The sequence below is a fragment of the Eublepharis macularius genome, chromosome 1, assembly GCF_028583425.1.
Source record: "Eublepharis macularius isolate TG4126 chromosome 1, MPM_Emac_v1.0, whole genome shotgun sequence".
In the NCBI taxonomy this organism is placed as follows: domain Eukaryota; kingdom Metazoa; phylum Chordata; class Lepidosauria; order Squamata; family Eublepharidae; genus Eublepharis; species Eublepharis macularius.
Genome location: NC_072790.1, coordinates 108,354,904 through 108,499,082, shown reverse-complemented (window position 1 = coordinate 108,499,082; position 144,179 = coordinate 108,354,904). Strand labels below are relative to the sequence as shown.

Below are 144,179 nucleotides of genomic sequence, written 5' to 3'. Positions count from 1 at the left end.
ATTCACATGTCTATGCACACAAATGCAACCTAGATCCCCTTCATTACCAACTATTATCTGTGTTTTCAGAAATGACATTGTCAGTAGAAGGAAGGGTCCTCACATGGAGCAGTATCTTCAGCAACTCACTGTGGTGTAATAATAATGTTTGGATTAGGTTCATTAAATCTATGAACTAAACATAGGTTATGTTAAATGCTTACCTATCTGTGTGGGAGCTGCTTTTTGTGATCTGGTCCTGATGTTTGCAATACCCTTTAAACATTCCAGCTATATAAACAGGGGCAATTACAGAGATTCTCTACATAGCCCTTGTGATTGGCAGCTCTTGCCATGAGGGTCACTCAAATTTTATCTAAGCCATGAGGGAGCCACACATGGAAAAGCTGCTTCCACACAGTTAAATCATCTTGAAAGGGTCCCAGGGGTTTACTGTTTCCTGTGCCTAGATAACTACTTGCCTCTTTGAGAATGAGCTACAGCAATAGGTTAAGGTGGACCTTTGCAGCTATTTAAATCCTAGCTTTGCAGGTGACCTATTAGAGAAAGAAGTATTGTGGGGCTGGGTGAGTAAATCCTCCAGCATTTATCTGGTTAAATATATAGCAGGGGATTTATTATACTAGTTAGCACATTCACAGGTAGCTCATGGCTGAATCCATATTATTCAGCTATTATCTCTTGGGACTCCTTCCTCCTTATTTTATAACTGTCTTATTTTGTAACTTTTATAGCTTTCTGCCAAACCTTCCGAAAGCAATAATTCTCTCCCCACATGATTAGTAAACAGTATCAAGGGTTTACTATTTGGGGCTCAGCTTTTCAAGCTTATTAATGTGTGTTTCCATAGATGTGTTGCAGCCAGCCTCAATTATTCATAGGTTACATGAAGAGGCTATATCTGCAGATGGAAACCAAACTGGAATTGTGTAAGATGCCCTCTCCAGATTAATGTTTTTCACTACAAGGGGAGGAAGGATGTATCATCTGCAGTGCTATAAGTGCATTGTCTGGCTTGCAGTTCTCTCTCTGCCATCTATATCTCTGTGTTTTTTAAATTACATCACAGCTGCTTATGTTACCATCTATTTTTTCCTTCATTAACCTTAGGTGGTCCCATTGCAAAACCCTCATCATATATCATGAAAAGACTCTTTCCATGTGCAGTAATTGCTGCTATAATGCATCTTTCAACTTGAGTACAACAATAGGGTGTCTGAATGTAGCACAAGATACATGCATTTTAAAGTATTCTAACTTGCAGATTTTAAAAAATCTGTTCTTATAGTTTGTTACTATAGTAGCTCCTGGTGCTTTTGCTTCATAGCTTATTTGCTGCAACACTGTTCCCTGTAACCACTATTGAAACTATTACTCCAGGATAATACTAAGAAAAAGGAAAGGAAATATTGTGTCACTCACCATAACCAAAAAGCCCCATGGCACAGAGTGGTAAGCTGCAGTGCTGCAGCCCAAGCTCTGCTCATGACCTGAGTTCGATCCTGGCAGAAGCCAGGTTCAGGTTAAGATTAACTCAGCCTTCCATCCTTCCAAGGTCGGTAAAATGAGTACCCAGTTTCCTGGGGGTACCGTGTAGATGACTGGGGAAGGCAATGGCAAACCACCCCATAGCAAAAGTCCACCAAGAAAACGTTGTGATGCAATGTCCCCCCATGAGTCAGTAATGACTTGGTACTTGCACAGGGGACTACCTTTACCTTTACCTACCACCATAACCAGGTATGACTGCTAAGGTTCTTGTTTTGGTTTGTCGCAGTTTTCTCTATCTAAAATTGCTGCATAATATGCAGATATTCAACAGGTGATGCATCATCTGTTGAATTTCTGTCTGTATCTGCCTAATTTCTGCTCATTTGCATGAATGCATCCCTCCCACATGGGGAGGTGGGTCAGTGGGAGGCTGATGTGAGAGTAGGGGACATTGGTGAGCAGCGATTCCATAATATAATATAATATAATATAATATAATATAATATAATATAATATAATATAATATAATATAATATAATATAATATAATATAATATAATATAATATAATATAATATAATATAATATAATATAATATAATAATCTCTCTCTAGAAAGATAGATAGATTTGATTGGTTGGTTGGTTGGTTGGTTGGTCTATGGTGGAACAGTCCAATTTCTCCTCTGTTATTTGAATTGGGGGGGAAGGGGAGTCACATCAGCTGAACTAGTACCACTATAAAACTTTGTAGTACATAGATGCCATGTCTTTGAGAACTGTATAGTCACTTTTCTATGAAAGGAAAGAGGTTTTTTTTTAAAAAAATGCAGACAGATACAAGTACATCAAATGGACTGAAAGCAATATGCGAAAATGACTTTGGGATAAAAATAGAACAAAATATATGGGAAAAAATGTGGATGGCTTAAACATGGGAAACAGTATTAATAGTCCATAGGGAGAATTCTTTGAAATTATTACCTCAATGGTATATTACTCCCACATACCTTGCAAGCATAAATAATACAAATAACACAAAATGCTGGAGAAATTGAAATCAGCAAGGCAAATACATCCATATGTGGTAGTTATGCCCTGTAGTGTCAAAATTTTGGGGAAAAATATTTACAGAAATGGAAAATATTACTCATCAAAACATTTATGCCATGCCAGCACTGTTCTTGTTAACAATTGGGGGAAATAAAATGGAAAAGTGACATGTAATTAATAGTAAAATCAAAAAGAGTCCAGTAGCACCTTTAAGACTAACCAAGTTTATTGTAGCATAAGCTTTCGAGAATCACATTCTCTTCGTCAGATGCATGGAGGGCAAGAAGGAAACTGGCGAGTTTCCTTCTTGCCCTCCATGCATCTGATGAAGAGAATGTGATTCTCGAAAGCGTATGCTACAATAAACTTGGTTAGTCTTAAAGGTGCTACTGGACTCTTTTTGATTTTGCTACTACAGACTAACACGGCTAACTCCTCTGGATGTAATTAATAGTGTTTATGTTGATGGCAGTTGGAAATCGGCAGAATCTTTATCACTACATTATTGGTACTCTGAGCTAAGGCAAATAGTTATGGCATGAAAATTAACATATCAACTTAGAGTAGTTAAAAGTAATGCTAAAATGTCAGATTTCTATGAAACGGCATGATTTTACAAATCATATATCACCTTGCTGATTGCATGATTATACAAATCAGATAGGTATTCAACATCAACATCTATCCAAACCCTTCTTCAAATTATGGAAAAGGAATTAGATATGAAGTACATAAAGAAATACTTTAGAAAAAAATCCCCTATGCCATTAATGATTTCCTCTCTTAGTTATAACTTGCACAATAAATTTGAAAAATGTGTTAAATATTAATCCCTCTGTCAACAACTTGGTTCAACTTTGTCTATATTGTTTTTTTCTCTTCTTGTTTGTTATGTCTGTATTTCAGCTGGTGATTGTTTCTTTTTTTGTTTGAAAAAATAATTTAAAAATAAATAAAAATAAAAATGCAGCCAGGCAGTATTTAGAATATTCATCTTTAAATAATCAAACATCAAAGTTAGAAATGCCTTTGAAACTAATTAATTCAGGATATTGCTACATTTATGGCTGTAGTGGAAAAACTGATTAGACAACTTATCTTTTTGATCTTGGGAGGTTACAGATGCAAACATGGAAACTATGAAGAAATGTGGCATAGCTAAAAGAAAGATGATTTCAGAATCATTAAAAATCCTTGAAACAGGCAATCAAATGGTCTACATTAAAAAATTTGAGCAAACTATTGAGATTCAGGGGGGATGTCGATATAGGGATACTGTGATCTTTCATATCTGAAGAAAGGAGATCCGACTCTCGTCGCAAGTTCATACCCTGAAAATCTTGTTGAACTCTAAGGTGCCGCTGGACTTCTCCTTTTCTACTGCAGATGAACATGGCTGTCCACTTAAAACATTTGTGTGAACATGGCAATGAGAGGTAGGAGCATTCATAACAAAATTCCTGAACCAAAAATATATACAAAACCCACTGTTTTAGCTGTTTACAGTGATTTCCCAGAATGGTAACACAAATCAAGGCTTCTTAAGTTTGGTGTAGGGGTTAAGAGCGCAGGACTCTAATCTGGAGAACCGGGTTTGATTCCCCACTCCTCCACTTGAAGCCAGCTGGGTGTGGGACACAGCCCTGACCTTGGGTCAGTCACAGCTTCTAGGAGCTCTCTCAGCCCCACCCACCTCACAGGATGTTTTATTATGGGAATAATAACAACATACTTTGTAAACCACTCTGAGTGGGTGTTAAGTCATCCTGAGGGGCAGTATATAAATCGAATGTTGTTATGATGATGATGATGATGATGATGATGATGATGATGATGATGATGATGATGATGATGAAACCACCCATCCACAAAATTCATGTTGTTTTTTGTGTTCAGGTGCTTACTATTAGCAATGCAGCAAGGATTTTGTCTTTTCTTTGAATTTACTGATTTCCCAGGCAACAGAATTTCTCCTTTCCAATAGGATCCTTGCAAGAGAGGCGCACAAAGCACTCCCAACCAATCACCTTTAGAGACAAGCCGCAGAGAGCTGCAGTTATCCTTCCCTCCCTCTTTTATGGGGTCAGAGCCCTTAATCTTTACAGATATGATGGCTGGCATCCGCTTGTTATGAGGTCTGTAGAATTAGACCCTTTGCTTCAATCTGCATGAAACTTAGGGGTTCTTTAGTGGACAGGCCACAATGGCTCCAGTGTAATTTTGGTGTTATTTGGTTGAAAAACAGCCACCCCATCCCTGTAAACAATCCCCTATAGGGTCTAAGGGCAGACCTGCAGGATAGGATGGTGCGGGAGGGGGGCTGCAAAGGATGCCTTTCTCACTTTGTGGAAGGAAACGAACAACAGACCACAACAAGGAAGGATGGCAAATGCAAAGTTTTCAGTGGACAGAGTTTTTTTTATTGCTGGTGGCCAGCTGGCATTGTTCTGGTGGGCTACAGCTTGACTACCATTTTAGGAATCAGTACAGAGAAGTGTGCCTGCACTGAGAGGCACCTACTTCTCGTTCTGTCAAATCTAACCTTTTTGTTCCATCTGCTTGAAATTTAGGGAGTCTTTAGATTAGATTATGTTCTATGCATATTTGGTTCTTTATGGACAGCTGCACCAGACCCTTAAATACATTTCCCATTCAAAACAATGGTCCCGAATACTGGAATTAAAAAAAAACCATTTGGATTTGAATCCCCAACTGGTATTGTCCTACCTGGAAATAACCAATCATGTTAAAATCACACACACACACCCTCCAACCCAGGGCTTTTTTTCTGGGAAAAGAGGTGGTGGAACTCAGTGATGGAACTCAGGACCGCACAATGATGTCACTTTGGGTCAGCTGGAACAAGAGGGGAGTTTTTTAAAGTTTAAATCGGCCTTGGTGAAAATGGTCACATGGCCGGTGGCCCCACCCCCTGATCTCCAGACATAGGGGAGTTTAGATTACCCTCCCCGCTGCTGCACAGAGGGCATTCTAAACTCCCCTCTGTCTGGAGATCAGGGGGCGGGGCCACCAGCCATGTGACCATTTTCAAGAGGTGCCGGAACTCCATTCCACCATGTTCCTGCTGAAAAAAAGCCCTGCTCCAACCTATATCCAAAATAATAATTATAAAGTTTAACACAGCAGGCAAAGTTTCCCCATCACCATTCTGACAGAAACAGGAGAAGGTACACATCACAAGCTCCCTCCTTCCTGGTCGCAGGTGCCCCCTCCAAAGCCATATATCAATGCTGCCTCTCTTTTATTACAACAAATTCCAACTGTTGTTCAGTTATGAAGAAAAAATGTATTATATGTGAGGCATGATCCAGCCAAAGTCATGCTCTGTTGTCCCATGAGTTTTATGGAGAGAAAGTTAAGCAAGTGTTCTCCCATTACAATCAAGAGGACAAAATGCTTCACTTTGGTGGGATTATGCTTAGACACTCCTACATTTTAGTGCAAGCATAGTCATGCACAGATATGGAGAGTTTTATTTTGGTCACAGAATACAACACTGTTCCTTCTGAGTGACCAACGATCACAAATAATTTCAAAATAGACTATTTCATTATAAGTAGGCACAGCCCCTGTTTCACCAAGTTGTTAGTGTAGTGATAGAATTTACAATTTAGAGACATTCCCTTATGTTTTACAGTATTAAGGAACTGATAATTTGTGGACTTGTTTTAAGATTACATGACCTTAGCTATCACTAAAGCAAAGTGTAGAAACTGCTGTTCAAGATGTTTTAGTTGTCCTTAATATTAAAACCAGGGCTGGTTTTAAGCCAGCCCTGGTAAGGCCTCAATGGAGAATTCTGGGAAACTTAAAGAAGCTCAGAGCTAGTAGTTCCCAAAGAGATAAGCTTGATTTTTGCAAAACCAGATGCAAGTGAGATCATGGGAATATCAATGACAAATGTCAGAGACAGAGGCTCATCCCTTGCATTCCATCTTATTAGGGATCAGAGCTCATGTGGGAGCTCTGATCCCACAGGAACATGACTCAGCTGCAGATAGTCATGTTTATGTGTCTTAGCAATACCTAGCCCATGTTGCAGGCCGATACGGGATAAAAATGGGGTTCTAAGTTACTTCTTTGCTCTTGGCCTAGCAACAGACAAAGTTGCTCTCCTTAGCCATTTTGCCCTTTGGGCTATCATATTCTTGGACCAGAAGTTAGATAGTTGTTGGCCTTGGAGCTCTGTTCTTCATTCACCCTGGTTCAGCCAGAGCCAGATGCCATGAAACTTAGCTAGCAACATTTTCCCTACACTGTATTTCTGTATTTTCATTACAGCATGTGCGTGTTAAATAATAAAGTTATTTAGTTTGAGAAGCTACAGTCATGAAAGATTGGAGTTTGTAAGAAGAATGAACTTGGTTTAGTTTTGGTTTGCACACTTTCCTGAGCACTATGACAAATTGGGGCCCACAGTCCTCAATTTGTTAGTGCCCAAATTCAGATGGGATTTTCTGCACATTTTCCCATCAGTTCTGGCCCTATACTGCTTCAATTTATCTCCAATTTCTGCACACATTTTTTTTTTGCCTTAAGTTTTGGATTTTTTTGGTTATTTCTCATTTTTATTGGCTATTTTAAGACCATGGTTACCCCAATCTTTTTCTGGATGCCCATTTTAAGTCAATTTTTGCTTCATGAGTAATGTTTTGTTTGTCAAGCCCACTCCCACCTACCTCTGACCTGCTTTTTGATGACTGGGCATTTGTCATCATTGAACCTCTCCTCCTCCTACTTTCCTCCTCTCCCTGGTTTTGTTTTGTAGCTTTTTAAAAAAATCATCATTTTCATATCTCTGTATCGATCTCCCATTGCAATGATAGATACAGTAGATTTTCTGAATTCTCAGCTTTCATTTTTTTAAAAAAAGTCTCTAGCCCTTTCCTTATATCTCTTCAAGAGAAGGGGCTAGATTCAATTGTCATTTTTTTAAAAAAAACCTGAAAAGAGCCCAGTGTTGCAGGGGAGAAGGATGGTTGCTTTCAAGGCAGAGAAACTATGGGGAAATCCACCATGTGGAAGCCCCATTGTCACTGTACTGTATTGGCAGTCACAGCAGCAACAGGATAACTACACATTCCTGCCCTTGTGCGAAAAACACCCCAAATTTATTACACTGTTTATTATATATTTTAGATACATCCTATTGTTTTGTTTTAAAAGTTGAAATTCCCATTGAGTCGTGGAAAGAAAAGCAGACTATAAATAAGGTAAATAAATAAAAGTAGATAATGCTGATTTTGATAGACCTAAGGCCTGACTCAATCGAAGGCAGGTTCATGTGTTCATAGCTTGCTGGGATGTTTAGTTAGCCTGATCAAAATAATTAGCAGGGGAGTATTTTATGCTGGCAGGAAATGTATCAGGTATTCTGGTAAAGAAAGAAACCATTCTTTCATTACTGTGAACCATTGATAGAGTCCATGTGGGAACCAAACACTGTCCAACATCAAAAATACTTTGTATCGCACTATTTTAAAATCAGCTGGCCTATTAATTATCCTCTGTCTGAAGAAGTCCTCTAAAGTTTTCAATATACAGAACAAGGAATTTTTACTCCAACTTTAACCTCTCTGGCTGAGATCAAAGATCAAATCCGGCTGAGATTTAAAAAGCAATTTTCAGCTGTAAGGTAGCAACCTGAAAAATACCGCTTCATATACTATTTGCTTTGATTGGTTTAAATCAATTTGAAATTTGAGAGCATGGCTTCCTGAAGCTTTCCGTTCAAGAAGAGACAATGTAGCTTTGATTAAAGGCTGGAGCTCCTTCTCCAGCTGATAAATTGCTCTGGATAAGGAGAGATTGTGAGTTTAACCACCTATGCTCCATTTGACAACTCTGCTGGAGGTTCTACTGCTCAGGTTCCTGGGTGGTGACTGGAGATTGGAGTGTTGGGAGACAGGAGACATCTAATCACAGCTACAAATGAAATTTAAAGGCAAGTTGACCCTCAGTCTTAAACTTAAGAACTTCAAAGAACTAAGCAACTTGGCGGCACAGCTATTTCTTCTGTGGTGAGATAATACTTTGCTTTCCTGGACTTTTCTCTATTTTTTTTAATCGAGACAAGAAGAATAATGATACATCATTAGCAGAAAGCTTTTAAACTACATATGTGATAAGAAAGATTTAATGGACTAAGGGAAACCAAAAGTCTATGGTTGTTTATCTCTGTAATTTGTGAATTTATGTTGGGAGAAAGTATTTTGGCCAGACTGAATAAACAAAATTATGTATAAGGAGCTAACACTGAAACACTGGCCTTGAAACTCCAGCTGGAATGTAAACAAAGCTAATAGTAAACATCATCTGTGAAAGTATTTACAGATTAGTTATAGAGAAACAGAGCCAGCTTGCAGAAAATGTCTCAAGTCACAAGGAAACACATGGTTTTGACAAACATCACAACTACAGATTTGATGCAAAAACTTTATGATCAATTAGGTGACAAATTTGATCCATTTGAAAGGAAAATGGAAGACAATTTTATGAAATTTAAGGCAGATTTAACTGAACAAATTAAACATATTGAAGGAGCTGTTATAAAAAACCTCTGAGGATATAAAGAAGTTGAACAATCAAGTGGAGATCCTGGACAGCAGAACAGCAGTGTATGAGAGAGCTGGATAGACATCAAGATACTTTAGTTTTATTGGAATTAAGGGCGAAAGAATATGCTCTGAGACTACTAGGTGTTAGGGAGACATAAGAGGAAGATATTTGACATAGGTTAGTTGAGGCTGTGGCAGAATTTCTTCAGTTGGACATCCCAAGAGTTGATATGGGATAAAGTATATAGAATCTCCACCTGGTATGTGGCACAGAATAAACTAACGAAAGATATTATAGTGTATTTTGTCAAAAAGCCTATAAGAGATCAAGTTTTACAACTACATTATAAGAGGAAACTGAGAATACAGGAAGCTGAGGTCATCCTTTTAAAGGAGATACCACTCAGAATTCTGAAGAAGTGAAGAGACTTTTATTTTTAACTGAAAAGCTGAAACAGAAGAAAATCCAATTCAGATGGGACAAGTTGGAAAGAATGATTCTTACTTTCAAACAACAGAGATTCAGGTTGAATTTGGTACCAAAAGTAAGAGATTTCTTTGAAATCTGCTTTAGATTGTCTAGGAAACTCCAAACATCTTTGAGGCAACCCAAAATGATGGAAATCTTGACATCTGCAAACTTATTTTACATTTATTTAATCCTCTTTTGAGGTCACCAGTTGGGAATAGGAGAGGGGAGTCAGAGAGTTCACGGGAACTGCAAGTGAAGCAGAGCCCAAAGTGGAGTGGAATCTTGCAACCATGGCTGAATCCACATTCACCCATTACCCGCTTATAAATCGCTTTTCTTTCGGTTTCCTCCAACCCGCAACTTTTCCTTCTCCGTTCACATTCAGGCTCCCCATCCGGCTTTCTCGCGCGAGCCTCCGGTCACACGTCCGCTCGCCAACCGCTTTTGTGGGCGGTACCTTTTTTCCCTCCCTTTTTTTTTAATTTTTTTTTAAAACACTTTTCCGTTATTTCGTTTTATCGAAATGAGGAAACATCAACAAAGCGACAAATCACGTGAACATCTCGATAGCCACTGGTTAACTTTTTTGGGCGGGCGATTCGAATGGTCTATAAAAGGGAAGGTTCTCGGCAAAATCTATTTGTGGGTGTGAGCGGATGGTTGGTGTGCTTGGTGTCGTTGTGGTTACTGTTGCCGATTCGGTTGTGGGTATGGATCCTATAGTCGCCCTCATCGGACAGCTGATGTTTACGTTGCTGGCTTGCCAGACGCAGCTGCTTCTCGCTTACCGGCGCTATTCAGCCCAACGCCGCAGAGCTGCAGCCAGGATTCTGTTCCAGGATTCAGTCTCCACCGTCGCCTGGACGCGCTCCAGAATTCGGCGCCGGCAGCGCTTCCAACATTGGTTCCTGCTTGCGCAGATGGAGGAGCCACGGCAGCACTGGGTATACCCAAGAAGCACCGACTGGTGGGAGAATATCGTGTTGGTGTACTGGGATGACCGTCGGTGGATGCGCCGCTTCCGGATGTCCAAGAGGACCTTCATCGACTTGGTGGAAGCCCTGCGTCCAAGGCTGCAGCGTCAAAACACCTCCCTTCGCTCTGCAATATCGGTGGAGAGACGAGTCGCGGTTGCAATTTGGTGGCTGGCCAGCGGAACAAGCTACCAGGTGGCGAGCGATCTGTTCGGGATTGGGAAGTCAACGGTAGCCTCCGCGGTGGTCGAGTTCTGCCTCGCGGTCGAGGTGGAACTTCTATCGAAGACTGTCTCCTTCGGAAGTGGGATTGGACAGGTAATTTTTATTTTGAAATATCAAAATTTCGCTATTACAATTTATCGTTTAAACAAAATTGTGACATTAACGGAACGACCAGTACACAACACTCTGGTGTGTACATCATCCCCCTCTCCCAGTCATTTTAAAGGTAATTTTGAAACCCTCTCAAAATCTACAACGCTATGTGTTTGTTTGAGTGTGAGTGAACATTGCCCACAGACACCTTGAGCATGCAATGGCATTCAACCCTCATAGTGTGTTCTTCCACCACACAAATCCTTTTTTTTTAAGAAAAAGAGGGGCAACAACTGACACACACACACACCCCTCGCCGTGTGATCTGAAGCAGGTAACAAAAAGAATTGTCGTGGAGAGGGATTGCTTTTTTTGCCTCTGTGATATAAACATTTGGTTTACATAGGTGGGGTGGTGTGCAGGAATGCAGTTTGGTATTTCCCCCTACTGTGTGACCCTAATCGTTGCACAGTTGTTGAACACCTTCTCCTAACCCTACTTTGTCAAACCTCCAAATTTAGGAATACTGTGAAATATGGGGATACAAGTTTACCCCCCCTCCCATCCAATTCTTCACGAATCCTCCTAAAATCTCCATGGTTCTCTATGGGGAGAAACGTCTCCCTTCATGGTGGCTCTGGGTGGCATTGTGAAAGCAAAGTAAACACAACGTGCAAGGCACCTTATCCGACCTGTTATCCCACTCTCCAACAATTTCTAGTTAATTTGTTACCTGGGGGGATGTTTTGGTTTACCCCGAAAAACAGTGCCTCATACACCGCCAAACACCTGTCTCCAGGGTTAGAAAAAATAGAGGCCTCTGTGGCCCGGGGTGGAATTTTGAGTCCAGAATGGACCCAATTGTCATGGGCCCGTCTCACACCCGTTCTCGTTCCCTCTAGCGAGGCACAAGACGATCCCAATTTGGTGGGCCACTTAGTGGCCTCAAAAAGATGCTGATTTTTAAACCACCAACGGTCACCTTTATTGCCAAAGGGTGAGAAGAGAGAGACTTGTGTGGATATGTGGATCATTCAATTTAAATTACACCAAACATAAGAGAACCTCCACCCAACATTTCAGAATGCAAAAAAATCCTAAATTCAATTTACAAAAATAACCCTTTCAGGGTGTTTAAGAACTGGACATCGCTGAGTGATGATGATTATTTGATGCACAGTTTGCCTGATAGCACTATGACTTTTTTTTTCCTTTCTTTTTTCTTTCTCCCAGATAATGGACGGTTTCCGTAGATTGGGTTTCCCGCACTGTGTGGGAGCTATTGATGGAACGCATATCCCGATCTGCGCTCCTGGAGGCCGCCCAGATCAGTACGGCAACCGCAAGAACTATTCCTCGATTCTGCTCCAAGGCACAGTTGATCACCGCGGAAGATTTGTGGACGCCGAGGTGGGGTGGAGTGGGAAGAACCACGATGCCTTCGTGTTCGCCCACTCCGCCTTCTGTGTTGCCATGGATAGTGGCTCACTAATTCCGGGAAACCCTTTCATGGTGGTGGACGGTGTAAGAATACCCCCGGTGGTCATTGCCGATGGAGCCTACCCCATGCGTAGGTGGCTTATGAAGCCCTACGGGAGAACGGCAACCACACAAGCTCAGAAAATGTTTGACACCCGCCTATCGCGAGCCAGGAACGTGGTGGAATGTTGTTTTGGAAGACTGAAGGCCAGGTGGAGGTGTCTGTCACACCGCCTCCAAGTTAGGGAGCACAACGTCATCGCTGTGGTGACAGCATGTGTTGTTTTGCACAACCTCTGTGAAAGCCGGGGACATCCCATCACTGGCCGCGGAGCAGCCCCAGAGACAATACTTGATTCACATGGAGAGGGACAAGAGTTGACCACCCATCACAGGCATCTTGCCGAAGGAAAGGTGGTTAGGGATGCCCTGGCCAAGTATATGGGCCTAGATTCTACAAGTTGATGTTGCCTCCCTCGGTGCGGCAAGTGATGGACATCGGCTAACCTGCTTCGAAAAGCTGCTAAACCAAGGGGAACATAAATGGTCTCAACCAGCAACTCTAATCTGTGTAAATAAAAAAAAAATTTGGTTAACTGAACTCAAAAGACTATTGATTATTGGGGTGCTGTCAGACAAGCGGTGGATGTGAAATCAAGTCCTGGCACATGCAGACAATACATTCCCACACAGCTGAGTGGTCCCCCGCATACATCGTTCACAGTTTGTCAGGGTATTTTTGGCCAAGTCTGGAATCCGCCCCCCCCCCCCAAATTTCCAATTTGGACTGCAAGTGCTCCTCCCAAAGATACAACTTAGCCGCATGTTGCAATCAGGGGGGGGGGAAGCGCCACTTGATTGGTAACTGCTGCGTTTCACTTTTTGCAGGAAGGCTGTTTAGAATGGTCACTACATGAGTGATGCCACTTACACAAAGAAACACAAATGTGATTCTTACTGTGATTTCATTGTATTGTCTGATGTTAAATATTCCTAAACTTTGGGGATTGCGTTGAAAAAAAAAAGGGAGTCAACATTGGAAACGATTGGCCATCATCTTATACCCTGATGATTCCATTTGATCCCAGAAAGTTAAGAATTTTAAAACAGACATACATGACTGGGGCGACAACTCCTTAACACACATTTATTTCAAATACAATAGATAAAGACCATTAAGGGGTCACCAGTGCAATGGAATCTGTCAAATGAATTTTGCTGCCAAAAACCATGGTATGTGGCAAATAAGGAGGGCAACGCAGAACATAGCTCCTCAAAGCGTCAGCCTCTCCCTGGCTTTGCCAACACAGGAACGCCTCGCTGCTGCCTTCTTCGGGGTTGCCTGTGAGGCAGGTAGGGCGGTTTGCCCATAATCGTGTGTTGGGGGGATGATTTGACGCTGTTGGGCGAGCATCTGTCCCAATGACTTCAAAGTGTTCACAGCATCAGACATCACCGAAATGTTCTGTTTCCAGGCCTCGGCAAACTTCTCACTCTCCATTTTAGTGTGATCCAAGAATTCCCTCTGAATCTTGTTCTCATCAGCCTTCCAACTGCACAGCATCTCTCTGTCCGTTCGCCATTGGGAAACCTGGGCATTGTGCTCCTCTCGAGAACGGCGCATCATATCATCGGCTACTCCATAGAGTGCTGCGTTTCTGCGTCTCCTGTTTCTTAGTTGGAATAGTCTTGTTCCCGGTGAAACTTCTGCTAGGCATCTGTTATCTGCCCCGTCTGCTGTGGATGTAAGTCAGAGCAACAGATCAATAAATTGTTAACATCTCAGACATTATTCAGAAATCTAAGCCTGAAGAAAAGGATGCAACATGTTTTTTGGTTGGCCAGCAGCAGGCTTCATAGTTTGGGCACTTCCCCATGACTTCCAAAACCCACATAACAGATTTTGGCCTAGTTCATCCCGTCGCCCCCGCCGAGGCCAATGTGTTGCACATTTTTTGATAACTATGCATGCACAAGCATCAAGGTTTTTCCATAACGGGAAGGCTTTTACAATGCCACTTGCCATATGGGTTGTGCAGAAATAACATGGAGGACATACTGGCAGCAGTCAAAGCTATTATGTTTAAAACTGCGTTAGTGAGAGAGACCAATTTATCTGCTTTAGATAGCGAGGAGACGTGCTGTGTCCCGATCTGCCTTTTACACCAATGCTGACCAACGTTGCTCTTGCAATGTTCCACAATGAGCACATTCTGACCATTTTCAATGTTATGCCAAATCAAGAATTTCCTTGAAATCCTGACAACATCAGAACATATGTGGTGGGAGCAACCATTAAAGAGGATAGGTGATCCAAGACGGTGTCTGGGTGTCCCTCAGAATTAATTTTTGGAACCGTGATTCATGTCAGTGCAGATCACATCAACAGTGTTGGCATTATCAATTGAGGGGTGCAAGGTGCGGTTCAATGTGCGCTGCAGATCTGAGAAACCAGCCAACAAATGCGATAAAAATTACATTGACAAAAATTTCACATGATAAATGGGAAATTTCAGCTACCAGTGGGAGAACACTACACTGTTCTGGGAAAATCCAATGCAGACTGTAAGGTAGCCGTAGTTTGTCCCAAAAATTTTTTTTTTCCAACCTATGCACCCTGCGTGGCCGATGAATTGCAACACACATGAAAATTTCATACGTTCCATTTGGTTCAGAATGGGGACTATGCATGCTGTTCACAGTGAAACAGGTGACAGATTTTATTGCACCAGGTGGGGTCTGGGTGAGCTCGGTGACACCTGGCGTGGGCTTCTGGGAACAAAATTTTTGTTTTTTTAATTCATCTTGCAGGTAGGTCTGTGTCCATAAGAGGGTCACACGCCAAGGGGATATTATGGTCTTGCTGTTGGGCTTACAGAAACTAACAGGGCAACTGCCTTGGAGGCCAACAGTCGCACACAAAGAATGGAGATTTTGGACATGCGACATAAAAGGAACGATTGTGAGGCACCCTCCGGCCTCCCAAGATGACTCTGCTCTCTCCTCCACTTCTCTCCCCCCCTCTATATTTGACCATGCTCTGTTTCATATGTCAGACAAAGATAACGTGATTCAGGAGAGCTTATGCCACTCTGCAATTGTCTCTTCTCATAGGTGCAACTGGACTCTTTTAGATTCTGCAGATCAACTAAGCTTACCCGTGTTATAGCGTGAACGATGCCCCAGGGGAAGGTCTGAATCACTGTCGTCGTCCTCCATTGCGTTTGCACCTGTAGTGTCGTTTTCTGCAAAATTTATAGGTTTTAAATGTGATTGGTTTGAAAAACACGGGGATGTGATATAGATAAATACAATTCAAACATTCACTTCGCAGGCACTGTCTTCTGCGTTGTCCTCTTTTCTTATTTGTATCTGTGCCACTATCAATATATAAGAGATGATAGGAGCTGTAATGGGACGTCTGGTTTTTTTTTGCACCACTATAATGACTAAGAGGTGGCCCTGAAAACCTGAAACAGATTTTGAATGTGCCCTCTGTCATCTACCCCTTATTCAGCCTTTTAGTGGACCGGAATGTCTCACACAGAAAATTGCACCAGTCCATGCACCCGTCCACGGTCTCATATTCCTGTGTTCATCTGTCCCTGAAGCTGGGCACTGGGTTTATATGCTTCGAGTGTAGAGATTGGAGTTCAAGTCAGGCATCCATTAATGAAAAGGAGACTGATCAAAAATATATTTGAATCCAGAGCCAACTCCATCCATGCATTTTGGTAAATATAGAACGGATAAACCGTGGTGTTGCTTGCATGGATGGGCTGGGCAGGAGTGAACAGTTGACCATTTGAAACCATAAGTCTAAGACAACCTCCACGGTGTGGCCGATGATGTCACATCATCCCCATAACTGACAGACCTCCAAACCATCCCATCACTGACAGACTTTCCCATATCTTGCAAACCTGAGGTCGTGCCCTTCTTTTCCCCTAAAACAGGCACTCTCATCTTGGCGTTCCCACTCTCGAGATGTCTTCAGCCTTTCCAGGGACTGTTTTTGGGTGGGCCACCATTGGAGCAACCTGTCAAAAAAATGCTCACCCTTGTCAGCAAGTCCATCTATGGTGCGGTCAAGATCCTCTTCACTGGCATCGGTGGATGATGACGAGTTCTGCGCTATAAACGTGAAATCAATAAAGGTGTTACGATTTCATAGACAGGGAAATGTGAAAAGGAAGAAAAATCATAGCTCTGAACTAGAATAATCAACGCTCCATCACTCACGTGCTGCCATGGGATTTGGAGAAGAGCACCACAGCGGTGCAGCATCTATCGTCTGCATGTCGTGCGAGAAGAGTTCCTCCGATCCCTCCATCACTTCCCTGGGGGCGCTTATCTGCGGGGGTCCTTGGGCAAAAGAAATGCTTCGCGCTATCCGTTTAGGTTTAACACTTGCGTCCCCTCTTAGAATACTGTCCAGCTCACGAAAAAAAGGACATGTAATGGGGCCGTTTCCAGAAGTGGAATTGTGTGCCATGACGCGCTTGTACTCCAACCGCATACTTTTTGTTTTGTTCCTGCATTCCAATGCAGTGCGCCGATGACCACGCGAGGACATCATTTTGGAAATTTTTTCAAAGTTGTCTAAGTTCCTGTGGGAGCTTCTAAGGGCTTCCTGTATCTTGTCCTCCCCCCAGAAAGAAAGGAGGTCCAATACCTCTTTTTCCCTCCATGTCGCTGATCGTGGAGCCACAGGAGCAGTGGCCGACATTTTCAAAAAACAATTGTTTATGATGGTGTCCGCAGATCAGAGTGTCGGTCGCTCTTCTCTCCCCACGTCTGCAAGAAAGCAAATGGAGGGCAGTCCACTGCACTGTGATCCGTCGACCAAGCACTGTTCTCCCGCCGGAAATCCAAGCCGTTAATTGCGCATGCGCTGTAGCCACCACCCGTTCCTTTGCCTAATTAATTTTAATGTGACAAAATAACGCTATGACGAATTTTCGCGGATGCATTGGCACGCCAGGAAGATGTTTCGTTAAAAGGACTGTAATGCGATGTGAAAAGTGAACCAATTTGTTGATAAGAAATCAACCCCTGTTCTTGTTAACAATGCTTTCTCATGCTTCACTGGAACTCAAGTAGCAGAAATAAAAATTATTGGCCTGAAAGGGCCCTCCCATGAGTGTGGGAGAACATAGTGTTCATTCAACAGCATTTGGCGCCGAAATCAAATCCTCAACACCGATTGGTCATCCTGTTCAAGCGCGTCCAATCAGCAGCCTTTTTTTCCGCGCCTTTATGGCGCCGTTATGAGGGCATGCTTATTTATGTAACAGCACATTTTCGGTATTTCGTTTAGGAACAAGTATGGCAGCAGCGGCAAAAGAAGTCTTCTGGCGGGATGAAGAGGTGGAGACCCTGCTGGACCTCGTTGCACGCTCCGGAAAAGCGGCGCGTGTAATGAGGAGCACACATCTGCCCACGAAGCTTATATTTCACAAGCTGTCGAGGCAGATGTGTGCCCGTGGTCACAGCAGGACCCCCGAACAGTGCAGATCGAAGTTCAAGAGGGTGAAGGGGGACTTCTACGGGGCGCTGGAAGCCTGGCAGGGGATCCCTCGCCAGAGTGGAAAGCCCCCGTACTTTGCGTCCATGATGAACCTCTGGGATCTCGCCGGAAGGCCAAGCTGGCAATCCCGTCATCATGCTGGTAAGAACCTCTTAAAAGCATTTAATTTTAAATTAACAACGCTGTTAAGTGCACGTCAATGTGGAGAAACTAGGCAAAAAGTTAGATGGTGGGGGGAGAGCTGAGATTCCATTCCCACCCCCCCGTAATCGTCGCACAACGCCGTTTTATTGCAATAGCGGTTTTTTTTTCTCCTACAAAGAAACCTTTTTTTTTTCTGCTCGGCGTGAGGGACCCCAAGTTTGGGGATGTGGCATGTGTCGAGCCGCTGTGTTCATCACGGTGCACAGTTGCTGGTGTTATCTTTGTTGCACCTTTTTGTCATGAATGTTCCGATTGCAATGGTTTGATGGAGTGTGCCAACATTTCTTCTTCACTTTGCAGCCCTTCTCCGTGGTAGAGCTCCCACCGCTGCCGTGGGGGAGGCAAGAGCAGACGAGGAGCAGGAGGCACTTGAGGTGGCTGGGGAGCAAGCTTCCTCTGAGGACCCTGCACAGGGATCACAACAGGCACCCCCTGGTAAGCATGTATTTGCCTAATGTATTCTTCCCCACCTAAAATCAGGCAGACCAGCAACTGATGCTTTCCCACACCGTGCACTTGACCATCAACCTTCATAGAATGTGTCCATGGATGAGTGGGACCACATTCGCTTCCACACTTCCATGGATGGAGGGGAAGTTGTATATGACAGTGGTGCCCCAAGCACGGAGCATCACCACCCACCAGGCTTTTCCACGATTTCAAAAGTGTGCTGTGAAAAAAAATAATTGCCAGCCTTTTTTTATCTCCTTTGTAACAGCAGGAAAAAAAAATTAATGCTTTCCGATGTTTTATTTGCTGGTGCTATAACAGAGTTCCCATTTTTCTGTAATCATTGAAATGAAATCAGAGAATCTGGAGGTTGATGCCACAGTGGATCAGCCAGGATGTTATGACTGCTGTGGCCAAACCGTTTTACAAGATTTTGATTTCTTCCTTTCATTTCTGAAGCTAGTGCACAGGAAAGCCAACTGGAACGGTCGGAGGAGGGTCCCTCAACCAGCAGAAGGTCTGCTCCCCCAGGAAGAGCCCAACGCAGAGGGATAGGAGATCTGTTCACGGCCATGGAGAGGATGGAGGAGAGGCTAGGATCATCCAGTAAGTTTTTGCTCTGAATGGTGCTGTCACCCTTTTTTTGGGTGCCGTCTCTCAAAGACACTTTTCTTTCCCAAATTCAGTCTCAAATGTGCAAGAGAGGTTGAGCAGCATGGAGGACCGACTAGCACGCCTGGGGCGGCGAGTCAATGTGATGGAGCGCCGTGAGAGAAGGAGACATCGTCCCTCTGCCTCTGGGGATGCACCCTGATTGTTCTCACCACTGTATATAGTTACCCAAGTTTTCTTCCCCTTCCCCCACAGTTTATTGTTGTGCTGTTCATTTAAAAAAAAAATTTTTTTTGTGGTTCTCTTTTGCTTAATTTTTTCCTTAAATTAAAAAAATATTTTCCATGATGTCACAGTGATATTTTCTCTGTACGTGGTCCATGTCTATGCATCAAAAAGATAGGTGTAATGGCTTTCTGGACTGTCCACTAGATTTCCCAAATAACAATCAATGCCCACCCCCTGTTGGTGCAACGTCCCACATCATCATAGGTTTTCTCTGCACCCCCTTTTTTCTAATTTCCCGCATCCCCGGCAAACACGTGAAGTGTTTGTATTTATTGTGACCTCGAACTTCATTAGCCTTACCTGCCAAAGTTTAGTCTCATGTGTCACATTCTGATTGCCACAGTTGACTTGACACAATTGTAGGTTTTTTGGGACATGGTATATAAGTGGCAAATGGTGGATTACACTGTTCCACAAGCACCTCACAAGCATCCCCCCTGTCATCATGTCACCAGACTCAGTTTTCCAGACGAGGGAAGCACTGACAATTTAAGGAGCATCACCCCAATGGCATAATTGGGCTCTAAATTGCTGATGTTGAGAAATAATGTGATATGACCTGTACTTTAAATGGCCCAAGAAACTGGTTGTTCCACCACATCACATGGAGACATCAAGCTGAAATTTGTTGGCACAGCGTAATACAAAAATACCAATTCTGATTCGTCTGGAATGTGCCGCTCCTGGTGTTACCCGTTCTTCCCTCTCAAAAGCACAGTCCATTAATGTGGGAGATGAAATCAATGGGTGAAACTGGCATTGAATGCATGATTTTCTGAATGGAGTGCTGAATCAATCAGTCCCCAGTGTTTTCGATTGGGTGTGATGGAAATGAACCACACGTGACGCCAAGTAACAGAATTTACAGGCGGGCCCCTATCTGTGCTGGATATCCAGATGTGTTTTTTCTTTTACTGGCGTGGAACAAAAGGAGCTGTTTAAAAGTGGAGGATGCCGAACGACACTTTGAATATTATGTCCAGAATGATTCTGCTGATATCCTAGGTTTCCCATTCATCACTCCAATCGGGGGGCCAAACGTCGTAGTCTCCAGCCTGGTTGGCACACAGGTTTGAGATGGGTTCCAAACACGAAGAACCACAAAGAACCCACAGAACGCCACATCACAACTTTAAATTTAGCATTCTGTCTGTATTCACTGTATCTTCAGAATGCTTTCTCCATTGTGTCCCCAGGCATAACACCAAATTTTACAGCAAAACAGGAATGGAAATACAGATAAGATTTCAAGGGAATGTATTTTAAGTTCATGGATGTCAATGTGGAACTGAAAAATTGGGTCACCAGAAATAAGAAGCGTTTCTTTAAGAGCAACAGAAAGGTGTTCGATTTTCAAAATGTTTTCTGCATGTTTTGGACAGCATTTCCCCCGTTAATCCAAGATTGACAAACTTTCTTTATCTACTAATATTTTTGCCAGGAACACAATTGATCCCTATTCTGTCTCTGCGGCACGTAAATCTTCCCTCGATTCTCTGATCCTTTTTTTTTCTAATTTTTTTTTTTAATGAATCTTTGGAATAGCGATATTTTGTTATGTGGGAATAAAAAAAGTATTGCGCCCAGAAAAGGCACCCTAGCCAAGTGTCCCCGTGGTGCTCAACCTTCGGTTGTGACAGGCGCCAGCCACGAGACGCACCCTGACCAAACGATTTAATAACATTCCAACAAAATAATTCCGGGTTGGACTTCCAAAGCTTTTTATTTTGATCAATCGTCACTGCGTCACGATGACTTAAGTTTTAAAAAAGGCAAAAAAATTAAAAGAGACATTTCTCAAGGAACAAGAAACACAGCTGATTTTAAAAACTTGTTTGTGGTATCATTCTAGAGCACTGTATACATGGGCCGAGGCAGGAGGCGTTAGGACGGCAGTTAAATGTGATCTTTGTTGCGCTGGAACACACTACGAAATTTCGCTATGACAGATCAATTTAAAAAAAAAATTAAAAGAGGAGGGGGGGGAAGAGGATATTCGGGTGGTTGGGCCACTAAAAAGATGTTAATGAGAAAAAAGTTTGGCTTTTGAGAAATCGAATGTTGCTGAACCAAGCAACGAAAGCAAATAAAGGGGAAATATAGGAGAAATCGCTCATGAGCCATCTCTGGTGGAATCGGCCAATGGGAACGCAAGGAAAGGAAGGGGAGACTTGATTGACGGCTGTTTAAAAAAGGAGCGCGAAAATTGCGCTCGCAAGCGTTCACGTCCATCGTGAAACTCCCGCAAGAAAACCGCTACTAGTAATTCGATGGAAATCCGAGAGAGATGCGTGTAGAGGATTGGGTAATGTGACCAGCACTCTGAAATGCGGATTTCATGTGGAGAACAACCGGGAAAAAAGAGGTAATGTGGATTCAACCCATCAGTATTAGGGAAAGGAAGCTGAGCAGTATTATATGAGTAGGGTTGCCAGGTGTCCGGTTTTCACCCAGACAGTCTGGTATTTTGAGGGACTGTCTGAGGGAAACATTCCCCAAATACCAGAACCTGGCCCCTCCCTGCCCCCCCGGGGCAGCTCCATATCCCAGCCCAGGCACTTGGCTGGCCTCCTGTGGCTACATGGCTCCAGCAGGAATGACCACCCAGCCTGGGTGCCCACCTGGCCTCCTGCATCTGTACAGTGCCAGTCAGGAGTGGCCGGCCAGCCTGTATGCCCAGCTGGCCTCCTGTGGCTATGCAGTGCTGCCCAGGAGTGGCCAGCCAGCCCAAGCATCGGGTTGGTCTCCTGCAGCTGTGCAGCACCAGTAGGAGTGGCCAGCCAGCCAGCCTGGGCACCCAGCCAACCTCCTATAGCTACTTGGCCCTGCCTAGAGGTGACCAGCCAGCATGTACAACCAGAAGGGGAAGATTCAGCATGATGTCACTTCCAGTAGTGATGTCATCACACTTGGGGGGAGCATGCATGAACTCCATGCGCTCACAACTGTTACAAAAATAAGGTTAGTGCTGTCTGTCCTCTCTCCAGGGTCTAGTATTATTCTGGACCCCATTTGGCAACCCTAATTATGAGAGACAAAGAGTCAGTCAGAAAGGGAACAGAAGAATCAGAGACAGAGCAAATGGGGAGGAAAGTAGGTGGAGGTAGCAAAGTGGGAGATGGCAAAATGAGGAAAGTGGACATGGAGCACAGAAGGTTTATGGTTAGCTTCCTGCAAGTAGGTCACACAACGTATTTCAAAACTGGATTGGCATTGTTTGCAGATTTTTTTTCTGATCAGTATGTTCTGTACTATATTGGATTCTCTATCTAAGCCTAAGTGCCTCATGCTTTTATAGTTATGGGCATCAAGTGCTTACTTGCAGCACTCTACATCTATAGAATTGCATCTTGATGTTTACCATGCTTTTAAAAATCAGCTTTGCTTTGTCTTCTTTTATTAATTAGAGTTTCACACTGATTTTTTCATCCTGATCAGCTCAAAGGATCTTGAGTGTGCAATGGATGGAGTAGATCTGTGTTTGAAAGGACTGTGCACAGACAGTTGAATAGACATCTCTTGTTGGCAGAATATTTCCATGTGTTTGTTCCCATACTCATTAGAAATCAGTGAATGAAGACGTTTAGCATTGAGTTATTAGATTGTGAAAGAAGTACAACAGCTACTTTGAAAATGCTGTAGCAATTTTTGCAAAAACTGAGTAGTCTTTAAGAAAACTATGTAGTTCAAAATTTAACTATTTTTACTTTGTGCTTAATTTCTGTGTCTTCCACATGAGGATGGGATTTTGTGGTTTCCCCATTGGTGTGGCTGCAGATAAAGCTCAGCAGCAACAGGGCTTCTACAGGTCCCCCCCCCCGTTTCCCTGCCTCAGTCCCCACAAAGTGACTAATCCCCTCCCATGGGCCACTAGGTCCTTTGCATTTTTTTAAAAAAAATGTTGATGAATATTGATATACCGATGTAACAATAGATGTTGCGGATTCCCTGAAGTCCCAACTTTCATTTAAAAGGTGTCTCTGGCCTCTTCCCTTGTGAAGATATGCCTTTTCCCTTATATCTCCACAAAGGAAGGGGCTAGAGACTTACCTTTTTAAAAAATATTAATGACAGTTTAAGGAACCGGCTACACCTATTGTTACAACTGTATATCAATAGAATGATATTTTAGTGATTTTTTAAAATTAAGAAGGGGAAGAAATGGCTGCTGTAGGGACAAGGTCAGGGCTGCAATGTGGGTCAGAGAATCTGAATTTACCTACCCACTCAGCAAGTATCCAGGTTTTACTGTGATCTTCCCAGACTTTGGACCAACACAGGTTTGAGAAAAATGGGAGAAAAGGTGGGGAAATCCATGGAAGTGCATAAATACATCACAATGCTGTGGGGAAGCAGGGGGAAAAAACGCTTTCCAAAAGCATTAAACTTGAGGCAGATAGCTTGTGTGGAAGATCCCTTCATCTATGCAAATTATTAGAAAATTGCCATTAAAATCTTAGAACATTACCTTTAAAACTGCCAGCATAGTGAGTGATTTTTGTCAAATTTTGTGATACCAAACAAAAAAATCAGACTGTCCTGCAGCATTTTTCATCAAAGCTTTATTTTGACAAAATTGAAGCCATTCTTACTAATTAGCTTCAGTTGTTTTATTTTTGTTCAAATATATATAATATATATATATTGTTTATATAAACAGTGAAAAGTTTTGTTACAACTTCTTAAAGTCTTCTGTGAATATATGAAACATTCTATTTTGTGTTCTTACACTGATCAGTTTTGGCACAAATGTCATACAATAAATACAGGTCTTCCAATTAGTACAATGAACAACAAAAAAAGATCTCTCTCAGCAGAACCCTCATCAGCAATGTGGCTTAGGCGAAATTCTCACATTCATTCACAAGATGATTTTACCTTGTAAGTCTCATATGCGGGAATCATTCTTATCATAGGAACTCCATGTGGTGACAGCGGTCTATTTATTACCTCAGGATACTCAATAGGCCTCAAGCATTTTCTCTGATGTGGTAAATACCAAATGGCACCATATGCGGTGCATTTTATAAGAAACATTCACCATGTGAAACTGAAAGATAACACTATTATGTGATAACTTTACCTCATCAAAAGTGAGCGTGGTACTTTGGTCTCTGTCTGAAAACAGATTCTCTTTTAATAACATGACATAATGATGCATTCCATTTTCTCTTATAAATTCACTGGCTGCAATTCTCCTTCTTCATTTAAAATAGTTATTTTTTCTGTTCTAATCCATTATTTTCAACTTCATTTGTTTTCTATTTTTACCCCAGCCTAACAAAAATTAAATAATTTATCCATGTGAATTATCTATCCACACATAGAAATATCACAGAAAGCACTGTGACTATTAAATTACATACAAATAGAGATATGTATTACAGGGGAATAATAAATAATAATGCTCAGGTAATAATATAGTGATAGCCCCAGAAAAAAATCTCTCTGGAGACATTTTCTTGGCTTATATGATCATTTTAAACATAAAAATTACCATGAGATTTCTTTTCCCTGATATTTTTCTGTGATGAAGATTCAAATATCCATACATAGTGAGTCATTTATGAATGTTTTCTGGTAGTCTTCAGTAGTTCTCCAAGACATTGTTACTGTGCAAAGCCACCAAAATCCTTTCAAAAGATTCACTGGGCAAAAAATACTAGGAGAAAGTTACCTTTGATCTTTCCACATAAAAAATGATCATGCAAATAGTGGCTTCAGTGGCACAGTGGCACAAGCAATATAATCTGAAATCTGCAGATGTTTGGTTCTCTGGGTTTGTTTTCCTTCCTGAAGGATAGTAATGAAAAGACACAAGCATGCCTGACTGAAGTGTCAGCATAATATGACAAGCAACTCATCAAACATTTTTTACATATTGAACAAGCAGTAGTATATACACTAATATGGTACCTCAGAAATATCTTTCAAAGTGTTGGAACAGAATGACTTCCCTTATTCATTTTATAGCAACAAACTTATGGTTAATATTGACCTCCATAATGATGCTACATCTATTGTTATAAAACATCCTAAAAATACTCCAAGAGAATGCAGCTAAAATATTTTTAAAACATCTCTTTTGTGATCATACCTTTCTGAAGACTCTTAGGAGCTTATTGGTGCAAACAAATCAAACATGATTTTCTTATTTGATGGGGCTATATTGACAGACCTAATTTATAATTTGTAATTTTACATCATCTAGCAAAAAGTAAGCACTTTAAGCACCCTTGATATCAGCTGGGAAATTAAAAACATGATTAAATATGGCTGAGTTGCAATCTTTTTCAAGATATTTAGAAATTTTCTCTATTACACATAAGGAAGATAATATTTGCAACAATGGTGTCTTCCAGACAGCCTTACTGAGCCTGTTTCATTTCCCTTTCCTTTTTAAACTTTTTCTTCACAACTTTGTTGCATATCTCCTGCTGTTCAAGCTTTTCTGCATTTCCCCCGCCTGCTCTTTCTGAAACCTGTTTTTCTCCCATCTTTTTTTCCTGAAATGCCTTGACTGTGTTTTATCACCTGTCTGTAATGCTTGTCCCATTTCATATGGTCCCACCAACCTTGCCATTTTGTTGTGCATGGTAAGTAGTGCATTTTTTAAAAAATTGTATGGTAATGATATATAGAAACTGTGATATACCATGCATGAACAAAATGAACCAGGAATGGCCAATCAGGGAGTCTATGAATACTATTCAGAACAGTGCACATTTTGAAGCACATGGGTGCTTCAAAAAACTTCAACAATATATTTCCAAATCAACATCACTTGAGTCTTGTGATTGGCCATGATTATAGATCTGCTCTATTCTTTAGCTGCTGTCTATAATTCAAAAGCAGAATGAAGGACCACACAGCCAATGAAAACCAGTCAAACACAGGAAAGCAACTAACCAATCAAAGCCCAGGCACATACACAAGGTATATTCAGAGGTAAGCTTTGGGGCAGGAACTGGTTAAGCAAGACAGCACATGCTCAAATGGATTGTGTTCAATAGAGCACACCACCACAACAGCACAAACGCACAACCCCTACTCCCAAAATACCAAAAACTGAACAGTCTATATAATGGAAGGTAGTATACACACAAGGAGAAGGTCCACATAAAACCCAGCTGTGTGGAATGATTGTGATTAGAGGCTGTTTTGAAAGATGCCAATATCATGACTTATATATTGACCTTTAAGGGCCATGATCCAATACCGAGTTACATGTGCTTCAACACATTTTGCAATCTCCTCAGAAGCAAATATAAGGGGATAGTTGCAGAATGATTGAGTCGGCTATAAGGATATTGGTATTGTCTAAAGGTCCAAGTACTATCCTGTCAGAAGGGCTATTAGACAGCAATATGTGTACAAATGAGGGTAAGGAACATACAACAATACAGGATGTATAAATTCCACTGACACCAAGAGAAATACAAGAAAATGTGTTTGATTGTATGAACAAGCCTGTATTGTTTACCATGCAGAAAACGTTGTCCTTCTACTTTCTGCTGCAAATGCCACCCATAGCAATGGGGTGGGGGGGAACACTTTTTGTCCCCATGGTCTGGCCAGAAACCAGCCCACCTCTGGCACTGGAACAAGAACAGCTGTTAGAGCTGCTGCCTTTGGAGTGCAGACAAGCTCCTGGATGGAGCAGAAGAATACAAATGATATCCTAATAGTCCAGTATTCAAAGGCCTTTGGCAACCTCCCTATCTCCCACCTAGGAACAACTTAGCATCAGTATCATGGTACAGAAAGAAGGTGAACTGAGTGTGTGGGTATGCGGTCATAAGGCAAAGGGGGAAAGAAAAAGCTGTCCTGCTCCATCATTTCAGATGCTGCATTAGCCATTGTGGTACAGTTAATACTGAGTTGGATTGCACACCAACTACAGGTAAATTACTCTAAAGCTGCTGCTTTGCAGTCAAAATGTGTTTAGCATATAAGAACTGAAAAGCATAGCTCTTTATTAAAAAACCCAGTTCAATGTACTAAATGTATTAAAGTGACATGAGTTTGGTTTTGGGCCTAGATTTCTAGGCCTCCTGTCACTGCAGTGAACAAAAAAGCAACCATTAGCCAAATTAAGGGTATTAATCCCATGGATGAGGTTCAAAACGACCATTTCAAAGATGTAGCTGTCAGTACACACATCAATATGTAAATCAAATGTTGTTGATGTTTTACTCAATGATAGCTCAATCAAATAATAGAAACTATATATCACACAGAAGAAAAAGGGCCTGATTTCATATTCCTTTAGGTCAAAGGGGCTGGCCTTGCTTTTGCCTTTTCTCTGTAAGTACTGAAAACCTTCTTGAACTCTGAAAACCAGGAAGCCTGCTCAAACAAATTCCCGTATATTGAACCAATAGCAAAAGTTCACAACTTATACACCATTTATCTGCCTAAGAAATTAGGCGTCAATAATGATATAACAAAAAATATTTCCAAAAAGGAACAAAGTAGCTGAACAAACTAATTGGCTCCTCACAATACACTGGAGCCTACACAATGATTCCCATTGTAATTGCTAAAGAAGTCCAGACCGGAGCTTTAAAATACACTGTGACTCCTGGTCATGAAAATGAAAAGTGTCCATATGATGATGGTGATATGTTGCCAAAGACGTGAATAGCCAGTAATTTTCCCAACAGGATTCCGGGTATCCTCCTGTTTCAAAGTTTTTTGATCACGGGAATTAACTGCAAAAAATCAGTTTTTTCCTCCGGTGTGGAAGATGCAATGTATGCAACTTGGCAGCTATAGGGTCTATTTTCAAGGTCACCTCCTCAGGCAGGGAAATTTCCCTCAGACATTTTTTCCACATGCAGCACTAGTGGGGTGGTCTACATTATTGAATGTACTTGCCCACATATTTACATTGGCAGTACCAGTAGACCTGTCAAAATACACACTCAAGAACACATTTCTCATATTATTAATGATCAGAGGGAAGCACCCCTCACGCCACATTTCATTGAGCATCACAGGAATGAAAGGGAATTTAGATACTCGTTCCTGGAGGTACTTAAAACAGACAGATCTAAGAATCTAAATAAAGAACTCAGGAGAAGAGAAGCCTTTTGGACCTTTGAGTTGAATTGTTTAGGGCCATTAGGGCTCAATTCAGGTATTGATTACTTTTGCACATGCTAATAGGATAAGGACTATATGGTTATTGTGACTGAGGAGTTGGGGAGCTTTAAGACTTCATAGCATAGGATCCTTAAATACTCTGTAATTAGGATACTTGTTAACAGCTGTTGACCAAGCAGGGAATGCGGTCGGGAACTTTTGTCAAGCTGTAAAGGAGTGAGTATCTTTGGGGGCAAGAATGCAATAGTTTATGAGAATATAGAGATTGCCATATCATGTATGTGATTTTTTGCAGTTAATTCCCGTGACCAAGAAACTTTGAAACAGGAGGATACCCGGAATCCTGTTGGGAAAATTACTGGCTATTCATGTCTTTGGCAACATATCACCATCATCATATGGACTCTTTTCATTTTCATGACCAGGAGTCACAGTGTATTTTAAAGCTCCGGTCTGGACTTCTTTAGCAATTACAATAGGAATCATTGTGTAGGCTCCAGTGTATTGTGAGGAGCCAATTAGTTTGTTCAGCTCCTTTGTTCCTTTTTGGAAGTATTTTTTGTTATATAATTATTGACGCCTAATTTCTTAGGCAGATAAATGGTGTATAAGTTGTGAACTTTCACTATTGGTTCAATATACGGGGACGTTGGTCTGTTTTTTCTTGTCCTACCCATATCAGCCCTTTGCTGGGCCGATTCCAGACGGCCCTCCCCATCACGAAATGTCGCACGTCGTCGCGCAGAAAACGCGAAATATTGCGAAATATCGCGTTTTCTCGCGCGACTTTTGTGTGACGTGGCGCGATATTTCGCGTTTTCTGCGCGACGACGCTCAACGTTTCGCGATGGGGAGGGCCGTCTGGAATCGGCCCTGGTTGCTCAAACAAATTAGCTATTAATTCTTTACTTGCCATATTCATTTTCAACTTCTGAAAACATACTTCTGTATTAATATAAAGCAGTTGGACATGTACTGCATATTGAATATGCTGATGCGCTCAGAAAATAACATTTTCCTCAATGAGAATCTTTTGTTTGGAACATATCTATTTGTTCGTGCTAAAAAGCTGAGGCTGAATTTTGTAGACTTACAACGTTATCTACTGAGAAGAACATCTGAATACATATGAAAGTAATGAGTGAATTAGACATGAGGGTGCATTTCATAACTTGCTACAAACACATACTCTATGGGGAATTAAAATGTAGACATAAAACCTAAATCAGCTATTTAGTATACAGAGGTTTCCTAAGAGGACACATTGCTTTTTTCCCCATGAAGCCCTGTAAAGATTTCAGAAATCATGTCCTTTACGTGGGGATTTAAATCAAACGCAGAAAAGAAAGATGTCGGCCATTATAAGAAGAAACTAATAAGCTGTAGATCTGTCCTTGGAATTTAAACTGTCAGTTGTGGCTTAACCATGGGCAGTACTGAAGCTTAAATATGGAACATGCTAACACTACATAAATTAGATCTGGCACCCTACTTTTGGGGGAAATACCCCTCAAGTCTACATTGCTGCAAATGAGAAATATTAACCTATGAAATGGGATACCTTTCCCAAGTCCAGCATGTATCTGTAGGGAATCATGGGACAGGCCATAGTGATAGAAAAATGTACTCACTTAGCAACTGGGATTTATTGATTTAATGAAAACCTCAGGCTATTGGAACTTATTCGTTTCCCCACTATGTAGGCATACAAGGAACCAGATGGTGTGTTGATGCCAACAGTCTTAAGGAAAGGACAGTTCATCAAGCCCATTGGGAAGTTAGCACACTCTTCCACAAAGCCATTGGTTTGGCTGCCCCCTCCCTGTTTTTGCTAAGCAGGAAGAATTGGCTAGAGAGAATCTGACTTGAGAGAGAATCTGACTTTCCTTTGCAAGGAAAGTATTGGACAGCGTCAAGACTAGGAGGGGAAAACACCATTTTCAGATTTTCATTTAATCATGACGGGCAAGTCACTCTCTCAATCTAAACCTACCTGTCAGGGTTGTTGAGAGAACAAAATGGAGGAAGGGAGAATGATGCATACTGCCCTGAGCTCCTTGGAGGAAGGTAATGAAACCCCCAATTTATATAAGTGTGTGAGTTGACTCTGAAACCATAGAGTTGAAAGGGATTAAAATGCCCTCTAGTTCAGCCTTTTCTCCCTCCTGCCTCCCACATGCAGCCATACAATCTGGGTTACAAGTACCACAAAACAGGCTATAATTTCATCAGCATCCATTATATACAGTTGGTGGTTTTCTGGTCTGAGGAAAGTACTCAATAAGATTTTTTTACCCAAGTCTGTTGGAGTAAGTATATGCATCTTTTAAGTTACACCGCTATTCCATCAGGCTGATGGGAAGATGGCTGTTTTTATGGTTCTACAGCTTTCTCACTAAAAATATTTGTGTGTAGCGGACCTCATCCTTTGAGAAAGAGCTACCACTACATTTTACTTAATGAATAATCACATGAAATCAATTGCCATTCCAAACTGCAGGCAGCAACTCCAAAATTAACTTTACAATTTCACAGTATAGAATAATGACCCAGTTTTTCAAAAGCATCCTTGTACCATGCAAGAAGTGTCATACAGTGCTGTACAGACCCCAAAATTAAGGAGATTCAGTATAGAAATAACAAATATTTATCTAAAACCAGCTCTTGTCCACTGAAGTAGAGTCCCATCTGATAGACAGGCATTATGTGATCTTCTAACTGCTAATATTGTTAAAGCAACTAAGATTTTATTTTTCACAAAACACCACTGGAATATGCAAGGCTGCTTACCTCTTATGGACCTGAGTCACATCTAAGCTGCCAAACTGCATGCAGGACTGCAGCTTGATCAGGGCCTCTTCATACATTACATTTTTGGTGCATACCTGAGGCTTTTTAAAGTACACATTTTAAAATATAAAGTGTGAATGTGACAAACAGGTGTTTGAAAATGTAAGTGTTGTACAAGACTGGTAGTTAGAATGCTGTGATTGGCTGTGGCTTCTGTGTCTGATGCGGCATACTAATAGTCCCTCAAAAGCTGGTGTATATCATAGTACCAAATGTTTTTAATTGCTTACTTTGTGCAACTTTTTTTTGCCTTTAGATCAGATCAGCTTTGGTCTTTTCAATTCTAAGCCATTTTTGGTTGATACATGGATCACAATGCTCCCACTCTAGTTCTGCATGCTTAACAATAACACATGCTACTTGTTTACAATGTTTTGTATCCATGGGGTTGGATCTAAAGGTACCCTTCTACTCATGGGAAAGGGCACGATATGATTGGATCCAGTTCAAGCCTACTAGAATTCGGAATGCTTTAATAATGTAACCAAGCATTATTGCAGCTTGTGAAGAATACAACTGCTTTTTTAGTGTAAACATGTAAACAAAGCAAACTGAAATACAATTAAATACAATTAACTAACCACAGAAGAGAGTCTAACATACACTACAGTTTTGCATCAATTTAACAGGATCCAGCTGTTGAAAATAATACTAGAAATGCTTATGATGTTGCTGAGATAGTACAGGCAGAATGTACTATAATTCCCTCTTTTAAGAATCACCAGTTGCTGATCTCTGAATGCTACAATGATCGTTAAAACAAAGAAGTCAACCCATTCGTTGGAACGGGAGACCTCTGAAGCGTTTCTGTGGGATCACAAATTCACCCAAGGCCAAGCTGGATTCTAGGCATCTTAAATATATCCACTAATTAATTCTAGTGTATTTCTTCAGAGCCCTTAAGAGTTTAGCAGTAATGATTTGGTTTACTGTGATCTAGGGATTTTCTTTCATTTCCAAATGTTACATTAAATTCTGATGAAAGAGGTCAGGATTGTTGTAGAGCACATTCTTGTCCTGATATATGGATAAAATTTACATGCATATCAGCAAACATCAAAGATGAAAATATATCCCCTAAACTATAGCTGACCATTTTTGGTCCACAGCAGGAACCATTTAGTCTTTGAGGTAAAAACGTATTTTCATTCTAATATGGCACGTTTCATCTGCACAATTACGTCACAAAACAAAAGATGATATTGACATGATATTGTACCACACCTTACTTATAACAATTCAGTATTGTGCAAAGTAAAATGCTGTATGAAATGTTTCACTATGTTAACAATGACATTGTCTCAATATACAATCGATAATAAACTCTAAGAACACCAAATAGGCATGATCTGTTTTTATAAATCCTTGATTAAATATACTTATCTACCAATGACACTTTATATGTAGAGACTGGTAAAAATATATAGATATGTATTCAGACTTCAGTTTTGTATGATCTAGAAATCAAATTTCAACCTGTTGTTAGGATCCAAATGCTGAGAGGTGCAAGGTACCTTCTCGAGGAGGCACATTCTAAAACCTTCTTACAAGTAGCCCCAAGTTGAGGGCCATGTTCTGGGGCCCACATTATGTTCAAGACCCATATGGTTATTAAAACCTAGACTTCGTGTGAAAATATTAAAAAATCAGATGCCTTGTGAACCCCTATAGGAAAGAATGGAGCGTAGCTTTTTTTCTAAGGTTTTTCTTTTCCCCCTTAGAATTGAAATCATATCCTAATATCAGCAATGAACCACAACGTTATCTGTCAAATACAATCTTATAGACAGGAAATAACACACCAGTTACAACGATGTCTACAGGATGGCTATTCCTTTCTTAAATGAGAACTGCAGAAAGAAAACAATATAGTCTATATGAAAGCTGTAATATGGCTTTGTATAAAAAGGATGAAACTTACTTAGGTTTGGTGTGATTTTTGTCCAAGTGTTTTTGTCCTTTTACAGTGCATTCAACTGGCCTATGTTAATAGCCACTATCTCTTTTTTCCTGTACTATATCCTTATCATTAATTACAAATGCAGAAAGGAGGAGGAGACTCTATTTATACACAGGTTGGCACTTACAGAATATATTATTGATATTTTCTCTTTTTAATTTTTTCCACCCTGTTTTCCAGCCTAGGGCACCCATGTTCCAGGCTGACTGGCAAAACCTGCTGCCTCATTACATTATGCTACATTAACATGAAAAATAGGATTCCAGCTGGTACATTCTCTCCCAATGGTTTGCTTGTTGCTGAAAGGCAATACCTTCCACCCTAATTCATGTTCGATGCTCAGATACTGTTAGTCAAGTGAAAGCAAAGGCTGCATGTTTTCTTCCTCATTTTTATCCATGCGCTTTAACACTCCAGGATCCACAACTGACTGAGACCTAGAAAAGAATTTAAAAAATTGCATGATATAGATCACATTAACACAAATGAAAGTAGGTTTCAGCTTTTTAAAAAAAATATTTTGGCCTATAGCCAAAATATCCTGACCTGGATGGCCCAGGGTGGCCTGATCTTATCAAATCTCAGAAACTAAGCAGGGTTGGCCCTGATTAGTTCTTGGATGGGAGCTCACCAAGGAAGTCCAGGGTCAGTACACAGAGGCAGGCAATGGCCTGCCATCTCTGTTCATCTCTTACCTTGAAAACCCTATGGGATCACCATAAGTTAGTTGTGCCTTGATGATGGCACCTTATACATACATAGACAAAACATATCCTTGGAGAAAATGATGAGTATGTCCCTATGAAAAAAACAACCACACCCAAAAGTGGGTAGAACTAGCAGATTTCTTATTCCAAGGGAGTATTATGAGATGTCCTGCCTATACGTTCAGGCCGTTCTTAGCCAAACCTTAAATCATCCACTGATCACCTGTTCTCTATGGAACTGAGCTTTACTCACCACAGAGATCATCTTGGAGTTATTCATGAAATAATTGGCCCCAGGACAAAACAGAAATGAGTTAAGGGGCTCCAAACTTGCCATGGGTCAATGACTTTCTTTCGAACTCACTTCAAATGTACCCATTTTGGATGCAAAAATAAATTGGAGATTGAAATGACATGAGGTGAATTAATGGTACACCCTAAATACATTAATATGGTATGATATCAACTCAAATGATTGCCTTCACAATTAAATTGCAAATAGTATTGGTGTCAATAATACAGTAACTTTACTTACTCGACAAATAACGGAAGCCAAAGGGAACTGTTCATATGGAAAACCACAGAATCAACAGAAAATAATTTAGGGATTTTTTATGACTATTCAAGATTCAAGGTTTTTTACTGCTATCCATAGATGTGATTGGGGATTAGAAATGTTGGGACTCTTAAATCCAGTTGTGCAAGCCACTATCTACAATGTTGCAGTTTAAGCTGTTATACAAGATCAGGTTGTAGGATATGTATGCTGCTAATATAGGAGGAACTGGGGAATGGGTAGGGAGTAAACTGGACACATCTGGTTGTAATTTTACCCTGCACATTGTTTTTATCTTGTTGCTCATGTTGTTTTTATGTGTTTGCTATCTATTTTTGACTTCTTAGCTGCCTTGAGACTAAGGACATAAGGTGGAATATAAATCTTTAAAATAAAAAAAATAAAATATAAGGGGTACTCCTATGGCCCTAAGAAGACAAATGTATATGGAGAAAAACAGCAATCTTATGTTTAAAAAATACCTGAATCAATCAGGTAAAAAACCTCCCCTGAATTTTTATGAAACTATTCTTAGTTTCTTTGCTAGAAGGATCTTCATTTGTCAGGTTAGGGATTAGGTGAAAATCTCCATGTTATTCATAGGAAAGGAGCTCCGATTTCATAAGAATCTCAGCTGTGAGCTGTAAGCTGCTACCTGCTGGCTATGGAACATTTCCTACACACCATCTGACTGATAACATTCTGATATTGGTATGACATACTACCTTAAGGTACTATTGGTCTTTTGAAGCACAGCATTAATGGGCAGCTCAAAGGCACAAAGCAGAACAATTTTCAGCTAAGACAATATATTTACTAGCTGTTCTGATTAACTTGACTGCTAGTCAAGGGTACAGCCAAAAGCTTGATTCACTTGAACACTGAAACAAATGGTTTGTAGACCTTGTCTGAACTATAATTTTAAAATACAAAACAGAGATATTAAAAATATACTGGGGTGTAGGTTTACAGGGTATAATTTAGGAAGGAAGGAAGAAAAGGGTGAATATAGATGCAGAGGAGTTAGCCATGTTAGTCTGTAGTAGCAAAATCAAAAAGAGTCCAGTAGCACCTTTAAGACTAACCAACTTTATTGTAGCATAAGCTTTCGAGAATCACAGTTCTCTTCATCAGATGCATCTGACGAAGAGAACTGTGATTCTCGAAAGCTTATGCTACAATAAAGTTGGTTATTCTTAAAGGTGCTACTGGACTCTTAAGGGTGAATATGTGATTGATTGGTTGATTGATTGATTGACAGACAAAGCAACCTGAATTAAATTGAGTAGCAACTGCTTTCTGACATCAAAGGAACCCTGATAACATCTGCTTGTGTTAGTCATGGAAAGCAGAGCTTAAGTCAATAAACACAAAACAAACCTCAAAACTCAGGCATCTATATTCTATTAACATTTTAAATCTTTCCTTAGCAATGTAGAAGGAAATTGTAGTTACCATGAACTGCTTCTGTTGTACAGGCCTATTTTCATATACTATTTCAATATATTGTTACATGTACTAGAATTTGGCATCTTCAGACCTCAGCACAGAACCTTAACAGTATAAGTCATCCATTATCAGCAGTATCACCAAACTTGTTCTTGTTCTTGAGAGATGCTTATTCGGTCTATTCTTTAAAATATCTAACAATAGGGACTCTGCAGCCTCTTTGATAACAATGTTCTCTGATCCCCATATCAATCCAATATCAAACCATCTGACCAGAATCAGAGGGGAGGCACCACAGGTCAATTGTGGATTATCTGCTTAGTGTGCAGAAGGACCCAGGTTCAATCCCCAGCATCTGCAGTTGAAAGAATCAGGCAGTAGATGATGAGCAAGACCTCTACGTGAGATCCTGGAGAGCTGCTGCCAGTCTGAGTAGGCAAAACTGACCTTGGCAGACCAATGGTCTAATTCAGTATAAGTGTCAGGGTGGCCCCTGCCATACCTTGGAGGGTTTGGGGAGTTCACTGTCAGGCTGAAGGCCTGATCTCCTGTTCCCTGCTTTAAGAATGCTATTGAGTGCTACGTGTCAGAAAAGCTGTGAGAAGGAATGTTCTCAGCAGGAATGTTATCAACGTTACCAGGGAGATGCGGCCAGTAGGCCGAAGAAGACCGGCCTAATCAAAACAACAACTTTGTTCATTTTCACTTTACCTTCTTCAGCTAATTAGAACTTAGCTTAGAGCATAACTAAGGGGGGGAGTGAAATGGGTTGGACTTGAAGAGTTTAATGCTTAGCAGGAGGAGGGAATGGTTATTCCTGTCAATGAAATGTCTACTGTACTGAGCTCTTAGATTGTCAATAAATCTTTAACTCATGCATCCTTGGATTTGTGCAGTGAAGTTACTTGTAACGTCTAAGCTGCCAGTCTCTGAAGTATGGATGGACCACAAGAACTTGGAAGCCCTCCGCTCGCCCCGACGGCTGGGAGCGAAGCAGCTTAGATGGGTGCAGTTCTTTTCAAAGTTTCAGTTTACGCTAAAACACCTCCCTGGGACCTCAGATTTCCTGGCAGATGCCTAATCCCACCTCCCACAACATGAAAGTCAATGGGAGGAGGTAGTAGACACTATGTTCATACCAACACAGCTGGGAAGAGATGTAGTGACATGTCTGCAGGCACGTAAACTTTTGACAAACCCGCCTAACTCCTGGCTAGAGACAATCAAGGAGGAACAATGGAGAAAAGGAGGGGCAGGTTCCCAAAATCCGCAGATGGAGGAGAAGGATGGGTGCCGGTACAGGAATGGCAGACTATACATACCAGAAACCCTGTGTGGGGAAGTTCTAAAAAAAGTCATGATGACAAATTGGCTTGTCATTTTGGGTTCGTCAAGACGTTAAACTTGGCCCAGAGACAATTTTGGTGGCCTTTCCCAGTATGGGTGACATTTCACAGTATTTAATGTCTTGCCCAGTCTGCTTAATGGGGAAGAAACGTGGCGGAAAGTCCCTGGGACTATTGCAACTGATTGAAACACCTCTAGACCTTAGTCTCTGATTTCTATGGACTTTATTACAGACCTTCTCCCCAGTAGGGGGGAGATGGTGATCCTAGTGGTGGTGGAGTTGTTTTCAAAACAAGCCCACTTCATACCATGCTCTAAGCTGCCTACAGCAAAACAGCTAGCTGCCTTGTTTATGCAAAATGTGGTGCACCTGCACTCATTCCTAAACAAAGTAATTTCAGATAGAGGGAGTCAGTTTGTAGCCAAGTTTTGGAGGGAGCAAGGACTTAGCTCCTCCCACCACCCAGAGAAGGATGAACAATTGGAACGAACTGATCAGATCTTGGAACAATTCTTTAGGTGCTACATTAACCATCAGCAGGATGATTGGGTAGATTACCTGCCACATGCAGAGTATTGCTACAATAATAGTATTCATAGCTCAACTGGCACATCCCCCTTTCAAGTGACCCAAGGCTTCCAAATCAAGCCAATATCTATGCTAGAAAGCGATCCCCGGTAGGGGACAGAGATTTGAGAGAGTGGTGGACTAAATTAACTGATCAATGGAAGTTAGTAGAACAAGCCCTAGAAAAAGCTAAACAAGACTATAAGAATCAGGCAGAAAAGAAATGCTCCACCCCTTGGGAGTTAAAACCAGGTAATACAGTGAATGTGTCAACTAAGAACCTTAGGGGGGAAACAACCAAGCAAGAAGCTAGATTGGAAAAATTTAGGGCCCTTCAAAGCGACCAGATCAATCAATGATATAACCGTGGAACTCGACCTGCCTAAGAACTTGAGAAATGTGCATCCAGTGTTCCATTTCGGCCTTCTGAAGAAGGTTCTTGGACCGGACAAGTGGCATCCAGAACCAGTGGCTTCACCGCCTATCATGGTTGGGAGGCAACCTCATCATGAGGTCGAACAGATATTGGACTCTAAGTGGAAGAGACACACATTGTTTTACCTGATACAGTGGAAATGTTTTGACAGAAGTCAAAACGTTGGGAACTGCTAGATCTAGAGGGATTTTTTTCCTGCTTGGCTGCTCCTATTCCATGGAACAGGTTTCCTGAAGCTATTAGGAGAGCTATTGCTGAGCTTCTGCAGGTTAAGGGGGAGTTATTCAGGAGGGCTTTTGAAACTTAGAATTATTATTTTTGTAATCCACTTGGAGTTTGGTTCTGGAGAAAGGTATGTTAAAAACACTTCAAACGAAAGAACGAACGAACGAACGAATGAATGAATGAAACCACATAGTGTGGATTGCAGAGATGTTATTTATTTTACAAAATGTATGATTTCTCTAGAGAATAAAGTATGACAACTGGGGGCATGCCTACCCTGTTCTTCTGCCTGCCATTTCCAATCCCACTTTTTATGCTTCCACGATAACATTAGAATGGATTGGTAGGATAGGAGTAGGATCTACCCCAATAACATCGTAGATCATGGTCATTTTCACATGCCTGTAACCTCTAGAAAATCATGCAAAACTCACAGCATGATGGAAGAATGGGAAGAAAGAAGATTATTCCAGACCAGAAGAGGAAGAGGAATAAGAATAGAACAGTCATGAGGACTTGAATAAAGAACTTTGGGCATAAACGTTTGTAAATTAAAGATTGGAAAGGGGAATAGAAGGATTATTCTATTATTTTGGGTGGTTAATGTGAATTTGAAAGATTATAGTCTAGACCAGAGTTGTATATGTTGGGAAATAAAGACGGGGGTAGGGGGGGAGAGTGTGTTTTTATATCTTCTGGGGAAATGTTGAAGTGGTTTGTCTGCTGACAGTGGATGATTGGACTGGAAAGATGTGGGTTTTAACTGAGATTGCCAAACTTATAGTTACAAAGAGATATTTTAATTAAATTAATTAAACCACAAGCTGATTGATGTAAAAAGGATGAAGTGTCGTAGGGGAAAAACTGTAATGACTAATATGTGTTAATTTTTTTAGGTCTCTTTGTGTAGGCCACTATAGGCCTTTATCAGTTATACGTATTTTTCTTTTCTGTTTTCTCTTTTAATTTTTCTACAATAAAATAAAAATTTAAATTAAAAAAAAAACTCACAGCATGACGGCACCTTCATAGTATGATTTTTTGTCATGCTCCCATTTAATGGCGCAATTTCTGATGTCATCACACCATTAAACGAGATCATGACAGGAAATTGCACTATGAATACACCATTGTGCTGTGAGTTTTATGCGATTTTCCAGAGGGTTTACAGGCATGTGAAAACAGCCCATGTCTCCTCACTAATAGACATCATCATTGACTGGAATAGTTGAATAACATTGGACATTTGTCATGATCCTAGTTGCCATCAGCTGCCATTCAGTCTAGGAGATCCTCTATATTTATTTTCTGCTTTAGGGTTAAAAGTAACTTACCTCTTCATGGATTTGGGAGACAGATCCTTTTCTACTTCTTTTGCAGAAGTGTTGTAGGAATCTACACTGTATTCACTGTCATCATCATATTCATGATCTAGTAGCGTTCTTGCCCATGTTCCCATGTCATAAGGGGGCAGCATCCCTCCAAATTCAGAAGGCAGAATCTCAGGATGGATTAGTTGGTGTAAGCTGTTTAGGTTATTCCCATGAAGAAATATCTGTTAAAAGAAGCAAAAGCATGGTCAAATCACTTTTCACAGCAAAGTGTAGCAACAAACTTCTTTTTTAAAAAGTGAAACTCAACTAGATGACACCAACACTAGGCTGAAATCTTTGCCATGGAAAGTATTCCATCTGTATTGCACACTCTATAAAATAAGCAGCTTTAAGTCTACAGGAAATTCTTTTCAGTCATTTGGTACAGGAAACACCAAGCAAAACACAATGGATGGAAGACTCTGCCATTGCATGAAACTAGCATAGACTATGGGTTGGATCGACCATCTGTCAACATTTGGGTGGCTCTTAACCACCATCCCCTTTACCCTGCAGCCCCCTATGACCTCTGAAAAGCCAGAGCCAGTGATGAGGGAACCCTTGTTATCAAAATGCCATGGCACGCAGGAGGCTGCAGTGAGGAGGGGGAATCACTGACGTGAAATCGTCAACTGCCTCTCGTTCAAGAGGAGGGCTTGCTTCACTCATCTTAATCCACTAGGGCAAGAGGATGCACTTTTGCCTTGGGAAGGATTGCAGCAGTTAAGATGAATGTGTTACCAAGAGTAATGTTTTTGTTACAGACAATACCAATTATCCGAGACTCTAAGCAGTTTGAAAAATGGCAGAGGAAAATATCAGACTTTGTTTGGGCAGGCAAGAAGCCTCGAGTGAAAATGAAAGTTTTACAAGATGCAAAGCAAAGAGGCGGAATGCAACTGCCCAATCTAAGACTTTACTATGACGCAATTTGCCTAGTGTGGCTGAAAGATTGGATGACGTTGAAGAATAAGAAATTATTGGCCCTAGAGGGATATAAAAAAATATTCGGATGGCATGCATACCTATGGTACGACAAAGTAAAAGTGAACTCTATGTTCCTACATCATTACATACGGAAAAGCCTATATGCAACCTGGAAGAAGTATAGAGACTTCCTACAAGAAGGAACCCCCATGTGGGTAGTTCCGTATGAAGTAATAGATCCGAGAGCTGTCTATACTGAGCAACAGTGTTTAACATATAAGGAGATAACCCAAATAGAATCTTCCAAACTTAAAATAAAGACACAGGACGAGTTATCACCCAACTATGATTGGTTCCAGTATAGGCAGATCTCTACAATTCGGATTGTGCAAAGGGAGGCATAAGAACAGAGAATTCGGAACTAGAGCAGACACTTTTAAAAGAGGATAAGAAGGAAATTTCCAAGGTATACCAAGTACTGTTGAAATGGTATACTGAAGATGAAATAGTTAAAGTACAAATGGTGAAGTGGGCCATAAACTTTAATAAAGAAATAACAATGGAGGCATGGGAACACTTGTGGAAAAACACAATGAAGATTACAACGTGTACTAATATTAAAGAGAACATTTACAAAATGATCTATCGTTGGTACATGACACCAAAGAAGATTGCGCTAGGGAATCTGAGCACTTCTAATAAATGCTGGAAATGTAAAAAACATGAGGGCTCTTTGTACCATATGTGGTGGACGTGTGAGGTAGCCAGGCAGTACTGGGGAGAAATAATAAAAGTAATAAGTGAGATTCTACAATTTCAAATTAATAAGAACCCAGAACTCCTGCTACTGAACCTGGGAATGGAGAACATTCCAGCCCAATATAGAACACTGTTATTTTACATGACAGCAGCGGCCAGACTTTTGTATGCGCAAAAATGGAAAGTACAAGAAGTGCCAACTATTGAGGATTGGACTTACAAATTGCTGTATATGGCCGAAATGGACAAAATGACAAGAAAACTGAGAAATCTGGACCCAGGACAGTTCAACACAGACTGGGAGAAGCTGAAGCAATATGTGCTGAAGAAATGGGAGGTGGGAAGAGAACTGTGGCAGTTTGAGAACTACTGAAGTATGACAAAATGTAGAGGGGGGTGACTTTACCGGAGGGTAGAGAGAGAAATGAAAATGTCTAAGCAGCTATTTTGTTAGAGTGTTATATATAGAAAAATATATAGAAAATGGATAGAAAATAATTAACTATAAGGACCGACTAATTAACATTGTTTCTGGTATAAATGTGTAACATGTTAAACTGAATGAGCCTACCTGAAGAAATATATGGATCAAATTGATTGATAACTTTTGAGGATAGTTATACAAGGCAATATACGGAATATAAGTTAAATTGGTTGACTTATACAAATCCATGGGTTATATGGTTTATATGGTATATGGTTTATAGAAATATTTGAAACCAGGAAACTATGAAATTATGTTAAAAAGGGACAAATTGTTTGTCTAATATGGAAGAAGGGACTCAAAGATAAGGTATAGAGTATTAAAAATTAGTTAAAGAATTATTGCTTAGATCAAAGGGAAAGTATATGTTTGTTAGATAGATGAATTTAAAATGAGTAAGAGAAAAGGGACAAAGGGTTGGAAAACTGTTGGAAGTCAAAAGAAAAGGGGGGAAAGGGAGGGGGTTAGAAATTGGGAAACGGGAATTGATTGTAATGTGAAATTATATTATTCTAATTCCAATAAAAAATTTTATTAAAAAAAAAAGGATGCACTTTTGCCTGATGGCCTCTTCTACTGCAGCCTGACCCCCAGCACCATTTTCTTATGGGTCAAAATAAGCTGCTGGGGGGGGAGTAATGGGGAAGATATGCCCATCTGAATACGTTTGGTTTTCTATTTGTAGGATCCAACTCCAGATAAGGGGTCCAAAAACCCATGTAACCATGTCATCACCTGCATGCATCCAAGGAGTTCTGTTTGTGTTTCTCACACTGCAGACCCCTTCCCTTTTAAAACAAAGGGGACCTTCAAAAGGAAGGAGAAAACTAAACAAAAAATCTCACTGGTTGTACACAGGTACTTGCCTCTGTCTACAGTAACTCAATGGATCTTCATCAATGAGTTTGTGTATAATAAAGAGCAATAGCAAACTGTTCCAAGGCTTGAGCCCCCCACCCCACCCCTTCCAGAATACAGCTAGGGAAAGCTCTAAGTAATTAGTTCCACTGAGTGTTATCACCATTAAAAAGTCTTCCCCAGTGTCCAACCAAAATCTACCCACTGAGAACTTAAGCCCTTTAGATCCAGCGTGCCCTCTGGAATATCAAAGAGCAAGCCTTTCCCCTCTTCCAAGGGCCAAAGTACAAGTTATGGTGGCCATGGGTCCAACCCCTGGCTACCAATGCTATTTCAGAGGAGAATTAAGCTGTATAAAATTTGCTAAGAGGGTCTGATCCTGATTGTGCCTGCAGCATAGAGTCACCACCACCATACGATCTTGTCCCCTCCCACAACTGCGGGATGAGTTTGCATGGTGCTGCCATGATGCCACTGGCCTGGTCGGAATTAGGCCCTCACAGCCATTTTTAAATTGCTAAATTCTCCTTTAAAATGGCATTGGCGGCCATAGGTTGGAACTACGGCCACCATAATGTCTAGCTTGGGTCTAAGTGACTGCCCTTCAGGTTTCTGAAAAGTGCCAAAATGCCCTCCCCTCATTCTTCTCTCGGTTAACACCTACCTAGCTCATTCACCCTTCTTTCACGGGACTTTTCCAGACCCATTACTACCTTCATTGGCATACTTTGAATTTGTTTAAATTTGTCTACATTCTTCTTAAAATGTAGTGCCCAGAACTGGACACAGTACTCCTCGTGATATCTAGCTAACATAAAATAGAGTGGAAATTCTTATAACTTGGATTCTGTTCCTGTTGTTTCTGCATGATATGAAAGGGTATGTTAGAACTGTTTTATAATTAAACAAGTAGGTCCTCCTTCAATAGATATTTGAAATGATGCAAGAGTACAGAATGTCATGGGGTGGCTTGTGAAAGTTCATTGCATCAGCAGATGAAATAGCTACCCTTAGTATTATGGGGCTTAATTCAAGGAACAGGTTAGAAGTCCTGCATTCCCTTGATTCAGTCCCACCCTAATTTCCTGTAAAAATCTATGTCTGAATGAAAGCACAACTGAACTGGGCCACCTGTGTCAGGCTGAGCCAATTTTTGAAAGCTTTTGAAACAGTGGCTAAAACTGGCTTTTTAAAAGGCTTTTATTATATTATCATCTAAAATCATTCAGTATTGGAATTTTGTTGATTTTATATGGCATGTCTATAATAGTTTTTAAGCTTTTAAAAATAATATTACAAGGCATCCTAATTCATGGAAATCCAGATGTCTCTTTGTGTAGTACTGAAAGCTTCTTACAAAAGATTAGCATCTTGTGTGACAAAGCAAACATACTCTAAGGGATGGGTGACTATGCTAGAAATATTTCTAATTTTTCAACATGATCAATTTATCATTTTTCAAAACCATCAATATAAAGAAGAGGAAAGATACCCTTTTCCTTGTCTTTTCCTTTAGAAAAGGTCGTATAACTGTGTAGAGGGCATGGATGTACCATGGTTGATTAACAAAATGAATTCCTCCAAAGCGAGCTGGAAAACTGTCCTAGGGAAAGACATAAGAAACAGAAGCAATGAGCTGAACTGATTTCTTTCATTCATATTTGTAATTTGCTCTTCATTCAAAGACTGCAGTGCAGTGCCCATGAAGGTCTCTGTTTTACCCTCTCAAGAATCAGGGAAAGATAGAGATTTGGTTGCAGGACTACAACTTGTACAATTGTGTCTGAGCAACTATCCGAATCCAGGTCTCCTCCGTCCCACCCCAACATTATATCACCTCCATTAAAACAGAAGACATTTTGTGTATCAGCAACATTCTCAATGGTAAAATGCATCCATTTGTTATTTTAAGCTTAGAAGCTAAACAATAACACACATCTTTAAAGCAATGTGCAAGTCACAGAAGTTCAGTCTTCTAGGACAGCAATATCTAAGAGCAGAACCACAAGTGACAAAAGGCACTGGTTGGACACTTGTCAGCTTCCCTCAAGTTTTGATGGGAAATGTAGGCAGCTTGGCAGAATGTTGGACAAGTGACAGTTGAAAAGTCCATTGGACAGCAGTCAGAGAGCGAAGCTGCGAGACCAGGACGCCTACATTTCCCATCAAAACTTGAGGGAAGCAGACAAGTGTCCAATCTGTGCCTTTTGTCACTTGTGGTTCTGCTCTAAGGCAGCCAATTTCCTAAGAGTGGTTCAGGAATTCTAATAAAGAGGTGGCATTTTTGTGGTCCACAGCGCTCATTTTCATTTTAGATAGCAATTTCTCCTCACAATGTATTTGTCCCTTCCTTAGGCTTCAATTCACTTTCCTTCCTCTTTAATTTTCACAGCAATGTGTACCATTCCTCTATCGTATGTTACACATTTTCTTTTTCCTGTTTTTCAAACTACTAAAAAAATCCAAAAAAGAAAAAAGGTCAGTTCACTTTGCAGATTAAAATGTACCCAGTATTTATTATGAATGCTGCTCAGCTGACATGCACAGATGTTTTCCAGGAGAAATTTAAGAGAAAAGCTTCTCCACTGAGATGCTTTCTCAATTGTTTTTCGCTGTTTCTCCATATATAATTACTAAAAAAAAAAATGGCAATTCAACTGTGCAAACCAATTTTGTAAGCAATAATTGACTCTGCTGCATTGGTGGGTAGCTTATGCAGTTTGTGAAGAATTTAATGACTGTGTTAGAACCCTGAAATCTCTGCTTTCATATTAAAATTTTAGTTACTAGTCCTCATTGATTAAAAGAAAATCTTGAAATTTCATCCTCTCTGAAAGCATCACTACTTGCTTTCAGCTGTGTTCTACTGAATGCAGTGGTGGGAAGGGGTTGGAGCAGAACCACATGCAAAAGTAAGATCGCTGGTGAACTGTATAGTAGTTAGGTCTGTAAGGTCTTTTTTGCACTGGGACTTTAAAGTGTTTTAGTATCTGTTCTGCTTCCCATATTTGCAGGACGTTCACACTTGCAAGGTAGTCATGGGATGCAGAACTGATGTTTGTCCATAGTATCCTCAATTTTTCCCCTTGCAGACATACCACAATTTTATTTTGAAGCCGCTGCTCAGTCACATCTGGCCTGATTAATGTCCATGTATATTTCCCTTCTATGCCTCTTCTCCCCTCCTCTCCTTTTCCTCAGGAGCTGATTGGTCTGTGCGAAATTAACCACCCCCACCCTCCTCAGCTCTCTAAACCCCTTTTCTGCTATTCCCCCCCCCCCCAGTAAATCGAGGTAAGGGTCATAAGGATGCTTCTCTGTTGGCTTTCTTCCTCCCGGGTATGCAAGCACTCTCTTATTTTTTTTTTCAAAGCCAGGAACGATTTCTAATGTTGCTGCTTATTCCCTGCTGGTTTTAAAAGCCAGGAAAGGGTTAAATGGCTGCTTTTCCCCTTGGTGTATGTACACACTGTCTTTTTTTCAAATGCAAGAATGGTTTGTAACTGATGTAACACTGGAATACTGGAACATTGTAACTTTGTAACTTTACTGTACAGAAAAGGATTAAATGGCTGTTTTTTCCTCCCTCCCGGGCATGTTTTGGGCTTTGCCAAAGAGGGAAAAAAACCCCAAGCCCTTGGCACAGCCCTTTGGAAACAAAGTGACAAGGAAGCTGCCAGGAAGGGATGAAGCAGCAGCATTTTAACCTTCTCCTGGCTTGACTTAAAAAAAATGAGAGTGGAATAAGCATGAAAAGTACATGTTTTTCCCCAGCACTTCACCACCAATTGCATCTCCAGTGGGCATGGGACAACCCAATCAGGAAATATGGGGGCGGGGAGGGAGAGATGGGTTCCAACACTGGAACGTTACTACACCTGCTCACAGTTTTTTTTAAAAAAGGTGACATGAATTGCAAAGCCCCGAAAACCCGAAACTGCATCGAGGCTTTAAAGCCAGTTTCATGTAGTGGTTAAGAGCACGGGACTCTAATCTGGAGAACCAGATTTGATTCCCCAATCCTCCACTTAAAGCCAGCTGGGTGACCTTGGGTCAGTCATAGCTTCTAGGAGCTCTCTCAGCCTCACCCACCTCACAGGGTGTTTGTTGTTGTGGGGATAATAACGACATACTTTGTAAACCGCTCTGAGTGGGTGTTAAGTCATCCTAAAGGATGGTATATAAATCAAATGTTGTTATTATTCATTATTATTAAAGCCCATCTAAAATTAAAAACAAGACGCCAAATCGAAACTGCCTCCAATAGTGTGGAATGTGGGGATGCCATACTGAAGCCATTGTGATCGCAATGAACGCTCATAAATGGTGGTTTAAACTGTGAGAAAAGGGCCCAAGACTAAGATCTGGGTGACTCAGGTTCAAATCTCTGCTGTACCATGGAAGCTCACTGGGTGACCTTGGGCAGATCACACTCTCTCAACCTAACCTATCTCATGGGGTTGTTGTGAGGATAAAATGGAGGAGAATGATGTAAGCCAGGTTGGGTCACCATTGGAGAAAAAAGAAGAGGCATAAATAAAGAGAAAAAATTAAAATACTTGCGCAGGCCCATGCCTGTACAGTTTGTATATAGAGAATGTACGAACAGTACAGTGAATGTTTCTAGTTAGGGAATGAGTTTTGCTGCTACCCTCCCCACAGATTTTCACTCCTGTTCACAATGAATGCATATAAACAGGCTGCATGAAGGGGATTAGTGTTACACATCTTTCTCACAGTACACAACTCTTCATACTTTTATCATCTGTGCGGATGCTATCTTCCTATACAGTTAGTCACATTGTAATAGGACTAGGATTACATAACTGGATGACAAAACAAACAAAAACTGTCAAATACATTGCATACCATAATGCAGAAAATAGATTGCAAAGGTTTTACCATAGAGTTTCCATCAAAAGCTTGCTGGGTGACCTTGGGCTAATCACATGCTTTTAGCCTAATCTATCTCAGAGGGTTGTTGTGAGGATTAAATGGAGGAGAGGAGAACGTCTTTGATTTGGATTCCCATTGGGGAGAAATGCTGGGTATAGATGAACTAAATAAAATTCCTAGAGCTATCATACGTCACTTCCAACATTACCCGCCCCATGTCTCATCCTCCATGTTCCCACCCCCAAACCCTGCTGCTGCTTGCCAGGCAATCCTGTGCAGGTTATATAAAGGTGCTGACTTTCATGAATTTTTATGGCCCTGGCAGCCTCTTGACTTGTTTTAATATTGATAATTTTCTGCTATTGATGATTTTATTGTATTACTGTATTGTTTATTGTTATGGTCTTGTTTTATTTTATTTTTGTATTATTTTATTTTGTGAGTCACATAGAGCAGTTCTCTAGAGAGGCACCATATAACTTTCTAAATAAACTTAAATTTACCACCCAAATTTCCTGGGCTACAGGGCACAGTTACATTTCCATTAGCTCCTTGATTCTTCTATGATGTAACTAGAGATGGGCATGAACCGCATTACGAACTTCAAAAACTGATGACAATGGTAATCGTGACCCGACAGCTCGTGATTGTCCACGGCCAACGAACCAGCGTTCGGAAGAAGGCTGGTTCGGTGCATTCGGCCGCGGTTTGGGAAGCCAGACAGTCAGGTGCCAGCAATCAATTCCCCTGGCAACGGAGCTGAGGGAATGCCTGAACTCTGTCTGCGCTCCTTCTGTCGCCCTGGAAACCCGAATGGAAGCCCAGCTTACCTTGATCGGCAGGTCTTCCTTCCAACCACGGAGCTGCAAAGCGGTTACAAGTTGGGAGAAGACACCCAGGGGAGGGAGGGGGAGGGGGGTGTCCTGTAGCCACGGGCACTCCAATCTCATCCCTGCAAACCCTGATAGGCAGCTCTGATGGCCAAACACAGACCTCCTGCGATGCTCAATGGGACCCATGCTTATAAATAGCCATGGGCTCCCAGGCTGGGTTTCACTTTCAGCGGGCAGTGGAGTGAGACAGAGCTCTTGCTTGCCACTTGCTAGCCTTTGGGGAGAGAGACTGAGAGTATGATTCAGCTTGGATTTGGGGGATAGGGATCTATCTACTCTGGTTCCAGGGCTGCTGCCTGGCTCTGGGGGCAAGCTCAGTGGGTACCTCGGCTGAGGGCTCACATTGATTATTGATCAGTGCCTGATTGGGTCAGGTCTGTGGGAGTGGTGGGCTAGGGCTCTAGTCCTTCCTTCCCTCTGGTGCCAGGGCTGCTGTAGGGCCCTGGGGCCAAGCTCGGTGGGCACCTCAGCTAAGGGCTCACATTGATTATTATTAATCAGTGCCTGATCTGTTCAGATCTGTGGGAGTGGTAGGCTAGGGCTCTAGTCCCTCCCTCCCTCTGCTGCCAGGGCTGCTGCCAGGCCCTGGGGCCAAGCTTGGTGGGCACCTCGGCTGAGGGCTCACATTGATTATTTTAAATCAGTGCCTGATCTGGTCAGGTCTGTGGGCATGGTGAGCTAGGGCTCTAGTCCCTCCCTCCCACTGGTGCTAGGGTTGCTGCCGGGCCCTGGGGCCAAGCTCAGTGGGCACTGCGGCTGAGGGCTCACAGTGTCATCTCCTTTCTTCTCCTCAATTGTTGTTTGCTGGCATGATAAGGCTTCGGGTGGGGGACAAGAGTGGTCATGGGGAGAAGTGCAGAGATTGTCCCGCTTGCAGCACAGGAAGCAGTGCTGTGCAGGACTCTGGAGCAGCAGAGACTCTCGCTCCCCAAAAATCACCAGTTGTGGCTGTGGAGGAGGCTGAAGAGATCTTGCCAGTGGCGGAAGAGGAACTCCTGAAAATTTGGGGGGAGGAAGAGGCCAAGGGATCCTTGGAGGAATGGTTGGGGTTCGAGGAAACATCCAGCCTGTCCCCATCCCAAACTACCGGTGGTGCTGTCCCTGCCTGCAGTCCACCCATCACTCCGTCTTCCATTGCCAGCTCTGTGGCACATCCAGCAGCAACCCTTCATCCTCCCTCCCCTGGAACCATTAGTGGGCCACAGTTCAACCACAATGTTTGAAGGCACTTTCGGTCCCTTCCTACTGACCCCCACGTGGTGTGGTGCTGTGTGTGTGAGGGCCTGGTGCGCAGGGGCAATGACCTGAAGCACCTGTCATTGACGGCCCTGACTCGGCACCTGAAGAGGCACCACCCGAGCCTATGGTCTCTCGGCCAGCGAAACAGCCGTCGGGGGGGAGACCGAGGGCCACCAGCTCGTCTGATCTGGGATCAGTGGGAGGGTCTCCAGAATGCACCCTGAGAAAGAAGCCTTGCCCCGAGGGTGCGGCTGGTGGGAGCAGAAGTGTCAGGCAGGCCTCCCTGGGGGAAGTTTTTCCATTGGGGGTGGAGGTGGCTCCGCTGAAAAGGGTGAGGTCAAGGGCTCAGGAGGAGGGCGTTCATGTGGTGGAGCAGAAGATTGCCCTGCAAGGCTTCCCCCTATTGGTCATGGAGGGCGTGGGCTTCCAACTGTTGCTCCAGCACTTTGCCCCATGGTTCTCCATGCCATCGTGGCGCACCACTGGGCATTGAGTCATGCTCGCCCTGTACGAGGCAGTGCGAGACATGGTGCGCAGAGACCTGTCAGCTGCCCACTTCACGGCCAACCTGTAGAGCGGCTGCCATCATGGGTACCTTGCCATCACTGGCCACTGGTGGCAACCAGAGGACCTCCGCCTCCCCAGGCCAAGGTCTGGCAGCTGTAAAAAGGTGCCCAGTTTGACACTGGGCTACAGGGAGGTTCTTCTTCAGGCCTGGGGGATGGACAAGGTCCACACTGGGAAGAATATCGCTGCCACCATCAAGGCGGCTCTGAGTGAGTGGACGTCTGGGGTGGAAGGGTTTGTCCGTGGCTTCATGGTCACGGACGTGGGAGCCAACATGTTGGCAGCCCTGAAAGAGGCATCCCTCCTGGGCCTGGTGTGCATGGCGCACAAGCTGCACCTTGTGATGCGGGACATGCTCGGGCTGGGGAGCAAGCCAAGGCACAGCTGGCATGAGGGAACCTTGCGGACACGCAATCTGCTGGATAGCTGCCATCGCATCACTTCCCACTTCTCCCACAGCATGAACTCTTCCCGCGAACTGTTCCAGAGGCAGGGGAGGCAGGGGACCCCGAGCACCAACTCTTCCAGCACCTGCCCACCCACTGGAACTCCACCTACGACATGATCTGTCGTCTGGTGGACCAGAAGGGCATATTGAAAGATATCCTGTCCTCTTCGGATGTGCTGAGGAGGAGAGAGAAGTTGAGCCTCAGCTCCATGGACTGAAGAGTCCTTGCCCAGATGTCCTGGATCCTGAAACCCTTCAAGGATGCCACTCAGCTCTTGTGCTCCTACCAGGCCAGCCTGGGTCAGGTCCTCCCTCTGATCCACGGCCTTGACCAGTTTCTGGCCCAGGAGCTCCAGCAAGGGTAAGAGCTGCTCCCCAGGGTCCAGGACTTTGTCCGGAGGATCCAGGCCTGCATTGCTGAATGCCTGCATCCTCTACACTGTGAGGCACCCTACCAACTGGCCTCCCTCTGTGACCCCCGGATCAAGGGCAGCATTACCATGCAGGCGGGTCAGATGCAGCACTGGAAAAAGGAGCTCCGCACAGTGGTACTCCGTTTCCAGAGACAGAGAGCAGGTGAGAAGGAACCAGGCAGCAGCAAGGGGCAGGCAGTAGACGAGGAGGAGGAGGGTGAGGGGCAGGAGGTGGGAAGAGAGCCATGCCAGGGAAGAGCAACCCCAATGGCCACATTTGATCTCTGGGCCTCGTTGGTGGGCTGTGTGGTTGGCCGCTGCACGGTGGGCGCGTCCCTCTCAGTGGAGGACTCAGCGTGTGCCATGTGGCGCGAGTACCGTTCGGAGCCCACCGAGCCCACCCCCATGCCAACTCACTGCAGTATTGGGAAGGAAATCTGACCGATGACCGAACCTGTCCATCATTGCCACCAACATCCTGTCCTACCCTCCCACCAGTGTGCAGAGCAAGCGGATGTTCTCAGCGTGCAGAGCAAGCGGACGTCCCAGCTGCGCACATCTGCACCCGGACCTGGTGGACATGTTGATGTTCATCAAGGTGAACCTCAACCTACTGGGGCACCCTCCCGTGGACCTGGACCTACCCGGGCTCTGAGCCACCCTGGGGTTGTAGCTGGCCCAGCTCATCCACAGCGGGCTCAAGCCTCCCTCAGTTCTTGGGGCTGATTCCTTGGCTAGTGACCCTTTGCCCTCCTCTCCCTTCCCTCTTCACACCTCTCCCTCTCTGGATCTGCTCAGATGCCTCCCAACCTCTCCTGTCTTTCTCATCCCATCCTTTCCGTGACGGCAGGAAGGTGTGGTGCTGCCAGATGACACTGCTTTTGGCCAAGAGGAACAGCTCTGCTGCTGTTGCCAATGTGAGAGTGGCACCATACGGTAACCCTTTTCCATGACACCTGGTGTCCCCTCTGAGCAGGGGGAAATGGGTAATGACACTATGACCAGTCATGTCCTTTCCGCAAAGGCAGGAAGGTGTGGTGCTGCGAGCTGATGCCGCTTTCTGCCATGAGGAGCAGCTCTGCTGCTGTTGCTGGTGTTAGCATGGCACCACATGGTACCCCCCCTTTCCATGGGCACCTGCTGCCCCCTTGCCCTCACACCCTTTCCGTGAAGGCTGGGCAGTGGGTGCTGTATGATGCTTCAGCTTTGGGCCACGAGGGACAGATCAACTGCTGTTGCGCATAAAATTGCACATCACAGTGGACCCTGCCAACAGCAGCGGCATTCCCCTCTGGGCAGGGATGAATGGGTAATGCCAGTCACGTCCTTTCCACGAAGGCAGGAAGGTGAGTGATGCTGGCGACAGCCTCCACTGTGACACAGGGGGAGCGGACAAGCCTCTGCTACAGCAGTCTACGCACTCCTTCAGGGTGGATGTGTGGTCCCTCCGTCCCGGTCCTGCTGTGCAATGCAGCCAGGAAGCCTCGGGCTCAGCCCTCCTCTCCCACACAAGTACACGGTCCCTCTTCTCACCTCGCTCTCTCTGGAACACTCAGTCCCCTCCCAAAGACCTCTCCTGTCCTATTCCATTCTTTCCACAAAGGCAAGAAGGTGGTTGATGCTGCCTGCTGCCGCAGAGTTCCCACTTCTCCTCCAAATGACATGTCCTCTCCCTTCCGTCCTTTCTGGCAAGGCAGGAAGGTGAGTGCTGTCGGCTGCTGCTGCACTGTTCCTCAGTGGGACCCTCGGGTGAGGACCCTCATTTGCTGGGGGATCAGGGCCCCGTCCAAATGACATGTCCTCTCCCACCCATGCTGGGAATACCAGTGCGCTCCTCTTTGGCCTGGCGGGCGGGCACATGGGGGGAGCTGCTGGCGAGCAGCCAGACCCCATGCCCCCTAAAGGGGAGGTGGCTCATCGCCACCTCCCCGTGCCCGCCAAGCCCAGCGGCCCCCATCAAAACCCACCTTCTGTAAACTGGGCCAACGTCAGCTGGTGGCTCTAATTGTGTTGAGTGGGAGTTTCCTGGGGGCCTTGGACTGGAGAGGGTGTAACTCCAAGATCCCTTTTCCAATCTTGTCCAAACTTGGGTGCTGGCTGTAGGAGGGCCTGCAAAAGACTCCCTGGGAATATGGGCTCTGTAAGTGCCACGGGGGCCGTTCCACGCCCAACAAACAGCAAACCGCAAACCAGTTCGGTAACAGAAAATGTTCGTTGCGGTTCGCGATCTCGGGATTGTCGTCGGCACCGAACCGCTTAGACTGGAGTAACTTTGCTTAGGACTGCACTGTAAGATTTGGGCCTGCAGCTCTATGCTTCTATTCGTTCTTTCAAAAATCATCCCACTGACTTTTTCCTGAGCCTTATCCCATAGGTTTTTCCTGCTCTTAGTGAATGCAGCATTACTTTATCACTCAACCTCTTACAAGCTCATTATTTCTGTATGTTTGCAATATGGGAAATTTCTGAAGATTCTTGGAAACGTGGGGCATTTTTCTTTTTGTAGCAAAAGCGAAGAACTTGCCATTTGTGACCTTTACAACCATCTTGAATCTGCCAGCTAAAAAAATTACTATGGCATTAGAACAGCTCACTTTAAAGATGCACGATCAGCATGATAGAAAAGATTGCCTGGTGAGAATACAAAACAGTATAATCACAGTAGTAATGGATGGTTCAGGAGTGAAAACTGGTACATTAAGGATTGCTGGTCCATAAGGACTTACCAACATCATGCAAGAGGGGAATTTTCTTCTTGTTTGAATGAAGCCTAGATTCTGTTCCACTAAAAGTGTAATGATGGACTTTCTCCTTCTTTTACAGTGCGGAAAACTCTGGCTTCAAAAGCCAGATACACCATGATGGTAGGCATTCTGGCAGTGCATCTGGAATTTATTTTCTCTGAGAGGGCTCGACTAGCCCATGCTCCAAGAACCATGAAACTGATCAATTGGTTTTATCTTTAGGAAGAGGCAGTGGTTCTGTGGAGCAGCACCTGTGCTGAATGCAAAAGACTCCAGGTTTAATCTCTGGCATCTCCAGTTAAAGGATCTTTGTAAGGAGGTGCTGTGAAAGATCTGCCTCTGACAGAGAACCTAAAGAACTGCAGCAAGTCAGAGGTGGCAATGCTGAGCTCAATGGACCAATGACCTATAAGGCAACTATATATATTCATTTTATGAAGACTGTGCCCTAACATATCTCACTTATCTTGGGTCAACCAGCTGAGGATGCCACTCTTTCTAATGTGATAAAGTAAGTCTTGCGGTTATCCATAGAGTCCCCCTCATTCATCCTCATCAGGGATGGCCTGCAGCTCCACAAGTCTGAAACCAAATGCATTTGGTACCTAGTATCATGGTGTGTATGTTGGGGGGGGGAGGGGTGTTGGAGGCCAAACATTTGTCGTAATTTATGAATCTGGAACATCCTGTTTAGTTCATTTTACTTCATTTATACCCCACTCTTCTCCCAAATAGAGACCTAAAGTGGCTTATAACATTCCTTCTCCATTTTATCCTCACAACAACACTGTCAGGTAGTTTAAGCTGAAAGTGTGTGACTGACCCAGCATCCATCCATGGCAGAATGGGAATTCCAACCTGGGTCTCCCAGATCCTTGTCTGACACTTTAGCCATTACACCATGCTGGCTCCTATTGAGCATCGAGTACCTACTACATTTGCTAATGTTTCATTTCAGCTGCTGTAAGAGCCTCAGTGGACATTATTTAGCAAGGGCATATGGGTCATTCTGGGATTATGAAGCTATACATTCTAATATGAGTAGGGCCTGAAGATAACTCTATATCATAAATCTCTTTTGTTGCACAGTTACAAAAAACTCACCTAAGCAAATATACGGGAGTTGTAATGTTTATTCAAAGGTTTACAAGGCATGTTTGTCTGTCTCTTCTCTATGTTCTAGCCAATCCAACACCATCATTCCCAGTCATGGGATAGTTAAGTGGTAAGCCCTAGGGTCTTGTCACCTCTTGGACACATCACTTTATTCCATGGGAGGGACTCACAGTTTTTTAATTCTAGTTAAGACATTTCTGCTTCACAGGAGAGTCCTCAGGCAGGAGGTAGGAAATCTGGCACATTTCTTGGTGGTGTTTGCATGCACACATGCTCCCGGCCTGCACGATGCCATCACTTCCCGGAAGTGATGTCCTCATGAAGGCCATGTGCCACCCCTGGGATCGCTCCTGCGCTCTGCAGAGGGCTGAATTGGGCCTGGTTTGGCTCATATCTGGCTGCTATAGAGCTTGGGTATGCTGCCGGGGCTGCGCAAGAGGCTCTGGAGTGCTCCTGCACTCCACAGTGGCCCAATTTGGCCTGAATCAGGCCAGATTCAGGCCACATCGGGCCACTGCAGAGCATGGGAGTGTGCTGTGCCACCCAAGAGCACACCCTGGGAGTCGTGTTCTCCCACCTTCCCCCCCCCCCCAGCCAGATAAGCAGGGGTGGGAGGTGATGGGTGGGAGTGGAGGATCACCTGCCTCCAGCGGGGGACTGGCAACCTACTCTTAGCCCATGCCTTCCAACTAGCCTCTAGGGACATCTCTGCTCCCTCTCTTGCTTGCTTCTCCTCTGCTACTCCTCTCCACATTCCTGGTGAGCCTTGGTGTATCCTTGTTCAACACTGTATGGAGGAAGTTCTGTAGTTGTCTATCAGATGACCTGAGGACTCTAGAGGCTACATGAATGTGACACACCTTCAGTAGGCCTGTACCATGGGGGGGGGGCGGACCCAAGGGCCATAAGTCTGTGTGGCAAGCAGTGGTAACTTCTGATAAGTTCTGTGTCTTTCTTTACTTCATTTATACCCAGTATTTCTCCCCAATGGAGACCCAAAGCAGCTTACATTGTTCTCCTAGTCTCTATTTTATCCTCACAATAACCCCGTGAGGTAGATAGGCAAAGAGCATGTGACTGGCCCAAGGTCATCCAGCAAGCTTCCATGGCAGATTGGTGATTCAAACCTGGGGCTCCCAGATCCTAGTTCAATATTCTAACCACTATATCACACTTTAATTTTATGTACCATACAGATAGCCACTATCATTACCACTACAAGTGGTTGTTTTCCATGTTATATATCTCATATTTTATATTCACAAGATTTTTTTAATGACCTAACAAGGCATTTTGGCATCCCTGTGCCCTAAGAATTCCTTTTTAAAAGACCAACAGAGAGCAAACTAACATCTGACTCATTCTAGCTTGACGGGAGGCATTGTATACTATACTAGCAGCATACGGTCTTTTTTCTAATCCTTGAACAATTTATTTCATCAATTTAAAATGAGTTTCACTAGTTTATTGAGTTTTAAAGTGTTTTGTTAGCTCATTATTGGAGACACAAGCACTTACCTTGCCTTGATAACTGTGTTTCCTGAGATCATTAGCAACAACTTTATGGCATATTTTTAAGTGTGAAAAACTGCTGCTGAAAATGCAAACCAAGCTCTTTGCTTTGTACCCAATACTGGCCTCAAAACACTGACCCAGGGAATCAGGCTTAATATCAAGAGGTGGCAGTGATATTTCTCCCCAGCACCCAGCAGATTTCTCTCACTTCCTTCTCAGGCAAGCAGACATCAACCAATCAAGCAAAAGGCAGCCCTGCCTGAAGGCTGGGGTGGAAGTTGTCCTTTTACTTTCCAACTCTCCCCATTAGGCATAATTTGGAGTTCTCCTTTGGATAGCTCTGCCACCAGCTCTGGATTTGCCCCTGTGACTTCTGCCTGCCCCTGCCCAGGGGTTGTTTTGTAGCATTTAGCAAGTCATCTAGGAAGTGGACTAGGAATCAAGGCAATGAGTCTAAACTAAATCAAATTTCATTATTACAATACATAACTCTAAAGTAAATACATTTACAGGACTACAATATAATCTAAGAAAAGAAACATGAGAAAAGTTACTAAGCTAATTGAGTCTTATTGTTCCTGAGCATCTGCCCCCTCACATTCCTCCAATGGGTATTTGTATACCATGGATGCTAATACTTCTGCATGGCTTCACATGCAGTTCCCTTCCAGTCACACCATGGTTAGTCTCTCTCTCTCTCTCACACACACACACACATACACACACACACACACACACACACAAAATAGACAGCTTTTTCAGGTCTCTTCCTACATGTGTCATATAAACATTAATCAATCTGAACCTCTGATTCTGACCCAAAAGCCTGCTAGATTCCGCTCCCCCAACAGAGAGGTGCTAACATATCAAAGAGATGGCCCAGTCTCTAATCTGCCCTTTTAAGGCAAAGTGATTGAGAGAGCCATAGCAGACCAATTCCAGATCTTCTTGGAAAACTCTAGTGCTCTGGACCCTTTCCAGTCTGGATTCAGGCCAGGCCATGGAATGGAGATGTCTCTAGTAGCTTTAGTGGACGATCTTCACCTGAATATAGACAAAGGCCATGCTTCATTAGTACTCCTCCTGGCTCTATCTGCAGCCTTTGATACAGTAGACCATGCCATCTTATTGAGGCATTTGGAGGTAGAAGTGGGTATCAAAGGATGTGCCCTGGACTGGTTTAAACTGTTTCTCATGGAACAGACTCAAAAGGTCGCTGTTGGAGACCAACTATCTCCAGAGTGGAAATTTTCTTGTGGGGTTCCACAGGGAACAATCTTATCCCCAATGTTATTCAACCTCTACGTAAAGCCTTTAGGAGAACTTTAGGAGAACTGGATGTCATTGATATGCCAGCAAGGTATGCCACAAAAGGAGCCATCAACCCTGGAGAGGAGCATGAAACAGATGAGTAACACAGTTGTATGGCCTTGGTATAGATTATATGAGCCCTCTAACCCATATCAAGTGATACTATGTGTTGAGGCCTAGGTGCAGAGACCGTCTGAGAATAACAGGAATGTACAATTCACAGAAGTGGAGATATGATTCAAGGATGGGTGTATTGATTGAGGGCCAAAAGATATTCATATGTATGAGAAACTTGTAATCACTGGTTTTACCTATACTTTGTTAAATATATATAATTGTTTTTATCTTAAGAAGATATTTTAAAAATAGATAACCTTGCATGGTGTTCGAAGTTATAAGATAATTAGTTAGCCAAAAATATGAGCCTTTATCAAGTGAGCCAGAGCATTATTGTTTGAAGGTGATTTTGAAACTGTATAAATATGAGAAGTTGAAGTTATTGGGAGCTTCTTCCTAGAAGGGGCTCCTTGTCTGTAACCTGCTTATCTCTGGGTAAGATGCTTTTTTGGACTGATAAAACTGTTGTCCTTTAATGATCTATGGAGTTATAATAGTATTTTCTGTTGATTGAGCTAATATTAGAATGCTAAATAATCATAAATAAAGGCTTAAAATGGAAGCAGAGATTCTACCATTGTATTCGCTTGTGTACAATACCTGGTAACAAACCTCTTGCCAGGATGTCCAGCATGGACAGTTTGGGCAATGGCTTGCGGAGCACCAGAGCCAGCTTCTCTGGGAGGCATCCCAACAGCAAAGGGAAGCTCAAGCCACCCTTGCCCAGCAACAGTGAGAGACACAAGCAACTTTGGTGTGGGACTTACACCAGGTGATAGAGGCCGGGAAGACCGCAGGCAACCCCACCAGAGGCGGGCCTGGTGGCATGGGAAGGTTCCCACCCTTTCACTTATCTAAGTTGGGCCCTGAGGATGACATGGATGCATTCTTAGATGCGTTTGAGTGCACGGCTGAAGCCGCCCGGTGACCCTGGGATCAATGGGCCTTTATTGTGGGGCCCTACCTCACCAGTGAAGCTCTAGCAGCCCTCAAGGCACTGACCAAAGAGGAGAGTGCTGACTATGATAGGCTGAAGGCTGCCATCCTGGATAGGTATGAATTACCCCTGAGACCTACCGCCAGAAGTTCCGCACTCTAACCTATCAGAAATCGGAGTGGCCCCACACGGTGGTAGCAGCCTTGAAAGATGCGGCCTATCGGTGGCTACAGCCCACTACCCCCGAGGGGAAACAGGTGGCGGACCAGGTTGTCCTGGAACAAATGCTCCAGATTATACCACCATGGGTGCGCATCTGGGTAGCCTGTAGTAACACAGCCGCCCAAGCGGCTGCCCACTTCTTTTGGTCTATTCTGGTCCGGGATGCCCGGAAGTAGTGTCAGGCCTGTCCTCTCTGCCAACGAACAACTGTGAGGGGACTCCCCAAGCCCCATTGGCCCCCCTGCCAGTGATGCAAGAACCATTAGAAAGAATAGCAATGGATTTTGTGGGACCCCTCCCTCACACCACATGGGGTGCCTGGTACTTGCTGGTCCTGCTAGACTATGCGACTCGATACCTGGAGGCAGTGCTGATGTGCGATATGAAGGCTTCTGGTGTAGCTAGAGTTTTGATTCACTTCTTCACCCAGGTAGGCCTGCCAAAGGAAATTCTGACTGACTGCAGGAAGCCCTTCACAGCCAAGCTCACCCATCAGCTGCATCAGACCCTCAAGGTACAACAGATATTGACCAGCGTGTACCACTTTCAGACCAACGGGTTGGTGGAGCACTTCAAACAAACTTTGAAGGCTATGCTACGAGAAACTGACCCAGTGGGATCTTTTCGTGGACCCACTCTTGTTCGCCCTCTTGTTCGCCGTACAGGAGACCCTCCAGGCCTCGACAGGCTGTGCCCCATTTGAACTCCTCTACAGCTGGAAACCACGGGGAATATTACACCTGGTGAAAGAGCAATGTGGGCCTTGGGAGCGGATGACGTCCCAACTGGTGCCTGCCTACATCCAAGACCTACGAGCCCACCTAGAGAAGGCCTGGGAGGAAGCTCGAAAGAACCTAGAAGCTGCTCAAGCAGCTCAAAAGGCCTACTATGATTAGGGGCCCCACCTCCGCACCCTAAATGATGGGGACCGTGTCCTCATGAGCCAACAGGTGATGGGTTCCGGCCTAGGGGACCCGTGGCAGGGGCCCTTCCGGGTTACTCGGGTGCTGGGGCCCCTCTCCTACGAAGTCCAGTGTGGACTGCTACAACGACACTGCAAGCAGCTTCACATGAACAACTTGAAGGCTTAGCAGGAAGCCCCAGCCATTCCTATCCCATGCAGGCTGGCTGAAGAACCCCTGGAGCTCTCCAAGGGTGAGCTGCTTTGGAGCCTGAAGGGCGGGTCTCCGGAATTGCCCCTAGTGGATACTGGCCTAACGGAAGCACAATGAGCCCAGGCCCTGGCATTAATAGGACAGCACCCACAAGTTTTCTCTCAGCAGCTGGGGCGTACCACAGTGATAACTCATAAGATCGACACTCCCCTGGGGAGAGTGGCCCACATGCCCTAGCAACCGCTTCCCCAGAAACACTGGGAGGTCGTGGCAGAGGCGGTTGAGGACATGCTATGGCTTAGGGTTATAGAACCTTCTCAGAGTGCATGGCGGAGTCCCATTGTGCTAGTGCCCAAACCCGATGGGTCCGTCCGCTTCTGGTGGACTATCGTTAGGTAAATGCCATAGCCAAGTTTAATGCCTACCCGATGACACAGGCTGACTTCCTAATGTATTTATTTATTTTATTTATACCCCGCCCTCCCCACAGATGGGATCAGGGCAGCTAACAACATTCAAAAAATACATTAAAAGTAAAAAAACCCCATAAAATCAATATTTTTTTAAAAAGTCATTAAAATAGTCCAGATAATAGATCAACTTGGCATGGCTCAGTTCATCTCGGCGTTGGACCTCACAAAGGGGTACTGGCAGGTCCCCATGATATAGTCATCTTTAGCCCTGACTGGCTGTCCCACCTGGAACACCTGGCAGAGGTGCTTCGCAGTTTGGCCGAGGCCAGACTCCGGGCCAACCCTCAGAAAAGCCGCATAGGTTTTAAGGAACTCACTTACTTGGGCTATCGGGTAGGCTGGGGTCTCCTCCAACCTGTGCCAGATAAGGTGACCACCCTAGAGTGGAGCCCAAAGCCCTGGACCAAAAGACAAATGAGGCAGTTTTTGGGCCTAGTAGGCTACTACAGCAAGTTTATTCTGCATTTCGCCAGTCACTCCAGCCCCCTGTCGGACTGCTTGAAGAAAGACCAGCCGACTCTCATATGATGGACAGTGGACCGGGATAAAGCCTTCGAGTCCCTATGGCAAGCTCCATTACTCCGCAATCTGGATTTCACGCAACCCTTCATTGTGCACACGGATGCCTCCGCAGTGGGCCTCAGGGCCAGGTGGTGGCAGGCCAAAAGCATCCAGTGCTCTTCATCACTCACAAGCTGCAACCAGCTGAGACCCACTATGCCACAGTAGAAAAGGAGGCGTTGGCCGTCAATTGGGCTGTTGGGGCCCTGCAATTCTACTTAGCCCACAACCCCTTTACCCTTGTTACCGACCACGCCCCCCTCCTCTGGATGGCCAGGATGAAAGAGCACAATCCCCGCATCTTGAGATGGAATCTCTCTCTTCTCCCTTTCGGCTTTACCCTCCAGCATTGACCCGGCAGCCTACATGTGAATGCGGACTACATGTCGGGAATATACAACAACCTTCCAAGCAACACCTCGCCACCCCCCCGGGGGGGTGTCCAACGCAACTGGACGTTGCCCCGGGGCCGCAAGTGCCATCCTCCCACTGAGAGAGCCCAACCCCCAGAGACCCCATCCCATCCAGCCCCCCTACCTTGCTGGGGCTCTAGGGGCCAGTCGGCGAGCCCCGAGAGAGAAGCAGCTGCCCCGAAGAAGACCCCTAGAGATGCCGCCAAGCCAAGAGCAGCCAATGCCGAAAACGCCACCCACCACCACTCAGCTGAGCCACGGGACGACACTGCAGCAGACGCAACAGCAAAGGGAGGAGCCAGAGGCAAAAGCCTGACTGCCGATGCTTGCCACCAGACTGATGGCTCCAGCGTCCAACCCAGCAGTGAGGAGCACGCCGAGCCGGGCAGCGGAAGCCAGGGCTGAGCTGGGCTGGAAACAACCACGCCTGGCTGAAGAGGGGCGGGCCTGGCATGGGCAGAAGATAGGATGGGGGGCAGTCAGGGGGAGGGCTTGAGGGGGATAGGGAGACAGGGGATTGACTGGCGAAGGAGAAAGGCAGCACAAAGGAGGTTTCAGGAATGGCAGGGAAGGCAATGGGAGGAGGGATTGGCTATGATAGTGGGGGAAATGGGATAAAAGGAGCCCTCCCAAGGAAGCTGGGGAGAAGACAGCTGAGGTGACTGGCGTAGGTAACAGAGAGAGTGAACAGAGAGACCAGATATCAGCAGGGGAGGCGGAGGAGACAGGGTACTTTCAACCCCCTCATCTACCCTCATCTGACGCCAAAGGAGGTCCCTCCCCTGTGACTCGTCACCGCAGAACGTGGGGCTGGAGCAGCAGGAGGGGCAGGGGCTCACACAGGAATTAAATTATTTGATGTGGGAAAGCTAACTGGATGCTTAGGGCTTCTTAACTGCACATCTCTACCTGAATCAGATCTGACTAGAGTAATCCAGAACAAGGGAGCCTGTTCTATAAAGTGGGAGCCGCTATTGAAAAGGAATAGGCTACAGCCAGGGGTTTTTTTCTGGGAAAAGAGGGGGCGGAACTCTCAAGAGGGAAATGAGAAAGAAACACACGGAATTCTTTGAAATAATATTATTTTCACACACTATTGCCAAGTATTTTCAAGAGGTTCTGGAACTCCATTCCACCACGTTCCCGCTGAAAAAAAGCCCTGGCTACAGCAGATTTTCAGCTGGCAACCTTAAGTAGAGGAATGATCAGAAGATGGTAACCAGAGGGCTGTAATATTACCCAGTGCAGCAAAGAAGATTTGCATGCAGAAGCACTATCCCATGTATTTAGCATATATGCATGCAGAATAAGAAAACAACATTAAAATTTTCTCAGTGATTGACAATTCTCATATAACCAGTTTCCCAGAGAGCCAATGACTAATTAACCATAGGATGCTCTGAATAGACCTGCTTGAAAATTATAGCGAGAAGGTAATCTTTCTAAGCTACCTCCTCTGGAAAGTGGCTCCAGCTACCAACGAGAATTACACCAAAGTCTTCCTTGAAGGGCTCTGCTAACACAAACTCCATTAAATGATTGGCATCTGTGCCATCAGCATACTTAGAGGGCGAAGCTGTGATTCCAGAATAAGTACTGCAATCTTTTCACTGAACAGTCAAGAGCCTTTGAGAAAAGAAGCATATTCTTACCAGCTGCAGGCAGCCTCCATCAGTGAGGCCATCTGACAAGCTGAAACACAATAAAAATTGCTCTGCCTTGATGCAAATAGACACCACTTATGGCAAGATGCCATTGACAGAGGAGGCAGGTGGTGAGGCAGCCTGAAGATTATGTCACAAAAAGTCATTCTCACACCTCCACACAGACAGAAAGACAGAAGCAGCAATCAATCAAATTCTTCAATGAGTCAATAACAGGTGCAAGGTCACAGCAGGAGAAAAATGCTGAGCAAAGGCCGGACTGGAAGTGCTGAGCCTTAAGGCAATGTTGCCTGATGTTGTCTATGGCGGGGGGGGGGGGGGGAAGAAATTATAGCAAGGAATTTTTTCATCTTAATCTATTCATATGTAAGGAAATTGATTGTTTTACTTTTTGATTATTATTATATTACTATTAACCATCCAGTGCTTTTAACTTAAATTTAAGGTGATGGAATAAGTACTACATGAGCATGACATTTCCTATCTGCAAGGAAAACACAGAAAATATACTCTGAGTTACTAATAGATTGCACAGTGTATTAGATGCTCCTTGCTATTTGCTCTTTAGAACAGAGCATGTTGGAATCTGCCCCAAACTTCTAATCTGAGCAGTCTTTTTCAAACATCCCTACAGTAATGGTGATAACATACTGCTGAATTTCCTGAAGTAATTTACCACTGACCTTGTTACTGGTTGAGTGGAAACCTTACAGCTGTAGGACACATCCAACAGTAAAGCTGCTTTAAACTCTGCCAGTCACAGGCGCTATTTCCATTTTATTCCATTTAATGCTGGCCATTTGCTACAAGACAACCTTCGGGTTTATTAGGATTCTAAAATAATGCTTACAGGTATCAGTGCTCATACAATTTTCTGGTTTCATAAAACATACCGTTCCTTTAACAGATGTTTAATGTGTGAAATGAAATGGGCAGCTGATGCTTTTCATGGCATGGAGGTTACTAACGTCACCTGCTAAATAACATGCCATTAAGAAACCTCTAAAGGGATAGGACAATTTTCTTGAGGCCTCTGGGCAATCCCACTAGATCTGAGTTTGTTCCCAGTAAGAGTAATGCGATTCTGTGGAATTACAACTCCATCCTGCCCTTCTCTGCTGGCTTTTGGCCTTTATATTTCAAATAGCCCACATATGCGACTGGCAGTGCAGAGATGGTCCTTCATTTTGTTCAATCCATACTACTGACATTTTAGTTAAAAAGGTATCAGGGTAGGAAGAGGATTTTGCCTGACTAGAACAAATAGTACTAGATGGACCAATGGGCAGACTCACTGGTTTTAAGGGGATTAGACAAATTCACAGAGGATAGGTCTATCAGTGGCTACTAGTCATGGTTACTAAAAGGAATCTCCGGCGGGAATCCTGGCATGACGGGCCAATGGACAGACAGTTAGAACGCCCCAAAGTTCAGCGCTTTCGTGAAAAGAACACGTTCTCACGGCCCGCGTGTTCGCGAACGACAAACTAGGTAAATCCGTGGGGAAATTAGGTCCGTTATGCAGTCCGTGCCCACCCCTACTAGGTATGCTTAGGAAATAGGTATGCTTCTCTAAGAAGTAACTTGCTGCTTCTAACATATCACCATAGGCATTGAGGGCTTGGATGGAATTTTGGGGAAATCACAGCACAGAAGATACTCTTTCATAATATCATTACTCTTGACCTTCAGGGGGCCAGGGTAAAGCAGAGTCAAGCCCTCAAAAACACTGAGTGGACAATGAACCCCAGATGTGTCAGAAATAACCACTTCATAAGTAGCTCAACGTGTTTGCTTTTGGTCACAAAAAAATTGATGTCACATGAAAATATATGGCACTATCCCTTGGCCCATTTCCATCAGGTGATGGTCAGTCAGCCCCAAAACTATTTTCCACATATTCACACTTTGCAAATATTCCATAGAATTCCATTTCAGCATTGAGGGATCTAAGCAAGCACCCTAAGACCAACAATGTCTCATACCAAGGTAAGCCATAACATTTGGTAGGATAGCACTAGAGTTCCTCTTTGAGCTCCCAAGAATACCCATGGACCTCCAGACTGGTCACTGGCATGACCGTCTGAAAAAAAGCTAAGTCAGGCCCATACCATTGTTTGGGCAAATCTATCTGCTTTGGCATTCATATTCTTGTCCTGTGCCTCCATGTCTTTTCCCCAATTGTCCTTTCTTCAAATCTGCTCAGTTACCTGCTCCACAGATTCCCTGGTGCTTGGTGCTGTACTCATCTGATTCTGGCACTGATTGCTCTGATATTCTTAATAACCGACACCAGCTGTGCAATCTTAAACACAGTTACTTCAGTCTCAGTCCACTGAAATCAACAGGTTTAGATTGGAGTAACTTTCTAGGATTGTACTGTTGGTCTTAAATATGGCATTCTCTTCCATGTCCTGTTGACTCTCCTTCCAGTTCCTGCCAGAGTCTTTCAGCTTGATGGCAGCATGTATTACACTACACTGGTGATCCTGCAAAGACTCTCCTCGGAATCTGAGACTCCAAAACATCCAAAAGGGCATATCCCAGGGAAGACAACACAGCACAGCACAGATTCCAATAGCAGATTTTGTCTGCAGTTACTTTCTATCTGCAGATGCATGTCTTAATTAAAAATACACAGAACACTATCCCACAAGACATAAATTTACAAGTTTATGGGCTTTACATCAGTAAACATTCAAAAAGTTACACACTATCGATCAGATAGGCTTTAATGGATATTCTGGAGCTGTTATGGCCTGCTGTTTAAATACATAATTACGGAGTTTAGTCGCTGTTCCAATCTACTGTCTAAATGCCCGATAAATAATAAAAAATGCAGAGCATATAGTTCATCATTTATTCAAAAGAAATCACCCCCTATTGCAGAAGCATGTATTGAAAGATTTTATAGATGGCGACAGAACACCGTCTGCAAGTACATTTGCATCTACACTCTCAAATAGCAATAATTTATTCCAGCAGTATCTTCAGCAGCAAAGTGCATTTATTTCTCTACTCTCTGTACTGCCAGCTCAGTTTTTAATTTCTGTAGGAATGGATAAAAACAGCATAGATGTGAAGTATTTTTCTATTAAACTACTAGTTTGAGAGAGTAGGTGAACTCCATCCTGAGATGTTCTAGATACTGAACATTCATTAAGTTAATTGAACTTTAATTTCTTAGTGTGCTTTCATTAAACATATATATCAAATACTAATTGTGATTCCTGGGTCATTGTTTGATTTTGCAAACATCCAGGGCTTTTTTTCAGCTGGAACGCGGTGGAACAAAGTTCCGGCACTTCTTGAAAATGATCACATGGCCAGTGGTCCCGCCCCCTGATCTCCTGACAGAGGGGAGTTTAGATTGCCCTCGGCGCCAGCGTGACCATTTTCACCAAGGCCATTTAAACTTTAAAAAACTTCCCCCCCACCCCGTTCCAACTGACCCAAACTGATGTCATTGTGCGGTCCCACCACTGAGTTCCACCACCACTTTTCCCAGAAAAAAAGCCCTGCAAACATCTATCACAAATTAACCACCACAGACCACATGTAGTCATGTTAATATAATGCCCGCGAGTTTATTAGCTGATAACCCTATTGCTTGAAGAGTAGGAGTGGTCAAGCAATATTACCTTGTTAGACCACTGGTCCATCTAGCTCATTATTACTATTCTCAAGCAGGACTCTTTCCTAAGACCATCTGCTGGAGATGCCAGAGATTGAATCTGGGACCTTCTGCCTGAAAGCACATGCTTTATCTCAGAACCATAGCCCTCTCTGCCTCCCAGCCTGGTTTCATTATTGACTTCCATGAAGGCAAGTTATGATGATTCATGCAGATTGTCTCCAAAGCAGTCTGAACAAGGACAGTACATGGGCATATTTGACTTGAAGGTATCCAGTATGCCAAATCAGCATAGCATTCATATGCTGGTAACCATAGCCAACCAGGGCTTCCCTAATGCATGTCTCTGAATGTTCAGGGATACCTGTTTGTCCTTCATACAGTATATTTAGTACAGGGAACAACTGAGTAAGACCAACTGAACTTCAGCAAACAAAATGTAGAGTATCTTGTGAAGCTGCTTAGAGTAGGTTAGAGTGAGAGATAAAATAGTTCACTAATGGCCAACCTTTTTGGCAAGTGTGCTACATCAAGTCCAGATTATGAGACAGTGTCACTCCAGTGTGGTGGAGAGTGCCCCCAAGTCAGAGCTGACTTATGGTGACCTCTAGCAGGGTTTTCATGGCAAGAGACTAACAGAGGTGGTTTGCTATTGCCTGCCTCTGCAGCCCTGGTCTTCACTGGAGGTCTCCCATCTAATTACTAACCAAGGCCAACTCTGCCTAGCTTATGAGATCTGATGAGATCAGACTCACCTGGGCTATCCAGGTCAGGCATCACTCCAGTGCATTCTACAGTAAATCAACCATGATAACCCACTACCCAGACCTTGGTGTGGTTTTGCCTCTACTCTATCATGCCAAGAACCAGGCAACATCACATCATGAAGAGGCAAGCAGAAGCCTGTCTGTGCTGCATTCATGCTCATAAACCTTCTTGCTTCTCTACAAACATGTTAGAAAACCCTACTGCACAAATCACTTGCATTATGTATCTTGCTTGTAGGCCCCTCTTAAATTACTCTGTGAGAGTTACTATCGAATGGCGGTTTGAACTAAACTTCCCATGACAACTGCCAATGTTCAGGACATGGGAGGTCTAGTACAGACATGCCCCAAAAGTTGACAGTTTAGAACAAAACCAGGATTTTAAGCTGTGTTGAAACACATGATAAAAATCAGATCTCAGTTCTGTTTCATGTACTTCACATTCTCATCTTCTTTGGATTTAATAATACATATGCTAGTTTCCACTAAGGCAAGATCATCATGTGATACATTTCCTTTTTAAAAGTTTTTGCTGTATCAATCCTGCCATTGTTACTAAAATGTGTGGGAAATCCATAGTAATCAAAAATGGAACTGAAAGAAAGTTATTTTAAAAACCTCTATTGACAGAGCAAATAAAATTAAAGTCATATATACATATTTTTCTTACATCACATTAAATAGTTTGCAGATGTTCCCTGAAATGGCATCAAGTAAGCTGATTGTCATTGGAGGCTAAAGATTTTTTTGTCAGACTTTTGCAATTCAAAAATAGGGAGTAAAATCTCATTTAGCTATTACAGCGTGAGATTTACTCTTAGAGATATATAGACTGATAGCCATACAAAAATTATTATTGCTATTTTTAAAAAAGAATTTTTAATAAGGTATGCTGACAGACACACAGTTCCTGAAATTTGAGCTTGAGAGCTGAAACATCAGGACATGGTTGTATTTTATACACACACACATACACACATAAACACTCCACATAAAAATAATTCTTCTGTTATACTTTCATAAGGATTTTCCTCAGTGCTACACAAAGCAATAAAAATTATTGAGGCACTTCATCATCAAAATGTGAATGGAAGTAAAAGAAAACCCATTATTTCTTTTGAGGGAGAATGGGGAATTTATTGGGTCTTTCACAGCCAAGTTACTAGTTGGATGGATGAATACCGGGAGGAAACAATAACATTTAGAAGCATTGTCCAAAACCCTGAGATTGAACTAGATGGTAAATACTTAAGAGATTTCCCAGTCTTTAACAAGTAAATACATATTTTAAAGGCTTCACCTAATCTATGCACATTCCCTGAATTCTCTACTGTTTCTGCATCTTTGGTCAAATTTTTAGGAACTGAGTTTACAATTGGAAAAACACTTTTTTTTGCAACCCCAGCCGGAAGGAAGAGACAGACACAGGTTTGGAATAAAGGGCCGTTTATTAAAATGATCGTAAAGGTAATGCACGGCAAGAGCTAACTAAGCGGTACAGGTCAAGCCCTGGGGCCAGCACACTGACCACCGCCTTGCCTGTCTGGGCGAGCTCCAATGCCCCGGGTGTAGGCCATCTCAGGAATGGCTGCAACCTGGCCAGCTAGGCCATAGGATCCCCACTCAAGCACCTGTTGACCCCCAGCCGTCTAGCATGAGGTTAGGCCTTGTGCCAGGGGATCCCTTCAGGCGTCTGCCCCCCCCCCACGGTAGCCACCACAAGCATACCTCCCTAATGACAGACCCTGTTCCCCAACCTAGGGGAATGCCACAGGGGCTCACCGGCCCGCACCCTATTCCCCAAATCTCCTGCCACTGCAAGGGTCAAGCCTCTGCTTAGACCCTCACACCCCACAGGTGGCCTAGAGCCACCCGAAGCCCTTGCCGTAGGTCATCTAGGAATATATCATTGCCCTCAAGTGACAGATGGACACCATTTCCTCTGTAGAGGTGGGCAAATTCGGCCCTAATCTTGGAGTGTGGCAGATAAATGCCCAAGCCTTGCCCCAAAGACCTCTTAATGGCGTGGTTAGCCTTGCGTCGGGCCCTCTCTATTGCCCTGGGATCTAAGGCCTCCCGCCAAACCCGTCGTTGTAGCGTCTCTGACCATACTATAAGTACGCCCGGCCATCGGCTGCTTACGTATTCCAGGTCCTCAGCTACCTGCATCAACAGGGCCTTGCCCTGTACCAGCCCAAGGTCATTACCACCCAGGTGAATGACCACAATTTGCGGGGGAGGCTTCGTCCGCCCCCTAAACAGGAGGGGCAGCAGGCCAGGCCATCTGAGGCCACGCCGGCCCTGCCATTCCACCGTGGCCACAGCACTCAATCCCAGCTGGGATCCAATCGGCTTGCTCTTGGCTTGATTTGCCGCCCAGAACACCATGCTGTGGCCACAAATCAGGATTCTCTTCCTCGCTTGGCCTGTCACGGCACCTGAGGAAAGAGCAATTAGTTCGCCATTTAAAACTGCTGCAGGGGCCAGACATAGGACCGAAATGCCCTTGACTGCCACCTGCCCACTCTCTGAATTGCCTGCTGAGGGTATCCCATAGCAGCTGCTGTGGAGGCCACACCAATCCGGAAGGAGTGGGTTCCGAATTTGACCCCCGACAAGCCAATTTTCTTCAATGCCCTCTCTGTCACTGCCCAAAATTGATATTTAGTCAAAGGGGCTTGATCTTCATAGCGGAATAAGACCCCTTGGGCATCCCCACGAAGCGTGACATATTCCCTGAGGGCCTTAACAGGGCACAGCTCCTGCTCAGCACAGGGTCCCAAACGCAAAGTGCTCTCCCACTGCCGCTGGTCCGTCTTGGACTGTCTAATCCCAATAGAGACTGTCTTGAGCAGTCAGGGCCCAGCCAGAAGCGTCCGTACGTGATGAGGCCACCAGCTCACTGACTCGCAGGGCCCCAAAGAATGCCGTTAAGGAAGCAGCGTGAAAAAACTTCCTTTCAAACATCGAAGAGCACACTTCCACCCACACAGTCCCCAACCCCCTCAATACTGATGGGGAGATGGGCTCCCTCGGGTCACTCACCGTTTTGACTTCCCTGGCCCAGCCTTCCAGCATCTTTCGGATCCTGAAAACACCCGTGAATTCAGGTAAGCCACATGCTGTGCTGGCAGAGCTAGAGTGGCCAGCTGACCCCTGATAGACTTCACAGCCAAACCCCTCCCATGCTGCACTACACAAAGTGCATCAGGTGCTCAGGCGGGATGGGCCACGACTGCTGGAGCCCCGTCGTGCCCTAAACTGATCAAGCTGCCCCACCGCACAGTCGTAGGCCCAGCGCGTGCTGGGGGCAAAGGACAGCTGGATCACTCTATTTACTTCTGCCATCCAAGCTCACATAGCTCGTGGGGCATCCTTGCTAGTTGCCTGTCGGCCCAGGGGGGCAAGCTGCCAGAATCGTTCCATCTGTTGGCGAAACAAAGCGTCTGCCACACCATTGTTAACACCTGGAACGTGTCTGGCCCTAAGTAAAATGTTCATCTGCAGACATTTCAATGTAAAGGCACTCACTAGCCTCATCACCCTGGGGGATCCGGAGGCCAGGGTGTTGACCATGTGCACTACAGCCAAGGTGTCACACCAAAAGTGGACAGGCTGGTTAGCCAATTGTGGTCCCCAAAGCCACACAGCCACTAACTAGGGAACGACCTCCAAAAACGTAAGGTCTTTGGACAATCCCTGGGCTACCCAATCAGCGGGCCATTGGTCAGCACACCAATGCCCCCTAAAAAAGACTCCAAAGCCTGTAGACCAGGAGGCATCAGAGGTGACTTGAAGTTCGGCTTCTAGCAAAAGCTCCTCCCTCCAAAAAGTCACCCCATTAAAGGTGTCAAGGAATTCCTTCCCCACCAACAGGTCATCCCGCATGCCCTTATTAATTCTTAAATGCTGATGGGGCAACCGTAAGGCCCTCATAGCATCGCACAGCCACCTGAGGAAAGCCCTCCCAGGCACAACTGCCTTACAGGCAAAGTTTAAATGGCCAACTAATTGCTGCAACTCAAGGAGAGATATCTTGGCTCCACTCAAGCAGCCCTCCAATCGAGCCCAAGATCTACCACCGTCTCTAAGGACAACCTTAAGGTCTGTTGAACTGTGTCTAGTTCTATTCCCAAGAACGTTATGACAACAGATGGTCTCTTGGTTTTTTCATGAGTTAAAGGAACCCCCAGTTCCTCAGAAAACTCCATGAACCCTGCCAAAAGCCTGGCACACTGCCCCAAGCCAGCTGGCCCAGACATCATAAAGTCGTCTAAACAATGGATGAATAGTCAGCATCCCTGAGCCTTGGGGAGACCTGAAGAAACCGTTCAAGTACCCTCAGCTTTACTGGGCTGGGCCCCTTTTCCAGGCCCCTGTTGGCCACCACTGCCCCCAAAGCGTTTCCTGCCCTGTCTTCCTTTGGGGCAGGCAGATTATGGGTGGGTTCCCATGCATGCAGGGCAGTCATGCATATACTTGCCCACTTTCTTGTTGCAAAGTTCCTCGGACGTGAAGTCCCAACAAAGCAGCTGTAATTAAACCTGCTGCCCCGCAGAAGTGCGGGAACCTGAACCCTGAGAGGGTAGAATAATCATATGATCACTCTCGCTCCTATTCCTGAGGTTGGACTTGGCAAGGGCCATGACCTGTACCCACAGCTGTATCAACCAAGCTGTCCCCTCAAAGTCCGTGTACCCCCTGTATATAATATTCATGTATTGGAAAAGGGGGAGAGCCCTACCTGGCTGTGCCCTAGCCAATACCCCTGCATAAACCAGGAACCCAGACAACCAATGAGTCCAGTTCCTGTCAATCTGCCTGCAGCGGATCTTCTCCTTATCCCTATCGTACAGATCATCTATATCCTTCTTCTCCTGTTCCCTGAAGAGAAGGGTAAAGACATCCATGTACTAACCCTTTGTATATTCTCCCCGCCCCCACAGGCAATGCCATATCTCCCGGGGAAGTGTCCTATAAGGAACCATGCCATATCCCTGGGGTCCATAAGGGGCCAGGCCCATCTGCTTGCCATAACCAAAAGGCCACCCAGTCACAGACAGAGGGAAGGCCTATCCATCCCAACTGGTAGCACAGCCCGATACAGGCAGTACTTGCGCCTGCTGCAGGTGCAAGGAGCGTCTGGCATAACTAGGCCAAATAGTTGGGCCTGCAGAAGGCCAACCAAGCATGGGATATGTCTCCAAAATAGAAGATGCAGGAGCGCCGGTAGCAGCTACCTGTCCCAAAGAGCCCCAGGGCCAAGTGGCACTCCGCTTGGGCAAAGGATCCTTACCGTCAGTTGTTCCACTGCTATGGCAACTTGCCCACTGTCAGCTGACCATTCCTGGTCAATGTCAGCCACACTCTCAGTTAATGTTGGATGGTCCTGGCTGCTGCCTCCATCACTTGCCACCACTCCTGATACTCCATCCAGGGCAGAAAGACAAGAGGCAAAATCCTTATTAAAATCAGCCCTTGTAATTCTTTCAGCACCCTTGCGTGGCTGAACAGGTGCAACAGCTGATGCTGTACCACTCCTAGCCCTCTCAAGAGCAACAATGCGCTCCATAAGTTCCTGTCTGCTTGGCCCATCGTCCTTGTCTGAGGAAGATAGAGCCCAAGTAGGGTTCCGCGGCACTGGCCTTTTTACAGGCCACTTCCCCATTGATGGGCCACCCCCTTTTCTGGGCGGCATAAACATTCCCAAATGATGACACAGCAGCCGTTAATAATGTGTTGGACTGGCTCGCAGCTTTACCCCTTAACCAACTGTTAACGCTAGCCCTGACAGGTAGCACTAAGCCCCTGCAAAAGTAACAATTGCAAGGAGCAGTACCAAGCTGCCACACAAGATGGCGCCGAGCATGGCCCTGAGCAAATCTGCCTGCGAACAGAATGGCTGTCAGGCAGAGACAGGCCACCAGTAATTCTCCACCACAAGATGGCGCTGAGCACAGCCCTGAGCAAATCTGCCTGCCAACAGAATGGCTGTCAAGCAGAGACAGGCCACCAGGCCCTCTTTTATGGCCCACAAGAATATAGGCTTAGGTGCCGCTTTACCAGTAAGCCAAAGTGAAGAACACAGGCTCTGTTTTTAAGTTACTTTATTTTACTTCTTGCCGGGGGTGGGGGGAGGCTAAATGGAAACAAACAGGCTTATGGCAGGAAGAGTGGTTTATGTGTGAATGGGGAGGGGGAGAGGGCTCTCACCACCCACTCTCTCCAAGACAACTATTAAGGGGAGCGACCACACTCAAGTTGGGCCAAAGTCCCTCTGATACAGCCTAGCTGCCCGCCACCCCAGTGCCCAACCAGCCTGCTCAAATAAACCGCTCAATTACTGTAGCCCCAAAAGGCCCTGAAGCCCTGGCCTGTATTGTGCGCTGCAGGTGCAGGTGCCAGCTGCCTCCGACAGCCTCCAAGAGCTGACTGCTATCGCTGCTTTCCAACTGCCTCCACTGCCGCCATCAGTGCTTGTTCAACACACATTCCTCCCTTCAGCTTCACCACTCAAAGGAAGGCAGAGCAAAGAGCTCTTGCTTCACCGAGCGCTCGAAGAGACTGCAGCTGGAGAGAGCGGAGCCGCCTGGATCAGGCTCTTGGCTCCGCCCCCCAGCTAAGCCCAGGATGCCTGGGAAGGGAGCCTGTCTCCTTTCCTCCAGGGCGGGGCCACAAAGGATGGCTCCCAGCTTGAGCGGCATTCTGCCGTGCTGGGAGAGCCGCATTATACTGCATGGGAAATCACCACAGCCCCATCATCTGCCTGCAGAGTTCAGTCGAGTTGGCAACAAGCCTTAAAACAACCTGCTCAAATATCCAAATATTGGTGGGCTGATACCCACCCACCATTTATTTATTTATTTATTTGTGATCCTGACTTCTGCAGTGTAACACAACACAAAAGCTTGAATCCAATGCAGTATTTCCATGGTAGACGAATTTCTGCCTGTCAAGAGTGACTTTCTTGCCTCCCCTCTGCAGCCCCAACTGCTGTTCCTGGGGGACAGGGAATGCTATGCTCCACTTTCATATATATGCATAGAGCTTGCAATGTTCACCTGTACGTACAGACATTCGGGGATCAAGTCAGAGCGCATGATTGCAGCCTTCTCCATGCATGTACAGTATGTTCATGTCTAAATGACATAATAAGGCTACTATTAAAGTAAAACAAGATGTGTTTATTTAACTGTATTAACAGCCTATCTCATAGTAGATAATGGGACACTGGTCCATAGCAACAATTAGGAGAAGGAAACTGCCCCAGGCACAAAGATTTCTTCTGCCAATGCCAACACCCCCATTGTAAATCTATTTAAAATAAATTCTGAGCATTTCTTTTCTTGCACAAATAAATATTTAGACTTAAGTCAAACAGGACTCTTCACAAGAACAAAAAACTGCTTACAGAACCATGTTCCATGCTGCTAACCCTTATAGTTTCAAAGCAAATCAAGCCAAGCCTTTATATCTGCCAGTTTCTCCAGATTTCACTTACTTGAAAGAAGAATATGACCTCTAAAGCAAAATAGATGGTGGGAAATAAAACTAAGAAATGTGATGCTGTTCTATAACTATAAATCTTCTGTGCTGCTTAAATCAGAGAGTCTGCCTGCTGGTATTGTTGGCTATGAAAATAAATATTCTATTTGCATTCACTTCCAGCCCTGACTGACCCCAGCTTTCTACCTCAAACTCTAAAGTAGACAAATTTTAATGGCTTGGTGGTGCTGAAAATGCTCTGAAAGGATCCACTCAATAGTTCCCTAACTTGAGCAGTAACAAACAAATTAATTCAAAAGACCAGTGCATCCCAAAGTATATACACAAAGAATACGCTGTCTCCTGGTTGGCTACCCATTCCATCAGTGAACCCCTGCTAATAGCTGCATGTACTTAGAGATACAACAATTACCAATCCCAACACTCAAGAGAAGACACTGTGGAAAATGCCTGTTATGGAAATCTAGCTAAGATGCAGAACCTGAGCTGTGAGTAGCAATCTCTATTAGATAAGGGTGCAGTCCAGCAAGTAAGTATATAGAAACATAAAGCTGAAAAGTACCCCCCAAGGGTCATTAGTACAACCCCCTGCATAATGCAGGAAATTTACAGCTATCTCCTCCCTCACCTATCTCAGTAACCCCTATGAAAGTGAGATATATTCATAACTCTGATTAGAATTGCCCTATACATATAAGGGCCAAGATCTGCACAGGTAAGATATTAGCAATAGAGCTGAGCCAAACTGTGGGGCCAGGTTTCCAAGTATTTTTGCACCCATTGAAGAATGTTACCTAGCTTTGGAGATTTTTGAGGGGAAGGACTTAAAAGGATGCAAAAATGTTTTTTTGGGTGGGGGGGAGGTACAAGTTCCCATTGTTTCCGCAACCAGACTATTTCTCATTTTTTCCTTGCTGTACTGCAACCATGAAGCCCTTTACTCCTACTCTGAAACTGTGATCCAGTTCCTGATGTGCCAGAATGAACATCTGAACACCCATTCAAGAATTCATTTCCTTAAAAGCAACACAGTGGAAGCAGACAACATCTGAGATGCTCATTAGAACTTATGTAGGGTATGGACATTACTTGTACTATACTGCTCTTAATAGCATTCTTGAATGCTTCTTTTGATGCACATCTGAAGAACTGTGCACAGTAATTCTTGAGCTTCTAAACAGACCAAATTAAAGAGCTCAGTAAGTTTAAGTAGAGTATGAGCTGTAGAACAAAGACACACAAGTCTCCAGTGCATGCAGTTATTTCTTCAAGTCAAAGTGATGGAAACTGTCCTTTCTATCCCATTTTTCTTTTCCCTTTACCACAGGGGAAAATCACGAGGTAGAAATATACAAAATAGGAAAGAAAACTGGGAAGTATAAAATATTTTAGTATTAAAAAAAAAACCTGACCAAAACTATAAAGAGAAAGGAACAACTCAAGGTGCTAGTATAAAATTCTCTCATGGCCTAGAACTGCCATATCTATGGACAACATCTTTCTCTACATCCAGCTGCAAGCTCTAGCATCAATTTCTGACTGGTACCCTCAATGACAACAAATCTGGACACTGATGCTTAACCCTGCTGAGAAATTTCTTGCAAATGTCCAACAAAATCTGCTGGAAGGAACTTCGGTCTTTTTAATCTGTCCAGTCCTTTAGTGGCCAGGGAAGAGCCGCTAAATATAAATCTTATTTTAATAAATCTTATTTTATTTTCAAACTTTATATACATTTTTTTAAAAAACAGTCCCCTGAGCCTTCAGGAAAAGTATGGGCTACAACAAATAAGAAAGAACAGTTGGGATTCGGTTTTGGTTTCTCAGCCATGTCGGACGCTCCTCTCCGCAGGTCCAGGAGGAAGCGCCCAAGCAGCCTGACCGGGCGGCTGACCTGCAAAGGTTAGCCCCCAAGACTCCCAGTGAGGGTGTCAGGGTCTGGAGCGCGATGGGAAGAACCCCCCCGAAGTCGATGCGGGGGGTAAATTGCCCGTTTGCTCCCATGGAGGCCGGCAGACTTGCGCAGCACTTCGCGTGCTGCCGGGCCATGGAGAACGGCAAAAAGCAGATCTAAGGTGAAAACCTGTAAGTAGCGAATCCCTTCTGTTACTACAAGCGTATGCGAAGGATTGGTGGGATTTGAAGCTAAGAAGGCTCGGATTTCTTCCCCCTTACTGAGTACCGAAACTTGGCTGGCGGATTCCCCCCCTTAAGATGGCGACGAAAAAGCAGAGCCCCGCTATGGGCAAATCTATCTCGGCTGCTTTGCAGGGGAAAGGAGAGTCTCTGGAGGAGCTAGTAAAGCAGTCGGTCATCGAAGCCATAAAGCCCTTTGTTGACAAGTTAAACGAAACTGATCAAAGGGTTGGCTTAATTGAGAGTGAAGTGAAAACCATTAAGGAAGCAGCGGGGGGGGGGGCGGAAAAGTCTGCTCGGGAAAACGCAGCACTCATGAGGGCAACAAACAAAGACCTAAAGCTGTTGGAGAACCAACTGATCGGGTTGCAAGTGGATCGTGCTCAGACAATATTGCGTCTCCAGAATGTGAAGGAGGAGGAAAATGGGAATTTAAAGGATCTGGTGTCGGAACTTTTGGTGATACCCGCGAAGGCAACTAAAGAAGAGTTAAAAAGCGCCATTTTGGAAGTCCGTCGGGCTTCTTCAAAATATGCAACGAAGCGTCAGCTGCCGCACGAGATTATTATTGACTTTTCATCTAAGAAGATCCGGGACACCATCCTCTATAATTCATATAATGCGGACTTGGACTTTCTGGGCAATAAGGTCAAGATATTGAAGGACGTTCCATTTTTAGCTCGGAAAAGAAGATTTAAATATAAAAGGTTTGCAGCTCTTCCGAGGAAACGTGAAATAAAGTACAAATGGTTATTTCTGGAAGGTATTTGGTTTAGCTATAAAGATCAAGCTCACAAGATATCAGAAGATCAGCTAAGGGACTTTGTGTGTAAACATCAAGATTTCCAGCAAGAAGAAGAGGATTTCAAGCCTGAAGGGGGAGGGGAGGAGGGAACGAGCACAGTGACTGTAGTTGTTCAGAGAGAATTGCGACCGAGACTCAGAGGGGGCAAGAAGACCTAATCCTGATTGTAGTTTGTATTTTATAAGATCTACCAATTGAACAGCATTTTACAAAGTTTTAATGTTAAATAATTGCAGTATGAAGGGAATGCATTACTTGTAGATGTAGTGTTTGTGTTGTTATGTGTTGTTTCTTCCCCTTCTCCCTGTTCCCATTTTTTCCTTTTTGTAGTACTAGTAATTAAAAAAATAAAAAAAACTTTCAAAAAAAAAAGAAAGAACAGTTGTCTTCAAAGAAGCCAACTGCACGGGTCAATTTGGCTAGTTCAGTTACCATACTGCAGCATTTTTTTCATGACTGTCTGCACCGGATTTGCTACCATGAGTAGTCACTCCGGCCACTATGCTGCTTTTCCCTGGCTATCCTGGGAGCGCTTATCCCCTGGCTTTTAAAAAAAATCTACTTTGCGGTAGGCTGTTTCCACGAGCATACTTTTTATTCCATTCTTGCTGTTCCACCCTCTTTCTCCTCTCTCCCACCCCCTGCCAGCCCACTGCATTGTGATTGGCTACTCTTATCCAGCCAGCCCCTCTTCCTACTCTCCATTCTTCCCCACTCCTCTCTTTCCTCTTTTTTTAAAAAAAAATTAAGTCCAGAGCAAGATCGATGAATCACTGGTTTGAAAGCACAGGAGGAAGTTCCCTTTTTATTCTTTTTGTTTTGGCACAGGTGGAAATATTGTATAGGGGGCTAAATATCTGAGTAATCAAAAATAAATATTTTAATATAGAGTTTTAGAGAGGCGCCAATTGCCACATACAAGGTGATTCCATGCCTTTCAGCTTGACTTCAGAGAAAATGAGGAGTTATATCGCCAGTGCAGAAGGGGCTAGAATCCTTAACCATGCAGCTTGCTTTGAACATCTAAGAACTGTGTTTATTCCCCTGTACCACGACTTAATGAATGTTTGCATATGAACTGATCAAGGCTCACCATAGTAACTGTCAAATTAATTGGGGACCAGCTTGGGACCCAAGTGGATACAAAACTACATGGATAACTGACAATATTTCCCCCATTAATCTCCATCATAATTGTCACTGCAGTTCACCATTACCTGAGACCAGAACTGTTAATTAGCTTGACTTGAATAAGATATTTTAATGCAGTCATTGTGATTCTTCATGCCATTATGTAGACATCCCATGTTATTTAGTGTTCATAGACAAGAGTACTGATTACTCCCCTTTCCATTCAACAGATTTGGAAAGAAAAGGGAATTCAGAGATGTATATGCTTGATGATAGGGCATCATTTGTACAAAGACAAAGATGCAATCACCCCTTTCAAAATAATTTACTTCAGTATATCAAAAATTCACTAAGTAAAAAGAACCAAGGGCTGCCACAGATAACTAATACAAGACAGAAAGTATTTTTCCATTAAATTGCAGGCATCAGATACATATTCTTCCCAGCGCATTTTGTCATCCTTTTTGCAATAATTGTATTTCTTTATCCTGTACTTAGTCCAAGGAACTCAGAGAGGTATATGTGATTCCTCCCTCTTGTATTTTATCCTCACAAACAACCTTGGGAGGTTGGTTAGGCTAAGACAGAGCTACTGACCCAAGGTTACTCAATGAACTGCATGGCAAAGGGGAATTTGAAATCCTGTCTCTCCAATCTGACAATAAAAATATATCATTCAATTATTCTGGTGATGGTGTGAATAGAGCTATATTACACGCAGCCAGAAAAGATGTGGGGAAGGGAGGGAGCCTCTCTTGCCACACTGTATCTTTAACCCCAATATTTACTCCCCAGCTGACATGAAATAGCAGGTGCCTTTATCTGTCCTTGTCTATGTGAAATGCTGTGGTACTGTAGAAACATGCCTACCAAAATATATTTATAAATTTGAAATATTTATACCCTAAAAACCACCCAAAAGCAGTGATGAATAGTGTACCAATAAGACAACAAAGAAACCAAACAACACCACACACTTCACACTCCAAACTGCTTGCCAAAAAGAAAACATCAGCCATCCTTCAATATAACATGGCTGTCATTTGTCAGTCAAAGCCCTCTGAAAAAGAACCACCTCACCAAGCTTTCTAAAAAAGAAGCATCTGTCTCACCTTCCCCAGGAGACTAGAGGAACAAATCCACAGCCAAGAAAGCTCTCATTCACACTTATTATATGGTGGGATGGCCAGTCAAAGTTGTTGGGAGGGAGAAGATTGCAACCTCTGTCTTTGCTTCCCTCCTATTGTCAGTGACTATCCAGGAGATACAGCTTTACAAACAACTCAGGGAAGCTTTGCTTCTTGAACATAAATTAGTTTTGCTTGCTAGCATTAACCAAGACAACAAAAAGGCATTCTCTGCATTCAGTTTCAGTACTTCTTGACAGTTGCACTAAAAGGTACCATTTCTCTTAACCTACTCCTCTGAAATAATCAAATAAAAGAAAAATAAGGAAATAAAATCCTTTTTTTCAATACTTCTCCAATTTCCAAAGTACATGTAAAAGGGGTGGAGGGGAAGAGGGAAATGTGCCAGTAAGACTTTCCTTCCATTATTTTAAAAAACCTTCCAGAAAAATTCCTCTTCTGTCCCACATAAAATAATCTGTTCCAATGCATTGCTTCCCCCCACTCATCACAGAGATCCATTATACATTCAGGAATATTTGATTGCAGTATCTTTGTGGTTCCATAAAACCACAGAGTTAAATGAAAATTGTTTAATGTTTTCTCTCTTTCAATGAGAATACACTGGGAGAATTCAGCCTACCCGGCCAGTAGTGTAACTGCTTAAGTCCGGGGTGGGGCGCCTTTTGCCTCCTCACAGGAAGAAGAAAAGACAGACAACTTCCCAGCCAATCCAGGGATTAAGGAGGGGACAGAGCCAAGAGCCTTATAACGTGGCTCTGCCCCGATTCCCTTGCAGTTGCCTGAGCTCGGCCCACCCACCCGTACTGCAGTAGTACAGGCTTAGCCAGTTGCTGTTTACCAGGGCCACGTAGGAATTTTTTCTCCTTTCTCCAATTTGGCTTCAGAGAAGGAAGTTTTTTTGCCTATCTTGCACTTCTTGCATGGGTTGTGTAATTGGCTTATGGAGGAGCTGTAATAGACGTCCCCTGGCAGGATAAGGAGGGGGAGAAATGAGCGGGCCAGTGAGCACCCTTGGCACATCCCCATCTAGGGGGGAATTGGGGTCTGTCAGGATCGTTGGTACTGCTTGATTGCTGCCAAATGAGAGGGCAGACTGCCATGTGGCTCCCCCTGCACAAGTAAGGCCCTCCTGCTTTATGGCGAGTTGCTATAGGCTTGGAGGGGGGAACCATTTGCCTGGCCAGTTGTCAGGTCCAGTGTATAGCTAAACTGTACTGACTCCATTTTCTAATGCTTCTAGTGTTTAAGTGCTTTCTTCCCAGGTGCACCAGTTCCCAGGCAGCATTCCCACCGGAGGCGACTGTTTTGTCTAACACCGTTCCACCAAGCATTGGCCTTGAAGGAGAGCAGCTTCCCAGGACTGAGAGATGTTGTTTTGAGAACTGTGGGGGGAGGCAAATCCAGATGGGTATGGTTACTTTGTACCTCATGCTTTGCCCTTCATTGGTAACAATGACTGTGTACCATCCTGAGTCTCCTATTCAGGACTGTGGACTATAATGGACCTTTTCTGCAGTAAAGTTTCCTTATTCAATCAATGGACTCTTGTTTGCTTTTGAAAGGGAACCTGTAGAAAGAACCTTATCTAGCCACAAGCTGACATTTTGTTACCAATCATGCCTGAGTCGGGCCCAGCGGAATCCAAGGGAGTCCCGGACAAGGATCCCTTGTTTGATCCGTATGCGTCCCCCGACAGTCAAACAGCGCAACCCCAAGAACCTCAAGAACCGGTGTCGGTCGAGGCCGGAGCTTCGACCTCCACACCGCCTCTCATCGACCTCGGCGGTGAGGGGACCAGGCCGAAGGCTACCGCTCTCCCCTTGATCTCGTTACCCACCCCGTCGGAGTGGGGAGCCAGACCCCGAGAAACGCGAGAGCGCCGGGCCGGAGGACTACATCCTAGAGTTTCGATGGACGGGCGCCGAAGCCTAGGAACTGTCCCTGAGCTGGATAGCAGCCAACCGTGGCTGTTTTGGAACAGGACGACCGAACGTACGGACGGGAATACATCCCACCGCGGCGCCCTGAGTTGGGATTATTCGGAACTTGCTCCATGGAAAGAGCCAACGGAAGTTCCTGAACAAAGTTGGGTGCAGATGCAAAGTCGCACCCATGCTGTAGATTCCGGGATCTCGGCAGTGACGGGTCTAGCCAAAGGAATTTTAGCAGCGAGATCGAGAGTCGATCAAGGAGATCCTCCGCCTTGGGGGCCGTTTTCCCCGGTGAGTACAACCGAGGGAGATTCCGCTACGGGGCAACCGGGTCCAAGCCGAATGCAACAGTTGGAAGCTAGACTGATTGATATGGAGGAAAGTTTGGCTCATGCCATCCACCTAATCTCAGCGATGGGGGCAGGAGAGAGGCTTTCACCTGAAGAAATGGCTGTACAAATAGCCACCCTCCAAAGCGTTATGTCCTATCCAGTGGAGGACATTGGAGAACCGGGGGCAACGCCCGAGGAACCCCCTAGATTAGACGAAATTCCGCCTAGCGGGGATACTCCAGCTGAGGCACCTGGAGAGACTCCAACGGAAACCCCTAAATCAGACGGGGATACACCTTCCGAGGAGACTCCAGCTGAGCTGCCTGGAGAGGGGGAAGAAGGACCAACCCGTCCAACCGAGACGACGGTGATACCCCCTCCTGCTTCTACAACGACGGTTTGGCCGACTCAGTCGGAAGAGCCTCCGGCTCCTCCTGGGGAGGAATTGCCACAACAACCACGAGAAGCGGTCCCCATTCAACTAACCCCGAGGGACGGCCTACCGGCACCTCAAGATCAGCCTCTACTTCCCAGGATCACGGCGCCGGGAGGGGCAAGCCCGCGCGACCCACCACCCATCAGACCTTCGCCGCTGCGGCCCCTTCCGCTTCGACCGCAATTAACCCCGTTGCAGCAACCGATACGTTTGCCACTTGATCAACCCGTATTACCACCTCCAAACCAACTGGTGGGACCTACACCACTACGACCCCACCAACCCATCCCTCAGCAGCCGGTCATTACTCAGCCGCACCGGCCACCTCCACCTCAACCGCTACTGCCAGCACCTCCTGTATTGCCACCACAAGCCCGACCGAGATTGCAGCCGCCTGTCCGACCACGACTGCAGCCACCGGCCCAGCCGAGAGCACCACCGCCAGCCCAGCCGAGAGCACCACCGCCAGCCCAGCCGAGAGCACCACCGCCAGCCCAGCCGAGGCCGCCACCCCCGGCTCAACCGGTGAGGCCGCCGCCAGCGCAACCAGCACCGCTACCACAACCGGGTCCCCCCATACCTCAAGTGCCATTGATGCTTCCGACGGACTTCTACCCAGCACCGGCTCCGAGGCAAGACCTCCCGATGGGTTGGGTGAAACTGGAAGCTACTTTTGATGGGGATTTTTCTTAGTGCAAGTGGTGCAATTCTTCAACCGGTGGGGACACCTCTTCGGCAGCGAGGCCAGTCAAATTGAACATCTCGGCTCCCGCTTACAAGGCAAAGCAGCGGACTGGTATGTAGGACTATACAATATCGGGGCCCCGGAACTCGATACTCTCCAGGGGTTGGTGGATGCTATTCGAGCGCAATATGAAGACCCCTTAGAGGAAACCAGGGCCCGAACAGAATTGCAGGCCATTAAACAGGGCAGCATGTCGGCGAGAGACTATATCATGAAATTCCGACAATTGGCCGCCAAATGCCCTAGGTGTGAGGAGTCCACCAAAATCATTCTGTTCAAGCAAGGACTAAACCCGAGACTTTTGGACAGAGCCCTCATGCAGGACAATCCCCCTACGCTGTTAGGTTGGATCCAACTTGCATGCGAAGTTGAGAATCGCATTTTGGAAGTCCGTTTGGTTGAACAACAACAATAAACGGGACAAAGAAGACCCTTGACTTTACAGAAGGGAGGACGGGGAGCTGGGTACGCCACCCGTGGAGCGAGAGATGCTAGATGGCAACAAGGGCTGTGTTTGCAATGCGGACAAGCCGGTCACTTTGCAGCACAATGCCCCTACCGGCCTGTGCAAAGACCTCCGCTTCAATTACGGCGCCCAACCCTTGCTCCATTTCCTACTCTCCAACGCCCGATTCCCGCGCCACGCGCGAACAGAGGCCGCGGCGCTTCCCAAAGGCCCGCCTCAGAGAGAGGACTGGAAGCGGAAGAAGTTATGGAATACGACCCCGCTTCCCCAAACGCAGAAGTCAATCCAGAAAGCCCCCAGTCGGGAAACGAAATGGATCTGTCGTAAAAGGGCCCAAACGACAGATCCGCCCCAAGCCCGTCCCTGCACGGAACCGGCCGCCTGGGTCCATCTTATTCATGCCAGTAACTCTCATCAACCCAGAGAGAAAAATGCACATCCGAGTGCAAGCCCTTATCGACTCGGGCTGTTCGAGAGACATCATCGCCCCAGCTCTAGTCAATGGACTAGTCTTGCCAACTCGGGAATTACAAAATCCAGTAATCTTTGAACAAATGGATGGCACCAATATGAACCCTGTTACCACTGAGACCATCCCAGTGATCACAGGCATGGGACAACATTGGGAAAAGAGGTCTTTTGTCATCAGCGCCACTGCCAAATACCCGTTAATTCTAGGCAGCAAGTGGCTATGTGATCACAATCCCTACATAGACTGGGCACAAGGATGTATCACCTTCAATCATACCAACTGCAAAAATCACCGTTGGAACTAAAACTGGGGCAAGGATCCAACTCATACTGAAAAGGCCCTTCTTACTCAAGAAGAAATCAACCAAATACCCGAACCGTATTGGCCTTTTCTAAACGCTTTTTCCGCGGAGGAAGCTGATACTCTACCCCCGCACCGACGAACGGACTGTGCGGTGGAAATTTTACCCGGAGCCTCACTGCCCAAAGGACGACTCTATCCCATGAGTCTCCATGAGCGAGAAGAGCTCCGGAAATTCATCGACACCAACCTCCAACGAGGGTTCATCCGCCCAGCCAACAGCCCCCACGCTGCTCCCGTTCTCTTCGTGAAAAAGAAGGATGGGGGACTACGACTGTGCACGGACTTTCGAGGACTTAATGCAGTGTCCACCAACAACGCCTATCCTATACCACTCATCCGAGACCTTCTCAATGTCGTGGCCCAAGGTAAGATCTTTACAAAATTAGACTTAAAAGATGCTTACTTCCACGTCCGTATCAAGGCAGGGGATGAGTGGAAAACCGCATTTAATACGCCCCTCGGACAATATGAATACCTAGTTATGCCTTTTGGATTGACGGGAGCCCCATCTGTATTTATGTCCATGATAAACGAAGTTCTGCACGAATTTCTGTACAAAGGGGTGGTGGTGTACCTTGATGATGTCTTAATTTATTCAGACACAGAGGAAGAACATATTCAAATGGTACAAAAGGTCCTGGCCACCTTGATGAATAATAAACTGCCCATCAAGTTGTCCAAATGTGAATTCCATAAAACCGAACTCACTTACCTTGGGTATTGCATCTCCCAAGAGGGTTTAAAAATGGATCCAACCAAAATACAAGCGATTCAAGAATGGCAAACACCCACCACCCGTAAAGAACTACAATCCTTCCTGGGTTTTGCCAACTTCTATAGAGACTTTATAGCAAATTTCGCCCAAATCACGCTCCCCTTAACAGAATTGTTGAAAACAAAAGATAAAGGGGACCAAGCTAAAAAACCCTCCTCCAAACTACAATGGACCTCCGATTGCCAAACTGCTTTCGAATGCCTGAAAAAGCAATTTGTAACGGAACCCGTCCTCTCCCACCCCAACGAACAGTCCCCTTTCGTAGTGCAAGTCGACGCCAGCGATACGGCAATAGGGGGAGTTTTATTGCAGAAGGGGGAGGATGGAAAGTTGCGGCCTTGTGCGTTCTTGTCTAGAAAATTTTCGGAGGCGGAAAGGAATTGGAATGTGTGGGAGAAGGAGGCTTTTGCAGTAAAAGCAGCCCTTACTAATTGGAGACATTGGCTGGAGGGGGCGCGATACCCCTTCGAGGTTTGGACAGATCATAAAAATCTGGAGGCCCTCCGAAGCCCACGCAGACTGAATGCCAAGCAATTGCGATGGGCGGAATTCTTTTCCAAATTCAACTTCACTCTAAATTATCTCCCGGGCAAGACTAACTTTTTGGCGGACGCCCTATCGCGCATGCCCCAACACAAGAGCAAACGGGAGGAGACTGTCGACACGGTCTTCTCGCCTACGCAACTTGGGGGCGTGGTGACTACTCGCAGTCGAGCCAAACAGCCCCTCCCGACCAACCAGGAGTGGAAATCGAAACTTAAAACTGAGGTGGAAAAGGAGGGGGATAAGGCTCCGCGAAACAAACTGGTCCAATCCCCACAGGGGGATTGGCTAGCTGGGAGCAAGTTTTATGTCCCAGACAGCCTCCGGCTGGAGGTTTTGCAGCGCTGTCATGATGCTCCCACTGCTGGTCATTATGGGTATCTGAAAACATTGCATCTAATCCAAAGGCAGTTCTGGTGGCCGGGCATGCGCAAAGACATTTCCCAATATGTTAGTTCCTGCCCCGTTTGCCTCAGCGCCAAAACCAGAAAAGGAAAACCTCCGGGTCTCCTACAACCATTGGAAACACCCAACAGACCTTGGGAAATAATATCTATGGACTTTATCACTGATCTACCTCTTTCAAAAGGACATAATTGCATTTTAGTCGTGGTAGATCTGTTCTCCAAACAAGCTCATTTTATTCCCTGTACTGCTGTACCCACCGCTCGAAAACTAGCAGATTTATTTTTAAAACACATCGTAAAATTACATTCTTTTCCGTCCAAGGTGATTTCGGATCGCGGCGGACAGTTCGTTGCCAACTTCTGGCGGGAGCTTTTGAGAATGTTGAATATTGAGCAAGGCATCAGCTCAAGCCACCACCCACAAACCGACGGACAATCCGAAAAAACAAACCAGATACTAGAACAGTTTCTTCGTTGCTACATTAATTTCCAACAAGATAATTGGGTAGACCTTCTCCCTCTGGCCGAATTTTCATATAACAACAGTGTACACGCTTCAACTGGAGAGGCCCCTTTCAAAATTGTCTATGGAGCTCACTTCAATCCCTTCCCGTTGGACGCTCCCCCTCTCCATTCCTCTAATTTGCCAGATGTATCTTCGTGGTGGGGGGAGGCGGCGCAACAATGGACTCTTATTAAGAAACATCTCGAAAAAGCCAAACTGGATTACAAAAAATACGCAGATCGCCATCGTGTGGCCGAATGGGATTTACAACCTGGAGATCATGTATATATTTCCACAAAGAACCTAAAACTAGCTCAGACAAGCCGCAAACTCGCTCTGAAATTCCTGGGACCTTTCCCTGTGCGCAAAATAATAAATAAAGTGACTGTTGCTGTAACTTTGCCCAAGAACTTACGCCACGTACACGATACGTTCCATGTCAGTCTTTTAAAAAGAGCTCCTACCGATGACAGGTGGCACATCAAAGCTCCACCCATTCCAACTTTGATTGACGACCAAATACACTATGAGGTGCAACAAATTTTGGACTCTAAACTCAAACGAAATCAGCTTTTTTACCTCATTAGATGGAAGGACTTTGATTCTGGGTACGATGAGTGGGTGAACTCTGTACATGTTCATGCTCCTAGATTAACCAAAGCTTTTCATACTCGCTACCCATATAAACCAGGGGGGGATCTATTTTAAGGGGGGCAGAATGTCAGGTCCAGTGTATATCTAAACTGTACTGACTCCATTTTCTAATGCTTCTAGTGTTTAAGTGCTTTCTTCCCAGGTGCACCAGTTCCCAGGCAGCATTCCCACCGGAGGCGACTGTTTTGTCTAACACCGTTCCACCAAGCATTGGCCTTGAAGGAGAGCAGCTTCCCAGGACTGAGAGATGTTGTTTTGAGAACTGTGGGGGGAGGCAAATCCAGATGGGTATGGTTACTTTGTACCTCATGCTTTGCCCTTCATTGGTAACAATGACTGTGTACCATCCTGAGTCTCCTATTCAGGACTGTGGACTATAATGGACCTTTTCTGCAGTAAAGTTTCCTTATTCAATCAATGGACTCTTGTTTGCTTTTGAAAGGGAACCTGTAGAAAGAACCTTATCTAGCCACAAGCTGACAGCCAGTCAGGTACCAACCATGCACTTGGATGGCTCTTACCCAGGGCAGCGGGGCTCGCCCAGACAGGTCGTGGTGGAGGTCTAGGGGTGACCCCAGGGCCTGACCTGTACCGCTAGTTAGGCCCTTGCCATGTATATATGTTCAATGATATGTTGTTGCCAAATAAATATGGCCCATTAGTTCCCAACACTTGTGTCTGTCTCTTCTTTCCGTCTGGGGTGGCAATTTCAAATACTCTGAGTTTGCTTTACTATACTGTCTTTTTTGTTGTAAACTTGTCCTTCTCTTGACATCATTTCTTTCCAGCTTTTTCTCCTTTCCACCACACAGCTTCATGGGAACCATAGTCTTGAGAACCAGGCTATAAAAATTCTAAATGGGTGCACCTCTGATAACAAACTAGGAAAGTGTGTCAAATCATGGAGACACATTTTTCCACACGGAAGAGAAAGTGATGAAAGAAGTGAGATGAAGACAATTTTGATGCCAGGAACGGAAAGGATCTGGTAGCAGCCTTAGCATTCAGGGTACTGGAGGTGATTTGTGCAGGGCTAGAAAGGAAGGATGATCTTGGCAACCTTGGGCATGATTCAGTAGTGAGAACAAAAAATACCAAGACATATTGAGCTTTTTGTATGTGTGAGAAATTATAGAAACACTAATTAATATCTCAATATATTCAAGCGTAGAAGAGCTGTATGTTCTTAGAAGGTTTTCTATTAAGTAATTTTAGTTTAATTAATTAATAGGCTTACTTGAATACGTTCAGTGATGTGTGAAGGCCAATTAGATATAATAACATAAAAAGGAAAATGAAACAGGAATGGATTTTAAACACTGGGTATTCCGTTTTCAAGCATATTAGTAATATAGACATAATGTTTCTTTCTCTGGTCCCAGTGAAAGTCAGTGGAACTCTGCAAGACCGCATTTGGAGAATAACCCACTGGGATTGCTCCTGTATAAGCAGTACTGAGAAGATCTGGAGCTTCTTTTACTCAGATTCTGGTCTTCATTGGGCCTGTGGACTGTATTCTAGATGGTTAAGGCATTTACACTATTTGAAAAATAAGTGCTTCTTCATGTCAATGCACAAGTTCCAATAAACTATTTCTTTTAGCACCAGTCACCATTATTTTGATGCCACTTATGAGAAAAAAACTCTTTTCAATTCAGTATGCATATCTCATAGGGCCAATTATAGTTCCTGCAGATAATTATCACTATTAATTATTAGTAAAATTCCTTATTACCACCTTTATATTTTTGATAATTTAGAGGCAATTCAGAGTCTGTCATTACAAGTATACCTAAGGTATGATTGGAGATGGGTTGGAAGGCAAAAATCTGGCAAGGGGCAGAGTCAAGTTCAAGGCACATCCACCAGAGGATGGGATCAGAGTGATCAAGGCTCAACGGGATCAAGGAATGTCCAGACAAAATAGAAATGTAGTAAATAGTGTTTTACCACATTAGGCTCTGATCCAGAATCAGTTGAATTGCATGAGACTTCACTGAGATCACAAAGGGAAGACTGAAGAATTCTGAACAATAACCTGTGAAAACCCCAATCCCCAAGAAATGGAGCTGCCTTATAATGAATCAGACCATTGCTCCATTAAAGTCAGTATTGTCTATTCAGACTAGCAGTGGCTCTCCAGGGTCACAGGTTTTCACATCACCTATTGCCTGGTCCTTTTAACTGAAGATGCTGGGGATCAAACCTGGGATGTTCTGCATGTCAAGCAGAGGCTCTTCCACTAAGCCACAGCCCATCCTCAGTCATCATGAAGATGACTGAGAGAAAGCGTAGAATCTGCAAGCCTCCTAGCTTCCCTTCCTTTTTTTTACGACAGCAAGGATGAGGAATACCTCCTGGTAGAGGAAGTACCTCCTGCCATTATCTGCTCCATGATTGCAGGTTTGTCCCTTGAGACCTCTTCATTGAGAAGGTTTAATAACAGGCACTGTTTTATAACAGACACATCTGTAGAATAAACGCTTGGTTTCTAAACAGAGAGACCATGACCTGCTCTATACAATACATCTAACCATGTTTCTGGTTGATGTGATGTCCCGCAAGAGTACTTGCTATCAGTGTTGACTAAATGTTAATCTGTATTGTATGGTATAAAGGGTTAAAAAACCCTTTTCAATGCAATGCATTCCTTACCTATGATCTCCAGAGGTTTCAGATCTCATAAATTGTTGTTAACTATGTGAAGGAATTTGTAGAAGCTGTTATTTCGAAGGAGAACATTGGACACATTGATGACTATTTTGTCTGAAAAAATTGAGATGGTTTGGAGTCAGAATACTGAAGCCAACAGATACCAAGACCCTCTTTTCTGGGAGCCAAAAAAGATCACATGAAATAATGGAATTCTTGAGACGGATTCCTGAAGTGGCACACTAACAATTCAGCACAGCAAATCCACAAGGTGACCTTTCTAAATCAACAAATATGTCACATGAAAACAAAAATCTCCCCATGATGATGAGACCTTGGCTTAGATCCTCACTAGCATTTCAGTGGGCACAAAGATTTCTACCTGTGGGACACAACAGAGAATTGCTAGGAACATGAGGGGGGATTTTGGGTTGCCAAAGGAGGGGTAAGGCAAAGAAGTAACACTCCGTGGGCAGAAAATACTTGTGCATTAAGGCTTCCAGTCCCCTGGTGGGGGCAGAGGATCCCCTGCTCCCAGCTTCCACCCCCCGCCACTACTCACCTGGCAGCAGGAGGAATGGCATAGGGAACAGGCCAGGGAGGTAAAATACCTCCTGGGCAAGCCCGCAGTGGGCACACAGCAGGCACACTCCCAATAGGGAGCAACAACATCACTTCCAGGAGTGACATCATCGCACTGGCCATGCGAATGCTCCTGTAAGTTTCTCTTTGGGTCAATTTGGGCTGTATTCTCGTGGCCAGTGCAATGATGTCACTTCTGGAAATGATGTCACCACTTCAGCACCACAGGGTAAGAGGACCTGGTAAGTAACTCTATTGGGCATGCAGAAACACTAGTCTGGATACAAGCCTGTATCCTCCCCACTATAATAATTATTCATTACTTGGATCCAACGAACTGTGCATGGTGTTTCATCTTGTACCAGAATGTTCCATCTATCTCCTATTGCAGTCCCAAAACCCAGTTGTGAGAGTCAGTGGATCACCCAGAATGGTGTACAATGTGGCAGTGCATTTATGTGCCTGACTTCCCCCCACCCCGCAGGAGTGCAGAGAGGCCCAGAAAGGCTCTCATCCAAGTGCTTGGGGTCAGACCTGCTTAGCTTCAGCAGGCAGAACTGTATATTTTCTCTATAATGGATACAGCTCAGGTGCAAAGTAATAAAAGACTGCTAAGTAATAAACAGAGCACAGAGGTGCAAAGTAATAAACAGAGCACAGAGTGCTAGCATAAAAACTGCACATGCTAAGAAGAAAAATAAAACAGTCCTATTAAGTAAAATCTTATCACTTACAATGACTAATTTCTTTTGTAGCATATGATTTTTACTCAGAGCACTGTTTCTTATATACTGTTGCATGAAATTTCTCTTTATTGCAGCCCCTCTTATGCAGAAGGGAGCATAGCATACTCTCAAACTAGGAGGACTGCCAGGTATCCTGCTGTGTTGGGAGGACTCCTGGTGGCAGCCCTTAACCACTACTGCTGCTTCGAGGGTGGTGGTGGGGAAAGTAAGCTGAAAATCAATGTTGGCACAGCACACTAAGATTCACCAGAAGCTTTATGGTAAAACTATATCATTTCTCATGAATCCTAAAGCATCATGTCAATTATGGGTTTACCCCAGAATTGATATCACCCCATCAATACAATGCCCCCTCCATGTCCCTGCTCCCTGGTCTCCCGCTAGATGCCTCCACTAGCTGGCACTGGCAGCTCCATCTCATACTCCATTCAACTGGCTCCATGGTACCCTGACAGAAACTGAATTAGGTCCAGTCTTAGGAAAGTTTTTATGGGTGTTTCTAGTGGATCATATGATCATCATACATCATTTCATATTGTTTCTGGAGACAAAAGCATGCCCTAAAAACTAGATCAGCAACTGAAGACCAAATCTGCCCTCCCCTCCAGGAGTACCAAGTGAATCCCCAGAAAAGAGAAGGTTTTGTGGCTTGATACAAGCAAGGAGACCACATCAGGCAGGATACTTAACAAAAGGATTTATTCTTCTGTTATAGCCTCTGCTTTACTTTCTCCTCCATCTTTCTTCCTTCCTTCCTCCGCCCTCCCTCCCAATCTAGCAGCAGATTACTGTCTCCCTAATGGGGCACACTTCCAAACTTTAACAATGAATTAATTTGCAAAGTTGTTATCAAAATACAACAGAAAGGTGTCAAATAGGATGTGGACCTAACAGCAGTGCCCTGCAGGAAGTTGGCAAGAGCGCCTCACCACACTCCATTGCCTTTTCAAACTGATTGCTAAACCAGAGATACAGATTTTTTTATACAGTCATGTTAATTTCCCCCTCCCATTTTGTCCAAGATAATCTGCATGAACTGGGCCCTGTCAGCCAAGCTTGGATACCTGTAAGCTAATTGATACCTTTTCTTATTCTTTGTTGTCAAGTTGACATTAAAAAAAAATGCTCTAAAGAAAAGTTCTGTATAATTCCAAAGTTTCCTTCCAGTGGTTGTTGTGGGTTTTCCGGGCTGTACTGCTGTGGTCTTGGCATTGTAGTTCCTGACGTTTCGCCAGCAGCTGTGGCTGGCATCTTCAGAGGTGTAGCACCAAAAGACAGAGATCTCTCTTTCCTTCCAGTATTTTAAACAAAAGCTGTCCCAATAAAGTTTCTGTTTCAGTTACCTTGTTTGCCATTCTGCTGAATCTTTTTTATTTCAGAGCTGTGTACACAACTGATTTTTTGCCATTCAGTCTGCTCAATTTCAGCCTACTTCACAAAGACGATTAATTCTATCCACTCAACACATTTGGTCAATCAATGAACCAGCAGTGGATTAATGCAAGGGTTCACAGGGAGCAGCAGGGAATTCGGCCTTGTGCCATCTACCAAATAATGACAACCTTCTTTTACAACAAACTTTAAATACTTGGCTACATCTGCTCCATCACATTCAGTTCACTGTGGCCTACACTTTGCAGCTCAGTTAACACATTAGCCTTTTAATGAGTCCTGATTCTGAAAGTATAGAAGCCTCATTCAGCATTCAGTGGTCACTGGTTCTGGAAGCCATTACAAGTACTTGCAGCTGGAAAGCCTCGTCTAGTTCTTTCCTTGGCAAAAAGAGAACACCATACCCACCCCTTAGCCACCAGAAGTATCTTTTTGGTTTGTGTGTGTGTTTGTGAAACTGATCCCCAGCAGTTTTCTTTTCTTGTGTTCTCTGATGTATCTGCTGTTGCCTGCAGCTGGACCAAGAATTGCAGGATTTTCCCTTTATGCCAGTGTTTCATAATTAACAGTGTAGTGTCAGTGAGGGATACTTGGCATTCCTATGTATCTCCCCACAGCATTTGAGGCTGGCTGTACAATAATGAGCAGAACAGAGGTTATGAGGTTTATTAAAAGCAACATCTATTTATGCTCTGAAAGGAGCACAGAGGGAGGCGCTTTGTAAAGAGTCTACCCCCACTTTATAGAATAGCCTACCTGAGAAGGTTAGGAAAGCTCCCACTCTCCTGGTCTTCTGCAAACTGTGCCAAACTGAATTGTTCAAGATGGATTTTTACTCAGATTGGAGGGCTGTACTGTAAGGAAGTGGTCTCACGGAGATCCATCAGTAAAGGGATAGAGATGGACAACAGACTTTACTGCCATTGCTATAAGTATGATCCTACTGGGTAATTCCTATGTTGTTTAATATGTCAGTCATAGAATTGCTTATGCTCTATTTCAGCATTTCTTCAACTCTGTATTGGATTTCTGCTGGTTTTTAAATCCGTGCAAATCTGCATGCATATACCCATTACATGTTTTATTGAAATATCTTTGATATTGACTGTACTCACTCACCCTATGTAATCCACCTTGAGTCTCAGTGAAAGGCAGACTATAAATAATATAAATAAATAAATAAAATGTTTTTTTTAAAATAAGTTATCAGCACCCTCTGACCATGAAGCAATTTTAAATATTCTTTTAGCATTACTCAGATCTGTATTCCTGAAAATGTAGTTTGGTTATATATTAATTCTCAGTCTGACAACGTTACTTTCGATCCTGCACCAAAAGCAGGATTTTTCTGAGGTACTAATGAGTGTAAGAAAGCCAGAAAACAGGAAACTGTATGAGAAGCTGTGTTTAAAGAAGAATGTGGACCTTCATGGTCTTGTCTGTATACAATTATTCTAAGAATCACAAAACATACTTGGAATTCAAATGGCATCCATATGATGAGATAAGAGGGTGAAGAAATTTCACCACTGAAAGTGAAATCATTTGCAAAGGTCGAGAAAAGGAAGCCCCTGAAAAATCATATTCACCGTCATCCCTGATCTCACACCTGCAACCATGACATGTATGATAAGGTTGCCTGACCAATTCTGGAAAAGGGAAGAAAGGATAAAAGGTGGCCTAACAACCATACAGGTATTCCTGCTATTTCCTGATTAAGATGTCATTGTTGATTGCTCTTCAGTCCCCAGCCAACTGATCACTGTAGAGATTCAAGCTGGCAGGGCTCATTTGGTGGGGGAAACGTGCTGGAACGGCATTCCAGGAGATCCAAAAAGAGATCACATGGGTGGTTTCCCCGCCCACGTGATTCCTCTTCCTCTCTGCTGCCCGTGTCTTTAGCAGCAGGTGGCAGCAGAGGCAACAGCAGGTAGGAAGCCGGGGTGGCCATGCTGGAGGGCCCTGCATGGGGGGACCTCTGGAGATGGCCCCGCGGTTAGCCGGCACAGCGGCTGCCTGCACTGCCCGTCCTCCCATCCTACAAGCCGGTTGAGGTGGCACACGGCATGCAGCAGCCTCCAGAGCCCGTCCTCCTGGCCTGCAAGTGGTGAGTATATCTTCCCTCCCCCCTCCATGTATTTTGCTGCCTTTGTTGTCTGTGTGGAGCTGCTCTAATCTGTCTTGAAATGCATAGAAACACACTGTTCTTGAATGTTGCTGTATGTCCCCCCTCCCCAGATGTGCAGTGTGCACTGGAATTTTTTATTTAAAAATCTGTGCTTTGCTGGCTTTGTTGTCTGTGGAGCTACTCCAGTGATGTCAAGGGGCGTGGCATATACTAATGAGTTCCTGCAGCTCTTTTTCTATGAAATGACCCCTGCAAGCCGGTTGTTGTTTCCTCCTTCTGATCCTCCCAATTGATAGATGCAGGATTAGCTGGACTCATCCTGAACTATGGCACTGGAAGTCTCTCTTTCTGCTCTGCAATTCTTGAGGCAGCCACCAAATACAATACTCTCTGCTGCCTTTTTCTTTGTTGTCTAAGCATTAAATTTCTTAGAATAGAAATGGTTTGTGAGCTGCCGTTTTGGGTGGAACACAGTCTTGTAAGCTCATTCGATTTCATTGAATAGAAACCACAAGTAAATAATATGTGCTATTGGCCATGTTTCTTTTCATCTCATTTGAGTTCTTTGTCTAATTTAACCCAGTGATAGACTTACAATGTATTTTTAATATGGCTTATACCGAAATCAATCATTAAAAAAGAGAATTATAAATGTACCAAAGGGTTTAGAACCATTTACCTTCCTTAGTTTTTTTGCAAGTAATCTGGATTTCAATCAGATTCAGGCAGTGTCCTTAAACAATGTTTCCAGACCTGCCTCATAGATAAAGACAGGACACTGTAAATCCTTTTTGCTTGATTTTATAATATAGTTTTATAATATGAACCCCCAAACAGGAGGTCTCTTGTTCTCTCCTTCTTTCAACCTATCTTTTTAATACAGAGACTACAGCACAATTCTAAGCAGAGTTACATCTTCTAACCCCATGGGAGTCAATGGACTTATGTGAAAGTCAGCATTTTAAAGGCCATTTAAAGAAAAGTTAGCATGCTACATAGCAGCAACCACACTGGTCTCTACTCCAGCCTTCTACTGACAGATAGAACCCAAATGACCTTCTAAATGCACTTCTTGCGTATAAGATCTCAGGGAAACAGGAGAAAAAATGATAACTTTTTCTGCTAACAGGGACAGGAGAAATAAGGAGGTTCAGTAATAAGGCTAAGATTATTGACAGATAACGCTGAGCTTTTGCTGAGTACATTAAGTTATAACGTTTCGGATGTTAACCTTTGGGTGCACAGAACAGTTAACAGCCAAGCTTTTATTCTTGGATACAGACTGGCCTTCTCTCAACTTCAGAATTCTCACAGTGTAAATGTGACCTCCTCCTAAACTTATAAATCATTGGCCCATTTCCCTCAGAAACAGTGCCATGAGACTTCAGTCTCTTCTCAAAGCATTCACTATGCTAGCCTGTTTTACCACAAAATTCAGAATCTAAGACTTAGTTCTCTGCCACTTAAAAATTGGGAAACACAAGCCCTATTTCCACACATTCACTGGATTAGCCAAAAACTCTTGAGACAGGATCTCTCCAGCCTCTTCTTCTTTCAAGATTCAGACCCTATCTGACCTGAGCTGACATTGTAATGGCTTTTTCTCTTTCATTCCCACTTCACTTCTGTCTTCCTCATCCATGGGCCCTGACTGAGTATTATCTGCCCTGTCCCCATACCAAACAGCCATACAGGATTGGTGGGTGACAGAAGGGCAGGACCTCTGCCCGTCTGTCACATTTTAGGAGGCTACAACTCTGCTTAGGATTAGGGATGGGAGCGAATCGAATTATGACCCAAACAAACGCATGAACCAGGCTGGTTCATGTTTCGCGAACCAGTGGTTCGTGGAAGCTCGTTTCCATGAACTTCCACGAACTGGTCTACTGGTTCGTTTGGGTCATAAAGGGGCAGTTTAAATGGCCATTTCCCCAGGGAAATGGCCATATAAACTTTTCCTGCGGCCTGCAAGCAGCAGGTCCCTTTAAACTATCAGCTGGCAGGTGGGGGGGAATCCCTCCCTTGCCGCCTGCCAGCTGATAGTTTAAAGGGACCTGCCACTTGCAAGCCACAGGGCCCTTTAAACTGTCAAATGCCCCTTTCCCTGCTGCTGCTAAGTGGCTGGAAAGGGGCATTTAAACCCCACGAACCACAAACTGGTTCATAAATTTGCCCCAGTTCATGCCAGTTCATGGTTCCTGGTTCGTGAAAACCCACGAACTATGAACCTCATGGTTTGGGGTTTTTTGTGGTTCGTGCCCATCTCTACTTAGGATAGCATAGCACCTGAATCAGGTCCAGTCAAATCTCAGAAGCATCATACTTCTAGAAAACATTTCTCAAATAGCCCATACTGACATGATTTTAAGTGTTATGCCAGGTCAGTAACATTTCTTCCCAAGAACATTCCGCCTGTAGTAATAGGTGTCCCTTTAAAATAAGCTAAAACCAAACATGTATATGATACTTTTGTATATAGCAGTTTGTGACCCTGATAAAATCGTTCCTGTATCAAATGTGTCATAGGGCAATTTGATTTCTGCCTCTATCTTAATTTGCACATACATTACATCGCTTGACAATGCACAACTGACGGTGTAAACCGACTCCACAGGGCAGCAATGCGCTTGAGGTGTTGTCAGGTGCTATGAAAGGTGTATTATCTATGACTACTATTTCAGATGTGCAAATCACCACTTGATGTTGCTGTCATCGCTGCATATGTGAATTCAGTCACACTTAATCTTCAGTCAAAACACTATGAACATTTCAAGTACAGGCAGACTGCCATGATGGGCAGTTAACTACCAGAAAGAGCACATTACAAGCACCATATTCCAGTTTACAGTGACTATATACATATGCATCAAATATTCTCGTATTTTAGAACAGATTAGTATACTTGATACAGCAGAACAAATGACTGGAAAAACGTATTCACTACAACCTCAAATATTTAAATTGTTTTGATGCTGTTCAGTGCCCTTTAATTCCCTAGCCTGCTGCTGCTTCCTTTCACCATTTTCTTTCTTCTTTGCTCTCACTATCTTCAGCCTCATTGATGCACATAACAATTTAATTCAACTAGTTGTAGTCATCCATATGATTGGTTTATGCATGCCTGTGATAGGGTTTCCAACAGACTGGAGAAAAATGCCCTGCACCTTTAACAGAGGCTTAAGGGGATGTTATTTACCTCTGTGCTATGAAGAGCTTCACTTGCCCATTTTCACATACTAAGCCTCTATTAAAAGGTTTTATGTGCCATAGTGAAATCCTCAGCAAAAACAACGTGAGTTGCTACAGCCAGTAAAATTAAATGACAATGTGTTACAAACATGGCTAAGGATAATGCAAGCAAAGAAAACAGAACAAACCATGACAAAATTTACAAAAATGGACATACTTTTCAACATTTACAAAAACAAATGAAAAGCAGGCAAGTAGTTTTGCCTCACCCATAAAATAAACGTATTTCCTTAAAATGAATTGGTCTTTATCTAACACTCTTTTGTCAAAGTCTATAATCTTGCAAAACCATATAATGAGAAAGGGGCAATTTAACACGAGAAAAGAGCCTTAAGAGCTCCACAGAAATACTAGAAAATTCCAGCAAAACCTGCAAAAATTGCCTATAGTATCAGGATACATAAAAGTTCACAGAGACAGTTGTTGGTTGCTTTACAGAAGTCGTAAAATCATTTCAGTACTTAAAATGTAAATAAATGAATGCATTTCCTTTTATAAAAGCAAACCAGCCTGTATAGTGTTGGGTTCTGCCAAGGGCACTGCCCTGTGAGACACTGGCCTGCCTGACTTCAGCCTTAAAGGACTTTCAGGGAGTGTGTGGACCCCGCTCTGTGGAAGGAGGGGGGTATACCTCACCCTCACACCCTCTCAGTCCACTCGCAGGTCCCTTCAACTTGACGTTGTGCCAGCTGCTTTCCATGACAGCTGTCCCCAACTTGCTGGCATCTTCTTTCTACCTCCTCTCCACTGCTCTCTCCTTCTCTGTCTCTCTACACAGTAACCCCCCCCCCCCGCCCTGTGGGTGGACTTCCCTTATATCCTTTCCCTCATTCCTGGCTCCACTTGCCAGCCACATCCCTCTTTTGCCTTCTAGCCTTGACCTTGGCTACCTCAAGCAGCTGCACCTGGGGTAGCTAGTCTTGCTGCTTTGGGCAGCTATGGTTGTGCTCTCTTGGCTGGCTGCCAAGCCTCCTCTGCTCAGAGCTTCCAGCAGCCTCAGCTGGTCCCTATGATTCCCTTCCTACCTGTTTGCAGGTTGGGGTATGGCCCTGTGCTGCTTCTGCTGCCTTTCCTCCCCTGCAGGTAAGGTTGTGGTCCCTTCCTCGCTGTCCTTACTCTCCCTGTCGGGGCTCTTAGCCTCCCACTGGAGGGTGGGGCTAGCTGGCTTCCACCTGTCCCTTCTGACCCTCTGTGGTTTGGGTGCTTCTTTCTCCCCCTCTGTTGCTGTCCTGTGCGGGGCCTGGGTGACTGCCGGGGCAGCTGGGTAGCTGTCTCGCGTCCCTTCCTCCTGGCAAGTCCAGGGGCTGAACCTCTGACCCTGGACAGTAAGCAACACAAAAATGTCAACATTTGGATATAAAAAATTAAGTTTCCTCTCAGGTAAGCAGTTACTTTAACGATGATAGTTTTTTTTCATTTATTAAAGACCACATAAAGCACGTAAGCACCACAATACAAAGATTTAACAATACAAGAAAAGCACTTTAGCCTGCACAAAACTTTAATCCAGTCAGTAGCAAATGTTTAAGAAAAAACTCTCACATTAACTAACATTAAATATTAAGCTACCAACCTGCTCTCTGAGCTACATATAACATAGAAACAAAACCATTTACTGGATGATGGCCTCCTAAAAATTCACATTCTGCTAACTAACCTCACAGTGATCAAGTCTTTCAAAACCTAAGGAATTAGATGCATGGTAACAGTCAGCATGTTCTGAAATCAGTGATGTTCTGAAACTAGCGATGTGAGTTTTCAGGAAAAACTAGAATTCAAACACTTTCCACAAAATCATCTGATGTCCTAAATAGAGAATGAACTGATTTAGCATATTTCTTTTGACTTTTGTTTTAAAAGTACTATGGATTAGACTTGGTAGGTTCCCAGGGAAATTAGTGTTCTTCTGTTCAGGTCCTTCTCTCTCCCTCTCCCACACTTACACACAGAAAATGTTGACTCAGAAGCTCCTTTGCATTCAATAAGCACCAATCTCATTTTGATTTTCTTTACCCAATAGAAAGGAACAGGAAAAATATTTATTTAGCAAATTGTTAAGCCACCTCTCCAGGAACCTGCCTGAAATGGTTTACAAAATAAAAATACTAAAAACAAAACATTAAAAATTTAATTAAAATCCCACATAAAGTGCCCAGCATAAAAAATAGACCATAAACATAGACCACTGACATCTTAAAATAACAGCTTCCAGACTAAAATACTGTCAAATGTTTTTTAAAAGATAAAAAGCATTAAAAGATTAAAAGCCTGAATGAATGCCTCAGCACATACAACGGCTTCCATAACCCAGCGTGGCCTCCTTTTGATAGATTTTGCCCCAGCCCTCAATAATAATGTAGAACTCATAGACTGAGGCATTCATGAAGCTCAAGAGAACTATAGGCTCAGCCTTTCACAGATGTGAGATAAACAGCCCATCCAATTGCTTATCCAACTGACACTTCCTCAGTCCAGTCACAAACTGGGAAAATGGCACAGGGGAAAATGTCAGAATTTGCTCATTCAAATCAACATTCCTTTCCTTTGCGTGTTTTACATACCTCAATTTTTAGAATGGAACCAACTGAAAAACAGAGCAAACTTCAGAAAAAAAATTGTGAGAATCAGATGAAAAATACTTTAAAATAATTTTACCTGAAGGCCTTCTATGGCTAATCGAAGCATACTTGGTGTCAGTTTAGAAGCCTGCTTGAATGTGAAATTGCTCCAGTCTATAATTAAAACAAATCCATTCACTTGAAGCTCTGGATCCTCAATCATGGCTTCTAATGAAAGAAGTATGGCACGTAAAATATCCACCAATGTGTATCTGTCAACATATAAGACAAGGGATTGGGTTAAGCTAACCAACAGTGTTTGGATGCTTGAAGAAACACATTCTTTTGTGAGCACTTGCCCAAATGTGAGAAGTGGCTGTGATAAATTATGTAACAATGGATTTATCACAACAGGGAAGATCCAAGTGTTGCAAGCATATATAAAAAAAAATTACAAGGGTGACTATATATCATCTACACTGAGAAGACAAATCAAGACGGGTAGCTGTTAGTCTGTCAGTAGCAGTAGAAAAGAGCAAGAGTCCAGTAGCACCTATAAGACTAACAAAATTTGTGGTAGGGTATGAGCTTTCGTAAGTCACAGCTCACTTCTTCAGATGTCATTCACCAGCTATTGTCATTCGGTTTCTGTAATCACTCCACTCTCCAAGGTATAAGGACATATGGACTAACATTCTAGCTGTATCTGAAGAAGTGAGCTGTGACTCACGAAAACTCATACCCTTCCACAAATTTTGTTAGTCTCATAGGTGCTAGTAGACTCTTGTTCTTTTCTACTGAGAAGACAAAACAGTCTGAAGATGACCTCATACCTGACATTTATAAGGTGGTCATCATATAAATGGGTACTGGCTGTATTTGTTATCACACAACGAATTACTCAGATAACTATTACCTGAGGAACAGCAGGATTTTAGTCCAGTGGCACCTTAGAGACCAACAAGATTGTCAGAGTGTAAGCTTTCAAGAGTCAGAACTCCCTTCTCCTTTCTAATTAAAGCTTTTTATTAAGGTTTGTAAAATAGTTGTAAAACATACAGATAAAAGAAAAAGACAAAAGGGGAAAAAACTTATTCTGACATGAGGAGGAATGGAGATCCCTGAGCCTTTATATGCCAGCCAAAGGTAGGTGGGATGTTACAAAGGAGGACATCAGGATGTAAAGGTACAATGCAGCTTGATGAGAGCAGAAATTAGCATCTGTAGTGAGATAAGAATCCTAAGTCTCTGTTCAGCTCTGTTCATTCCATCCAGAGTGCGGGTGGTGGAGGGTGCAGAGTGAGACTTGCCAAGTTCCTCTGCCCCAGCGATCTCCCACTGCACTGTCTTTGAAAACTTTTATTTTAAGACCTGGCAGGTACTACCCAGAGTGGAGGGAGTGCAGGACTAAAGCCTTGTGCCCATAAACTACACTAGAAAAAATCCTTCTAGTCTAATTTTGGTTGTATTTTCAACTTTCCTCTCCAAAGAAATCCCAAGCAACTCTTTTAAAACTACAGTTCCCAGGAAACATTGTGCCACCCGCCACTTGAAGAACACAGATGTCTTGTATAGAGAGTCTCCAAGGTGTCACTTGATGAAAATCCTTCGGTTCTACTGCAGATCAACATGACTACTCACCATGCTACCTGGGGAAGTGATTATATTTTAGGCAAAAGTGTACACTGAGGACATTGCTATTTCTGCCCCCACCACAGGTGTTTTTTTTCCTTTGCATATGATGAATATGTTCCATGAGGGCTTCACCGGTGATTACTGTTTAGCATGCTAGTGCAACCCTTCGAAAAGTCTGCTAATTTGAGTTTCCAAAACAGTAAGATCACACCATCCGTGGTGAATCAATTTTTTACGCAACTCAACCCAAATAAGAATTTCTATATCTCTGCCAGTATAGCACTCTTTAGATTTTTTTAAAAAACTTACTTGAAGAATGGCTAAAATTTCTGTGATCTTCCACAAGGATTGCATTACCACAAAGTTGGTTGCATTACCTATCAAGAGATAGCAGCAAAACTGGCTACAGTCCCACCCACAGTTAAATTGCCTAAAGCCTTTTGAAGTCAATGAGATTTCAGCAACCTAACTGTTTGTGGGATTGCAGCCATTAAAAGTATAGCCCATTAGAAAGCCCTGTTCATCCAGAATGATCTATTAACGGGATTTGAAAATAGCAGGCAATATACAATCTCTACGGGACACCAATATTTTTTGAAGTAGTCTTCTTTCAGGCTTATGTAACATTAAATAAACAAGTTTCATTTTGCTGAAGTACAGAAAAATCCATTAAAGACTACATTTAAAGCAGCATTTTAAAAAATATATATATTTAGGTCAATACTAAGGTGTTAGAAGCTTTAGCCCCCAGTGAGATTAAAAACTGCAGGTTTTGCAAATTATAAGCTTTTGTTTTCAAAGTGTCAGCATCAAAGCTCTGTCAAATGAATTATCATTAAAGAATCTACATTAAAGTCCCCATACAGCAAGAGGCTGTATAAAAGCTCATCTCAAAAACACTCCAGACCTGCTGTATGAACATTTCACCTCATCATTATTGTTACTTGTGTATGGCAGCGCAGTCAGGAAGATCAATGTAAACCTAAAGTAGTCTACCATAAGCCTGCGAAGGAGCAATAATTTACTACAATACATGCTCCATTCTGAAGGACTTGAAACATATGGGCTAAGTAGAATAGAAACAAAGGTTTGCATAAATTTAAAATTGGCTAAAAATGTGCAATTTTTAAAAAATTCCAAACTGTTCTTTGAAATTTTACTCTAAATAACACAAATCCTGTTGATTTCTTTTAGTCGCCAAGGGGTAGCCATATTAGTCTGTCATAGCAAAATAAAACAAAAGTCTAGCAGCATCTTAAAGAATAATACATTTATTTCACTGAGAGCTTTCATGGGTCAACCCACTTTGTCAGCTACATATGTGATGGAACCCAGTACTGGGGAATTTTATGGGGCGAGTTCAGGGAAGGATTCCAAGTCTGGTGTGAGCCTTTCAAGTGTCAATTTTAATGTAAGAGGGAAATGATATAGAAATGATATATGTAAGAGGGTTGATATAGAAAGGGTTGGAAAGGATCTCCAAGCTGCCCCATAAAAATGTCCTAGTTTGGTTTTTCATTACGTATTTATCTGACAAAGTGGGCTGCGACTCACAAAAGCTCATATTGAAATAAACATTTTTAGTCTTTAAAGTGTCACCAGTTTTTGATTTCTTTTAAGGCAATGATAATTGACAATATACCAATACAGTGCTTTTATATATGTTCCTTCCTCCCATCCAGCAACATTCATAAGGGAGCTTGTTGAAAAAAATGAATTAGGAGAATACATACCAGATTTTTCAAAGCAAATTCTATATGAGGGTTTCCCCCCAAATTTGTTTCAGTTGTAATTGAGTCTTGCTAGGCCTCCATGTCACTTTTGTGAATACATCTAAAATATTCAACAGTCTAGTTCATAGTATATACATTTATTGCACATTTGTAAAATCTATTAATTTCTCCTTCATTTTTTTCCTCTATAGATGATTATTCTTTCCTGATATGAATGTGTGCAGCGTATGCACCCCTCACAACTGGGTATTGCAGTCATCCTCCCCGCCCCCACTCCATTCACACACATAAGAACAGAACCTGTAATGGCCCAGGCCTTTTCTGTTGCTGTCCTGCTGCCAAGAACACCCTCCTGAAAGGGTGAGATGAGCATCTTTTCTTGGGGCCCTCCAGAGAAGCTGAAGAATGACGCTATTTAAAAGAGCTTATTGAGCGGGTTGCTATGACCTGGACAGCACAGGCTAGCCCAGTCTAGTTAGACCTTGGCAGCTAATCAGAACTGGCCCCAGTTAGTACTTGATACACAGAGGCAGACAATGACAAACCACTTCTCTTTGTTTATAGCTTTGAAAACCCTATGACTTGATGGCACTGTCTACCACCACAGAGCAGTCTGAACATCACAGATATGGCTTATCTGTTTTACAGGGCTAACCTAAACAGAGTTATAGCTTTCTAACCTCATTGACTGCAATGGATTTAGAAAGCTATAACTCTGCTTAGGACTACATTGTTAATGAAGTGTGTGTTTGGCTGATTTTAATAAACATTTATTTTATAATCTGTTTATCACTGTTACTTGCCTTGAGTCCACTCCTAACTATGTCAGGAGAAAGGTGTGGTATATGAATATCATAAATAAATAAATTCTTCAGTTCCATTCCATTGTTTTGCTCATTGGTCCTAACAATTTATAATGTGTCATAAATGCTACATATCAGGCAATCACATATTTAATTAAAACCAGAAAATGATCAATCTCTACAGTCCAGTTTATAACAAACAAATTCAGTGTGAAATTAATGCCCAGTGCTAAAACAAAAACCACTTTACAAAGTACCTTTGTGTTACAATTAACTTTTAAAAATTCATTATTGAAAGGTAGCCCAGCATTTTAAGCTCTTCAGTATCCCTTGGTGATGTTTATTTCTCATGCTCTATGACAGTGGGAAACTAATGAAATTATTACTGTTCTTATTAGTGTCATCATCACCATCATCACCTCTATGTAGCATAGCTATAGTAGTTAAGTGATTGCGTTGCAAATAATCACTCCACTGGTTTGAATCCCATGACTGGCATGAGCTCAACAGGTGGCCCTGGGTAAGCCACTCCTTCAGCCCCAGCTCCCCAGCTGTATTGTGGGGATAATAACAACACACTGACTTTCTTCACTGCTCTGAGTGGGGCACTAATCTGTCAAGAAGAGTGGTATATAAGTGCAGTTATTATTATCAACCACCAGTATTTCTTAACTTGGTTGCTTTAACTATTGGTGGTGGTGGAAACTGCTATCAAGTCATAGCCAGCTTATGGTGCCCTCTGCATATTACTGATCTTGAATTAAATTGACCACCAGTTACTGATAAGCAGAACATTTTTTTTTTATTTTACATCTGCAAAACATATTTACAAAACATAATATATATTTACATAATATGTAAATATGATATTGTACCTAATACTATCAAACTGTGCACAATACTTTATCATAGAGATGCAACAAAGGGAGGCTGTTTATATTTCCACCTTGATAAATGCTGTTTTAACCACAGCAACTCTTGGCTTTAGGGTGTCAATTATAGTTAGGATTTTAATATCCTAAATTCCTCAGGTGATGCAAGTTAACATGGCATCTATCAATGTGGAAGTATGACTGTCCTCCTTTGATGTAACTGACTTCCATGATGGTTCAAAGTAAGGAGAATCTGCATTGCCTTATGTGACATTATGTGTGGCTTACAGAAGTATTCCCACTGTGAGGTCCACAGATCCCTGTGAGGTCCCTGGAGTAAGAAGGGTAAGAAAAAACCTTACTCTTACAGTTTTGATAGCTTCTTCCTTCACCCACAGCCACTATCCTCTAGTTTTCTCAGATGAAAGGTAGATGATACCTTGAGAAGCCTTAAGAATAATGATAACATGTGGCCTTTTTTTCACAGACATGCTAAAATTGAAAACCTGTTTTATATTCTGCTGACTTCACTCAGACTTTGTTTTTATATGGCCTCTCATAGGTCACATTTATGTACTCAGTTGTATATAAATAATTTCTACAGATAATCTAGGATTCATGATTAATTTAGTTGTGCTTAATGAATCCTCTTTATGTATGCAGCAAAAACCCCTCACCTTATGCCATTTCTAAAACGTTATAAAAAAACCGTAACTGTTACCCAACTGGAAAGTGATTAGAGCCCATGTATGAAAAAGAAGGGGGGGGGAGGGCACACCAAGTCAAAACGAAGAAAAAGGAGGCAATTGGTACAAAGGAAAAAATCTTTAACAATTGTACAACCCCTATGCTGATTCTGCTCAACTGTATATATGAGAAGTAAAAAAGAACCTCTTTGGATTGGATTGGCTATTGTTTTTTCCAAGCAATTTTGGATGGAACTATCTGTTCTCTAGGCATTTGACATGATACATAACCACTCAAAACATACTCATACTTTGGATTGTGGGGGTAGATTTGTGGCTACTGATGCATGGAACATCTTGAACAAAGAGTTTAAATTTACAGTGCTTCAGGTTCATGTGGTTTATCCTCTGCTATGCTTCAGTTCTCCAATAGTTTTTTCACTTCATGCATCTGATGAATGAGACTGTTATCCGTGAAGGTTCATGAAACCATAAGGTGCCACAGCAGTTGGTTTCTTGTGGCTAAAAGAATTGTTGCCTTGTTCTGTTCCATCATGGTAGCTATTCATCATGGCACATGAACACATGTTACATGCTGACTTCCCTTCCACTTCATGTTACTGAGAGATTTGATCATGGGCTGCTCATGTAACATGAAGTTTGGTTCTCACCAGAATCAGGCCTCAATTTGGGCTTGAATCAGCCTGAATTGGGCCTCTGTGGAACATGGGAGCATGTTGCACCGCCCAGGAGCGCACCCTGGGAGGCACATCCCCCTCCCTGCTGGCCAGGTAAGCCAGGTAAGCCGAGGGGGGAATGGAGGGTGGGAGCAGGGGATCCCCCACCCCCAGCGGGGGACTGGCAACCCTAGTTGGAAGCTATGGCGGATACACACACACACAGCCACCGTATGGTTTCAGGAAGTTAGCCATGGTGGTCTGCAGCAGAACATCAGGATTTGAGTTCAGTAGCATCTTAGAAACCAACAAAATTTTCAGAGTAGAAGCTTTCAAGAGTGAAAGCTCCCTTCTTCTGACATCCCACTGAGCTAGCATATAGTGAGGCCTAAACTGCATATCCATGATCAGATCCTTCAATATTTTCTTTAACATTAGCTAGGAGATGATAGTGGTAGATTAGGGGCATGGTGTTGGGTGTGGGTTTGGGGAGTCTTAGGTTTCATGCATCATTTCCCCAAAAGAAATTGCTCTGCTCCTCTCTCCTGAAGCTGCCATTAGCCATAGTAGGGAAAAATAAGTAAAGTATGGGTACCTGTCTTTTCCTGCTTATCACATAGCAAATCTTGAAGGGGGGGGCAATGTCAGTATCTGTCAAGGAAATGGTGAGGAAGAATTTAAGAACTCTCTTCTACAGAATAATGATTTTGGTCCAAATCTCTCTCACACAGACACACAATATACACCACAACAGCTTTTTAAGGATGTTAACAAAAACATCCAGTGATCCAATTATGGATTTCCCATATAAAGGCAGTTTGACCCTGAACTGAGCATTGGTCTTTCTACCCTGTTTAGACTACTCCACCTGTGGCAATGGCTTACCAAGGCCCCAAGCTACAGACTTTTCCAGTGTTGGTAACCAAAAACTGGGGGATTCGACCTGGAACATTCTATATTTATGTGCTCTACCATTGAGTTATGATCCTTTCCCACTTTGACCTTCCAGACAGGGTCTTCCTGTACCTTGTTATTTATGAATCTCTATTTTGGTAATACCAAATTTGGGATTGCCGCTTTTTTCCCCCAGCGGAGATCCCATGCCTTTTCCCACCTCAGCAGATATTCAGTGATGGAAGAAGCATCCTCTTTGAATTTCAGTCTCTCATGAAGCTGTTAGTCACATGAACTCATGGCAGCTATTTCCATGCTAGCATCAGATATATTTTTCCCAATCAACTTGTGAGTTTAGTGTTTAACACAAGGGAAAGTATTTTAGTGTTTAACACAAGGGAAAGTATTTTTTTCACACACCCAATTTTTAATTTCTCTAATTGGGCTTGATACTAATTAGAGTTATGCAAATTACAAGCCAATAGTACAGGGAATAAATTGTATATACCATGGCTCTCATTCATTTTAGAATAATCACCTCAGTACTTTATGAACCTGCTGACAATTATGGGTGCATATTGAATTTACAGGCAAGCAGTGAATTGGTACCTTAATTAAGAAAAGATATTAAAAGTTGACTGATAGAGCACAAGCATTTGAATTTACCTACTTCGGCAAGTAAAAAGTATACTTCCTCAGGCAATAGTTAGTACACTGGTAATTCTGAAATATGCTGAGTACCCAAGCCTGTATTTAAGGGAGGAACCAAGTGTTCGTTGCCTTTGAGAGCATATCTGCTTGCAATATTGCAGAGTTAGGTGGATCTCCCCAATGTACATTCAACTCAAGTAGGTCACATATTCCTGTAATATCAGCCCAGGCTAGTCCCTTGCCTGCCTCCTGATACTCACCAGATAGGGAACAGCATGGCACATGCAATCTGCATGCTACAGAGGCACAGTTGAGCTCTCCCTGCAGGATCTTAGTAAATCATAGACATTTCTTTCTGGCTGAATATTCAGTTTCTTGCTGTGAGGTAGGCTCTGCCTTTGCTCTTGTTTATAATTTAAGTGTTTCTATTGCATTGTTGCAGCCTGAGTTTTACTCTGGGAAAGCACTACTTTAATAATAAATACATTGGCAGGAGTCATCATTTCAGACTGTGAGATAAAGTGCTTTCTTTTCAAGATACCTATAAGAGTGATGAAGCGCATACACAGGACACATTGACTCATGGAGTCCGTAATGTTTTGCCATAGTATTTAAACAGTCAGAATACATCACTTTACCTCATTGTCTTCAGCTGAACCAAACTAGTAGAACTGAAAGGTCCTTTTCAAACATTACTTTTGTGATACATGTTTTACCCTACTGTAGCTGGTTTCCATACTGCATTTGTAAGACCTGAAGTCCTACTTCATGTGGGCATTTCCCACACCAATATCGATGCACTCCAATGAAGGTGGAATACTATGCTGAGAAGTATCCATGAGAACTCTAGGATCCATATGACATGGGCCCTTAGCTGCTGCTGATATAGTATGAGAGATGACCAAAGGGAAATGACAATCAAACCACAAAAATAATGTCTGATCTGGTCTAAAGTCATCAAGTGGTTTGTAGACTGAATCTTCCACATGTTCCTTTGAGCTGATGATGCACTAACATAGTAACATAGTGCAGAAACATAGAAAGCTACTTTCTCTAATTCACTGGGTAATCGTAGGCAACTCACAGTGGCTTCCTAGGCAGAGTTACTTCCTTCTAAATCCTGAAATCAGTGGATTGTGAAATCAATCTCTGCTTAGGAATCACTGTCACAGCCCCTCTTACTAGCATTGCTTCTTCTTCCTTAGAGGTTTTGGGATGACATATATTAGTTTATACCAGTGACTAGCATAAATGTTGGGACACTGAAACCTCATTGGTGCAAAAAATCTCATCATAGCTACTTTGAACATATAGTTGTCCTATTGTAATCTCTTCCGAAGACTGTTGTCCTCTCTCTGAGTATGAGAAAAGAGTCCAATATGGCCTCAAACTTTTAACCTGATGGGAAGAGCTGGGAAATAGCAACTCATTGAAGAATGTGGGTGACAACCAAATGAGTTCTGCCAAAAGTTATAGTCTGTCACACTGTTTGTGACACAAATGATTGTTTAAGAGCAAGTAGGCAAAACTGCATATGATAAATGTCTATCAGCAAAAACGAACAACACCTGAGTTAGCATGGTAGTTCCACCCAGCAAACCAGACTTTAACTTGGACATTCACGTGGGTGTTGGTAGGTAAAACTATTTTAGAAAGGGAGGAGGGACATACATGTGAAGAGTCCAGATCACAGTCTCTTGTACTGTCTGTTCTGTGCATCATCATTTTATGACCCAATCTTGCCAAGCACAATTTTGAATCTGAGTATGTCTATTCTCCCTGCAATTGAGATGTACATTCAGAAAGAACTTCAAGGACATCTGTGTAATACCGTACTAGGAGACATCTGGACTAAATTAGATTAGGTATGTCATGAAAATTATGGTTTTCCACACAGAGAAGTAAGAAGCAAAGACAGTGCTCCGTGCCAGGAATTTTGCTGGTAGGGAATAAAATATCATCATATCATCATCATCATCAAGACCCAACAAGACTTTAGTTACTTACTTGCAATGTGAAACATTCAGTTTGCAGTGCTGTGGTCAATTTTTGTGTGCATCTCAACCCACCCTGGCCTCCCACAACAAGTTAGAACCTCAACTCTGCCTTTACCTGCTTTGGTCCCAGTTGGCAGCAAAGAGGACCAGGATCTTCCTGCCATAATGGTCAAGATTGGCCAGCCCTCCTGGGAAGCCATCCTTGAGTGCCTGCTTGATGCCTGGGTCAGTGGCTTTGAAACTCTTAAACATATCCAGGTTCTGCTGCCGATATTCAAAATACTGGGCCAACAAGCGAAATGCTTCAAAATGCTGGAACTTTCTGGCTCGAAGGAAGCGAAGAATGAAGGCATCATCCGTGCGGAGGAAACCAATGTCTGGCCGGGTGATCACCATGTCCCGTACTTCCTGAATGTCCTGATGCAGGGTATCTGGGTTCTCATTCAGTTCCAGCCGGGCTTTCTCCAGGGTCTCCGGGGACAGACCTGCCTGCAAATGAGTCATTGTGCCAGTCTGTCCAACGTTGCTTCCTCCACTCCTCTCAGAGCAAGAAAAAATACAAGCCCCCAATGGGCCACAAACTCTCGCCTGCTATTCCTTTTTTAAAAAAACCAGGGACCCTTCTCTTTCCAGAATGAGCGAGTTCAATGTTCCTTTGCCTACCTTTGGATCTTGAGACCCCCCTGCTAAGCTTCTGCTTCTTTTCCCCACCACAAATCACTCCCCCTTCCAGCAGCACCCATTAACGTCTCCAAGCTGCAGTAAAACTAAAGCCGGCATATAAATGCACCCAGCTGCTGTTCTTCTGTTGCGATTGTTTGTTGATTGACGGAAGTGAGGGCTCTGCAGGGCCCCAAGTAGACGGTATTCTTATAATCCCCGCAAGCAATGGGATTCACACCCGCCCCCACAGTACTGCCCCATTAAGTAGGCATTTCAGCTGGGTAATCAAATGCCCTATTCAGCAGGTGCCATGAAGCCCCATAATGGCAGGGAGCAAGGCCAAACCGCCAAACTGGGACTTTTCCTTAGATCGGGGAGGATATTGATAGGTACTGGATTTAATTTTGATTTTAATATCTATCCCCCACCACCACCATACACCCAGAGAGACACTGCTCTATGATAAACCAGTGATCTCACCCTACTGCAATAGCTGTGTGAGAGAGAGAGAGCTCCCGAAAGGGGTTTTCAAGAGACCCGTAGATTTAAAAGTCAACGCATGCCAGGGTTCAAGAGGCTCGCAGCGGGTCTCTTGAGATGGTTCTTTCTAAGGGAAGGGGGTCTTGGTGCAGCCCTCCCTCTTAGCCCATGCAGCTTGGGTTGGATTGCCCCTCTCTCCCTCCTACACGCCCAGTGATCTCATCAGGTACCAGCAAGACTGTCGTATGTCCCTCTCGCTGGCTCTCCGGTCTTCTCCCACCTGCTTCTTCCCCCCGCTCAAAGGACAGCGTGGATCCAATGGTTTTGCAGACACCCACACCAGCAATCCCCCAGAAGAAAAGCATTCAGGGCGGCGGGGGTGGGGGAGGAACAGCCAAGTAAAATCCTACCAGCCGAGCAAGGAAAACATACACAAGGCAATGCGGCACCTTCCGGCATCCATCAGCTACAGCAACTCCTGCTGGGAAGCGTCAAGGCAGAAGCGGGCAGAACCAAGCCAGCCAGCCAAGGACAAGCCCATGTGGGCTCCAGGGGGCTCCGCTCCCCGCTCCCTATCCTGCGCTCCTTTTCGCCCTTGCCCGGCTGCTGGTGGTGTCCGACCGCGGGCAGGGCGTGGAGGCGGCTGGGAGGTCCTACCGAGAGGAAAGATGGAGCTGCGCTTGCCGCCGCCGCCGCCTTTGTGTTCTTGCACGAGCAGCCCAGTGACTTCTGCCGCTGTTGCTCTGCCTTGTGCTCCATGCGCTGCTTCTAGCAGGTTTACGTCAATCAAGCCTCCCGAGGCAGCAGCCGCTGCTGCATGTTACTTCAGACCAAGCCCCACCCCCCCCTCCGCGCATTGTTATAACCCAGCACGAGCTTCCCCCCCCTCGTATGGGGGGGGGGTCGGAGGAACAATCTTCCAAGAATAGCCCTCTCCCTCCCTCCCCCTCGCACCTGCTTCTCCGACCCTTCATGATCCACCAGCAAAGCACTTGAATATTTATTTACTATGAATCAGTCGACAAAAGCCCTCCAAAACTCCCAGCGCGCTCTTGCTCTTCCTCTCCCTCTCTCGCTCTCTCCCTGCCGCCTACCTTCCCACACTTTTTTGTGAGCAGAGATAGCCAAATTGTGGTAGGAATTGGCTACTGTGGGTTTGGGTCCCTGAGGCTTGGCAGTAGAGCCAACCGGTTTGGTACAGGGTAAACAGGCCCCTAGTTCTCACTTTAGCGCATCAATGTGAGGGCTCACGTCATTCTCTGAAGTCCTTCATTGGGAAAAAAAGGTGGCCAATATACGTTGGAAGCATCTTTGAATAAATAAAATAACTCCCAGGAGAACATAATAGACAGGTCAAGAATAAATCCATTGTAAAAAGAATGAGCTCACAGCTAGTGAAGGGGCTCTGTCTCCATCCCCTGGCTTCATTCACACTGTACCAAGTCTTTGGCAGAAACAGGGACCTTTAAACCGACACACACCAATTCAAGAATGAGGCTATCACGCTGTCATATCAAACACATGATGCAATCACATGTTCTCAGGTTTATTCCTATCTTTCTCTGTCAGATGCCAGTGAGAGCTGTGGTTCTCGAAAGCTTATGCTACAATAAAGTTGGTTAGTCTTAAAGGTGCTACTGGACTCTACTATTTTGCTACTACAGACTAACACGGCTAACTCCTCTGGATCTAAAAAGCCAAAGACACCATTCTAATCATATAGTTCTCACCTTATGCAGGTAAATTGCTACCAAATTGAGTTTGGTATCTTTGTGATACATAATGATGCTCTGACTTGCTTCTAGAGTAACAGGGTTGACTAGCTAATCTTTATAAGATGTTTCATACATTTTGCAGCCTGGATGCACACATTTATTTTATGTCAAAGGAAGCTGTCTCCAGTAAATATTCTTATATGTTCCCAAATGTCACTAGATTTCTGTGACCTTTACTTGTACATTTGCAGTGTAATTCAGAAAGATGCAGCTTTCTGTCATTTGGATATCTGATGGCCAAGATGTTAAACCATTTCAGGATATTTAGCCCTGCCCTTTACATTGTGAAGCCATGAATATGGAGTGTTGGCATTTGATGTCAATACTCACACTAATGAATTATAAAGGAAAAAATTATGGAAAGTTTAATTTCCCTTTCTCTAATCAAGATGTTGACATTCTTTGGGATACATTATATGGAATTATAAAAGAGTTAGCTAAAATCAGTTATTGATAAGTCAGACAGTATGCTAAACTATGGTACAGAAGCATTATAAACATTTTTTATGTGCTGGTTCTGCCAAATGGGCTAGTTTCCTTTTCTAGCAGGTATAGAAGTGCTTCCCAGCATGAATTGTTTATCTGTGAGGGCATTACTGCAGAAGAAACAAAATTTTAAGAATCCTGGACTTGATTTCCCCAAGTCACTTCTTTTATATGGTTATTTATTTATTATATTAGATTTTTAGTCTGCCCTCCCCGCCATGCGGTTAAACTTTGCTGTTTTGTTATTTTGACCCTTAAGAGCTAATTGGTTGTGTTAGAAGAAAAAACTTAACACTGTCCCTTTCCTCAGGTTTTAGAGGGGGACAAACCAGAAAGTTAGAAAGACAGAGAGGTCAGGGCATCCGTTTACTCTTTAGTGCCCTGAACTAATCCTTTGATGTGTAGATTGTCCTACTCATGATATTCTTCTCTTCCTCTATTTGTCACACAGCTTATCTTTCCTATCAGAGTATGGAGTTCCTATAATAAAGAACTCTTACTTCTTTTGTAAAGTTTCCCTGAGAGTATTTTCACTAAGTACTACTACAGTGTGGGCGTTGCATTACTTTACCCACAGCAGTGGTTCTGCGACGTACTGTTTCCTTTTATTGATATTTTGTTTCACATGTTTCTAGTTCAACTCTTTTCTGGAGTCAGAACTTATTATTTCTGCAGTGTTTTAAAAACTATTTTAGTATAGTATTCTTAAAATCAGTTGCTGTAACTTAGAAATTTAAGAACGGCATACTAGTTTTGTCACCACTCATACTTTTTGTGCAGTAAGTTTATAGAGGAAAAATAACAGTCCCGTGGCACTTCAAAGTCTAAGAATTTTTCATCTGATTTATTTATTTACTTCATTTGTACCCTGTACACTGATGAAGTAGGTTCTTCTTTATGAGACCTCAGGCCACAATTAATAGGAATCATCAAGGTTCTGTAGGAGTTTGTGGGTTTTTCTATAAAGAACCAGCCTGGTATATTGGTTACAGTATCGGGCCAAGATCTGGGGAGATGCACATTTAAATGCCCATTCTGCCATAAAGCTTGCTGGGAGACCTTGGATGGAGCAGTCACTCTCTCTCTCTCTCATTCTAACTTATTTCACAGGTTCTGGTCAGCAGCCATGTCAGTATGCAGTTGATTAGCAACATTTGCGTCCAGTAGTATCTTAAAGACCCTGGAAACTCTTATTGGTCTTTAAGGTGCTACTGGATTCAATCCTTGCTCATCTACATCATAAAGTTGTTGTGAGGATGAAATGAGTGAAGGGAGAATAGTGTCGTAAACCATTTTGGATCCCAATTGGGGAGAGAAGCAGCGTATAAGTATCTAAATGAATAACAGATTAACAAAGTTATAGTGTTGGAATTTGTCTCTCTACAGCAAAAGATCAAGATGGGTTGCCGTGGTAGTCTGTCTGTAGCAGTAGGACCAAAAGTCCAGTAGCCCTTATAAGACCAACAAGAGTTTGGACCAACAAGAGTCTTCTATTAATGGTTGTTGTGGGTTTTCCGGGCTGTATTGCCGTGGTCTTGGCATTGTAGTTCCTGACATTTCGCCAGCAGCTGTGGCTGGCATCTTCAGAGGTGTAGCACCAAAAGACAGAGATCTCTCAGTGTCACAGTGTGTCTCTGGTTTTTGGTGCTACACCTCTGAAGATGCCAGCCACAGCTGCTGGCGAAACGTCAGGAACTACAATGCCAAGACCATGGCAATACAGCCCGGAAAACCCACAACAACCATCGTTCTCCAGCCGTGAAAGCCTTCGACAATACAGTCTTCTATTAAGTTAAGGAATGCGAGCCCCAGGTGGGGCTTTTGCCCAGCAGGGCTTCTGATTTATTGCAGGTTTTTTTTAAAGCTGCTTTATGAGCAGCCAGTATCACAGCACAAGGATTTTACCTTTAGTCATGCAGTGAAGCTGTATGTATGCAAGAAAATATTTTAAACAATATGCTCATTTTAAAAAGCATCCTGTTAAACAGAGCTTCTGCCTGAAATGTTGAAGAGCTACTATTAGAGTTCTGCACTACCTCAGCCCCTGACATTTTGTGGTTGGCTCATCCTCCTGCAGCAGCCATTTTGTAGTTGTGCCCGCTGCCTCATGCCAGAATTCCAATGGTAACAAGAAGAGGGACCAAATATCCAAGGAGACTATATACAATAAACTTCAATGTCAGTCAAAACATATAAGCACAATCAGGGGATTCATTTATGCATCACCAACTTGCAAATATCATGTAAAGCAATGTCCATCCTATATATGATAATTCCTTATAGTCCACCAAATGTCTTTTACTTTTTTCTTTCAAGCAACAGACCATTGTGGCCACATGGGTTCCAACCGACGGACAACAATGCTCCTGGAGGGTGAGCCGCTCCTGGAGAGTTGACAACGGGTGCACCAGCGTTAATTACATCCCATTTTGCTCCACTTTGCTTCTTCACCAGCCTCTTTAAAGTGCAATATAATCCTTCACAGTCAATCTCAATGCATTGATATCAATTTTCTCTAGTAAGTGAATTCCAATGGTGCCTGCAGGTTCAAAAAGGTTGGGGAGTCTTGCCCTATGGGGCAGCCATAAGTCAGCTGTAAACTGATGGTATTTTCCACCACCATAAGAGCCTCTCTCCACATCCCAAGAATCCCAGCTGCTTCAGAGTCTTTTACATATGCTGATAGATCCAGAGGAGTTAGCCCTGTTAGTCTGTAGTAGCAAAATCAAAAAGAGTCCAGTAGCACCTTTAAGACTAACCAATTTTATTGTAGCATAAGCTTTCGAGAATCACAGAGCACTGTGATTCTCAAAAGCTTATGCTACAATAAAATTGGTTAGTCTTAAAGGTGCTACTGGACTCTTTTTGATTTTACATATGCTGAGAGTCTCTCTATATGTTACTAAATACCTAGGGACACTCAAGTGCAGGATTACAAGTATAGTCCTCATTTGCGTGCAGGCTGTTCTTGTTCAATGCACGTGGATGCCGATTTCACGGGAGCTCTCTTTGTGTGACTGCATTTGCAAGTGATTCCAGAGAGTAAAGCATCAATTCTGCTCTGTTTTTGCTGTGAGAAAAGGTATTTCCTGGGCTGGGAAGCCTTCAGTAATGTGTTTGTGGCTGTAACTTTAACTTTCTTTATTGTTTCACCCTTAAAGAACATATAGGTTGTGATGTTACCCAGCCAGGTTTAAGTAGAAGGAAAGACAGGAGTTTACATTTCCCTTAGAAATGAAACTGGCATACTAGGCTTATTGAAGTTTAAAAGATAACAGAAGTTTTATTCACAGGTAGGTTGGATAGGTAGAAGTGTAGGCAAGTTCTTAAAAGCTTCAGTAAGTAGGCGGTTTTTGCATAGATTACTTCACTTGCATGAGGCACAGAAAACTTGGTATGGTTGAATTTCTTATGGTTGCTGACTGAGGTAAGAGAGGTTAGTGTTATCAGACTTGATCTCTTTAAAGTGCAGTTCCTCCTTTGACACCGCTTTTCAGATCAGGTGTTCCAGTTTATGTACACACAGCACCCCTTCCCTTTTACTGAAGACCCCAGGGTACTCCACTGAAGTTAAAACCCTCTCCAGATATTGGGTAGGCTTTATACTTATATGAAAGCTATAACCCTGTTCCTTTGGCCGAAGGGGAGACTCCTTTCTACCCACTTCCTGGGCCAACTACAAGTTCCCAGGTCTCTTGAGACTCAGTAAATTTTAGGAGTGGCTGTCCCACTCTAGTACTTAGACTAAAAGTGCTTCATAAACTTTGTGATATCACAAAAACAGAGGACGTTCAGTCTAACCCTGTCTGGCCAGATGCCACTCTTTAACTCTTCATTTTTTTCTGTCACTCCCCCTTTTCTTTTAGCACCAACCGTCAGCCCATCATTCTATTGCCAACTACCATTCTCTTTCTGGCTTGCCACAGAAGGTGGAAGGGACATATCAATCATCCTCTCTCTCTCTCTCTGCTACTGTTTCAAGCCTTTACCGGCCTCTTGCTGGATGCAGCACTTGGCAATCCTGACATTTTTATACCGATTCCATCACAACATCACTCCTGGGAAGTACCGTCATCGTTCAGTTGCGGGAGCAACCATGTGAAGAGCAAAGACAAGGGTAAGGGCACCTGGCAAACCTAAACTAGGGACAGATGACAAGTACTCAGGCCTGTGATGTCCTGGGTTTCCTGATTCCTTTCTTGATTCATATTACTCTGATTTTAACTTTACATTCAACAAGCTTGAGTGTTGTTGTTTTGCCACTGAATAACAACAAATATTACAGCAGTTTACGCAAAGAAAGCCAGAGTAACAATGCAGTATTGCTGTTTGGGTTGGAATTAGTTTGGAAGTGCATTTTCTTGGGTAGAAGAGGTTTTAGGGGAGGGAAAGTTTCATTTTTTAAAACCTCTAGTGATATTGCATGTTAAACCTGGTGCTAAAAGGCACAGAGCCACTGAACTTTCAGTTGAGGGAAATGAAACTAAAAACTAAAATTCTGTCAGTATATATTGTTTTTGAGGTAAGAGTCCTCCTGACCATGTCTCAGGTCCCACCAGCCTCTGGTCTTTAGTATCTTTACAAATTACAATCACTTTCTCCTTACGTTTGTAGTATACTCTATGGTATACTACTGGAGAAACTGAAGTCCTAAAGCATCTACCCTCTGTAGCCACTCTCGAATGTCTGTTTCTCCTAGACTCTATGGTATACTATATTTCCTTCAAAGCTACCTTTTCCTTCTGCAGAACTGATCTCTATAATCTGGAGATCATTTGTCAATCTGCAAAAACTCCAGACTCCACCTTAAGGTTGGTAATCCAACTGATTTCCAGACTACAAAAATCAGTTCCTCTGAAGAAAATAGCAGATTCAGTGCTTGGACTCTCATCCTTGCTAAGCACCCTCCCCTCCCCTCCCCAAGTTCTGCCCTTCCCAGGCTGTACCCCCAAAATCTTCATGAATTTCCCAGCCCTAAACTGGCAACCCTAATTGTGGCACATACACATCAACAGAATATGAGATGATGCCACTGTATTTCTGTTGTGGTCGTTGTTCTGAAGGTTCCATTGTCTAGATAATGGTTATAATCTTACTCCACAAGTAAATCTGTGGGACTCCCAAAATTGTTCTAAGCCACATATACTTTCTGTTTTGTGGAACTCAGAGACAGAAGCTCAATATCTACTTTTGCTGGCAATCAGTTCCTCCCAACTATTATTTCAGTGAGAACAATATTGTTTACATTTTTCATCTCTTGTTGCTCATATGAAGTTTCATTTGCCTTTTTAGCCTCTGGGATACCTTTGATCCAATTCCAGTTCTCTGTAAGAGCCGATTTAACATTCCATTTCAGAAACAATTTCTGGAAGTTCATATATGAACACTATACTCTTATAGCACTTCAATTTCATTAAAGTCATTTTTTTAAAAAGTTGAGACAGGAAATTTGAACATTTTTAACATACTTTGTTATGGTAAGGCACATTTTTCTGTATTGGAAGGAAATTGTATTCACTTGTACATTCAGGAATTTATTATAGGATCTTGTATAATGACCTGATCACTCCCTTGCTATGTGTCCTTCACTGCTCGTGGCTGGTTGCATTGGGTCATAAGGATTTCCTGAAGTGCCACAGAGCTTTAGTCAGCACAACTGTGCCAATCACTGAGAAGTAATAAGGAGATAAGAATTTTTATGTGTATTTAGAGTGACCATTCTTTAACATTTTTTAATGTCTGAGCCTTTTCCCCAGCCCATTTTTCAAAGCAAAGGATATTGCTTTAGTTATTACAGTGGAAACTCTCTTCTTCTATTATGGCTGAAGTGGCTTCTTAGGCTGTTCATGACTTTAAATAGAGGAACTGTGGTTTAAGTAGGTTGTAAAATGCAGCCGTGCAACCTTGCTGAAGACTCAATCTCTTGGAATCTATTTCCCTATCTCTAAAACATGTGCAGTAATATTTAATTAACTTCCTTGCACACGTATTTTGAGATTAATTAGTTAAGATCTACATACAACTTTGAAGTTCCAAAATGCTACATAAGCAGAGGACATTGTTAGCTGAATGTTTTTAAATTAAGCAATTAAAAAAGTACTGATTATTCTCTGCCATGTTTAGAGCATTAAATTGGCAGGGGAGGTGGAATGTGCATCAAATTATCAAACATGGAAGCCAGAAATAAAATAGTAGTTAAAGTGTTGGACTAGGATCTAGGAGAATCAGGTTTGAATCCCTGCTATGGAATCTTGCTGGGTGAGATTCACCCATCACTCTCTCTCAGCCTACTTCACAGGGTTATTGCTGTGAAGATAAAACGGAGAAAGGGAGAAAAATACTGTAAGCTGCTTTGGATCCCTACTGAGGAACAAAGTGGGATATAATTAGACATGGGCATGAACCAAAAAAATTTAATGAACCAGCGGTTCGCGGTTCAATGCCAATGACGATCCCGAGATCGCGAACTGCAATGAACATTTTCCGTTGCCAAACCACTTTGCGGTTCGTTGGGCAGAGAATGGCCCCCGTGGCACTTACAGAGCCCATATTCCTGGGGAGTCTTTTGCAGGCTCTCCTACAGTCATCACCCAAGTTTGGACAAGATTGCAAAAGGGATCTTGGAGTTACACCCTCTCAAATCCAAGACCCCCAGGAAACTCCCACTTGATACAATTAGAGCCACCAGTTGACGTTGGCCCAGTGTAGAGAAGGTGGGTGCTGACAGCAGCCGCCGGGCCTGGTGGGCATGGAGAGGGGGCAGCAAGTCACCTCCCCTCAGGGGGCGGGGGGTCTGGCTGCTCGCCAGCAGCACCCTGCATGTGCCCGCCCGCCAGGCCAAAAAGGAGTGCGCTGGTATTCCCAGCGAGGGCAGGAATGTGGGTACTGCTGGCAGCTGCCAGGCCTGGCAGCACAGGGAGGCAGCAACAAGCCACCTCCCTTCAGGGGGCGGGGGGTCTGGCCGCTCACCGGCAGCATCCTCCATGTGCCCGCCTGCCAGGCAAAAGAGGAGAGCACTGGTATTCCCAGTGAGGGTAGGAATGTGGATGATGACGGCGGCCACCGGGCCTGGCGGGCATGGGGAGGCGGTGATGAGCCACCTCCCCTCATGGGTTGGGGGGGTTGGCCGCTCGCTGGCGGCACCCCCATGTGCCCACCCGCCAGGCTGAGGAGGAGCACGCTGGTATTCCCAGGGAGGGCAGGAATGTGAGTACTGCCAGCGGCCACCGGGCCTGGCAGGCACGGGGAGGTGGCAATGAGCCACCTCCCCTCAGGGAGTGGGGGGGTCTGGCCACTCACTGGCGGCACCCCCCATGTGTCCACGCACCAGGCTGAGGAGGAGCACGCTGGTATTCCCAGCTTGGGTGGGAGATGACATGACATTTGGACGGGGGCCTGATCCCCCAGCAACTGTGGGTCGTCACCTCGGGGTCCCACTAAGGAAAATTTCGACAGCAGCCAACAGTACCCACCTTCCTGCCTTGCCGGAAAGGATGGGAGTTGCGGGACACATTCCCACCCAGCTGAAAGGGATCCCATCAGTCCAGTTGACAGGGGAGCCGCCACATTGTCAACCAACTGTATCCCTATACAATACAATTGGCTGCGCAATCACAACCGAGCTGTGTAACCAAGGAGGGAGAAGTAACAGGATAGTCCCTCGTGAAGCAGGGGCTGACCTAATCCGCTGTCCTGCCTTTGCAGAAAGTAGGGGGTGGGCTGGACAGGAGACATTGTTTGGATGGGTCAGAGTGGTTCCTGAGAGGGGGAGACGGAAACGTGACAGCAGCAGCAGCAGCTGACATCAGCCACCTTCCTGCCTTTGCGGGAAGGACATGAGTTGAGCGACCCATTCCCCCTTGCTCAGAGGACTCAGCATTTGCGATGGATGGGGGCACCGTGCGGCTAAACTATATGTGAAACAGTTCTTGAGCTGCTGCGCAAGTGCCCAAAGGAGGCTGCCATCAGCATCACCCACCTTCCTGCCTTGGGAGGGGAGGGAGAGGACCTGTCATGTGGCAGGTAAGTGGGAAAATCCCCCTGCAACCGCCAGGCCAAAGAGGAGCGCGCTGGTATTCCCGGCGTGGGAGGGAGAGGACGTGTCATTCAGATGGGGGGCATGATCCCCCAGCCACCGCGGGTCCTCACCCGAGGTCCCACTGAGGAACAGTGCAGCGGCAGCCGCCTCCTGAGCCATCGGCCTTGAGGTTGTAAGCGGTGCTGTCCCAGACCCTGAGGGGACAACCTCCGCTAGTGCAGCCTGCCGGAGCACTCTGCTCTCACCAGCATCACCCTCAGGGCAAAGTGACCCTCCCACCTCCCCCCACTCAGAAGAGCTGGTGGCCCCCTTTCTCCCCCCCCCCATGGATGTTTCACTGGGTGAGGAGGGAGACAGGCTCAGGTAGTGTCTCTTCAGGTCTCGAGTCAGGGCAGTCAAAGACGGGTGCTTCGGGTTTTTGCCCTTGCGCACCAGGACATCACAGGCACAGCACCGCACCACACGGGGGTGATCAGGAAGGGCCCAAAAGTGCCTCCATACAGAGGAGTTGAAACGTCGACTGCTAACTGTCCCAGGGGAAGGAGGACGAATGGTTATAGGCTGTGCTGTGGGGCTGGACACATACGACAGGGTGAGGGGTGGACAGCATGAGGTGACACCACCGAGAGTTTGGGATCGGGACGGGAGGGATCTTTCATAATACACATACCATTCCTCCAGGGATCCATCGCCCACCCCTCCTCAAAAGTTTGAGAGAGATTCTCTCCACCCTGCGCAAAGACCTCTTTGGCCTCCTCCACAGCCCACACAGCTGAATTGGGGGGAGCGGGAGGACTCTCTGCGGCCCCCGAGCCACACCCAATACTGCTTTCCACAATTGAACCAGAAGGGCTGCCATCGCACTTTACCCCACAACCACCCTTGGCGGCCAACACAAGAGGAAGACTCATTGTGCCACCAAACTAGAATTAAGGAGGAAAGGAAAAGAGATGACTCTGTGTGCCCTCCACCACAGTGCCCACTGAGCTTGGCCCCAGGGCCTGGCAGCAGCCCTGACATCAGAGCGAGGGGGGAACTAGAGCCCTAGCCCACCACTTGCACAGACCTGACCCAATTAGGCACTGATTAATAATAATCAATGTGAGCCCTCAGCCGAGGTACCCACTGAGCTTGGCCCCAGGGCCTGGTAGCAGCCCTGGCACCAGAGGGAGGGAGGGACTAGAGCCCTAGCCCACCACTCCCACAGACCTGAACAGATCAGGCTCTTATGTGAGCCCTCAGCCGAGGTGCCTACCGAGCTTGGCCCCAGAGCCTGGCAGCAGCACTGGAACCAGAAGCTGGGGCTACAGCCATAGCCCAGCACATCAAGATGCCTGGACAGAACAGGCACAGAGACGAAAAATAATAGTAATAATAAGAATCATAATTAAAATGATTAGGATTGTGATAATAATAAGAATCATTTGGTGAGCCCTCAGCCCAGGTGCCCACTGAGCTTGGTTCTAGGGCCTGGCAGCAGCCCTGGCACCAGAGGGAGGGAGGGACTAGAGTCCTAGCCCACCACTCCCACAGACCTGAACAGATCAGGCATTAATGTGAGCCCTCGACCGAGGTGCCCACCGAGCTTGGCCCCAGGGCCTGGCAGCAGCCCTGGCACCAGAGGGAAGGAGGGACTAGCCCACCACTCCCACAGATCTGACCCAATCAGGCACTGATCAATAATCAATGTGAGCCCTCAGCCGAGGTGCCCACTGATCTTGGCCCCAGAGCCAGGCAGCAGCCCTGGAACCAGAGGAGATAGATCCCTATCCCCAAAATCCAAGCTGAATTATACTCTCAGTCTCTCTCCCCAAAGGCTAGCAAGTGGCAAGCAAGAGCTCTGTCCCATTTCATTGCTCGCTGAAAGTGAAACCCAGCCTGGGAGCCCACGGCTATTTATGAGCACAGGTCCCATTGAGCAACGCAGGAGGTCTGTGTTTGGCCGTCAGAGCTGCCTATCAGGGTTTGCAAGGATGAGATTGAAGTGCCCGTTGCTACAGGACACCCCCTTCCACCTCCCTCCCCTGGGTGTTTTCTCCCAACTTGGACCGCTTTGCATCTTCATGGTTGGAAGGAAGACCTGCCGATCAAGGTAAGCTGGGCTTCCATTCGGGTTTCCAGGCAACAGAAGGAGCACAGACAGAGTTCAGGCATTCCCCCGGCTCTGTTGCCAGGGGAATTGATTGCTGGCGCCTGAGTGTCTGGCTTCCCGAAGCACGGCCAAACGCACCAAACCGGGCCTCTTCCAAATGCTGGTTCGTTGGCCGTGGACAATCACGAGCCGCCGGATTGCGATCGCGCGATCACCATTTTCATGGCTTTTTGTTCATAATGCGGTTTGTGCCCATCTCTAGATATAATATCTAAATAAAATTAAGGCAAATTAAGTCCCTCCCATGGACTTACCCAGCACCTGGGTGGCTGACATTCAGGCAGGCCAGACTGTCCCTGGAAGAAGAAGCACCTCCCAAGCAGCAGAGACCACTTACCACATGAAAGATTACCATTCTGACAACTGACCTCCATGTGCCCACATTTGTACAGGCACACCACCACATGGGGAGTGGAGAAAGTCCCAGGGAGAAAGGGCCAAGTCACTTGGGCAACCCTCACTGTTGAGTGCATGACACCAACTATCCCTGGAACACCTTTGCCGGGAGGAGCCCCAAGAGTTCTGAGAGCCTGCCCATGGCTCTAACAAGCCACTACAGTTTCACTCAGATGTTCTCCTGGCACATGTGCAGATGTTCTCTTGGGAACTGTGCAACTCTGTGGTTGTTTCCCCCATCCATCACACCCCAGTGACATCCTGTGGACATGATGGTGCTGCTGATGGAGACTCTGGTATAGTTGCAGCCCCCTGCAGCCCAGCTTATGCAGATTCACTCTAGGGAACCCACCAGAGGCACTGCTGTTGCATGAACAGCTGGCTGCCTCTGCCTCAACAGCCCTCAGGATTGTGCTGCACAATGCCTACTGTAAGGTGCAGCACCATGCAAACTTGTGCAACATGTAAGCTCAAGAGACAGTTTTCTCTAGGCTTGTATTGGACCATGGAAAAGCTACCATGTACCCTGCAGGCTCAAAGTGCCTGTAGCTTTATGCTCCAATCTGTAGCTCCCGTTGGGGCATGACAGCAGTGCTTAATTCTAGCTTTAGCTCTACAGCGTCTGACATCACCAAACAAAACACTGCCCATCAACTATTTATTGCTGCTGTCTTAGGAAGGCTGCAAAAAATTCATGGAGCTGGTGGTGGACCATCATGCGTGCCTGGGGAGCAGTGTTTGGCTTTGTGGGTCAGAAACAGGGCAGCCTAATGTAGATTTATATTTTGCCACATTCTCATTCCTTGCCTTTTCTCATGGAGGTTTCCTTCATGATGCACTTCCTCCCATTTTGCCTGATTCATCCCTCCTCACTCCAGTACAATATTCTGCACAATTACTTAGGGGCTGCATCTATTCCCAGCTTTGCCCTATGTAGATCTTACAAGTGAGATGCACAATAAAATCACAGGAAGATTAATGTATGCTGCAAGGTGGCAGCATAGATAAGCCCAACATTTCAGAATGAAGAGCATCAGTAAATTTGTGTAATCCATCAGACTACAAGTATTCCACCTGAAATGCCTTATGCCAGGAGATGTAATGGGGCACTGGGGCTGTTTCTGCTGACAAAGCTACAGCTGCATGTACAAGGTGAACAGAACTGACTTGCTATTTGTCAATCACACCACTAGTATAAAGGGTTTTTATTACCAAAACTTAGCCGCATAGAGTTGCACTGGCTAAGGATTTATTTATATTTGTCAGTTCAAGGTATTTACATCTGGTCCTTTCATACAAACCAACCCAGTGCAAATTCTAACAGTTAATATTCTGTAAAAATATAAAAGAAGTCTTTAATAATACATTGAAGTGTGTCAAATCAAGATCAGATTATAGGTAATTCCAGATTTAAAATTGTGCCAAATAGGGTTGCCAGGTCCCCCGACCCCCTGAGCAGGAGTTGAAGGCCCGGCACTTACCTTTCAGGTCTTCTCTCTTGCATGCACAGAGTGCACATGCACACGCCCAGCCCGTGTGATATCACTTTTGGGAAGTGACATCATCACACAGATCACATGCTGCCCTGGGAGCACTACCGCTGCTCCACAGGGGGCCGAATCAGCCCGAATCAGGCCACTGTGGAGTGCGGGAGTGAGGGACAGAGGGTGGGAGTGGGGGATCCCCCACCCACAGTGAGGGACTGGCATCCCTAGTGCCAAATGGTAAGGAGGGCCAATGGTGAGTGGCCTTAGAAAAGGAGTTGCATAAAACAAGTGATAAAAATGTATAGGGCTGGCTTTTCTCTCCCTTCCCTGATGTTCTTTCCAGACATGCAGGTTTTTAAAAAGTCCTACAGCAATACAGCAGCTGTAGGAACGGGTGTTAAAAAATAAAGGAGAGCTTCAATGGCCTCAGAATGCCTCCACAGGGGGAGAAAAGGCTCCCCACTCAAGCTGTTTCCCCATGTCAAAATAGCATATGAGGAGGGTATTTCCCTGTTTTCACTGCTCTATGTGCACAGAATACTTCAAATGGAGCCGCAAGACTAGAGATACCCCTGCTTGCTACTTTGGAAAATGGCTTGCAGGAGGAGGCAGGAGCCCTTCCTTCCCCTATGGCAGTTCTGAGAGTGTTTGGGCTCTCCTTTATTTTAAACAGCCATTCCCCCCAGCCCCACAGCAGCTGTGAGAACTCAAGTTGGGATTGGGGAACCCAGACCCAGCTCTTTAAAAACCTACATGTCTAGTATTTCAAAGCAGGGCCCTGCCCTGGTGATCTGATTGGGCAGAAGGGTGTTTGTAGAGAATGCGTCTGAAGAATGGACTAGGCTTTAAAAGTTTGAGCCAACACCACAAATTGCGTCCAGATGCTAATGGGTAACCAGTGTAATGCGTTCAAAATAGGAGCAATGTTTTCATGCATGTCCCATTTAAAGGATGAGCTACTTCCTTTTGTACTAGATGAAGTTTCTGAATCCTTATTAAGGTCAGTCCATGTAAAGCACTTTAGAAAGCAACTCTGGAGATTACAAAAGCATAGACAGTGGGTGCCAAGTACTCACTTTCCAGATATAGCTCATATTCAGCCAAGGAATCCCTACAATTTGATGGGGAAATGGTGAAGCCTTCCCCATGCACATAGTCTTCAATATGAACTGGCCAGGTCTGTGTTTCTGTCCCATCTCTTTTCACAGGGGCCTCTACACAACACAGATGTAGGCCCCAGTTTACACTGAAAGCTATCATCATGGTGGTAGGTGTGGGTTGTACTACTTTTCTACCATACTATTTCAGCCCACTACTGGTTGAATATATAGACTGGGGTGAAGTTTTGTGATGCACCTGGGTCACTGGAGTCAGTGGTTGGCCCTCCACCGTGGTGTTGCCACCCTGTTGGACCTCCTACCTGGGCAGTCTTGTTCTCCAGACCACCTGGTCAGTCTGCTGGTCATTCCTCCAAGCCCCTGATGGATGCTCCAGTAAGGCCTCATACATGGTGGGAGAAGTGCCAGAGTGGCAACCCCTATAAGCACCTCGCTCACCTGGGAGGTGGTCCCTGTTCTGCAGGGACAGACCTCCACTCTCCTCCCCAGCCAAGAGCTTCTGCCCATCTTATATCCCTCCCTCCTAAGTGATAGCCCTCCCTCCGTCCCACAATTCTGCCCCTGTGCAATGGGTGGCCAGACTGCCCTTCTCCAGGGCCAATCTGGAGGTTCTATGGTGTTAGCCCCTTTGACCTGCCCCCTGGCCCATCCTGCCCCTTGGCCTCCCTGGCCCATGACTTGCTGCTGGCCAGAAGGGTCCACTGCTTCTCTGTTGCCACTGACAGTCGCAGCCTGTCCTGACACTCAGCTGTGCGGTGTGGCTGTTTGCCAGCTCCACAGGGCTGGCTGGGTGGTTCTCCTGCTGGTGCACTGGCCAGCTCTCTAGCCTGGATCCCAAGCCCTGGTGCAGCCTCGGCTACCAGCTTTCCTGGCATCGGTGTTGGTTCTCCATGCTGGAGGCGGCCTCGCAAGTGGGTGTCACTGGGTAGAAGGGGAGGGGGTTGCAATGGCAGCATGCAGTCCAAGCCAAGCCACAGGGCTGGCTCCAGACAAGTTTCTTCATTAAACAGAGAAGTAAAATACATTCTTGGGCACAGCCACTACAAGGAGCCCCAGAAGCCATCCAAGATGCTGTCAGGATGTCAGTTTAGCTAGCCAGGGTAACGCCATCTTTTTGTTATTTCCCAGTGTTTAACCTTTCTGAAGATTTCCAGTGTTTCTCTCCTGCAGGTTCAGCTGCTTTCCCAGACTGTTGTTATCTACCCGGACTAGACAGCGACCTTGGGACTCTCGCTCCTTCCCAGGCCTCCACAGACGAGCCGCAAAGGGGGAGGCAGGGAAGGGACGTTTGGTGTATTGCTACTTCTAACTAACACGTCATTCTCAACAAAGCCTTTGTTCAGCCAGAAGCTACCCTGCGTCTGGAATACTTATGGATACCTGCACTCTGAATATATTCTTTCAATAAAACCTTTGAGCCAAGAAACCTTGACGTTCTTGTAATCAAGGGGTGGGAGATGAAATCAAAGTAACTGGATTTTCATAATCTGACAGATGCTATGAAATCTCACCCTAAGTTTTCTGCCATCTAACAGCACTGAGTTCATCTGGTGGTGATGAATATTTCTGTATGCATGTGTTACACCAACCCATGCTACTATGTTGGTATCATATCCCATGGTGATATTGTGCTAGCCCTGTTATTCTTAAACTTATCTGATACACTAATTTGCTTAATTGCTTGCATAGCGCTACATCAAAACAGGTTTTAAAGTTAAGAAGATAATGGGCTGGATCCTACAAATCAGTTCTGCTAATGTTCCCCTAATGGCAGGGTGAGGCATGATAGTGGGTATGGCAGTGCCAACCCTCCTCACCTACACAGTGCAGCAGGATGTCACCACCTATCTGCTGCACCACTATCCTGGTGTAGTGGTTAAGAGCACTGCCGGCGCCAGAGTTTGTGGCGCCTGCGCCACAGACTGCGTGATGACGTCATCATACGATGACATCATCATGCAGCGCAGGATGGCTGGGGCAGCGCACGGAAGCTGCTCTGTGCTCCGCACGCCGCCCCAGCAGCAGCTCGTGGCTTCTGCACCCGGCTGGGGCATGTGGTGGCAGCGGCGGCACGGGGCTGGCTGGCTGCAGCAGCATCTGCAGCCCAGTCACGCCAGCTCTGCTGCGCGCGCCTCTGCCCCCAACACCCCCTCCGGCACCTCTCCAGTGCCCTTACGCCCAAGGCTACCGCCTACCTGGCCTCAATGGGTGCGCTGGGCCTGGTTAAGAGTGGCAGGACTCTAATCTGGAGAACCGGGTTTGATGCCTCACTCCTCTGCTTGAAGCCAGCTGAGTTACCTTGGGTTAGTCACAGCTTCTTGGATTGTTGTGAGGATAATAATAACAAACTTTGTAAACTGCTCTGAGTGGGCGTTAAGTTGTCCTGAAGGGTGGTATATAAATTGAATGTTGTTGTTACCTCCTTGCTCCTCTCCATCCACCACTGTCAGGCAAGGCAAGGAGCTGAGGCATGGAGGTGGGAGGGAGAAAGAGGACCAGACCAGGACCTGTGTGGGGTCCAACCATGCCCCCTGATAGAGGGAGGGAAGGAGGGAATAGGCTTCCTGCCGGCCACCCACTAGGGCCAGGGATGCCTCCTTGGGCAGACCCCAATACCAACATCAGGTTGCCAGTCAAGGGGCAACCATGCTGGTTGGTCCCCACCTCCTCTGTCATCCTGGGCAATCTCCCTGAATGTTGGAAACTTCTTCCAGTGCAATTTCACAGTTACTGACTTACAAATGTGAGCGGCCTTCCTATGAGTCTCGTATTGTGCCTGATGCACTCATTAATAGCTAAGGCAGGCAAACTGTCCAGATTTGGATCAATTTGCACATGTCCATTCTTGCACTCATGGAAAAGAACATATTTTACCCAGCTTTAAGTTCATTTGAACATGAATCAGGTAGGGTTGATTCATTGTATTTTACAGTGTATTACCAGTTGAGTAGTATCATAAACTCATCATGAAATCAGAGAAAGAGAAGTCTCTAATCCAAATTAATTTCTTTTGCCTTCCCATTCCCTATGAGTAGTCTAATTATTATTGTTGTTGTTATTGTTATTACTATTTTGGGAAGCCTCATGTTCTGAAAGACTTCAGGGGCATTGTCTAAGACCTGATTTACACATGCATGAAAATTAGGTGGGAATAATTTGGTAAAATACTGAGATGGTAGAAAAGAGAGCGCCACTTAAAACTGGAGAATTATGGAAGTTCACATTCTGGAATATCCCCTACCCTATTTTAATCAAAAAGAGTCCAATAGCACCTTTAAGACTAACCAACTTTATTGTAGCCTAAGCTTTCAAGAATCACAGTTCTCTTCGTCAGATGCATCTGATGAAGAGAACTGTGATTCTTGAAAGCTTAGGCTACAATAAAGTTGGTTAGTCTTAAAGGTACTACTGGACTTTTTTTGATTTTGCTACTACAGACTAACACGGCTAACTCCTCTGCATCTATACCCTATTTTAAAGTCTATCTGAAAACAGAAAATCAGCAGTATTTTCAAAAAGAGGAAGGAAAAGCTTTCTCCCCACTGTATTAGTTTTCTGTTTCCTTTGTTTATTTGTGAAAGAACCTTCAGAAATTGAATCCATCTCATGAAGTCCAAAGTGATGTTTTTGATTCTACTGCCTCTTTAAATTTACCAGCAGATTTAAACTAGGTCTCAGCTGGATAAATGAGAAGCTCTTAGTTTTGGAAGCTTACAATACAATTAGCTGTCCCATTAAAGCAAAACAAACAAAACAAATATGAGAATATCATTTGTATGTCTCATTCAGTTGGACCAGCATAGTGTCAAATATATACTCAAGCTATTGTTACTGTTGCGTTACCAAAAAGGACATCTGTGTCAGGGTGTGAAAGATACAGGTAGCAAGAGGAGAGAAAATAGCATTTTTAAGTCCAGAACAAACACTTTAGACAATCAAAATGCAGTAGCGAATTACTTAATACAGACCAATAAAGACATTCAATTTGAAGATCTTCGTGTCCAATTCAGATTCATTTCCCCTTCATGGCTAGCCCAAAGAAAAAACACCCAGGAGCAGAAACAGGTATGGGGTTTATTCTTTATTAAAATTCTGTTCCAGTAATCTTAGTACCTAATAAAGTTATCGTAATTTCTCCATTAGGCATTTTGGTATGCATAGTCTTGGACTCAATACTACAAACCACACTTCCCAGAGTGTATAGTTAAAGAGACTATACACTATACACTCCGGGAAGTGTGGTTTGTAGTATTTAGTACTTTGTTTCCGGAGTAGCCCCCGTGGTTCTATAGTCTTGGACTCAGGCAAGAAGATTGTGAATTGTGATAGGAAACTTCCTTTGCAGACAGTGTCACTAAAAGGACACCCGTTTCAGGTGTAAGCATCCTAGAATGGATCCATCCCAACCACTGGTTCCAGGAGCATCATTTTCAATCTTTGTATACATAGCTTCAGGCAAAGTTCAGTTGGCCTCCAGAGGGGAATGAAAGAGGAGAAGATAGACGTTTAATCAGATGGTAACTTTATTGTCTTAACCAAGATACTGGGTAGCAAGAGAAGAGAAAATAGCTTTTAAGCCCAAAGTGACTTTAGGCAGTCAAAACACAGTAGCAATTTAATTATTTCAGCCTATAAAGAAATTCTCTTTACAAATCTTAGTGTCCAGTTCAGATCCATTTACTTCTACAGTTAACGTGTCCTTTCCATGTGGCAAGTCCAGAGGAAAAGACACCCAGGAGCAGGGAAAGGTATGGGGTTGTCCCAAAAGGAATACAAAATTGTAGAGGGCAGATGGAGGAAGGAAGCCTGAATTGGAGGAAGGAGTCCCTATCTGGGAGCAGGAGGTTAGAAAGACTATGGGGACCCAGTAAGCAACAGCCAACTGGCTGAGAATAACAAAGGGAATTAGGTCAGTTGGAGCTAAAAAGTGGAGGGGAGGAAGGATATAGAGGGAAGTTTCAAAGAGGAAGTAAAAAGAGAGAGATAAGGTCATACTCTGCTTGTCTTGTATAAGGGATTCTTGTTGCATGTCAGGGATGGAACAAGATCTGGGGATGGAAGTCAACTCAAAGCGTGGTACCTCTGGGGGCCCCTTTTATATCCTTCTTCCTAGTTAGTGGAAATGAGATGGGGTTTTGGAGGGATCAGGACCCTCATGGATTATGCTATCCCATTTGAGTGGGCATTTTATTAGGTTGCTAGTTAAGTTTGTATTGACATAAGGATTCTTAAATGATCTGGAGTGTTTATTTGTCCTGGAAATATTGGTTATTAATCATGGCTGGGGCATTTGGGGCTGCAAAGAGTCACAGAAAAGGGTCTTGATTAGGGTGTGCTGGAGTTCCCATGGGAATCAGGCTGCTTCCTCATGCATGCATGCATGCCTCATGGCTCTTGCTTGCACATTAGCATGATGACTATGCTTTTTGCATTGATATCAAAAATGCACTCTCTCCACACCTCTGGCGGCGCAAGGTCTGAGGATTTGTGGGGGCTTGAAAAACATGGCTTCTGGCTATGGGGCTTTTGAGGGTAGCATCTTTTCAGGATAACATCTTTCTTTGACAAAGAGTACACATCTGTGTCCTGAGCTGGATAGCTCATTTCAGAAGCTGAACAGGATCCACCTTGGTTAGTAATTGGAGGCAAGACTATGGTAGCTATGCAGAGGCAGGCAATGGCAAAACACCTCTGTTAGTTTTTTGGCTTGAAACCCTCAGCAGGGGTTGTCATGTCATCTATGACTTGATGGCACTTTCCACCTCCATGCATCTGTACATGAGTAACTACTATTATCAAGTATATTGTAGAATGGAATAGGATAACTTTGTATTTCTTTGTATTGAATGTTAATTTTATGTCATATAAACTGCTTTACCACACAAATGCCTTCCTATGTTATTGTGATTAGGCTTTAAATAAAAATATTAGTGAATGATAGAAAAATAGGATACAACTGATATTCTCCCACACTGAATATAAAGTGAAAACCTCTTTCCTTTGTATGATTGCAAACTGCAACAGGAAAGAAATTTCTCCTTCCTGTGTGAGGTACTTGAAAAATGAAATAAAAATGATGATCGGGTTCCAGTAAGGAAGAGCAGGATAATAATAAACAGGACGTAATAAAAATTAAATGGTCCTTTTAATTCAGTGTATGGAGCGTCTAAATTCTTGGATTTTGCTGCTGTCTCCGTGATATAAAATTTGCCTTTGCCACTGGGCAAATAATATTGCATTGATGGATGTATAAATCTTCCCTTGATATTTCTTCAAGACGGGTGGGTTGGAAAAATCATTACACGTTTGATGACAGTTGCAATATCAAGCTGATTTAGAAGGCATTCTAGTTCTAGGATTATAAAGCAAGAGTGATAAAAGGAGATCAATAAAACTGTACTTACATTTATCAAACAAAGGAAATAAAATGGAGACGTGATACAAACACTGAATGAAAAACAAAATCAGACTAGCATGAAAGAACTGGAATTTTGAAAAATTGTTTTTGCTTTGTGTCTTATTTTTGCAGTGAAAAAATGTTCTTATAATAACAAAGAAGTGAGAGTGGACAAGCCATTTTCACAAGCCATTTTCACAAGCCATTTTCACAAGCCATTTTCACAAGCTGTGGAATTTCATCTCTCTGGGCATCATTTCATGCCTGTTCTGCAACATCTCTGTGACAGCTGATCTTGTTCATAGACGTCTCCTACTAAAATAAAGCAGGAGTCTTGCGGCACTGTAAAGACTAGCAGCATTTTACTCCAGCACAAGTTTTCATGGACTGCAGCCCACTTCTTAAGGCACGCTGCATCCGAAGATGTGAGCTTCAGTCTACGAAAGCTTATGCTGGAATAAAACATTGTTAGTCATTGGAGTGCCACAAACCTCCTGTTTTATTTTAGGCAGCCCCTAGCTTTTACTAAAGCTTGTAGCAACGTCTGTCTTTTCCTATGCAGGCCCTGAAAGTCTCAGCAGCCTCTTTTGCTGCACCACCCGGCTGGTTCTGAAATAGGTGGTGGAATGGCAGTTCTTAGGGTCAAGCTGCATGTTAGGCTTTGATATCCACGACTGATCTCCCAGCTTTAAATACTAAACACGGGGTGTGTGCAGAGTGGGGGGTGGGGTGGGGATCTGCTAATTTGATCATGGAAACTGAATGGGGTGAACGTCACCCTTTCCCCCCAACACCATTTCACATCCTATGGAGGAAAAATTCAGCCACGTTACAGGCTCCTTCTACTAGTACTGCACGAAACAAACAGCTAATATACAGTACTCTCCTAAGCAGAGTCGCACCCTTCTTAGTCCAGTGAAGACAATTGGCTTAGAAGGGCATAACTCTGCTTAGGATGGCCCTGTGGGGGAGGGGTTAAATGCCTCCAATACACACACCAGTCTCTTGATCAAATTAGGAATTGCCTTCCCAGAGCAGCATTTCATAAAAACAACAAAAAGTCAAGAAATCAGTCATGTATCTTCAGACTTAATGTTATCAAGCTGTCTGTCTAGTTCTGCTTAATTGCTGGAATATAAATTAAAGGCTCCTGTTAGACCAAAGGTGTCCCTCTTCCCACAGTGAATTTAATTCTAATTCACTTTCTGTTACACCTGAATGTCTTTCAGCCTTCTTAGTCCCATGATTTCACATGACAGGTTGCTTTTTATTAGTCTTGCTTAACCAATGCATTTCCTCCCATGTTGCCTCTTTGTACAACCTGAGCTCCGTCCTGAGACAGGCTGGCTCTCCTGGGTTTCTTCTTTTAACTCCAAATTGGACTTACCTCTGGCTACATGAATTTTATTTTATATTTTATTTATATTTATAAAAATTTCCATCAAAGTCACCCCCACTCTGATTGCGCATATTAACATAAACCCCAATTTAAATACCATTTGTTTAAGTAGCACAGGGTAACAGCCCGATCCTGAGGTCCACTGGGCCACCAGAGCCCACGTGCTGGTATTCCGCTCCCCGATGACTTTTGCAGGAGAGCCCATCAAGGCATGACAAGGCCATTGCTGAGAGCACCCACCCTGCTGTTCCCATGACAACCCTGCTAGCATCTCCCAAAGGCCGTGCCACCCTCATGACAAGTGTGCAAATGGCAACCAAAGGCGCAGCCAATGTGCATCCTGTGATCCCTGCAGCCTGTTGACACCACCATTACCAACCTCCAGAGAGCAGGCAGCCAGGGACCACATGCTCACACTGTCACAGCACCCACATCAAGGTGCCTTGCCAGGGGTAGCTGCCCGGTTGAGCGGCAGGCAGGGTGCATTGCCCCCTCAAAAGTACAGCCCACAGTGTAAGGGACCTGTGGCAACCACCTCAATGCAGAGGAGGCACCCACTGGGGAGGCCCACCTGTAGTAGCAGCTGGGGGGCACAACCCCCACCCAAGGACAATAAGAGGATGTGCCCCTCTCATCCTCCTTGGTGGTGTGTCCTACCAGCTACCTGGCTGCGTCACCAGGGGCAACTCCGCAGTGTCCCTCAGGCCCCTCCTGCAGGTGGCAGGATGGGAGGGGGACTGACAGGAGGACAAGAGCCACAGCCACAAGCTGCCCAAGCAGCTCCTCAATGCATGCCTAGCTATTGTGCATGACATCCTGCAGATCCTTCAGGCAGTCCGCAGCCACCGCCGCCGATGCAGCCAGGCCAGCCATGCACTCGTAGCCTCGGGACAGTCTTCCTCCACTCATGGTGGATCTCCAGCCGCTCCCTCTTAATCGCTGTCCACATGGTGGAGAGGGTAGGGAGATGCACTGCACAGGGTGAGAGCCCCATGTCCAGGCCCCAGCATAGGCCACACGTCTCCCATATCCCCTCTGGGCCAGAGCTGGCAGCACTGACACCAAGCTTCACCTGTCCCAACACACCATGATCTCTCTCTGCACCCCCTGCTGGTGTTGGCCTGTCCCCACTAGAGGATGTAGAGTCTGCCTGTGGCATGGGGTCCCCCATGGTTGCCAGCTCTGAGGACCCACCAATGCAGAGAGTCTGGAGGACAGCTGTTCCTGCCACCACAGCCTATCATGAGGGGGTCATGGCTAGATGTGCCACCACTTCAGCAGAGATTGCCAGCATGCAGAACCCAATTCAGCTGCTACTGGATACCTCTTCCTCCAGATCACTCTGTGACCATGCCACCCCCGGACAAAGGAATGCATAGGCTACGCAGTGTGGGAATGCCCCAAGAAAGGGTCACTCTTGCCACTGGCCATCAAGCCACAGGATGGTCACAGAGCAACTGGAAGCTACACATGGGCCTCTGGTCATGGGCCAGGGAGATGGGGGTTGGTGCTGGGTTCCGAGGGGGTGGGATGTGGGCCTCCCTCCCACCCTCAAGTAACCCTGCCCTTCCCATGCAGCCCCCATGAGGGATGACCTTGCCTGGTGCCTGTTCCTGCCACCCCCTGGTCCCAGGGATCTGCCTGCTCCATCTCCTACTGGTACTATATGTTTGAGTGGTGCGTTGGCACCAGAGGAGGTGCTGTGCCAGGTGCTACCAGGAGCATATGTTCACCCTCCAGATCCTGGACACCACCTGCCTGGACCTTTTCTACCTGGACAGGGTGGCCATCCAAGATCTCTGTGAGGAGTTTGGACTGGCGCTCCAGCAGCAAACCCCAGCCTCCAGGGCCATTCTCATCTCACAGAAGGTGCTGCTCTCCCTCCGTTTCCTGGCTACTGGATCATTCCAAGCTGCCGCAAAGGATCTCTATATGCAGATGAGGGGCCATCCTGGCCAGAACTGCTCTCAGTCATGCCTTGCCAGGGCATGCCTTGCCACCCAGAGATGGTGAACAGGGATGTCACGCGAGTGAGTGGCTCATCCAGCATGAGCATCCTTCAGGCTACCTGGGCCAGTCCAATTGAGACTGTTAACTCCGAAAGTACTGCTAGGGAGCTAGCATATAACTGCAGCACCAAATGTGCTCCCACCTCCCCGGACAGGTATTCCACATGGAAGTGCAGATCCGGGAGGGGCAATACATCCCCTCCACCGCTTCTTTCTCTTCGGTAGTCCCTGGGTTAACAGTATTAGATGGAAGGTGGGAATGATAGGCAGCCACCTGTCGTGGTGAAGAGAAGAACTCCATGGGGACTGGGAGCCACCCTGCAGGCATGTGCACATGACACATGGACTGGCCCACCCCACCTCCTGCAGATCATCCTGCCCTCCAGGCTGCCATGGCTATCTGCCTTGCATCTCAAGCCCCAGTGGCACTTGGAGGGGGCGGGGTTGAAAGCCCTCCCCCTGCACACAGGTGAGACTTCACCTCCCATCTCATTCACAGCACCACTGTCCAAGGGGGGCTATGTGAGATAGGGTCAGTGAGTGGCAGCACCCCCTGCAGGATTGAAAGACCACCCCCCACTCCATTCAGGGCTCATGCCACCACGCTGGGCAGAGGCACCTGGTGGATCCCCAGAGCCACTGCTTCCCTTGTGGCTCAGAGCTAGGGACCATCCTTGGGGATATGCTATGGGGCTGCCCCAGAAAGAAGTGGAGGCTTGTGATGTATTGGTCTCAGGGCCTCTAATGTATTCTGGCTCATCTTCCCCAGCCTATCTGCAAACAACAGGGTATTCCAAACTAAGGGGGGAGGGGTGTTGTGTACTGGGCCGAGCAAGGCCTCTAAAGTAGTTACTGTATTGATTGTAATGCACTATACTGTGTTGAGCTTGAGGTTCAGTCAAGGCTCCCAAAGCCTGCATTCTCATTGGTCCATAATCCCTGCAATATCACTGGTTACTTTCTCATGACAGCAGCCAATCGGTCCTCTATAATAAAGACCAATCAGTGGCCTGTCTACTTCAAACATTGTATATAGTTTATGCAGATGATGGTATTCTAAAATATGTATTCTCATTGGCTATCAGTTATTCTGGGGGTGGAGCTGCTGTATATATATTGAGGACTTCTGTTCAGTCTGTCAGTGTGTGTTGTGTTCCTGCTAAATAAAGAGCTATTGAATCACCTCGTGTCTGAACCCACTATTTAACACTGGCGACGAGGATGGGATCTCTGATTGGGTAGGCAGCCCCAATACCAGAGCGAAATCACTAACAAGGTGCTTGGGTAGGCAGCCCCGAGACCTAAGCTGAAATCTTAAGCGTGAGGAATTGTCACCTCCGCCATCCGACATACGCTCGCGTCGTCCAGAAGGCAGACATGGCCGCTAAGGGCCACTTCGAACCGTTTGACTCAACAGCCGAGGACTGGGAATCCTACATTACCCGCTTCGACTTCTACCTTGAGGCGAACAAGATTGAAGACACAGATCTCGCGAGAGCAACGTTCTTCAGCGTGTGTGGGTGTTCCACGTTTGATATAGCGCGGGCACTAGTGGCGCCAGCCCAGCTTCAAACTACAGCGTTCAACACAATAAAAAACAGACTCAAGGAGCACTTCTCACCACAGCCATCTGAGATAGCCTGCAGACATGCGTTCTACAGCCGAGACCAGGCGCAAGGTGAATCGATAGCGGCATTTGTCACAGCCCTCCGACAGGCAACCAGACAATGTAACTTCCCTGACCTTGAGATGGCACTACGTGATCGCCTGGTGTGTGGCCTTCATGATGAGAAGCTACAGCGCTGGCTTTTCACGCAGAAGAACCTCGACTTCCAAACAGCATTCAAAGAAGCACTAGCAGCTGAAGCAGCAGACCAGTCCACCCGGGAGGTGCGACGTTGGCGGAGTCCAGATCTGCCCCTGAACGAGGAGCCAGTCCACTATGAGGATTTTGACAGTGGCTCTGAGGAAGAAGACGGTGTGCACAGATTCCATGCAGTGCAAGCCCAGCACTCTGAGAGGCAGCCATACTACGGTTCCCCTTGTTCTAGTTGTGGGGGAGACCACGAAAGAAGGAAATGCCGGTTCCGGGATGCCAACTGCCGGGCATGCGGAAAGAAGGGCCACATCGCTCGGGCCTGCATAACTGTCAGGAAAGGAGGCTCTCCGCAGCAGTCTCCTCGCCTCACTCCGTGCTGCCAAAGGCCAGGAGGAAGAGAGTGCCAGCTGAATGAATGCCACACCACAACTGTCATCATGCACACACAAGCAGGCAACAAAGATAAGATCTACACCACGGTTTGTATTGAGGGAACACTGTGTGTCATGGAGGTTGACTCCGGGTCAGCGCTCTCAATTGTCTCCAGGGACACCTACAACCGCCTGTGCTCCAAGGGCAAGAACCAGCCGCTCAAGCCCAGCAGTCTACGCCTGATGGATCTCCAGGGTCGTCGGGTTCCAGTGGTTGGAGCTGGCCGAGTTGTGGTCGGCTACAAGGACTTTCACGGCCTCCTTCCTCTTGTTGTGGTTAAGGGGCACTGCACGAGTTTGGTGGGACTTGATTGGTTCAAGGCGTTGGGCATCCGCGTTACCGGAGTCCAACAAGGCAGCCCATCCATAAGCAAAGCGGCACACAGCAAGTTCCCTGCCAGGCACGTTTCATCAGGGCGCCGCAAAGGGCCGCCCGTCTCCACGCCAGCAGTGAAGACAAGCCATCGGAAGGAGCATCAGGTCCACTCTGCACTCAATTACATCAGCTTAAACTGCCTTGGCCGCTATGGGAGCAGAAACAGAACCGGGACTTTTCTCCGCAATCCACGGCCTCAAGTGGCTCGCAAACTCCCACAAGAGACTGCACCTCCAGAGCAAAGCCAGCAAGGAACACGGGGCTGTCGGCCCCAAAGAACTCTGGAGCGACTGCACCGTGCAGGCTCTGGCAGGCTCACCTTTCCCCATTCCCACTCCAGGACTCTGTTGGCATCAAGTAGTTCCACACTAGGGGGGAAGGGGTGTGATGTATTGGTCTCAGGGCCTCTAATGTATTCTGGCTCATCTTCCCCAGCCTATCTGCGAACAACAGGGTATTCCAAACTAAGGGGGGAGGGGTGTTGTGTACTGGGCCGAGCAAGGCCTCTAAAGTAGTTACTGTATTGATTGTAATGCACTATACTGTGTTGAGCTTGAGGTTCAGTCAAGGCTCCCAAAGCCTGCATTCTCATTGGTCCATAATCCCTGCAATATCACTGGTTACTTTCTCATGACAGCAGCCAATCGGTCCTCTATAATAAAGACCAATCAGTGGCCTGTCTACTTCAAACATTGTATATAGTTTATGCAGATGATGGTATTCTAAAATATGTATTCTCATTGGCTATCAGTTATTCTGGGGGTGGAGCTGCTGTATATATATTGAGGACTTCTGTTCAGTCTGTCAGTGTGTGTTGTGTTCCTGCTAAATAAAGAGCTATTGAATCACCTCGTGTCTGAACCCACTATTTAACAAGGCTGGGGGGCTGCTGTTATCTGAGGTGAACAAACAGACGAGGAGGAAGTAGTTGTTCAATACAGATTTTACTGAACTGCAAAGAGTGAAGAGGATGTCTGGGCATGAGTTGCCAACACCCCTTGGCTGGGAGCTGCTCCTGTTCATGCTGCAGTTGGAGCCATGAGAGCCATCTCTCATGCCACCTTCTCAAGAGTGAGATTGAGTCACAGGCTGCCTGAGGAATGGCTTTGTGGGCTGGGCTTGGATGGAGTCTGGGAAGGATTAACAGGGGCTGGAACAGCCGTTCACCATAGCCTTCCTGACAGGTTGCGACCTACCATGTGTGGTGAGGGGCTGGGCCTTGTGCAAGCCACAGCCAGGTCTGCCTCATCCTGGGATGGTGTCTATGTCTGGGGGCAGTGGCAGTGGCTCCATCGTCACACCTGCTGCTGACTACCAGATGATGGATGCCCCTCTGGCAGGAAGGTGCTCACTGTCTGCATCTGGCTGTTCCACTTCTGTGGCTGCTTGGAGCTCTGAACCTATGAGGGAAACAAGCAAGGGGTCATGTGCCCACCATCACAGGGGAGTTACCAGAGCGAGTACCCAGTCATCCCAGTCTGTGGCTGTGCTCTCTGCCCAAGGAGAGGACCGGCCAAGTGGGGTGGAGCTGAGCCCTGCCATGGGCTGCTCAAAGCACTCCCCCCCCCAAAAAAAAAACAACTACATTGAGCATGGCTCCCTGGGTGACTGCCACTATGGGATGCATGGGCCGCATCAGCTCACGAGAAGGCACCGCAACCCCCCACTGGAGAGCCTTAACCACAGAGGTTGGCATTTGGGAGGGCGTGAGTGGAGGGAGAGGAGAAGCCAGTGTGAACATGTGAGCCAAGTCAGCCACTTCCCTAGCTCCTTATCTTTCAGTGTGCCCTTGCCCCTCCTCGAGCCAGTACTCAGGAGACGGGCAACCTGCAAGGGAACTTGTGTGATAGTTGTTAGACATTCTGGTCATGGCTCTCCTTCCATATGCGATGCATAGTCTGGATTTCACAAAGTTTCCCCTGCATGCTCTTGACCAACCACAAGCACCCTCTGCTGTCTAAGTTCCCACAGCAGGGGGCTCTCGGGAAGAGCTTCCGGCCTGGAGTCAGGGATTATGTAGGGTCCCCAGGGAGCTGATTGGGTGAGAGGAAAAGGGCTGAGCTGCCATGGGGGTGCAAGCAGATTGGTCGCTGCATTACGGTAGTTGGCACTGTATGCTCTGCAGGGCCACTTGGGTGGGACCAAGTGTTGGAGGGGGAGTAACTTTTCCCATACAATGCATGCCTAGATGCTACACTATTGTTTGTTGTGTGTAACTTTCTGCTGCTGGGGACTTTCCTGTGCCCAAAACGGCTTAGGGAACCAATTAAGTCACGTCCTGCCCCCTGGTCTACCCCCCATCCCACTGGTGCAGGGATATGCCCCAGTTATGCCCACCTGGCCGCTGTGGCCGGGCACTGGCAGAGCACCTGGGCAGAGTGGTGCCGAGCCTCAGTGCTGGTGTAGGGGGATTCACCTGCATAACTCCTAGTCAGCAACCAGGGCACTACCGCCCCTCCCCAGGGATTGTGCTGCCCAAGTGTTTTCCACAGTTGGATATGATCATGGTGGTGGTGGGGAGCTCTTAGAGAGACTAGGAAATAATAATTTCTTTTGCCTTACTGCATCTTTCGATCTATGTAATAAATAGTTTTCTAAGATCAAATGAACATTCAGGCTCTTATTGAAGCCCCCTAGCTGCCTAGATCCATTTTGTTAAGTATGGATTCATTTGTACCTTGCAGATACAACAGCCACATTACACTAGATAGAATCCATCATTACATATTAAAATGTGTGCCTAAAGATACATTACATCTATCCAAAACAATACTTTGTCACCTAAACTTTACCAAAAATTCAAACAAATAGTTGTTACAAGAGTGGGACCAATGAGGATTTGCAGGGGAGAGAAAATCCCATTTTTTCACTTTTTCCCTGGCCACCCACCTAGCGTTGACAAGTGTCTGTCCATGGCAGCAATCTCCTGCAGATTGGTACCACTGCCCGCTGATCACCAGCTGATTGGGAAGAAAAGTAAGTACCTGCTGCTCCCCACCTCCTGCTGGGGGGATCTGGCAACTCTATCACCACCAGTTTTTGACCGTTTGATTTGGTACAGCAGCCCTAATACTGCCCAAACTCCATTATTTGTGCTTTGCAATGTCTGTGCATACTATTTAATTTTTGAGGTTTTAAAGCTCAGCATTAGTTCTTTGTAAATTTTGAGGGCAGTCTTGGGGGTTTCCTCAGGTTTGCAGAACCCTGCATTACATTTGTGACTGGGCCATTTGAACAGATTTGGCTTTCCACATGGTGGTCACCACTTTACTATTACCTATGATGATCATCGATACAGTATAGGATTCTGGGGTCCTAACATCAGCACTTGGACAGAACAGAATGATTGAGGCTATTGCTCCAATGGCACTCCCTCCACCCTTTCTGGGTGCAAGTAGATTTCTCTGTTATAGAAACATAGTGTGAATTGTGAGCTGGCCGTG

The 144,179-nt window shown here is 44.7% G+C and overlaps 2 protein-coding genes across 2 annotated transcripts; both read right to left on the bottom strand.

Annotated features, from left to right (window-relative positions):
* Positions 1 to 13,499: 13,499 nt before the first annotated feature.
* On the bottom strand, positions 13,500 to 17,413 carry LOC129336005 (uncharacterized). The gene is made up of 4 exons (XM_054988953.1): positions 16,604 to 17,413; positions 16,421 to 16,495; positions 15,520 to 15,606; positions 13,500 to 14,098 (listed from the first exon to the last, which is right to left on the bottom strand). Exons 1-4 carry the CDS (start codon positions 17,088 to 17,090, stop codon positions 13,635 to 13,637), a joined length of 1,113 nt encoding a protein of 370 aa, XP_054844928.1. The 5' UTR covers positions 17,091 to 17,413; the 3' UTR covers positions 13,500 to 13,634.
* Positions 17,414 to 33,712: 16,299 nt separating this feature from the next.
* CLVS2 (clavesin 2) lies at positions 33,713 to 112,214 on the bottom strand. Its single transcript, XM_054993809.1, has 5 exons — positions 111,826 to 112,214; positions 101,860 to 102,034; positions 44,545 to 44,655; positions 39,986 to 40,206; positions 33,713 to 33,800 (listed from the first exon to the last, which is right to left on the bottom strand). The coding sequence occupies exons 1-5, from the start codon at positions 112,212 to 112,214 to the stop codon at positions 33,713 to 33,715; spliced, it is 984 nt and encodes a 327-aa protein (XP_054849784.1).
* Between the last annotated feature and the right edge of the window lie 31,965 nt (positions 112,215 to 144,179).

Bases quoted from the DNA above. Each gene is read 5' to 3' on its own strand.
- CLVS2 (XM_054993809.1), bottom strand. From the start codon at position 112,214: ATGACTCATTTGCAGGCAGGTCTGTCCCCGGAGACCCTGGAGAAAGCC. The intron at 102,035-111,825 runs GTAAAGGCAGAG...ATATGTTGACAG, and splicing joins GCCAACTGGGACCAAAGCAG to ATACACATTGGTGGATATTT. The intron at 40,207-44,544 runs GTATCTTTCCTC...TTCTTTTAACAG, and splicing joins AGGAAAAGACAAGGAAAAGG to ATATTTCTTCATGGGAATAA.
- LOC129336005 (XM_054988953.1), bottom strand. From the start codon at position 17,090: ATGTCGGCCACTGCTCCTGTGGCTCCACGATCAGCGACATGGAGGGAA. The intron at 16,496-16,603 runs GTGAGTGATGGA...TCACGTTTATAG, and splicing joins TCCAAATCCCATGGCAGCAC to CGCAGAACTCGTCATCATCC. The intron at 15,607-16,420 runs GTGAGCATTTTT...TAAATTTTGCAG, and splicing joins AGATGGACTTGCTGACAAGG to AAAACGACACTACAGGTGCA.